Genomic DNA, 136,212 nt, shown 5'->3' on the forward strand with positions numbered 1-136,212 from the left:
TCTCCCCACTAAGCAAGGAAAACCCCTAGAAGCAAAACTCAGGGCATGCCAAGGCAAGAGCAAAGCACAGGGGAAAAGGTCTGGGATTCATTTAGCGTGCAGCTTGCAGCCAGCACAACAGCTCCCGGGGGGCACAAAGGGCTGTGCCAGGTGTGTGATGTACCTGCATGAACTTAGAACAATAGGGAACTAATTAGCAGGGGAGGCAGCACAACCACCCGACCTGTCCAAGGATAAATCTCATCTCAAAACTCTATTTACTGTGAGCTGTCTCACCTCAGTTCTTGGGTATTAGGAGAAATTGGAGTCTGTTGGAGTCACCGTCCATGGGGGTGTTTAAAAGCCATGGAGATGTGTCACTGAGGGAATATTAGTGGGCATGGTGGGATGGGTTGGGGTTGGGCTGGGTGGTCTCAGGGGTCTTGTCCAATCTTATTGATTCTGCAGGTGGGCACAGTGGGGATGGACTGATGAACTAGACTTGGTTGGACTTGATGAACTTAGAGGTCTTTTCCAACCTTACTGACTCCATGATTCTCTAAGTGTAAGTGCAGGCACCTGGGAGCACTCTCCTTCTGTGCTTGGGGTATTCCCTTTCTAGATGACAATTAAGAGGTGGAGAGACCCATTCACAAACATCCATGTGCTGCGTTGAGGGGAGTTGTCTCCCATCCAACACCTATAAAAAGTTAAGAACCTGCCAGAAATAGCAAGTCTTCAAGATCCACTGTTTCTTCTTGTTCCTAGAAGGCATCGGAGACAAGATCTTGTTTTGAGGAGGTGGAGGAGAATCAGGGGAGGTGCAGCAATCTTACGTGTGGTTCTGTGACTAATAGGGAGAAAATAATTGAGAAGTGAAAGCAGAGCATTATCTGGCTGAAAGCTCCAAAATAGTGACAGTTGCTGGAAGATGAGTGGGAAAGACACAGGACTGAAAAAAGTCCCCATTGCCTGTTATGGCTTTGTAATGTTTGCATGTAAGGGCAGGAAATGGGTAGAGCCACAGTCTTGGGAAGATACTCAAAGAGATGGGTTCAGAAAGAAGAAAAGGCAGTACCTGAGTGGCAGAACATATTTAGGTTTTCCTTCAACATCAGCAGTTCCCCATGTTTTTCTGTGATGCTCTGAGCTCCTTCTGCTCCTCTCCACACCCCACAGGGTGAGTTGCCAGCAGGGTTACAGCTCTGCTGCATCTCAGTGCCCCTCCTCCTCCATCTCCCCCTGCTGAGGGCTCCTGAGACCCCCTACCCAACATCCTGGCCCGTGCTGTGGGCTGCATCCCCAGCCACCAGGACACAGCAGCACACGTAGCCACGGGCACAGCAGGCGGTGCCATCCGTTGCATCACACCTGGGTCATAGCATTGAGATTACAAAGCTCTTACAGAGCATGGGAAAGGCTGAGGTCGGAATTCCTTCTCCCCGGGTACTGCTTTTTAACAAGATAGCAAGGATGAAGCAAAGTTTCTTTCCACACAACATGCAGCTGTCCTGCTGCAGAGCAGGGTCTGGCCTCCATGCACAAACATAGATGTAGAGATGTAGTGGGGATGCTCTCCTGCAGGACAGCCCTCATTAACACTGGCACAGCCTTGAGTATTGAATTTGCAATATGAGGAGGGAATCGTGCCTCCAAATACCCATCACTGAGTGCTGCCTGTGATGGAGCCCTGCAGATGGTCGAGTCTAGTGCCTTAGGATGGGGTACTGAAGCTCTTCTTTAAGCAATGAGTTGTCTTGAAATCTGCTGTGTGCTGTAGCTCACAGGTGACAAAACACTCATCCTTGGGGCTAAAAAGCACTTGGCTTATGTCTGGCCCTAGAAACTACTGAACACACAGAGCAGACATGAGGAGTGGACTTGGAGCACCTCCAGGATGGGTTTCCATGCACACAGAGCTACAGTGCAGGGCACAGAGGGCTGGTCAGGACAGTGTGGATCACTGAAAAAGTGCATTATTGGCATTTCCTGGGAACTCTGATGAATTGGAGTGGAGGGAGTTGGCTGAGAACAATGCCATGAGAGCAGATCCCCGGCACTGAATTTCCTGGTGACTAAGAGTTATCGAAAGGGGAAGAGAAGAACTGTGGGGAGGAGAGCCTGGGAACAGGCTGGGTAGGGGCACGGTCATCTGTCAGTTAGGGAACGGCTCAGCATCTATGAGGTGAAGCCATGCGAAATAGCCAGCTCAGGCTGCACCGTCACTGCCAGCCAGAGCTCCCTCCCAGCTCACACCGTGATATTTCATCACTTGTTGTCAGTCTGAATCAGGATGATTTGCAGACTCATTTCACAGAAAGAAAAGGTCTGAAGGTATTGTTCACTAAGCAGCTTCCATGTTCTCCCCATTCCCCAAATGGTTTTCAGTAGCTAATGGTCCAAGACCGTCAGCTGATGGTCCATCAGAGCCCATGGCCACACTGGCTTTGACCATCACCTCTTTCTTCCTTTTTCCTATCATCTCAAGTTAAATGCCACATTTGGGCATGAGAAGAAAAGCCCAGAACACCCCACAAGTTGAGGCCCGAGGTGCTGATGCTGATGGCTTTACTCAGAATCTCAGCAGCAGGAAAACATAGACCCACAATCAGAGATTTCCCAAACCACAGAGCTCTGAAAAGTGAAAAAAAAAATGAGCTTTTACGCAAGGAAGGGACTGATTCACCCATGAAATAGAGATGAGCGAGCACTTGCCCAACACGGACAATGCACGGCAGAAAGGAGTGGGGAAGGGGTGGCTATGAGCAGCCTTTGGTGTTTTCACAGGTATTTCAACAGCCAGACCATGACTGTCCCAAAAAATGCAACAGCTGCAACTTTGCAGGCGATTGGCATCATGGAGAGGTGTGCCAAGCCTGGTTAATCAGTCCGATGAGCAGCACATCAAACCCATCCCCAGCTTGTAAGGGGATAAAAGGGCCAACCCCAGCCCAGGGAGCACAACCTCACCTCATTGCACTCCTCATCCTCACTGCTTTGCTCCTCCAGTCTCTCACATCAGCTGTGATGTCTCGGCAGTGCAGTGTGAGGAACCAGGGCCGGTCTGGCTTCAGTGCTGCATCTGCCTTTATCCCAAGTGCTTGCAGCACTGGGTTCGTCTCTCGCTCCGTGGCTCAAGGTGGAAGCTGCAGCACTGCTGCAGGGTATGGAGGATTTGGAGGAGGTTTTGGAAGCAGAAGCCTCTATAGCGTTGGTGGATGCAAGAGGATCTCCATGGCTGGAAGGGGCAGTGGATTCTATGGACCTGCAGGGTTTGGTGCTGGCACAGGGATCTCCTGTGGGTTTGGTGGTGCTTTTGGGTTTGGTGGGGGTATGGGTGGCCCTGGATTCCCTGCTGTCCCCACTGGGGGCATCCAGGAGGTGTCTGTCAACCAGAGCCTTCTGAAGCCCCTCAACCTGGCGATCGACCCCAGCATCCAGAGCATCCGTAAGGAGGAGAAGGAGCAGATCCAAACCCTCAACAACAAATTTGCCTCCTTCATCGACAAGGTGAGCCCCGAGATTTCTTGGCTGTGCCATGCTGATTCTTCAGTGGAGAAGCACAAAGCAGGGCAAAGCTGGATCTCTATCAGCCATGCTGCATTTGATACAAAGCCATTTCTATCAGCAGCAGCCAGGGAATAAAACCTGCTTTCTCCTTCCAGGTCCGGTTCCTTGAGCAAGAAAACAAAGTCTTAGAGACCAAGTGGGCCCTTCTGCAGGAACAGGGGCACAAAACAGTCAGAAACAACGTTGAGCCCCTCTTCGAGGCTTACATCAACAACCTCAGGAGGCAGCTGAGCAGCTTGCTGGCAGACAAGGAAAACCTGGGTGGGGAGCTGAGCAAGATGCAGAGCCTGGCTGAGGACTTCAAGAGCAAGTAGGTTTTTGTTTGGGGTCTGCTTGGTGAGCAGGGTGGGCAGCGCTCCATTGCACCTGTGCAGTCAGATAAGGAAGAAAGGCCTTATTTTATTTTATTTTATTTTATTTTATTTTATTTTATTTTATTTTATTTTATTTTATTTTATTTTATTTTATTTTATTTTATTTTATTTTATTTTNTTTTATTTTATTTTATTTTATTTTATTTTATTTTATTTTATTTTATTTTATTTTATTTTATTTTATTTTATTTTATTTTATTTTATTATTTTTCTGATATAAAGCTCTGAATAACGCCCAGGGTTAAGTATGCATATCTGACACACACAACCCCATGGCAGAAAGCTATAGGGTTATGAGACCAAGGTACCGAGCTGCTCCCATAAAGAAAGTTGAGCCAGGTCCTACAAACACTCACAAAACTTCTGCATAAGCCCATAGCAAACCCTCCATCTCCATCCCACAGATATGAAGATGAGATCAACAAGCGCACAGCTACTGAGAATGAGTTTGTGATTCTGAAGAAGGTGGGTGCATGCAGGATTCTGCTACAAGAATCACTGCAGCTTCTCCTCTGCAAGCAGCTCCATTCCTGTGCTGTTCTTCTTCCCTTAGGAGGTGGATTCTACCTATATGACCAAGACGGAGCTGCAAGCCAGGCGGGATGCCCTCCTGGAGGAGATAGACTTCCTCAGAGCCCTCTATGAAGCAGTAAGCTCCTTCCCAGGACCTTCATGTCCAGCTCATTTCCTAACATCTTTGCTTCATTTTCCCACCTCGGTAGCTCGGGATGGATTATTTTCCACTCTTCTGCACCACATACCTCCACACTTATTTACTTCACCAGCTGTATTAACCCTTCCTGGAAGATTTGCGGGGGAAAAAAATCACTTTGCAAACAGAGCTCTGTACCCCATTGGGGCCTGGAACAAGAGATGTGCCCCTTTAGTGACTCACCCAACCCCCATTGCTTTGGCAGGAGCTGTCTCAGCTGCAGAGCCAGATCTCTGACACCTCTGTCATCCTGACCATGGACAACAACCGCAGCCTGGACATGGACAGCATCATTGCTGAGGTGAAGGCACAGTACGAGGACATCGCCAAGCGCAGCCGGGAGGAGGCTGAGTCCTGGTACCAGTCCAGGGTGAGTGCCCAGGATGGGTTCTGCAAAGGGCAAACCGTGCTCCCTTCCCCAGCTCCCCAAGGGTAGGTCCTATTGGGACCCCATGGATGGGGCCCTGGTCTGATGGAGAAGATGGAGCAGCCCAGGGCAGGTTTGGGGCTTGGGGGTGCTGTAAAAACCCTTCCAACCCAAGCCATGCTGTGATTACATGGCTCTGTATGATCTTAAAGACCCTTCCAACCCAACCATCCCATGGTTCTGTGATATGATACTCACACACTGCTTCATGCTACAACACTGGGTTCTGCCCTGACCTCTGTTCCTCTCCCTGGCAGTACGAAGAGCTGCAGGCTACAGCAGGCAGGCACGGGGATGACCTCCGCAGCACCAAGCAGGAGATCTCTGAGCTCAACCGGCACGTCCAGCGGCTGCGGGCTGAGATTGACAGCGTGAAGAAACAGGTACAGTTCTAATGCAAAGACTCAATCAAGCCCATCAAATAGCCATAAGTGTCACCTCAGTGAGTTCTGCCACTGTTTTTCCTCCCCAGTGTGCCAGCTTGCAGACAGCCATTGCAGATGCTGAGCAGCGTGGTGAGCTGGCCCTGAAGGATGCCAGGGACAAACTGGCTGAGCTGGAGGCAGCCCTGCAGAAAGCAAAGACAGACCTGGCCCGGCAGCTGCGTGAGTACCAGGAGCTGATGAACGTCAAGCTGGCCCTGGACATTGAGATTGCGACCTACAGGAAACTGCTGGAGGGCGAGGAGTGCAGGTGGGTGAAGCCAAGCAGTGCAGTTGCAAGATCTGCATCTTCCCTCATACAGATGTTCTGTTGGCTTTTCAAACACATCTTGTTCATGGTCTAAATGCTTACTGTCTTCTTCTGCTCAATTCCAGGCTCTCTGGAGAAGGTGCTGGTGCAGTGAACATCTGTAAGTACCAGTTTTGTGACTTTTCCATGTCTGCCAGCCGCTCTGTCCATGTGTTTATGGGTGTTTCTTCTCTTGCAGCTGTGACCAGAACCACTGTAGGATCAGGATATGGAAGTGGCAGCTGCCAGAGCTTCAGAGGCAGCAGCGGGGCTGGAGCTGGGCTCTGTGCTGGAGGAATGGGCTTCAGCTCTGGGAGCGGACAAGGCATGGCTGGGTCGTGTGTGGTTGGTGGAAGCAGCTCCAGCACGCAGTACATCAGCAGCTCTTCGACCAAGAGATGCTACTGAGGTCCAACAGCCACGTGCCGCCCTGTCCCTCATGTTGTGTGCAGTCCTCACCCTGTTACCTGCAAAACATTAGGAATTCCAAGTTGTCTGCCCTTATTTATGTAAAAGCCTAGCTCCTGTTTGTTCTTAGATGCTGCAAAAGCCCCACATCCCTGTGTTTGTCTAATAAAAGGCATGTGAAATTCATTCTGTTGCATTCTCCTTTTAATTCCAATGACTTTCCATGGCCATGGCAGCATCATCGTCTCTTTAGAAGAAGGTGAACACAAGTCAGAGTTAAGTAAACTTAAGAGTTTAAGACCCAAGGCATCCCAGAACTGTGAGACCTCAGCAAGGACTAACCTGACCTGGCGTTCTTCAGCTGCTGTATAAGTAGCAGCACTCTACACCTTGCATGGCATCTGCCTTTTTATTATTATTATTATTATTTCTACTGCTTTTTTAAACCAGGAGCACACTGACCACTTCTTACTGATGTGGGTTTCTCTCCAGGAGAGAAAATCTACCAAAAACAAAAACCCCAAGGATTAATTTTAAGTGTGAGCTTAAGTGCTGCTTTCTCCCTCTAAAATAATAGCACCCCTTGCTCCTGATGGTTGGGTTCCAGCGCTGCTGGAAGCCAGGAGGTAATTTCTACCCCATGGAAAGTCTCTGAAGGTTTCAGCTCAGCTCATTAACTCTTTAGGAGGAGCTGCTCCTTCTCATCCACTCTATGCACTTTGGAAAAGCTTCTGTCAAGCCTCAGTGTCTGCTACCATACCTCCGGGGGACGCACTGTGTAATGGGTTTGAGTAAGTAAAGGAGCTTAAATGGTTGGTGTGGAACCAGAAAAACAAGAGAGGAGAGTGAGGAGCAACTGAAAAGAAGGGCACAGCACCCTCTGCTCTGCCTTTCTGGGGTGGAAGATCATGGTCTGACACCTCTGCCACCTTCACCAGCAGGATGGATGAAGGTGTTTATGTACAGGACATGTCTCTTTCTCCATTAGCTTCAGCAGGAAACCCCAGATCCTCAGTTTACAGGGAGGTGAATGGGGATGAATCCTGGCTGTAAGCCCAGCCCCACCAGTCAAACTGGAGGCAGTAACATCAGTAGGGTTAAAAACACAAGGAAACCATCCCTGGTTCAGTGCCATTGTTCTTAACTCCCTTCAACCTTTGTATGAAAAAGAATGCATCTCACTCTCCAGGGACTCTAGAGGGACCTACAGGCCAACTTTTGGGAAGGTTTGATTAAAGGAGTTGAATCCCACCTTCAGTCAGTTGGTTGCAGCTCAACGTGGCCCTCTGGGATATTAGTGTACCCCCAACTGGTCAAACCCTTCTCTGCCCATCAATGTTCCTCTTGTGCCTAAGAGGATGAGAGAGGAAATCCATTTAATAACACAGTAAAACTCATGTCCTTGAAAGGAGCAGCGCTGGGAGCTGTAATCCCATTGCATGTGGCATTAAGCAGAATGCTCCTTCATTGCATAAAACCTTCTGATGTGCTTGGGGACATGGATAGTGTCTCCATGGGCAAAGCCAAGCTGGAAGTCCCTTACCCATAGTCAGATTCCAGAGAAGCCCATATGCAGAATAAGAACTTCCTTTACTTTTCCCTCAGCCCTTGTCTCTTGGGGAGGCCTACAGAGTTCAGCTCTTACAGCCCATCACTTAAAGTCATCCATGCATATATATGGTGTAAATGAGTCAGCTGTGACCCCAGTGATGAAGATCTCAGCCTTACAGCTTGAGATTGGAGGCTGCAACCCCAGCACCACACAGCAGTTCTCATCACTGACATCTCCTCACTTTGGTATTTATTTTCACTGTTTTCTCACTCCATAGTATGAGGAACTGAGAGAAGCTGCTGGCAAACACGGCTTGTGTAACATAAAAAACCAAAATTACGGAGCTGAATGGGGTGAATCAGAGACAACTGGAGAACATGAAAACACCAAAGCCCAGGGAAGGATGACTCAAGGACAGTAATGTGCCAATGGTAATTCCCAGGCTGTGGATTTCCAACTCCTCCACGAGAGAAAGGGAGCAATTAAGTCCGTTTTGATCATGGAATCATAGAACCATTTGAGTTGGAAGGGACCTTTAAAGGGGGAATCAGCAATGAATCCAAGCCCATCAGCTCCTTTTACAGCCATCACCTCCATAAGTGTAACCATAGGAGGCAGCAGCAACAAAAGCATCATCACTCCAGGTGCTGTTTGTACCACTGTACAGTGCTGAGAGCAGGAAGAGCTCCAATATCAAAGGTGCATCCTCTATAACCTCCTGCAGGTCAAAACACTAAAAAAAACCCCAAACAAAAATGGGGGCCACTACTTGTTCACCCCCCCCCACACACACACTTCTTCCTCTTTCACCACACACCCAAGCACTCCACTCCAATCCTGCTCAAGCCAATTAACACTGTTTGGTTTAACCGAGGTAGCTCAAAACATCTCAATGGGTTTTCTTGGAGTCCAACATCATGCTCTGCTGCTTTGTCCCATTGAACCAGAGGACCTGAAGCTTCATTCAGGGATGCCTCTCCTTCTGAGATGGCTACTCTGCATGGCCGCCTTACAACACTTCCCCTCAAATTTCAGTCTAAAAGTGCTGTAGAGTTGCATTCAGTGTCACTTGTCCCATTAACATGAGAAAGCGTTTCCCAAAAGAAGGAAAAGATGGCATTCAGAAGATATAGAGGGAAGAGATGCACACAGAGCCATGAAATGCTGCCAGAGCCCAAACTGGAGCAAGGTGACCTGGTACAGGAGGATGAAGGACACCGCGGAACCACCAGATTTGCTCCATCCTCTCATGCACCATCCCTGGAAAGTCTTTGAGGGCCCTGGAGCCGAAGAGTCCAGTGAGGCTACTAATTTGGGCTTGCAATCAACCACTGAACAAGGAAGGGGAAAAACGCAGTAAACAAAACCCAGCCATTAGCTTGGAACTTCCACCCTGCCCCTAGAAAGCATGCTGCCCTCCCACACGGCGACGCGGGCTCCAACGCCGTTCCCATCTCTCCAAGCCATGGACGCACACACGTGAATAGAAAAGGTGGGAGGAATGAAGCCTCAGTGCTGCAATGAGGGCACTCGCCCAACGTGGGAGGCAATGGAGTGAGCCCCAAGCAAGGAAGGAGTCTTAGAGCTGATGGACAACAAGACAGCTTTTTTTTTCAGAGGATTTGGCCAATTCAGAGCGCTCACAACAGCCACGATGTTCCAAACAAGGTCTCTATTTTAACTAATACCCCACAAAACAAGCTATGATGGAAAACACTCCCAACCAGCAACGTGATGTTGTTTGCCAGGCACTCAAAGATGTTGCCTTTCCATAGGCAAAGCCAACAAAACACGGTCATCTATCACTAATCCGCACACAAGGCTTTGTTTGCTAACTCTCAATGAATTCCTATTTATTACTGATGTCATTTCTTAAACACGATAGACTAATTCAGGTTGGAAAAGACCTCCAAGACCTCCCAGTCCAGCCCCAGCCCATCCCACCATGCCCACTGATGAGTGAGAACTTGACATCTTCATCCAACCTGTAACAAGGCAAAAGTTTTGTACATTCCTGAAAACAAGGAGCACCAGCACAAGCCCTGATTTTCACTGTGATTACACAAGACTTCACTATGACCCCACTGACTTAACAGCAGTCTTCAATTGCGTTATGGGACAAATCTGCTTTCTCCATTGGTTAGCAGGGCATATGCTAAGCAGCTCCTACTCTGCATCGTAAACATCTTGTGGAAGTTTCATGCAGCCTCGCCCCGTTTTCCACACAAATAAAAGGAAGAAGGTGCTGCACTGGAGGCAGAGGGAACTGCACCGGGGCTCAGCACACCACCTGCACCCAGCCCTCCCCAGCAGCAGCCATGCCCTGCTCCTATGGCACCAACGTTCGCAATTTCAGCTCATCCTCTGTTGCTCTTCCCAGGAATGGGCAAAGCTTTGGTAGAGTTTTGTGTCACCAGCGTGGGTTGGGTTCCTTCAGCACCAGGAGCCTCAGCACAGCATCATCCAGGCCCAGAATAGCTGTAGGAAGGTGTCCTCCTACAAGGTGTGGATATGGTTTAGGTGCTGCTGGAGTGGGATTTGGCTGCAGAGGTGCTGGCTTTGGCTATAGGGTTGGTGGATCCTCCAGGCCGTGCACCATCGTCCCCATCACCATCAATGAGAAACTGCTGCAACCACTCCAACTGGAGCTGGACCCCAATGTGCAGACTGTGAAGTACCAAGAGAAGGAGCAGATCAAGACTCTCAACAACAAATTTGCTTCTTTCATCGAGAAGGTGAGCAGAGAAACCCTCCCAGGGAGGTCTAGAATGGGGTGAGGAATCCTGGAAATACAGCTCTGTTTTAGACACTGAGGACAACTTCAGAAGGTCAGTTGAGCACCAAGGTGTTCTTTTCTAGAAGTGTTATGGGTTTAATGCATTTCCACCAGGCTTGCCCACAAAAACCATATGCACAAAAGAACAGTGCAATAGGAAACACTGCATTCAGGTGTATTTTATGGCTGTTGCGTGGGTACCACCTATCACAACCACTCAACCCTCATCTCATTTCCCATTGTGCTCTCTGGGATTCAGGTGCGATTACTGGAGCAGGAGAACGAGGTGCTGGAGACCAAGTGGAGCTTTCTGCAGGGTCAGAAACATTGCAGGAACACCATCGTGCCCATGTTGGAGGCTTGTATTGGGAGCTTGAAGAAGCAGCTGGAAGTGCTGGGGTGCAACAGAGCCCAGTTAGAAACACACCTGAAAGCAGCCCAAGAGGCTTTGGAAACCAACAGGAAAATGTAAGTGAGAGCATTTTGATATAATAAATGGTTCCCAGAGAACAGGATCATAAAAGCATGTCCCAGTTTACGGGGATGGACCAAACAGAGGACATATCTCCTCTAGATTCTCCCACTATTTCCTAACCCAAGGAATCAACACTTAGAGCAATTCCAAGCGTTCCTCTGCTCTCTGGTGCAGAAGTCAACTCAGAACAGTTCTGCTGCAAACATGTACACCGAAACCTCTCTGAAAGCAAGCATGCTTTCCCATGGGCTACGAAACAAGAACAAAACATCCTTAAATATCATCTGGGGAAAAGGGAAACAAAAATAAAAATAGGAGGGGTTCCATTTCTTGAAGTAAGTTTGCAGAACCCCAAACAAAGATGTAATTGCACTGAACTTGAAGTCTCCTGTTTTCCCACGCAGGTACGAGGATGAACGCAGCCGGCGGAGCTGCACTGAGAAGGAGTTGATTGCCCTGAAGAAGGTGAGCAAAGGCCATTTGAACCCTCCTGTTGTGTCCAGGTCTTTGGGGTGCATGCAGGCTGTGATTTCTTTCCCAAGCATCGCACAGAACAAGTACCAGCAGGAGCTGGTGCTCTGGTGTGCTTGAACTCAGACCAGCAGCAGTTGTGCAAGCGGGAGCTGGAGTGCAGCCATGCTACCTGCACCCAAAGTCCCCCACCCCAAGGGCAGCCCCGAGTCTGTTCTCACTAATCAGCTTCCACTAATCATCTTCCTCCTTCTCTCCCCTCTGCCACTTCAGGACATGGACTGCTTTTCCTTAAACAAAGCAGAGCTGGGGGCTAAGGTGGGAAGGATGGAAAGAGAGTTTGACTTCCTCAAGGTGCTCTATGAGGAGGTAAGCAGCTCCCTGTTGCTTCAGCTCTGCGTTTCACAGGCAGATCTGGAAGGACAGGGGAGCTGTGGGGCAATGGTCAGCTCTTATGATGAATGGGGGGGACCAACAATCCACCCCTATGTGGTCACTGCAAAGGGGGGACCAAGTGCATGAATGGGGTTGGATGGGATCATGGCAGTGCCAGCATCTCACTGTTACCTCCAGGAGATCCACCAGCTGCGGGTCCACATCTCAGACACAGCGGTGGTTGTGCAGATGGACAACAGCCGTGATCCCAACCTGGATGGCATCGTTGCCAATGTCAAGGCTCACTACGAGGACACTGCCTGCAGGAGCAGGGCAGAAACTGAAGCCTGGTGTAAAGGCAAGGTGAGAAAAGCAGCCAGAAAGAAGGTGTGGGTGCATCTCTGAAAACCCAGAGTTGCTCTGATTTAACTCAAAGCACTTGCTTTTGGGGGACACACAACCCACACCTTTGGGGCTTTTGCAGTTCGAGGAGCTGCGAGTTACTGCAGGCAGAAATGCTGATAGTCTGCAAGAGAAGAAAAGAGAGGCGGCCGAGCTGACACGAGTGGTCAAGAAACTGAGCGGAGAAATCAGGAGTGCCAAGGAGCAGGTGAGTGCCAGCAGGTCTGCTGCTCCATCAGGGCACAGTGATGCTGAATTGTTGTTCCAAACGTGTCACGTTTAAAAATACCAAGAGACATTTAAGGCTGGCCACATCTTTGCAGTGCTGCAAACTGGAAATGGCCGTGGCTGATGCTGAGCAACGCAAGGAAACATCCATCAAGGATGCAAAAAGCAAACTCACCAAGCTGGAGGCTGCTCTGCAGAAGGCGAAGCAGGACCTGGCCCGGCAGCTGTGGGAGTTCCAAGAGCTGATGAACATCAAGCTGGCCCTGGACATTGAGATCACGACCTACAGGAAGCTGCTGGAGGGCGAGGAGAGCAGGTGAGTGGCAGACAGCAACACCAAACCCTTCGGATCCATGTGCCAGAATGGGAAAACCAACTGGGCAGTGATTTTCAGGTGGTAAATCCACCTCACACCTGCACTGGTGCCAACAGAGTCCGTCCTGCTGCCTGCAAACATTGGGGGCTCACAGGGCTCTGCATGTGAGCAAACATAACCATGTGCAACCTTTCCTCTACAGGCTCTGTGCAGAAGGAGGAGTCCCTGTCAACATCTGTAAGTTGGAGCATAAAACTTCTTCCAAGCTTGGGCATCTCCTGCCTTTTCTCCCAGTAATTCCCTAAGCTGAAACTCAACTTTGCCTTTCACAGCTGTCTGCCATTCCCAAGGAGGTCTCGCCTACAGCCCAGAGCCCAGCTTTGCTGGGTTGGCCAATGGAAGCTCATGCATTAGGAATGGGAGCACCCACATGAAGGTTGCGTCCATGGGCAAATTGACCGTGTAAAGAGTTGCAGATGAACGGCAAGGCTGGAAACGAAGCCATAAATACCATCCTAAATAAAGGATCTTGGGGCCTGAGCCCACTGTCAAAAGCAACAGGGGCTGATCCATTAATAAGCCTGGCCTTAGGTCACAAAACAACTCTGCTGTTGTGTTCAAGGGATCCAGACCCAGCCTTAAACACATGGCACTGGCATCAATCACCTTTCCAATTTGCCAGAGCCCAGTAAATTGAGCTGCTGGTGTAAATGCATTTATCCTGCTTGAGGTCTGGGAAGGGGAGAGGATGCAGTGATTTATTTCTAATGACTTCACATTTTGTCAGCAATGCTTGTCAATGTCTTTTATCCCAGTTACAGCCTCACATCTCCAATAAATCTACATAGCAATTCAGTTACGCATTGGCTCCTTTCTGGGAAGAGGAAGGGTTGGTTTTGTCTTTGCTCCAGGATCTCAAATCACTTACGGGGTCTGACAGGCAGGTCCAAGCCCCATATCCCCTGACAAAGCCCTCACTGACATCAGTGGTCTCCCATATCCTTCAATCTACCAATATTCTGTGCGCAAGGAGCTTACAAACCTCCCTCCAAAGCACCAAACCTCTCTCCAAGGCCCAGCTCTTTGCTTGCATGCACGGAGCAGGAGCCAACTCATGGGGTTACACGTCTTCATTAAGGCAGGGTGGAGCTCCAAATAATTTTCCTCCCAGGAAAAAAAAAAAGAAAGAAACCAAAACAAAACACCATTTAGAGGGCACTGACTAAGCAAAGATGCTCTCGCACTTTGCATAAAGCTAACTGAAACTTCTCATTACCACCATCAGTGCCCAAATCCCCTGAGAACAACACTGATTGCCCTAACTTGCCCAGGAACTCTTTTACATCCTGATGGCAGGAGCTGCTGGGTGGTTTGGGGCCAATTTGTCCTCCCTTTGCTCAGCTTACAGCCCATACTGCACTGTAAGTGCTCCATTATCAGAGCATAGAGTGTTCCCTTCCCCTTAGTAGAGTCTGGGGAACCTCTTTTCCTCTTCACCAGGCTTTAGAACCACATCAAGCCAATTAGGCTCCCTTGGTGCACCCCAGGACCCACAATGGCTGCTGGAGCACCCTTAGCTCAGGACTGATGCACATTTCATATGCTCATTATCCACCTTAATCACTGCTGCAAAACAGGAGGCCAATAAATACATTCTCAGTGCTGCGGTGGGCGCTGGGTCACACCTGCCTCCTTCTGGAAATGCAAAAGCTGCTTCTGAATTACAGCTCCTTAATGCAGCAGGAGGCTCAGGTCACACCTGGCTTTGCACTGATTTAATAAGGTTAAATTCCAACCAGCCCCAGATGAGATCCAAGGAACACGAGGTGCATCCATCCCCACGGCCTCACATGGACACGAAGCACCTGAAGGCTGCAGATCCCCTTCTCCCCAGCACTGAGCATTGTTCTGCAGTGTGGGAGAGCTGCAGCCACACCTTCCACATCCCCATACCCAGATCATGGCTGCACACAATTCAACAGCAGGGTCGGAGCCTCCATTCCCAATTAGGCATCACAGAGCCATGCAAATGACAGCAAGCAGCGGCCTCCCCTGCCCCAAAACCATCCAGGCAAGGCTGTTCTTTGAGCTCTTTGTTTCCATTTACTCCAGGGGATTTCTTTTTGCGTTTCACTCCCTTGGCTGTGACAGGAAAGCATTGAGCTGGGTGTGCCAGGCTGATAGCAGGGCTCTGCTGGGCACACGGGGAGCTCCCCTCCCTGCATTAGTGCCACGTGTGCTGTAAAACCACACAGCCAGGCTGAGCACAGAGAGCTGGGATGGCAGGGTTGGGTTTGCCACAGGCACAGCATCCGCCAGGCTTTCATGGTGCTGCAGGAAACAGCTTTTCACATTGACTGTGAAAGTGGGAAACATTCTCTGCCTGGCCCCGTTTCCATCCCATGGGATGACACCTACAGCACTAGGGGTTCACCCCACATCTGCTCACCTGTGCTGTCCCAAAAGGAGCAGCAAGGAGTTGTCCTGGTGCAGATTGATTCTGCTGAGTTTTGGCTGCCTGCAAGCAAAGCATTTATCCCCAAGTTTGCCTCCTCTCTGCTCAGCATTCGGTGCTCAGAAAGGGGTCGTTCCCAACTGGTTCCAGTTGTGCTGAGGGCCGGGCTGAGCCAAGCAGAGGGAACAAAAACAACCCCGTCACCCTAACGCCCAAACCCAATGCAAAGCAGGGGAATTAATTCAGCCAGGGGTGAGACTGCAGGCAGCAAACCCCAAATCCTCATCCTGACCACAGCGCGGCACTGCTCCAAGGGACACAGGCTGGAGGGAGAAGAGGACTGGGATGCATCTATAGGCTCCTGAGCAGCAACACAGCAGGAACTCAGCTGGGACTGAAGAAGCACAGAGCAGGGCAACTTTATTAACGGCCTCGTGGCAAACACCCAGACCACAAAGGTATAAAACATCAAGCAGAGACGCTCTGTTTAGGACACGGCAGAACACACAATGCAGCGATTCCATGCAGTTTCTTTGACTTGTTTATTTAAAAATCCTTCCTACCGCAGTAACAAACCATTTCCCCGGCGTGTTTAGGTTGAAGACTCATTTTGGCAGGAATAAGGAGTTATTGTAATGAAGCATCAACAAAACACGCTATTTCCCCAGTGGTAGGAGAGACCCCGGATATCACTAGTAATGCTTTGGAATATAGGGTAGTAAACAGAGGCACCCAAGGATGGGGAGTGTTATCTCCCATTTCAGTGTGCTGCTTGTAGTTTTAAGCTATTTCCATACCCTTTAGGCTTTGGGCTTCTGTTAAGAAGTCAGACTGGGTGAGTTTGAGAATTATTTTGTTATACAGAACCTGTAAAGGAGATCTGTCTGCATTGCCTTCGGTAAGAAATTAGCTTCAATCAGACCAGAATTGTCCAATTCCATTTGTGAGCCAATGTTTAAAGAACATAAAGGAGCAACCCAAAGCAGTTTCACCATTTTTTTTCCCCCTGTCATATTTTAAGAAAACCCCAGACTGAAATCTCAGTCAGGGCTAACACTTCTGTGCAGCCCAAGGGAATGAAGTCTTCCAAATCATATTCAGAGGGAGATAATCTTCTGGGCTCTTTAGTAAAACCACAGCAGAAATGTGGAAAAGCTTGCCACAATGATTGCTTTGCCCTTCAAAGGGTGAAAGCCAGCCCTGAGCAGGGGTACCAAGCATACAAGTAACAAAAGCATTATCCTGCCTGCTTCCCTGGAGGAATTTCACCCTACAGGCTTGAACCTGCTCTCAGTGGAATGGTTCCCTCTGAGTTCAACAGTGCAGGATCAAGCCTTAGGTGTGATGCAGCAGGGTCAGGTACTCTGGTATATCTTTATTCCAATTCATTCATCACTGCAGAAATGTTGCAGCCAATTTGTCCTACGAAAGGCAACCAAACTTCTCTTTCTGTGTTTTCCCTCCTCCTGTGTCGTGGGTACCGCTGGGTTCCGTTCCTGCCTTTATTTCCTGAAGCTTCTGGTGGATGAGGTCGTGGTGACGCTGTAGGATTTGGTGGAGCCCCCCGAGGAGAAGCTGAGCCCTCCGCTGCCCATCCCTGCTCCCAGGGCAAGGCCTCCACGGACTCCTCCTCCCAGGAATCCACTGGATCCACCACCGGTGGAGGTGACCATGGCTGTGGCACAGAGAGAAGCAAAGCAACCATAAGCATTTGGGACGCCCTCTAGCATCACTTTTAAGCTGGCTTCTAATGCAGGCACTCATCTTTCTCTCAGCTTTTCTCCATACAAAAATGGGATGAAGGAGACAAGGGGGAGAGTCAATATTTCCCCATTTTAACACCCATACAGACTCCTTCATTCATTTCCCCATTCGTGCAGATGAGTTACAAGTGAAATCTGCCATGGAGCCAACAGCACTATCAACTGTTGTCCTGGGGGGGCTCCCATTTAAGAAGGGGTTAATTAAGTCAGGGCACTACGAGGCTCCTGCATGCAGACCCAGCTGATCCCATCTGTTTCCCATAGAAACCATAAGAGTAACCATTATAAATAATAAAATCGACTCACAGATGTTGACGCTGCCAACTCCATCGCCAGCCAACCTGTTGGAGCAGAAAAACACAAAGGCAAAAGGGAAGAGAACAGGTTAGACTCTGCATTACTCAGTGTTCCCCCAGGGCCTCAGTGCTGGGGATGAAGACAATGGCAGTGAGTTATTACTGCTGCTGTAAATAATTCAGACAAGATAAGTGTGCCATCCAGCGCTTTGTTCTGGCCCTACATTTACAAGCTCTGTTATCACCTGGAGGGGAGGTGCTGAAAGAGCACAAGGAACTTTGGCTTAATTCTATGGGGATTTAAGCCACTTGGAAATCTTCTTCCACATCCTCAAACGTACAACGGAAAGCAGCACATATTTCCTTGTATGTTTTCATCAAACTATCCACTCTTCCCCAGAGCCTGACAGTTTGGCTCTATGGCCAAAGCACATTCAGAACCAAAAATCAGTTTAAAATGCAAGGCTTTCTCTTCCAAGTTTCCTTCCAGCGATTGGAACTGGGCCCTCATGATGTCACCACGAACAAAGGGTTGGATCCTTCATCGTGTAAACCCCCCAGGCAGCACCCACCTGCTCTCCTCGCCCTCCAGCAGCTTCCTATAGGTGGCAATCTCAATGTCCAGGGCCAGCTTGACGTTCATCAGCTCCTGGTACTCACGCAGCTGCCGGGCCATGTCCTGTTTTGCCTTTTGCAGAGCAGCCTCCAGCTCCTCCAGCTTTGTCCTGGCATCTTTCACAGCCAGCTCACCACGTTCCTCAGCTTCAGCAATGGCAGCTTCCAGCTTGGCACGCTGCAGTGACAAAGCACAGCATGTCAGAGGGCATCTCACCACCCATGAACTTCGGCCATCTACAGGGCAGTCCACCTGTGGTTCTGCAGAGCTCAACAAGGATGTATGGCTCCTTCCAAAGCCATACAAACTCACACATCCACATTTTTGGGGTCACTGGAGGGAGTTCATCAGCCTAATGCACACACACCAGTGCCCCTTGCACACCCAGAGAGCTCCATGTTTGGCAGGAAGGGCTCACAATGAACATATGCTTTATACTCTCATTCATTATTCAGGGAGCTGCACTGGGTCAGCTCGTTGCTCGTAAATGTATGTGGAAACATCCCTGCCCTGAAACCAAATAAACACAAATGGATGAATCACAATGGCTTATCTCCAGCCTGTGGACTGCTGGTTGTTCACAGCCAGCCTTCAGCCCCAAAATGGTCTGAGCCATGCACTGTTCTGGCTCTCACCAGCTCTACTGATAAAGCGATAACCGCCTCTGGGGAAAGCAAACAGAACTCCCATGCAGCTAAAAAATCCTTTTGTGTGCCCAAACACGGCGTTCCCTTCTGCAACAAGGGAGTGGACAAAGATCCCAGCAGCAAAAGGGCACAAGGAACAAGTGCAGCTGAGCAGGCTGCTGCATTCACTGCTGCCCTTTGGAAAGGGCTCTGCATCTCCCCACTTCTGCACTCCCAGGGCTTTATAGCTCAACACCTTTTCTGCACCATGTTGCTTATATCTGTCCTTTTTTTCTCCTCCTGCAGAACTGATGTATTCATCAAACTGCTTCTAACAGATGCTGCCTTAAGCTTTGTCCCCTGGGTCCACCTGCTGCTGCTAAACTCAAAGCTCTGCAGCAGGAGAACAAGGGCAGCTCCTCACCTGGGCCTTTGCATTTTCAATTTCACCCTGCAGCCTCTGGATCACGCGGTTTATCTCTGTGATTTCATTCTTGGTGTTGCGCAGATCATCCCCGTGTTTCCCAGCAGTGACCTGCAGCGCTTCGAACTGCAACACAAGGAAGATGAAATCAGACCAGCAGCCCATCAAGGGTTAAAACCTCTCCACACTCACCATATGTAGGAGAGATGGAATAACAGAAGCTGTTACTGCCTTTCTCTCCCCCATAACTCACCTTGCTCTGGTACCAGGACTCAGCCTCTGCCCGGCTCCTGTTTGCAATATCCTCATACTGTGCTTTGACCTCTGCAATGATGCTGTCCAGGTCCAGGTTTCTGCTGTTATCCATGGACAACACCACGGAGGTGTCAGAGATCTGGGCCTGCAGCTCACGAAGCTCCTACGAATCGCATTAAAAACAATACTATTAATCACCGATAAGGGCCTCTCTTTTAGAAGCCAATTACAGAGAGAATCTTAGAAGAAAAGGGAAGCAGATAAAAACTCGTTGCAACCATCACTAATTAATAGGAAACCAACTGAGTCACATCAATCGTGCAAAGCACAGCCACAGAAAGGGAGCCACTTTTATCACTGCAGGTTAAGAGCAAGGTTACATGACTCCTCTCCTGAGATAAGACATGAAACGCTGGCCTAAGAAGCCTGAGCATCAGCTCCTCAGCAAAGGGCCAAATTCCACCATCTTACACAAGGGTGCAATGTGCGTGCTTGCATCAGTCTCTTATCTTGTAAGTGATGCCGAAGATAAATGAGACTGGGGCAAGGAGCTTCCCTTTCTCAGACAGCACAGAAACACACACACCAGTACTTCATACATTGCTTTTCTTGCTTTCACGCTAACTGCATAAATAACTAAAGCATGCCCTAGTTGTGTTTGCAACTAAACCGACTCACATCCCAGACAGGGAAAAACTACTGTGAGAGCTCACAGAGCCTGTGCTTCATTTGCAGCTCAGTTTTGCTTACTCGATCTCTCCACTACCTTTCTTATCTCTGGCATAGGGATGCTCCCAGGCACCAATAGTGGTGCTGTAATAGCATAGTGATGCTCCCAGGCACCAATAGTGGTACTGCACTGCAGCCCCCACAAGGGCCTTACCGCTTCATAGAGAGATCTCAGGAAGTTAATCTCATCTGTCAGCGCATCCACCTTGGCCTCCAGCTCCACTTTGTTCATGTAGGCAGCATCCACATCCTAAAAGAGAGTGACAATCCAGTTAATGATGGAGTTTTGGTGACCAAGTCCACCCAGACTTTGCTGGCTTGAAAAGCAGCCGTGCACCCAGCAGGTTCCCCACACTACCTGCTCTCCATCCCTCAGCCCCCCAGCATGATAACCTAAAGCAATACACAGCCATAATGCATGAGATGCACAGGAGCTGCTCCTCCTTCCTTGTTCCTACAGCAACCCTGGTGCTCACATAGAAGCAGGAATGAGAGCTGCAGAGGGGTATCCAGACAGAAGGGCAGCAAAGGGATTGGAGGAGCAGAAGGGAGAGAAGGGCTGCACCCAGGTTAGATCAGACCCAGCTAATATTCAAGGCTCTCACCTTCTTGAGCACCACAAACTCATTCTCTGCTGTCGTGCGCTTGTTGATCTCATCTTCATATCTGCCAGGAGAGAAGGGAGCAGTTAGAGCCTGGGTAAAAGGAGGCAATGACTCAACGAAAAGTTACCCAATTCTGCCCTCTCTCTCCCCATTTCTTCCCACCAAATAAATAAAAATACAGAAGAGATGCAAACATTCAGCACATTCATCTGCACTGATCAAGGGGCTGGTAAAGCTCTGCTCACTCTGCACTTCCTTACTCCAGGCATCTGAGCACACTGTGCAAGTGACAATAACACCTAAGATTAACCTGCTCTAAAGCCCCACAGACTTCAAGCATTGGCCACATCCCCACTTTAAGTGTCTGACTTGAGGTGCAATGGCTTCAGTTCCCAGCAGACATAATTCATGCTGCATTGGCTTTATGGATTGTCCTCACGGATTTTCAACCACCTCCAAGCCTGGCTCTCACAGTCTGCTTCAGCGCTGTGTACTGACCCCAAACAGCAAGAACCTGCTGTGTGGATCCTATAAGTCATCTAAGGAACAGAGCAGGAGCCACTTTCACCAGCTGCTTTGAAATGGCTGCTGGCAAAGTTAGAGCTCTGTTCTATTGACACAGCCCTTGCATGGCTAACCCTGCAATCTGCCTTCCAAAGCGTGAGCTAGTTGAGTTTTAAGCCTTCATGTAATACCCCTATTGCTCTGCACTGGAAGCTTGCCCATCCACGCTGGTACAAGCAGGTGTTGTCCTTTTGGAGGTCAATGAACTGCATCCGTTGCTATTGCAAAGCACTGCACAACACGGATGCTGCACCTGCGCTGCATACATATAATGGAAGGGAATCAGAGCCTGGACTCTAGCAGAGGTAATCAGAGAGGTGCACAAGTAACACAAAATAAAACCCAGCACCACTTGCATTCTTTATAGAATGGTTTCTTGAGCTCTATTTGCAGGGGGAAGCTCTGCAATAAATCATTTCCTAACTCTATAACTCCCATGGAAAGCCCAGCACAGCCCACGTGGGCAGCACAACCCAGAGCATTCCAACCCTTGCTTACTTTGAACCACACCCTGAGTCAAGGCAGTGACCAAATAAGGGACCAAATTACATCCCCTGGAGCCTCATGCGTATCAACCTCCTCCTCTACCTGAGATACAGGTGGAGAACGGCTGTGTAAATGTATGGAAATGAGGCAATAGGCACATAAGGGGCTACTCATGTTTTAGGTATTTGATTCAGGAAATGAGATTTTCTTCATATCAATGGGGAGAAACAGATTCTGAATCTCAGTTACCAAATCCAGCATCTCAGGCTCCTCGTTCCTGCTTCCCTCCCCATATGGGGTTTTGCTCCCCAGCATGGGAGGGATAAATAAGCACCTGTGCACCTTGCATTCATGTGATATGCAGCTAAAATTGAGGCTCCCTGCTGCTGCCATGCAGAGAAACACAGTGCAAGTGTGGATGAGCAGAGAGTAACTGAGCAGAGCTGGGAGGACATCATTCCCATGCTCTGCCTTGGGAAGTGCTGGCTATTGACTTTCCCTAAACACACCCTGGGGATTATCAGATGTTTGTTTTCAGTTCCTGCTCCATCCAGTTTGCCAGCTCCCTCTTTTCTTTCCTTTCAGGCATTTCCCTGTAGGGCTGCACTTCTTTATGGCACTTCTCACAAGTAACAGTGATTCAGATAGAAAAAGTAGTAAAAACCAATGCAAGTCACCCGCTCCATTGCCTCCCCATGGAACAAGAAGCAGTTCACCCACTACCTGCAACCTTCAGAGCTCCTATGGGGCTCCTATAGACCCAGCCAGTCCAACCCAAAGTAGGAACTGATCCTTGAGGAGGCTGCAAAGCAAAGCCATGGGATGGAGCATGTAACCCAGGCAGCTTCTTGGATAGACCCCCAGCAAAAAACAAATCACCCTCCCTAGCAGAGGATCCTCTACCAATCTAACTGCTCAGCTGTACCGTTAGATGGTTGGATTATACATTACTTGGCCTTGAAATCCTCAACAAGATCCTGCATGTTCCTCAGTTCACCCTCCAAACGCCCTTTCTCATTTAGCAACCCATCCAGCTGCCGCCTCAGGTTGGTGATGTACGCCTCAAACATGGGGACGATGTTACTCCGGGTGGTCTTTTGGTCCTGGAGAAGACTCCATTTGGTCTCCAGCATTTTGTTTTGTTGCTCCAGGAAACGAACCTGCCGAGAAACCAAGGGGTCATTTCTGAAAGGATGGGGAAGGTGGAGGGGGGAGCTGACACTGCAGAGCTTGGATGCTGGGGGATGTGTGGGCTGTGGATGGAATCTGAAGGATTCACTGCATTGATGGAAAGCACCTAAATTCTAGAGGGTGATAAAGACCAGATGGAGCGCGGCCGCTCTGGGGTTTGCCTTACAGCTCTGAGGCTTTGTTTGAATTAAAGATAAGGAGATTCTGCTTGCGTGACGCACTAGAGAAACCATCCAGAGATCACAGTGTCAGCCAATTAAACCCAACTCCACAGCTGGATTCCTAACATTTTGAGGATGCCGGAGCTGGCTTACAATGCAGGGTCCCAAGTTGATTGGTGGGAGATAACAGAGCTGCAAAGGTACAGGGCAGTGCAAACAAACACAGCAAGCCCTGACTTACATCAAAGCTCTGTTCTACCAGGTCAGCTCCTCTCCAAACAGCCCCCTCCTCTGATTTGCTGGTGCGTGTGGGGCTGCAATACCAGCTAAGTAAAGGGGGTGCAAAGCTGGCCTAAACAGAGCAAAAACCTCTGCAGACAGCAGGAATTTAATAACAGTTATTAAATCACATCAGGTTGGTGAAGCCCCGACCCCATTCACGAACCCCATTACGTGAGCTTTGGGTCAGGGCCACTTTCAAGCCCAGCGCAGTCAGTCTCACCTTGTCAATGAAGGAAGCAAAGCGGTTGTTGAGGGTCTTAATCTGCTCCTTCTCCTCCTTGCGCACCCGCTGGATGTTGGGGTCGATCTCCAGGTTGAGGGGGGTCAGGAGGCTCTGGTTGACAGTGACCTCCTGGATGCCCGCCCCGGGGGTGATGGCCCCTCCGAACCCCATGCCGTAGCCGTATCCAGAACGAACGCTGTAGGAGCTGCTGCCTCCAAGGGAGATCCGCTTGTTGGCAGAGCCCAGGTTGTAGAGGCTGGAGCTGCCAAAGCCCCCAGCCTTGCCAAGGCCACCACCTCCACGGACAGAGGAGACGGAGCTGACCCGAACCTGGCTGACCCCTGGGACGGCCACAGAGCGAGAGCTGAAGCTGACGGAGCGGGACATGGCTGCAGCGGGTCCTGTGATATCCCCTGTCCTTAAGCCTGAGGGTAGCTGAGCTGGGAGACCAGGGCAGGGAGCAAGTGAGCTCTCCTGCCTCGCTTCCCCTTTTATCCGTTAGGAGAGCTGGGCTTGGCTTGAGGGCAAAAGAGGGATCGTTTTACTGCCTGCAGAGCTGGGTGTGCCTGGCAGCCCTCCCACCCTCCGTCAACCTGCTGAACCCGAAGGGAAGGGCTGGGGAAGGGGGACAGGACACACCTGGCGCCCGGTGCTGTGCTCAGAGCTGGCTTTGTTCCGCAGCTCCCCGTGTCCCTGCCACCAGCACAGATGAGGGATGTGAAGCACTGGGCTCATCCGAGCAGAGCAGAGGTGCAGCAGGACAGGGCTGGTCCCCATTTCCTTCTCCATTCCTCCCTGTTTGCATGAGGGGATGCTGAAATGAGAAGAGGAGGAAGATGCATTGATTTCCCACTTGTTGCATTGCAGGCAGCGCCCTGTGAAGCAGCAGAGGGGAGATAAGGGGCTTCAACACAGTTTCAGGCACAGCCAAGTTTGATATGAACCAAAGCCAGCTCACACCATACACTGCCCAGCCAGCCTGCCCTATGCAGAACAAGAGATGCCACAGCTGTACCTGGACGCAGCATTTTTACCATGTTAAAAGTGCTTTGTGTGGGTTGCACCTTGCAGGTGGAAATACCCAACATGTCAGTGCAGACTGAAAAGGAATCACAGAATCGTTTGGAAGGGATCCTTAAAGACCATCTATTCCAACTCCCCTGCAATGAACAGGGAACCTACAGCTCCATCAGGCTGCTCAGAGCCTGGTCCAGCCTGGCTGGAGGAAACAGGACAGATTCCTGCTTAAACTCCAGGGCTCCCACGTAGAAGTGGCAGTGACACAAGGAACAGTTTTACAGGCTTTCTGCATTTTTTCGTTGCCTTAAAGGGATACACATCTTTACTACCAGGTCATAAATCCTCCAGTCGGGCCGGAATGTGTCACCCCTCATATCTTCCTCCCATCAGGATGCTGAGATAGAGCCGGCTCCATTTCTGGCCACAGCCTTCTCCAGGTATGTGCTTCCTTCTTCACGGGGAGAATGTGAGCTGGCTGCATATCCCAGCTACCAAAAGGAAATGCTCTTTTCAGAAAGAGAAATGGAGCCTGACAGAGACAGATGAGGTGAGATCCCTCCCTGTGCCATGAGAGCTGCTTCACCTTTCAGCAGCAAAAAGTAAGATCCACTGAGTGCAAAGCAAACTTTCATGTTCCATACAGCCAGCTCTGCTTGACCTGATGCAGAAAGGACGGGGTTCGTTGCATCTGTATGCAGCCACCTGCAAGGCAGAAGTCTCCAGCTGTGTTACTTGGCTTTGGGTCCTTCCGAGCACACAGAGAGGCCACTTTCCTCCAGGTTGTCCTAAGAGGAAGGAGCTGAATTGGAGCTGAAAGTGCCACTTAAGGGCCCTGCTTTGGCAGGAATAACCTGCAACAAGGCAAGCTCTAACTGAGGATTTTATCAGGTTTGCTTTCCAGCCTCAACCGCCCTGCATCAGCAGATGGGATTTTTGCACGAGGCAGCATGCAAACCAGCAAGCAATCCAGCCAGCTAAAATACAACTCGTCTGCCATATAAACTGTCATAAAGGCAAACCTGTTCCCAGCAACCTCTGAGGAAACAACTGTTCGGTGGCCAGAGAACTGAACTTCACCCTGCTTTGCACTGTCAAGGGCCAGAGCCACAAAAAAGCCATTTTTCTAATTGTAATTAATTACCACCGTGCAACATGACCAGTGGTAGGTGAAGATGAGTCTGTTGAGTTGGTCTTCCCAAGTTGCCATACTCTGTTCTGTGTCATTACCAACCCATGCCAGTGACCCCCATGGGATTGGGGTTTGGTGATACAGAAGACATAGTATGGAGTGGTTAAACACCCTCTGTGTAACTGAGTGCTTGGACACTGTGACCATTCTGCTTGGTGTCACAGCAAACCAACCCTACCCACCTCAACCAACCCACAGAGCCAACAGGTGACAAACCCCTCCACAAAACCTACATCGAATACACCACATTTTCAGTCCCAGCCCTGAAAGCACAGAAGAACCCCATCAAATATGGCCACATCCTGATGGAAGAGGAAGAAGTCTTTGCAGTTGAGCAAAACTGCATTAAGAAGGTCGGTCTGCTGTTTCCTCACGCTCAGTCGGTATCCGTGGGCTATCTCTTGCTGTGTGTTTAGACTGCAATGTTTGCTTTGAAAGCTTTCTGGAGCTGGGAGTGCCCTTAGGTTTTGTGTTTGCACAGCACAGTCCCAGTTTGCGATTACTGCTCCAAAGTGCTTCGGCAGTGAGTCATTTATAAGTGAGCTCGCATCCTAACGACAAGCAGTTTTTTGGTGGTCTGATAACAGGGGCCAATCATGCAAGAGCACAACACAGCACTCATGGGACCAACGGAGAATGGCACTGTCAGGCTGTAATTCATTATACCAATGCCTAAATGCCATGCCAACGCTGGTGCTTGCAGCTATAGAGCTGCTATGCTGGTGGTGATATCCCCATACTGTGATCACTGCTCCCTCTTCTCTCCAGCTCCTAGAGGAGCTCCTGCAATAAACATCTGCAGCTCCTCAGCTATTGCTATGAATAGTGAGAGACTGCTCCAAAGGGAGCCAGTACAGCACCTATGGTTTGGAGGCAGTAAGAGAACATCTGCAGTGTGATGTATGAACACACAGGCTACGTCAAGACAAAGTGCTTAATTCACATGAAGGATGACTGAGTTGTACTTTCCGTGTCACCGGGGCAATAAAGCTCGATGCAATGACACAGCTCAACAGCACAGTATCTCAATGACAGGAAAGCAGCTTTTCCAGAAGGCTGCTGGTTCAAAGGATTCAATGTTCCAGACGTTGGTACCTCAGTACAGCTCATCACCTTCCTGCTGTAACCCAGGGCCCCACGCCTAACTCAAGGCTGTTTAATTCATGTCTCTGCTATTCTGTCACTCCCATTTCTGAAGAACTGGAGCGGTTCCCTTGAGCTTCATACAATCTCCCTGTTAACTCACACTCATTTGGTGAGTGTGAGTTAACTGAACCTTCAGAATCCAGAGGCTTTTCTGGAAACCTTGAACCCCTGCTGTGGCCTCTCTGCTCCATGGAACCATAGGATGGATGGAAGGGTCCTTTAAGATCATAGAACCAGGGGATGGGTGGGTTGGAAGGGTCCTTGAAGATCAAAGAAGGACATAATCACAGCATGGCTGGGGCAAGAAGGATGTCAAAGCCCCTCCAGCTACACCTGCTGTCCTGGACTGGTCCAGTCCCTCCATCCCAGCTACCCAGGGTCCTATCCATGGCCTTGAGCACCCCAAGAGCTCGGTCACCCCCATCTGTTCCCATAGCAGAGGCATTGCAGCCTTTGAGCATCCCTCATGGCCTCCACTAGCCCAGCTCCAACAGCTCTATTCCTTTCTCGTGCTGGGGTCCCCACTTTGGATAACATCACAAACCCACCCACCAGCATCTCCAGGATCACCTCAGACCACCATAAGCAGCTGCTGCCCCTGCAGTCCTCCCCCCAGATACTTCCCATCAGCTCAGCACAGTGACATGGCTCCCCAGCCACACAGTGCAGCCCTGTGCACCTCCTGCCCTGACTGCACCCAGAGCACCGCAGCTGCTGCTATGGGAGCTGCGTTGCCATGAGCTCCTGGACAAACAAGCAAACCCAGCCCATGGGATCCGTCCTGGGGACACAGTGCAGCGCAGCTCCGGCTCCCCATACCTGACGCATGATGCAAGCATTTGAGCTATGGACTTTCTTCTCTCTCCAGCCTCCTTAACATGCACTTAAAGCTGTTTTTTTCCCCTCTCCCCCAAATTATGAGATCTGATGATTACAAGAAATCACGAAGGAATAAGTATAAATATAGCTGTAATTATGTATAACCGTAATTACACGGATAATTTTTGACATGAAAGTTGAGAGCCGATCCCGCAGCTGAAGCCTGAAGGAAAAACAAACAAACAAACAAAGCCACAGCAGTTTTCCATCCTGGTGGTGCCAGGCTCAGCTCTTCTGGACATGGCACAGCTCAGGAGAGAATGGAAAGCCCATATTTTGTCCCAACAAAAATCACATGTGAGCTACGAGCCCGGCCCATTGCATCTCTGCATCAGTTTCCAATGGTAGAGCTGAGTTCTGTGAGTACACCCACAGCACAGAGTGGGGCTGGAGCAGACCAGAGTCCATCTATCTCAGCCAGTAACACAGGCTGGGCAGCACACAAACCCAGGGCAATTACAACCATCCTTCCAACCACACTCCTGCAGCTTAAATTGCATCTTGCCCAGCACATTTATGCTTATGACCTCTCTCCCCATTGCTGGTCCGTTCCTTGGGCCAACCCATTCCTGCCACCGCAGCCTGTGGCAATGAGATTGCACAGATCTCCCTGTATTCCTCTTTTAATTGACTCAATTGCAAAGCGAAGCGCGCCATTCACGGCAGGCAACGCAATGCAATGGCACTCTGCTTTACTACGGGAACTGTGGGCCTGATTCATGTCTAGGCTAAAGGATAATGCCATCGTAACTGGAGCCAAGTGAATGGAGTGGGGAAAGGAGTGATCGTGCACAGTCATCAAGAAGAAATGCCCTTATCAAAACGCTGCTTCAGACACAGCTTGGGCAGAGCCAACGGCACAACGCCAGCTGACAGCAACTCATCCTCCACCTCCGGGTTCAGGAGGGATTAAGGACTCCCAAAGCACCGAGCACCCAACAGTGACAGCCATCCTCATGCACCCTTGTTTGTACAGCCCTTGGCACAATGTAATTAAGGACAACGACTGGGTGTCTTAATAGCTGCCACAAGACAAACAACCATCTGCACCCCCCGTGGCTTCATGGAACAAAGCCGCTCGGCAGCCTCTGGCCCCAGTTACGAATTCCGAAACCTTTTGCAAAATCAAAGCTGTCCAAACAGACTCGTTGCCTAATGAACCCTCCTAAGGAAGCAAAATAACGAAGAGCAACACAAATCTGCATGCAGTATTTTCCAGATAAGCCGTCCTGCAGGCAGGAAGTCCGTGGGAGAGGCAGAGCTGCACCACCTCTCTAAGCACATCGCTCATCGCATCAGCTTGTGCTTCAGTCTTTGGGACGAAAGACTGCAAAAAAACTCTATCAAATCTGGGGCCAACTGTGCTGTTCCAGAGGGCAGTTTGCAGCACTTGGGTTTCTGGAGCTTGCAGCCCTATTTTTGGACCATCGGAGATGCTTTGTGAAAGGCAGAGGAGCAGAAAGGTGGGGGGGGGGGGGGGGGTTGGGGCTGGGCAAAAGGGAGGGGTAGGATCTCCCCATGGATGAGTCACAGATGAAAGACAAAGGTAAATAACGTTCAAATGATTAATTGGTTATGAGTGTTTTATTACGGCTGTAATCGCGGAGATGAGACAATAACCTTTGCCTACAGAGGTGCCAGTTCAGCTCTCAGAGGGATATAAGTGCTTTTTCCTAGTAATATATATATATATATATATATATACATCAGTATATATAGTAATGTATATACTGATGTAGTATAGTATAGTATATATACAGTAATATATATATATATATATATATATATATATATATCTACGCTGCTGTTTATCCCCCAGAAAACAAACCATCCCCCATAATGACACTCCAGCCTCTGCTTTTGCCTCTGCTTTTAACCCAGCACTCCCAAGCGGCAGCTTCCCAATGAACTCCATAAGGAAGGTGCATCCCCTCTCTCTCCCTTCCTCCGGTTCTTTTGCAGCTGGGGGCCGGGTCTCATGTTTTCCAGTAAGAGCAAAGTGCAGGACCAGCAGCCTTGGACCCTACAGAGCCCAGCCCTGGTGCTGATGGCAGCAGAGGGTGGGGCAGGGCGTCACACAGCGCCGCAGTAATCAATGCATTAGGCGGTGACAGTAGTAATTAGGATCAGAATTATGTCCCCAGTGCCCACGCTGTCTCACACCAGGTCTGTAGGAGGGGAGGGATTATCAGGTCCAGCAACACTGTACAGAGCCAGAACTGCTGCTCAGAATCAGCTCCTCCAGACCCAAATCCACCCAGCCTCCTCCTTACACACCCTGACAAACCCCAAACCCCCCCCAGCCATCAGCATATGAGGACCACAAATGAGCAGAAATGGGCCAAAAGGAAGAGCTATGTACTAGGAGTGAGACTGCTCCCCATGATGCTGATGATGCTTCGCTCCTGCAGACACTGTGGGTTCCACGGTCCCTCGGCTGCAGCAAAAAGGTTGCAGAGAATTTCAGCCAAAATAAAGACACCTTTAGGGCCATGCAAGGCAGGGCCAGGCTCCTGGCTTCCTATGTTCACCAGGTATGAATCAGCCAGGTAGAATTTGACCTCAGGAATTAAACTTGGGGTGAATCAGATCGCGTACCAGATTTCAGCAGGATTACAGGCTTCCTCCTGGGCTTAGCACCAGCCCAGTCCCGACAAATGCAAACACGTGCAGACACACGGGGCTGCTGCACGTGCATCCTAACTGTCCTCCTGAAGCTGAGGCCGTGCTCACTTGGGTCTGTGCAACACGCATGTCACAAACCTGCTGAGCTCACTGCCAGATCTGCAGACGTGTCGGCTCCTGACAGCATGCTGAAATACCCAGGGGGTAACCCAGCACCAAAGCCATGCCTGCAGCAGCTGCCCCTTGCAGCAATGCAGTGCTGAGCTGCAGCTGAGCACCCTGTGTTATGCAGCTCTCATTCATTGCAGGGATGCATCTTGCAGAGAGACAAGGCATCCCCAGAGCCATCCTACCTCTGTGCCATCAGGGTATTTTGGCTTATACCTGCTATCACCCTGATGCCTTGGGTGCCTTCTGTCTCCCAGTAAAGATCCCTGTGTATTTTAGCCTCAAAACCTAAACGTTGCAAAACAGGTACACGGCCTCATAAATATCCTCACAACCTCATTACCAGCTGAAGGCTCACAGTACCCACTGAAACACAATACATCATCATTTATGCTGCAAACCATGTGAGAATGACACACAATGCAAAAACAAAATGCCTAATTAAAAGTGACACAAGAGCACAGAGCCAGATCGTAATCAGAGCGGTGGATGCTGGGTGCTGCTTAAAAGGAACGAACTCAACTTGCCCAAGTGTGGATTGAGAAACACCAGGCAGTAAATCCTTGCACTGTGTGTCTCATTCATGTTCTTCTGACATGCAGGGACAAAGAAAAGAGAAACCATTTGCCAAATAACAGGACGGGGTTATATAGAGCCAGGCAACCTTCAGGCTCTCAAGTGGGCTGAAAGACACTGGGACAAGCTGGGCTGCACAGCAAAGGAGACAAGCAGGCTCATAGACTTCACCTGATAGCAAAAGCAGCGGTTTCTGAGATGAAACCAAACCCCTTTATGCTGGAGATGATACGATGCAGCTGCTTGGGGGAGAGCCTCGGGCACAGACGGTATCACCCAACCACTGTGGGAAGGGAAGAGGCTGCAGCGCCGGAGCAGAAATGAGTGATGTCACCACCACTTAATTAGTCCTATTTTATTCTTTTTTTTTTCAATACCTGAAATTTCCTGGAAGCAACGTGAGCAGCAGATGGGCTGGAAGCCTTCCTGAGTGCAAAGCAGACTGAGCACGTCCCGTCCTGCCTCCCAAAACCTCCTGTAAATTCTTTGCAGGTGACGTCTCTTCTGGGGGAAGCGATTTCGATGGCACCAAGAGCTTCTGCTCCTGCAGTAAAGGCAGAAATCAGAGAGGAGATTAAGGGGGCAGTGGGCTGGAAGGACGAAGGGGACATGGACAGCTTTGGGCAGGCACAGAAAGGAGTGATGTCTTGGTGGACCAACCCCACCTCCAGAACCAGGAACTGCCCCATGGCCGCAGTATCAGCCATTCCCTTGCAATATGTCACTGGGCTGAACACACACAGCTCCCACTGCAGACGCTCCTCGCGTGCCCGGCGTGGCCCAAACGCGTCCTGCTGACCCACTCATTACCTCCTCAGCCCCACAGCCCTGTCCTTGCCTTGCTTAACCCTAATCGCTCTGATTCCTCGAGGCAAGCGCTGATTTGCTGCTTATGCTTCATACATTACCCATACTTAATGAACAGCAATTACTTAGGGAGCTTTGATAAACGAATTATTCTTCTGTGCATGTACTTATCGAGCCAGTAACCCTACAAGGTGCATTTTCAAACAGCTGGGATAAATCTCCATGCACTGAGGGAAGTCCAGGTATGTCTGCACAGAGGTTTAAGCATCCCCAGGTGACTCTGCTGTGGTTTAAGTCACCCCATTCCACCCTCAAACCTCAACCTACCAAACAACCACACTGCAGACTCCAGGAATTCATTGCCTTGCTCCAGATGCCCCCACAACGGGGGATCCTCAGACCACTCAGCATCTTTGGATGGTGACTCCTGCATCCCAATGGATCAGGAGATGAGCAGGACCAGGAATACCACCATAGGAGCAGGAGGACACAGCAGTTTGCCTGGAGGTGGCCAAAGCTTTCATCACATCCTTCTCATTGACACTCCCCTCTCTTCTCCCATCCTCTTTCAGCTTGTTTTGCCATGCAGCCAAGTAAGGCTGGCACCTCATCTCAAAGCCAGGTTTTGGAGAGCAAGCCTGCTCCAAATTGAACCAAATACCTGGCCGAGGAGGAGCATCAAGAACATCAGCAGGAAGAGGAGAAACAGCCTGACTCAGCACTGCCTCTCCCATAGGGCAGGGAGGACAGCAAGGGAGAGAAGCATGCAGCAAGGCTTCAGCTGCCACCGTGCAAAGCAAATCTCCATTCTCCATCCTTGGAAGGACAACACAGGGTAGCATTAAGGGCACCCAAAATACCAAAAAGCAAGCAGCAGCATCTGAGGATCGAGAGAGGCTGCTGGGCATTGCCTTGTTTAGACTGAAATTAGGGTTTCCTGGGATCCAGCACTGCCTTTCCATAAAGGTGCAAGTTTCAGTCCCTATCTCACTCCACTGCCTAATGTATTACAATTAAATTGGGTCACAGTGTTCTGTTTTGGATCCCAGTCCTTCTGTGCTGGGTGAAGCCATTTCAGCCAAAACAGATACACATTTAGGCTGGATCCGGTGTTAGAAATGTCATTTCCAGGTAATGATAATGGGGGAAAGAAAGAATTGATATGTGGAGGAGAAAGCAGTAGGAACAGATGCTCAGGGAGATGTGGCTGCTGATGCAATGAGCAGCAGTGCTTTCTCTGCAGCAGCCCTTCCTGGGACATTGCAAAACAGAAGCATGCTAACATCCAGCCCAGCTCCAAGCCGCTGTTAAATGCAACCAGCAATGGAATTACCTCCTTCCCCTTGGAGTGATCGCTCCTAGGAGCCATCACAACGGCGCTCAGCACCAGATGAAGCAAAGAACCTGCCAGGTGACCCCGTGGCCTGATGCTAATCAGGAACATCCATGTGCCTGCAACCGCAAAGCCACAAGCAGTCCACGATGAGGCAGATATCTCACCTCACCTTGCAAGAGCCACGAGCTTTGTCACCTCCCAGCCATAAGCATCCTTTTAATCCTTAAAATCACCAGGATTAAGCTGGAAAGGTTGACAAGGACCCATCAAATGAGGGATTCAATATTCAAGTGGATCACCCAAGGAAACATCATATGGATGCGCTGCTGGGCAAAGGATGTCCTTGGCCAGATATTAAAGCTGTGCTTGTAGAAAGGTTAAATCTACTGGAATGGGTCAGCTTCTTTATGAGGTCTTCCACAAGACCGAAACTGCACCCCCATCACACACGGTTCTTGTTAGAGCTTGTGACAGACCCAAGCTTTCTCCCACTTTATTTGGTGGGGAAATACCCAGCTCGCCTTCCAACCAAACCAAAAAGCAGCAGCTTTCCCACAGAATGGAAATTCCACCTTTTGGCCAGAGAAGACCATCCCCTTTTCTGTTAAAGCATCACAATGTTAATAAAGCAGAAGGAGGTGTTCCGTCCTCGTTTTTCACATGAGAAACCACGTTAGAGCAGAAAAACACATTCAAGTTTGCAGTGTCCGATGCTGGTTTATTCCTAGGTCCAAACAAGTACTTCAGGGCGTGCCACCTTGGCAGGCTAGAATTTATTAAAAGAAAGTGGTTTTTTGGTGTCTCCAGAATTTGCTTTTAAAGTGCTTCTGGGGTATGCGGGTGTCAAAGAGGGGCACGAGCCCTTCTGGGATCCAACTTGGTGTCTATTTTGAATGTCTGTGTTTCTGTTGGATCAAATAACCTCAGTGACTCTCACCCCTCTGCATTGAGAGGTCCCAAAAGCAGATCTGCCACCCCTAAAAACACTCAGAGCATCAGAAGCTTCTCCATGGGCAACAGAAGACCACAAGCACCTATAAGCCCAACGAGCTCAAGAAGCATTCTCCAAACACCCACCCTTAGCAAACCCTGAGCCTTCCTTTATGCTTTTCTCAGCTCCTTTATTCTATTAGGAAAAAAAAAAGCCACAATTCCTTTGGCTGGAGACCCAAGAGGGCTGAGCCCAAGCTCCATGACCCAGGTGTACAATTGCAGCCCTGCTCAGTGCTGCACTCCCCGCCTGCTGCAGCCCAGCTCCTTTGCTTGCTTTCTTCACCATTTAAGGATGAGGAAAGCAGCTGCTCAGGGCCCAGCGAATTACCTGGGAGTGATTTGTTTTTGCTGTGAATGCCTATGCCCTCACCACACAAACAAGCTCCTGAAGAAAGGAGGGTACAGAGAGAGGGAAGGGAAAAAAAAAAAACCAACACAGAGAGAGAAACGAGAAGCCAACAGGTTGATCTGGATTACATCAACGGTTACACCCTCCTCCGTTTAATGAACATAGGAGAACAGGTGCTTGTAATTTATTAGCCAACCCACGAGCTGAGGAGACAGGAATTAGCTGCCCAAGCTGCTCAACGTGCCACTGCTCTCCTTACCTTTGAGGCAGCAGCAGCAGCAAGAAAACTTCACCTCTTTTTTTCTTTCTCTATCCTCCTTTCTCCTCCCCTTGAGCTGCAGAGCCACGAGCTGAGCATGACTAACCCATGCAAAGCCTTCAGCAGTGGCTCCCTTTGCTCCTGGGAGGCATCGGGGAGGATGAGCCGAGGCAGAACAGGCAGCACATCCCCAGACAGCCTGGGCCGCTGCAGCCCCAGCAGTGTGACCAGCCCCAGCTGTGGGACCCTGCATGGAGATGGTGGGTACCAGAGCTCCTCTTACCTCTCCATTGATGGCAGGCTCCTGGCTCCCGTGCATCTCGACATCGACACCGACTTTCATGCTGTGAGGGAACAGGAGAAGGAGGACATCAAGCTGCTCAACAACCAGTTTGTGACCCTGATTGAGAAGGTACGGGGAGCTGCTGCAGTGTGGGGATGGGGGTGGTGGTGGTGATGGTGGTGGGGAAGTGGATGCAGACACTGCCAGGAGGCTCATGGAGGCCTTCAGTGCACCGCTGCCAGGCTCTGAATGTGAGACTAATTACCCAATTAGATATTCCTTCAGTGCTATCTCATAGCACAAGGGCTACTATCGCCTCTAGGTGAAGCCGGGCCATGGCTGTGGTCAGCAGCCTGTGCTTCTCCTGGTCACCTTGGGCAGCACAACAGGGATAGGGACCATCCCTGGGCAGCAGGGACATGGCCAGAGGATGGTGCTGGATGAAGCAGGCCTCCATCCTGCAATGGACATGTGGCCATGGGCAGTAACACTGACTATATGGCTGCTCCAGTTCCTCCCTGGCTGCAGAGAGACAGCTGGAAATTCATCTTTGTAGCTGCACGGTGGGCAAGGGATACCCCCCACCCACCTCCCTCCTTTGTGGTTTGCACGACGAGGGGTTGCACGCTCAGCCAAGAAAGTGTCGCTTTCATCTCTCAAAGAGCCATGAGAAGGCAGAAGATTTTTTCTCAAAGGAAAACAACTCATCCAGCCAAGGCAGGTTTCTGCAAAGCCCTGGTGCTCTGTAAACAGATGGTAATCTCCTAGGATTGCTTCACTGCAGACTACAATACCGGCACTCAATGCCAAGCTACTACAGCTTGGGATTCTTTTTCTTCCAGTACTATTTTCTTTAAGTCAACCTCTAAGAGGACCTGACCTCATGCTGGGAAGGAGGTGAGGGTGGGGATCCATCCCAACGAAGAGCTGTGCACCCACCACATCTCCATGTGCCAACAGTGTACAGCAGTGCCAGGGGCTGACCCTGCACAGAGGAACACAGCAGCCTCTGCAGCTCTGCTTTCCTAAGCAATGATCTTGGCCTGGATTTGGAGAACAAGTGGTTTGGAAATCACCTGGAGAGTGATGCATTGCATGTGCTGCTTCCCTGGTCCTTCAGCCACCCAGAACATAAGGTTGAGGGGTGCGTGTGTGTACCGAGCCCTGCTCAGAAACCAGATATTGAGTGAGAGGATGGGGGCAGGGGAGATGGGAGAAGACCACACAGTGACAGAATGTACGTGAGCCTGACCACAGGCACCAGCCTGTTCTACACAAATGGAGATGGAAGAAGTGACAGCCTCTAGATTTCCCGATAAACCCAACCTGGTGACCTGCTGATAAGTGTGCATTACAGGGCCTGATGGATAGAAGGTACAAATAACCCTCCTTAGTTAAGTGGCTTTGACTTCAGCACCTGCAGCTTCTGCAGTTAGCTTTGAAGGCTGCAGCTTCAAGTGGCACATAAGTGGGAAATTTCAGCCACCTGCCTCGGGCCTTCATTCCAGAAGAAAGCTAATGACACTTCCTCGTCGCAGAGAACTTGCCTTTTTAATCAGGAATTCAGATGGTCTGAAGCCCAAGCTGCTAATTCCTTGCATAAATGACAACAATAACTGCAGGAGTTCGCTGCTGATGGGTTTCCAGCAGGCTGTTCCAGATCTGCTAGCATTTGCCTTTCCATTTGATCCAGATAGGTGTAAGTGGGAGACAGTCAACAGCCAAGTGATGGAATCCCTGCCTGAAGCTCTGCCTTCACCCTGAGCAGCTCAGATGAAGAGGCCTCCAAGGTCCAAGCTTTGGTCGTTTCTGCATTTATTCTTCCAGGAAATGAGGCTCAAATTGGGTGATTCTTCTGCTACCAAAGCTCACGGATGAGAGCAGTTCAGCCCAATGGGTGGGTATGGTTTGGGAACAGGGTGAAAACTAGAGATTTAGGTAAAGAAAAAAGAGCAACAAACCATCAGGAGCGAAGTCAGGAATCAAGACTTCATTTGAGGGCCAGGGAGGTACTTGGATCAGCAGCAGATGTTGGCTGTTTTAGCAGCGAATGGGGAAGCTACCATAAAATGAGGCTGTTCTCTATGTCCAACCCCAGTTTGATCCCAGCCCCACTGACCACAGTCCCGCTGAAGGATGCAATCCTGAAGATGCCTCAGATGGAGAGAACAAATTGGCTACTGGTAGCCCCAGTGGCCACTTCCTCATGCCACTGAGCTGCCTGGCCTCATGCATGCACACACACATACACAGTGTGATGCTGTTTTGGGGCCAGGACAAAGCAGCCAGTCACCTGCCTGGTTACTTGATGTCTATGGACATGTGTTACCCCATCTCTCACTATATAGTATCCTGGTGATGCTGCATCTTCCTCGTAGCACAGATGAACTCATATCAGCATTGAATCATCTCCAGGACAGAGTTAAAGCAATTGACAGCTTGGAGCTCACAGCCCAAATATGACGGAGGGAGTTTGGTTTCCTTCATAGAGCAAATAATTAACGTTAGTCAGGAGCTGTGAATGTGAGAAGTGTTGAACACTCAGCATTAGTCTTCAGAATGCAGAGCATTAGGAAAGAAGAGCCAGATTTGAATAGTGGGTGGATGAGAATGCAATGTATCCTCTCTTTGCAGATAGGCACACGGAGACCTCACATGGAGCCTAATTATTTCAGTTATTCTGTAGAGCTCCCGTAGCTCTCATCTACGCTGCTTTGCAGTACAAACCAAGGCTGTGATTCATTGCTCAGACTTCACCATGGTGCAATCCTACATTATTAGAGGGGAGTGATTTGTGCCACACTGAGGCAGTAAATCAGAATGCTGTTCACCCCAGGCATCTCAGTGTGAGCCATGGTGGGTTTCCAGCCTTTATTTCAATATGTTTGGAGGCAAAGGGGACCAGCGTTGATCAGTGACTTAATAAAAGATGCTTCTTCATTTTTACATGAGCGTGATCCATTAAGAAGTTAAGCAGCACGAAATACATAAAACCTCTGTAGTCCCCTTTCAACCTTCCATCCTCAGCCCCAAATCTTTAGGGTATTTCTTGCTCTTACCTGGAGACCTCAGCTAAGCCCAGCAGTGTTTCATTGCTGCATAGCTCTCCAGACCAGTGGCATTTTGTGGTGCTCTCAGAATTACCGAGTTCTCTGCAATCTCTTTGGCAGGTTCAATGCTTGGAGCAACAGAACAAGATCCTGACTACACGGTGGAACTTCCTGAAGGATCAAGACAATTCCCACTCCGAATCGGACATGAAGGCCATCTACGATCAGTACATGAGCAAAATGAATCAAGAGATGCAGGCACTCAACTACGAGCAGGAAAATCTCGAGTCGGAGTTGACAGAAGTCCTGAGCACTATGGATAACTTCCGAAGCAAGTAGGTGTCTGATATGGCTCCATATATTGGGGGGGGGAATGTCTGCAAGATGCTGGTTAAGCTGTGGGACAAGGATTGTGTGGCACTGATTGGAAGCAGCCAGGATGCTGTTCCCAGAGAGAAAAAGAGGACGGTGTATTAGAGAAGTTGGCTTCCTACCCTCTTCCTGAGTAGAGATGAAAGTAACCTACAGAAAGTATGGGGGCATCTGAGGTCAGAGCACAGGAAACAACACTACAAGGAATGATGGCCAGTAAAGGAAAGAATTAGTTATTCTCCATGATTTGATTTGTGATAACAGCCTTCTCCCCAGACCAATCTATGGATCTGGGCCCCTTAGTATTAACAAACCGCCTCACTTTTCCTCCTCCTCCCCACAGAAATTAAAGCAAAGTTCTGTTTGCACCAAAAGGTCAAATTCTCACTCAGAAAACCTCTGGATAGAACTTAGTGAAGCTGATGGCAGTGTGAGAGGACAGGCTGCAGAGGGTTTATTGCTGCCTTTGTCAACAGCTTTGAGATCCTCAGATAACATCTGAGATGCACCACGGCTCATTTAAGAAGACAATGCTTTTCTTATTATCGGTGTTATTTGCATACCACACAGATGAATCCACAATTAGATACTTTCCCTTCCAGTTACACCCATTTGCCTATACAGGATCTCTGGCACTTCCATGCTGATTTGCAGCGAGGAGGACCCACCTGTGGGCACTGTCAAAACAGAACAACAAAGCTGAGGGCCAACCCCTGTGCTGGCATTGACAGACATCTGAAATAACAGCCCACACCTCTTCCTGATGGGTGATGTGATGTGTGAATAATGACAGCACCCTTCTCCAGAGAGCTTAGCCCAAGGATCTCAGTGATCTCTGAAGGCTTTGATTAAGCCAGCTGCTCAACACGTCTGAAGATCAGGGGGAAGACTGATACCTCCATAGAGGTATCCAGATGAACCTAATGGACAGATAGAACAGGGCAGCAGTTAAGTTTACTCAAGCTGATGGCAGAGCAGGACAAGGAATTAGGAGTTTGGTTCCTGACCCTATGCTGAAAGCATTTATGCTCAGCCTCCTTTTAGAACCGATGCACTGCACATCCCTAAATTCCTGCTTTGAGATGTTGGTTTCACTTAAAGACCTGGAATCAATGATGCTTGCTTTGCTGACAGACAGCAACCCTGCACTCAGTGATGCCCTCAGCCATTGGTGATCCATGGGGAGAGCACTGCTACTTCTGCTGAGCTTCCCTGGGCAGTTCAGCCCCATGTTAACCCACACCAGCTCTGCTGAGTCCTGCAAGTCAAGAAGGCTGCCCCTGCCCAGTTGTTTTTTTTTCCCTGGAGTAAATGAGCTGCTTAATCCATGCAAATTTTGGAGGTTTCCAGCTCCTGGAGAGGTTTATTTTCCCAGGGGAAATATTTTGGGAGAAGCAAAAGTTAGGAACTCCACTACCAGCTTTAAATGGGTATGCGCTTGTCCCTGCTGTGGCACCCCATAGAGCTCTGTGCACACAGTGGCCAGGCAAGCAGGCTGCTGCCCAACAGCTCATGTGTGAAATCTGCCTGTCAGCATCCTCAAGAGGACCCTAATTTGTCTCTTTTTCCCCCACTATTCAGGGACAGCTTTGTAAAGAACACACAGGAGACTGAGCTAGCTGCAATGCTTCCACTTCTTCCAACCTCCTTAGCTTGCCTTTGAGCAGTGTTGCTATCTGTTGTCATGGTTCCAAAGACAGAATAGGATGGAGAGGGGACAAAGGGGAGGGTTAAAGTCTGACACAGGGTCTCAAACGCAGCTTCTTTAGGAAATCATGCCAAAACTGAAACATGCTCAAGTCGGGGTTGACTGCCCAGAGTTTGCTTCAGCTCCCCACGTGCGATTTGCACATGCAAAAACCCATTTGAATGAGAAGGCACAGAATTTTTGCATGTGCTGAGCAACTCTGGAGAAATACTGCAGGAAAATATGGAGTTCACAGCTTTCAGAGGGGCCAGGTGTGAGAGTCAGGGTTTGTGATAATCAGGTTCCCCCCTTAACACTGTCAGTCCACCACCTTCAACTTCTACAGCTGGTTTTCAGCTGCTCCCTACCCCATTTTCTTGCTCTGCTGGAGACACACTGATGCAGCTCCATGCTGCTGGGCTCACATCCATCCCACCGCTGTATCTTTACCCTTAGACAGCCTTGAAGGCACATCCAGAGGGGAACGTAGCCTGCCTGAGATTCAGCTCAACTCTGATTTTGTTCCACTGACTCCAGAAGGAGCCCAAGGCGACCAGACGCCCATCTCAAAAAGCTGCTAAAGCGAGATAGGATGGATTTATACCTTTATGCATGATTGCTTGAGGATTACCCTGAAGGAGATAAATGCTGCGATGTGTTTGTAGAAGGCTCCATCTCTATGTGAGTCACCTCCTGGCTGCCAGGTCCCTCTGGAGCCATGCGGTGAGCGCGTCGGGCTGGCTTGGCCTGCTCCCCTTTCAGTCAGGAGCGTTGTTTGCTCCATATGGGAGATTATGTCAGCGCCCGGCAATGCGTTGAAGCTGCTTTGGCAGGCTGGGACAGACTGGGATTGGGCTGAGATGCAATGAGGATGAAGGAAGAGTGGCAGGCTGTAATTAAACTTGGTACATAGTTACTGGCAACACAGCTAACATTCCAGCTATAGAGCAGAAAAACCAGACAGGTAAATCTTGCTAGCCACACTGCCTAGCCTTATAAGAACAGGCAAAGAGAGGGTGAGTTGTCCCCTTGTCCCATCTCTACCTGCCTATGGAATGGCTGCCATGCCTGACTTCATTATCATCTCTCTGTTAGGAGATGCCATTTCACCTCATTCCTATCCATCTCAGCCTTCCCCATACTGATTTGATGACGTCTATAAGCAGCACTCAAAGATTTAATTCCCAGCCTGGAAATGCTCTGAGCACATCTGGGTAAGAGGAGCTGGAGGTGGCATGGAAGAGCAGGGATTAAGGCTTCTTTAAGAGAACCAGCTCCAATTCTCAGCAGAACCAGCACTCCTGTAGTGCACCCTGCACACATCACATCAAGTTTCTGGTCTCCTGCATAGCAAATAACCAACCTGCTGGTCACAGATCTGGTCCAGAAGAGACCCTGCATCCCAAAGGGCTGGTTTATTCCCTAAGCCATCCCTCCTGGCTCTGTTGCCAACCTTCAGGAAATGTGTTTGCCCCTAGACCAAGCCTCTGCTGTCCCAGTCCTTATCAAACCCGTTTCTAAACACCTGCAGGGTTGGTTTCTTTGCTGGATATTCACACTCCACCCTGTCCCATCTGGTTTTTGTTACCTTTTGCTCTGTGGGTACTGTTTTCCATGCAACAGTTTTCCATGTTTTGTTGCCCTCTCCCTTGTCCAGATGCTCACACCTAAGATATCTCACTCCTTCTGAAGGATGGGGTGGGATGAGACAGTAAAAGCAGAAAGCCTGTATGTCAATGCTTTTCTGGGGGTCCAGCAAGACAACCTTAAGCAACTGAGCGGCTTGTGCGATTTCTAACTGCTTTCTTCTCCTCTCTTTAGATATGAGGATGAGATTCGCCTGTGCAGCGGCATGGAATACACCTTCATGGAGCTCAAGAAGGTGAGTGACAAGAGGAGCTTTGTACACCAGCCTTGCAATCACAGAACAGCCTGGGAGAGGCAGTATGATCCAGACACAGCCAGGACAGTCCAGAGCTGCCCAGGAGCACCAGAGCCCTCATACCACAGAGGGTTTGTAGGGTAGTAAGGCCTTGAGGAAGGCAGCAGCGTGGTGAACAAGGTCACCATTTCAACAGGGAGAATATAAGGGAGTCTGGGCCACTTGTGGTTATAGAAAAGCCCCACAGCTCATAGCAGGAGCATAGGGGTCAGGCAGAGCCATGCTGTAACCCAGGACTGTGTAAGGCAAAGCTTCTCCTCCTCCTTGTGCATTCCCTCTGAATGACAGCACAGGTTGGGAAAGGCTGCAAAAATTGATAAATGTGTTTGCTTTTGTTTCCACAAAACATTGCAAGGCCACACCCTGCACAAACATCCCGTCCCAGGAGGAGCTGCATTTGAATATCAGCTCAAATGGAAGGCTTTGTGCACCGTCTTAATATGAAAAAAGGAATCCGAGGTGTAGGAATGGAGGATATTATTAAGCAGAGGAAATGTTCTGTGCAAATGATCATTATGGCTAATTGCATGTTTTCCCCTGACGCAGTCATCAGCCAGTAGGGGCAGTTCTGGTGACTTCTGTGGCCAGCATCAGTTTTCAATAAGCCCAGCTTTCTGTGGTGAACAAAAGATGAGTGGGTACAAACCAGCCCTGCCCATTTCCTTCTCCACCCTTCACTGGAGACTTCCACCTAAGCTCTCACCTAAGGAAAAAGAAGAAAGAACAAAAAGTGCAGAGCAGAAATCAAACAGGAGCTTCTGTGCTCATTGGAGCAGCTCCATGATTGCCAGGCACTGGAGACGATGGGGCAGCAGCAAAGGCTTCTCCAATAATCATTAATACACTCAAACTGTTTGTTAATACACCTCTTGCAGGATTTAGATGCCAGCACCTTGCACAGAACGGAGCTGGAGGTGAAACTCAGCGGGCTCCAAGAGCTGATGGACCTGAAGAAAACCATTTATGAGCAGGTAGAAACGCAGCTGGGAGGGCACACAAGCAAAGCCAAACAAAAAAAGGCTTTTTTTTGGCAGATAGTTCCAATACAGAGAGGGCTTTGTTTCCAATTTACACCAAACTGGGAAAGATTACTTCACCAAAGGGAGGAAGGATACAGCATCTGAATAAGCCCATAGGCCCTGCATCTCCTCAAAGCGATGTGATTTCAGCCACTTACTCAGAGCCTGTAAAATGCTACCAAGCAGGCTTGGCAGTGTTTGGGGAATACTAATGATTTGTCTGAATTCCACCAATACAAACAATTAAAATGCTTGGCAGAGGAGTGCTACTGCCCTTTGTGGGGAAACCGAGGCAGGGAGAAGCAGAATGAGATGCACGCGAACAGAACTGTGCTAGAATACATCAAGGCACGAGGACTGAATTGCTCTAAAATGATCAATCTGGGTGCAAAGCAGTTCTCAGGAGCAGTGGGATATCAGGCCCTACACAGAATACCAGGGTGCTTCCATCTTCTAGGTCCTATGTTGCTGTTCTTAGCAGCAGTCTGCACTATTTCTTAACATCCTCCTTTCTCATGTAGCTTACTGCCATGCTCAAATGTTAACAAGGAAGCACAAAAAACACACTGATAATCCCATTCTCTGTAAGACCAGTGGGGTACCTTCTCTTCATGAATCACATCAGGGTGCCCTTTGTTTCCCAGTCAGGGGAAGGGAAGGCAAACAAGGCGTACAGATGTTTCTCTAAGAGATTAGAGGCAGCTGCACAAAAGGGAAGAACAAAAAACACTGAGATGAAAGCAGAGATGGGGAGAGACGGATTCTGCTCCCATTCACACTGGTGCAAATCAGAAGAAACTGCAGACACTGATAGGAGCGAACCTTTGCTGGAACAGTCTGACGCCAGGGGAGCTGCCAAGTGAACGTGTACAGTATCTGCTTGGTGCAAGGCATCAGGTCCTGTCTTGTCAGGATACAAACTACCCAGTATATCAGTTTACAGGCATAGATGAAGGGTCTTTTTTAGGTTCACTGCATTCATCATTGTCTCACTCCTTTTGTGACCGAGTCAGCCATCAAGAGTAAATACTCCAGTCAGTGATAGTGCAGCTTGTACGTGCCTGTTTCTCACTCCCCAGGGCTGGTTTGAGTTTCTCCAGCATACAGAAGCAGCTCTGCTGACAATGGATGTGTTTAGAGAAGGGTCTTCATTCTCCCTTATCTTCCTAGACACAAAGCAGACAGTAACAACAGAAGTGGCAGCCCTTGCCTCCGTAGATACTGAAGCAGAGCTGAGTAAAGGCAAATTCCTGGAAGCACCAGCTGCAGAACCACTCACAACACCCTATTTCTTGCCTTGCATAGATTTGCCCACCATCTGAACATTAATAGATACTGAAGCATCACCAGTAGTTCAATGAACCTGCTTTTGATGTGATGCAAATACACCATTTTGTTAGAGATGTAACAGATGGTACCTGAAGGCCCCAAACCCAAACTGTAGCCAGAGTCTGGATTTAAGGGGAAAAAATATGTTTCAGAACTTCAGAGAATAGAAACCTACAATGTCTCCCCATCCACACACTGCGTATGTGTGCCAGGCTCAGGACATCAGATCTGCCAGAGTTCAGCTGTCTTGTGGCAAGTAGCTTCATTAAATACTTGATATCTCCCTTCTCTGCTACTCAGGAACTCGAGGAGCTGCTGACAGAAATTAAGGACATTTCTGTTGTAATGGGAATTGACAACACGTGCAAGCTCGACCTGAGCAGAATTGTGGAAGAAGTGAGGGCTCAGTATGAAGCTCTGGCTCTTCGGAGCTGGGAGGAGGCTGAAGCACTTACCAGGAGGAAGGTATGTCCCCTTATCTGATTGGTATGGGGAGAGGAGGGAGAGAAGAGGGGAAAAGGAAACTACAAGACTCAGCAAGATGTGGGGAGACAAACTACACCCGGGAATGGAAGGAGGGACGGGGTGCTAACCCAGATCAATCCCTTCTAACTCGTGTGTGTGTAGATCAGGAGTTTCACAGCCCGAGGCTCCCCACACCACCAAGTGAGGAAGGCAAGGTCACTGCCTAGTGGTAACTTGGCCCACTTAGGATGCTAATGATTCTCCTCTCGTACCTCCTCCAAACAGAGCAAGCAACAACATGGTGAATACTGTTGTCCAGTGTGTCCCATGCCTATAATACAGCCAGAAGACAATATAAGAACGAGCCTTAAATCCTTCCACGTACCAGCTATTTCCTCCCTTATTTAGACATTTATCCCCAGGGGCAGTGGGAAACTTACTAGATTCCTTTGCTACAGCAGAGGAGTGAGAGATAACTCACACTTCCATCTTCCCTGCAGCTGAATGAAGGGAACACCCAGTCAGCCACCTATGGGGGTCACCTCCTTGACAGCCGACGGGAGATTGCAGACCTGAACATCCAAATCCAGAAGCTGAGGTCCTGCATCGTGTCCCAAAAAAGCCAGGTGTGTCCTGGGCTGGGTGACAAAGCTCTGACAGGTAGATCTGAAACTCCAGCACACTTAACACTTCTGTTTACTCTCCTGTTGTGACACCAGTGCTTGTACTTGGAGGAGAATATCAAAGAAACAGGAGAGCACGGTGAGACGGCCCTTAAAGATGCCAAAGCCAAACTGGTCAAGCTAGAAGAAGCCCTCCAGAAGAGCAAGGAGGATATGGCTCACCTGGTGAAAGAGTATCAGGAGCTGATGAACATCAAGCTGGCCCTGGACTTGGAGATCCTCACTTACAGGAAGCTGGTAGAAGGAGAGGAAAGCAGGTGAGGTGGGCTTGGAAGGGATGCACACAAACACCTAGGGAGAAAGCAGACAGCCCATGCTTTGAGTCTGCTATTGAAGCATTGATCAAAGAAAGAGCAAGCCCCAGAAGTCCCCATACAACTCAGCCTTGTTTCTTGCTCTGAACTTTTCCTTAAACCCTTCAGACTGAGAAGTACAACCCATGCAGCCCAGCTCTCATGAGCCAAACTCCAGCCCGTTCACACCTTTCTGGAACTGCAGATATTAACACACATCTTCACGTTCTCTCCTTATGTTCACAGCATGGAGTCACCAATACCCACAGTCATCAGCGCCGTCCACTCCAGACCAAAGCACCGTAAGTTCTTATATTCACACAAAATAAAGCGTAAATAAAACCTTTCTAAGCTCACCCCCCTTTTATCTCCCCCTGCCCCAGCAGTTTCTGCCAGCACCTTAAGGAACTCCAAGCTGTTTGCCAGGGGGACAGGCAGTGCCAATGGTGAGATGAAGCTGAATGGAGGCAGCACAAAATCTCTGCCCTCCAGAAGCCACAGTAACAAGCTGGCAGCACCTGAAGCAGATCCCTACACCTACAGTGCCCGGCCAAAGCTCAGCTCCCTGCTCGCTGAAGAATGCTCCTAGGAGGAGAAACAGCCCCACAGCACAAACCAGACCCACAGGCACCTGTAGGCAAATGAGGCCAGAGCACTTTCTCCCGAACTCAAGCCAATGTCCAAAGGCTGAAAGGATGGGAATCCACTCCAGGCTGCCCCTTTTACCTTCACAGCATCCCAGTTAATATCTCTGTTACCAGTTTCAATCAGAAGCCAAGCCAGGCTTTTAGAACCTCTTGTATGAAACCATACTGACACCTTCTTCCTCTCTAGGTCTGTTTTTAGAGAGGATCTGCATTCATAACCATTGAGATCTATCTATAGGAAGCTTGCCAGGAAGAGAAAGTATTATTACACAAGCTCTTCACACAGTAGCTAACAGCCCAGCTATTTTACCAGTATTATAAAACCATTCTTTCTGATCTGTCTCAGTTCTGTGGGTGTCCAAGAGGTGCTCAGTGATGTGGCTTTCAATGGAAGGCAGCTCCATGTCTTCCAAGCAGAGCAGGGGGAGATGTGGGCTATCAACTCAAGCCAGATCAATTTGTGACACCTGGATTTGCATCTCCGCTGACAAATTGCCGGCTCTATTGGGGAAATCCTTGCCTACTTCAGAGTATTTAACCAATTTTACTGCCTTTTGGGTGACCCCTCATTCTCTCCCATGCCACTGAAGCTAAAACTCCTCCAGCTTTCATTCTGATAAGCCACCTCTTTCCAACAGAGAGCATCTCTGCCTGCTGCACATGAAGGCTCCAGACTTCACATGCAACGGTGCTAGGTCCTAGAAATGGGACAGTCTCTGGTTCCCATCTAACTAAAACAAGCAGGACTTGTCTTTGTATTTATTGAACTTCTCTAGTGGCTTTTACCTTACCTGGCTGACCCCAGCTCATGCACACAAGCTGCGATGCACCAAAGCTCCTGAAGCCAACTCTATAGCTGCACTCGTGGCTTCAGTACAGGCACTGCTACATCCTTATACACACTGACACAGGCAGAGCCCTGCAGTATTCCTTTATGAGGCTCTGACCTCAATCACTGCCATGTAACCCCACCTGAATTCACATGTCATGAGTCTCATGGTGCATCTCCATTGAGCACATCGCAGCATTTCCATGTTTCTGTAGGGTAGACAACGACTGTAGCATCTATGTAACCAGAACACCTGCTCTCCAGAGTTATAATAAAGTACTGAGTGACACACAGACAGCATTGTATTCGTGGTTCTCTCTGCATTTCTTACCCCAACCCACCTGAAATGGCAATTCCTTCCTCAACAGCCAGCCTTGTAGGGGTGGGGAAAGGGGAGAGCCACAGTTGGGGTGAGCCTGCCAGCTCAGGAGGAGATGGAACTTGAGCACAGAGCTTCCCCTGGAGGTAGGACCCAGCACAGCCCTTCCTGGAGAAAGAACAATGCTGGGTTTGTGCAAGGGTGTGCGACAGCAAAGGTACACAGAGCCCAGGAGAGGAATGAATGAGGGCTCTGAGCAGCCCTGGGAAGGCAGGGTGGGGCTGAGGCACGGCTGGAAGGAGACAGAGCTGGTGTTGTTCAGGGTGAAACCTGAACAGAAGGATGCTGAGCACTCCCAATGCAGGTGGGGTGTTTGGGACCGCACTCATAGCAAGGCTGGGGAGGGCAGGAGCTCAGCAGCAGCTCAGTCCTGCATAAAGAGTGTTTGTAGCTGGTTTCTTTTCTCTGGGTGGTGGGATTTTGTTGTTGTTTTGGCTTTTTTTGCTCCCTTTTTTTGCTGTTTCTGAGCTCTCTGCTGCTCAGGAGACTGGGAAAGAACCCTATGGCCAGAGAGCATCAGGCTGGAAGCAGGACTATTAAGTAGTATTTCCCCTTACAATGGGAAAAGTGAAATACAGAGCACTGGGGCAACGATTTGAGGCAGCAGGATAATCCCTGTACTCCACTGATGGGAGCTGAGCTATGCCCAAGATGGCTCCATACCTTTGGGACACCCCTATCTATGCATCTACCAGTCTTTCTCCTCCACCACGCTATCCCTTAAGTGCTGATTTTATCTCAAGGACCGATCCCTTCCTTAGGGCTAATTCCTGTTACAGCAGAGAAATGGCCTGCACCCCAAAAGCAGCTGTTAAATTCCATGGGGAAGTTCTGCAGCTTTTTTTCCCCAGTGAAGGGCAACACAGCTCTTGAATACTGAATGAATACAGGGCAGTACCATCAAACTCAGGATCTCACAATTCCTTTTGGGGTGGCAGCAGACAGCCCTAAAAGGGGAATAAAGCTGAGTTAGCACAGCAGTTAATTAGCTGGCCAGCTGTGTGCACAATCCAAAGCACAGCCACATCCAGGTAAAGCCACATCACTTTCAACAGCAAGAGGTTTCCCAAAGATGATCTCAAACTCTGTCTGGAGCCAAAGATTGAAGCGTCTACTCCAGCACAGGGAAAGGAGACATCAGATGTCCAGGACATGGCCCAGTTGTGAGACAAAGCCCAGGGGCAAAACCCAGGGATTGATAAAGCTGAAAGCAGGAGCAGAGCTAGTGCTGGTGGTGCAGACTCTGGCAGGGAGGATCAACAGGCAAATATCTGCGTCTGCACAACAGCAACTGGGACAGAGTCCAAGAGACGAGCTGGAACAGACAGAGGGAAGCAACAGGGCTCCTCTGCTGTTTTCCACCTGGGCAGCGCCTGAGCCTCAGACCACATCTAAAGGCACTGAATGCCTCAGCCACCACCTCCTGGGCTGGGGAGCACCCAAGTGTGAGCTCCAGGCTCCCTCTCCTGGGCAGGTGATACCATTGCAAGAGCTTCCAAAGGACTCAGAGGCTTCCAAGCGCTGCAACAGCCAAACAACCCTCTCCTTCCAGCATGCCCAGCCTCCCAGGAGAGTTAAAACAGCTCTCAGGTTGCAAGAAATAATGCAAAGCACGGTCAAACATCTCTACCTGGACACTCTGTGGGGGTATCACAGTGGTTATAAAAAGAAACTGAGCCACTGAGGTCTGCCATGGGGCTAAAGCTCACCAGTAATCACTAAAATAACCTCATCAAGAGTTAAAACAAGTTTTCCATTGGACATGCAACCTTCAGCCCAGCTGCTCTGCAGGAACAAGGCTCCCACATGCAGCTGGAAAGGTTCATGCTTCGTACTGGATGGATGGCAAAGTCTTCCACGCATCCCACGCTGTTAAATGTGTGGGAATTCAGATGGAAACGTGTTCCTAGGGTGGAGAAGAGATGCCCCCAGAACACTACAAGACTTTCCATTGCACCCTGTCCCCATCCTGCTGCAGCAGGTCCCCCCATTGCACCTGCCCATAAGCTCCCTCCAATCTCCAGCCCACTTTAATCTGCCTGAGCAACTCCAAGACAAGGGAGCAAGACAAGGGGAGAAAGGCAGATCCCCCAGGCTCACCTCCTGGCCTGCCATCAGTTCAGTCATTGCCAGGGGTGGAAGTGGCTCAGCCCAAGAACTCAGATGCTGGGAAATGGAGCTCCCTCAATCCTGTGCAAAAGAAAAGCTGTGATAGATATTTCTTCCTGTATGATCTTGGACTGTGCCTCGGTTTCTCCCATACATCTTCATCTGCAACCTAAGACAGGATCAAGCTTTTATGTGGTTTCTCTTTGGGGAGGGGGGCTGCTCTATAGTTTAGTTTTCCTAACCACTTAAACAAGCAGGAATGAGGTTTAAGCAGCAGAGAGGCAGTGATTTGTACCACCACTACCATCTTCCCAGATACCTCAGCTTGATGAAATACTCAACCCTGACCACAGGCATCATTTGGTGCCCATCCATCACCCCTCAGCTCTTGGGGGCACACAAAACCAGCAGCACCCACTGGGGGAAGCAGCTTCTTCACAGGGAATCAGCCACATTTGGCTACAAAGCAAATGCCATAATTGTCTCCAAGGTATCTGGAGAAGGGAGGGAAGAGCAGGGGAGGGTGGAGGAAAACACGCCTGACCCCATCAGCCCATCCACACCTCTCCACGTGTCTCTTCACAGGGAGGAGCATCGTCGGCATGGGCTTTTTTGACCATATAAGGCCAAGTTCTTCTCTTCGTGGCCAATCCAGGAAGAAGGCAAACACCTGAACCATGCCCAGTTTGCCAAGGCCCACCCTCCCCTTCCCACGCCCTGCCTCCTCAGGCAGGCAAGCCAAGCTTTACCTGCAGCAGGGCAAGGAGACAGAGTCTCCAACCTGGCACAAGGCAGAGGAATTCTGCCCTGCATGAATCCACCATGGGGCACAGCGCACGGTCAGGGCTTTCCTCTCCTGCAGCCCTTCAGACTGCTTGAGAATGAGCTCAGTTTGACTGCTGCAGGGAAAGGCTGCCCCAACACAGTCGTTGCATCTCACAAATCCCACCTTTCCTCCAACTATTTCCAGTCATGCACCATCCTAGACTTCTTGTTCTGTCCCACAGCCATCCTGGCTGCTTTGTTTCCACCTCCAGCTGTGCTTTGCTTGCACAGGGCAGCCCTAGGGTCTCTACCTCCCAAATAGTGCCTGGGAGACAGCAGTGCCTGTGCAAACCTGCTAAGGGAGCTGCAGCTTTGGGATGCCCTCAGCCTACCTTTGGTTTAGAGGAACGAGCTGGAGGGAGCTCCATGCATTTCCCAGTCACTGTGGAATCCCCAGCACAGCCAGAACTGTCGAGATGAGGCTGACAGCCTACTAACCCAGTGGCTCCCAGTCCTGGTATGGCACCGCATCCCTGAGAGGAGAAACAAAGGACAAATTTGGACCACCACTTACAGATTAGTGACAAAAATAAGTACATTTAAAAACCCCATCCAGACCTAAAGCTGCTACCAGCTGGGAGGGATACAGGAAAGACCCTGAGCTGCCAGCCCTCAGTCCATCTCCAGGCCCTACTGCTCTGCTGCAGCCATACACGTGCCAACTCTGCCCTGGCTCTGCATGCCAGCACCCTGACCAAACGAGCCCAGGAATTTCAGAGAAACCAGAGTTCTCTTGTTGTGCTGCCAAGATTCGGTACCCGCCTGCCAACAATCCTGGTTAGAGTGGGACAGATTCCAGGAGAGTTGTGTCAGCTCACTGCCCTTGGGCTTATGGGGTGGGAGTGCCAATAGGTCCCACGCCTCCACCTCCAGGCATGCCAGGGACTCACAGCAGCTGCTGCTTCAATGCACTCCCCACCCAAATACCTGCGTGTCCACAAGGCTGTCATGGGTCTGGAAGAAGCCTTACCTGAAACAAAATGGAAACTGGGTTGGCTATTTGGTGTTTGCCCCTATATAATCCTGTGCAGCCCTACAGGAGGACAGAGCTCTAATTTGGGGGCAGAGAGGGTGGGGGTCAGCATGTGGGAGAGGGCAACATTTTGTTCTCTGGAAGGTACAAATCCAAATGATAGCGCTGCTCATTTCCCAGCACCTCCTGACCCACCGCATGCACACACCATTAACAGAGCAACATCATCACCTGCTGGCAGTGAAAACCTATGGGAACCCAGAGCAAAAAGGCACTGGGAGAAGCAGAAACTCTGCCCAAAGCTGAGGACGCAAAAAAAGACAACTCAAAGCTTTGCGGCTCAGACCAGGCCCTGTTTGTACCAGCATCCACATACTGCAAGCACAAATGGCAGCCAGCCCTTTAAGAGAGCTTTCAGACAAGGAGCCCAACTGCAAACTTGCTCTGGTGGCTCAGCTGGGCAGGCAGGCACTACCAGCAGGAAGACCAGCCCCATGGGACTCTGCAGACATCAGCAACCAGAGCCTGTGTCTGGGGCTCAGTTTTGAATCTGCCTGGGAGGTCATGCAAAGTCCCAGCTACTGCCCCTTCTCTACTAACTTTAAGCATTCAAACACCTCAATACCCCTCAAAAGCCTCATCAGAAACACTCGAGTGCTCATGGGGGGATCTGAGCAGCACAAGGAGTTACACAAACAGCAAACATTCACCCTTGGTCAATGCTGGCAGTCTGGGCCCTGACCACCCAGCTGTGCTCCCTCCCAGCCCAACAGATGTCTGCAATGCAATACATTGCATTGCAGCCTCCAATCCTGATGCAGCAGATTGAGCTGCAGCAGATTGAGGCACGGAGGGGCCATGGTGAGCTGGGGCAGTGCCCAGTGTGTAGGGTAGGGTAACAGAAAGTATTTGAGATTGCACATTGGCCGAGATGAGTCACACAGAAGGACGGGCAGTCCAGAGCTGCCTGCTCAACTCTCCACCCCTACCTGTACATTACCCTGGGAAGAAGTGAACCGTGGGAACTGGGATATCACATCAGGCCAAGCAAGTAGAAAAACATGGCTGTTGCTGAGAAGAGATTAAAACTGTCCATCTCTGCAAAGCAGTGACTTAGAGAGAGGAGCAAAACCCCAGAGCTCAGCAGGTCTTGGTGCTGGAGATTGGCTGCTCAGCCTGGCACCATCCCCGTGGCAATCAGCCAGGTATTCATAACATAATGGGAACTGTGCTCACCTATTCCTGCCGGGGCCTGTGTGTGTTTGTGAGATTTCATAGACACACCCTTCAATTCAAGGCTTTGGAATAAAAAAAAAAAATACTCAGCACCTGGGGAGGAGAAAAGGAGGGGGGGGAAAGGATAAGGAACCACTTCAGAGCTGAGGAATCCCAGCTGTGACTCACCTGCAGCTCTGACGCAGGAAGCAAACAGGGCTGGGAACGCCAGGAGGGGGTTGAGATGTGCAGGGCCAGGCAGCCCCTCTTGCATGGAGGGTCCCTCTGCTGGGCTTGCTCAGAATCCAGCATCCTCCTCCTGCAAAGGTTGGACACCAGGTTGGAGTTTTGCTCATGAAAATGCACCCGGATCATTTTTCAGCATTGCCAAACCTGTCTGCACGCTGCCCTGCTCCTTGTTGTTTACATGTCCAGCTTTCCTTCACTCTACAGCACCAAAATTGATTCCGAGAGTGCACCAAACCTCCTCACTTCAAACATTCCCACCCTGGTTGTGTCCCAGTTCAACACCAGGACCCTTCCCAGCCCATTGCTTCAGCCCCCCAGCAAACACGTGCTTCCTCGAGCTGCCCCTACCAATGTGCAGAGAAGGGTTCACACCTCAAGGGAACAGAAAGCACCTGGGTTCTGGTTTCCAGCTCTTTCAGAGCACCCAAAAGTACCCAATGTGATCTGTTTGCTTCCACATACAGGTTAAATGCAGCAGGGCTAAATGACACCACAAGCAACAGAAAACAAATGGTAGAACACACTGAGTAGGAAGGGAACAAGGAGATCACTGAATCCAGCCCCTGGCCCCACGAAGCATTAAATCAAACCCTGTGTCTGAGAGCAGTGTCCCAATGCTCTATGGGCTCCATCAGGTTGTGGCCATACCCAGTGCCCTGGTGCTTTCTCCATCTAATTCTGAGCCCACCAGGGTGCTGTGCAGTCCCATTTCTGATGGAGAAGAAGCCTCCATCCATGCCCACCTGGCAGCTTCCCGGACAGCCAGCTCACACTCACAACAAACACCTATGGGACATGTTCTAACCTGAGCACTGAATTCAGTTCTCCTCGGAGGATTCGCCCACATTTGTATCTGGAGCGTGCTCTGCAGATTATACAACACGTTATTATTTAGGGCAGCGATGCCAAGAGGACCTGGAGAAGAAGCCTCCGCTTCACGAGGTCCTGAAGGATCCCAATGGGACCGAGGAAGAGGATTCAGCACTTGGGAGGACTGAAGATTAATAGAAAAACCAGAACCATGAACTTCAAACTTGCTCAGAGCTTCTCAGTCTTTATTGAGACTTTAAGTAGAGTAAGAAGTAACTCAGAAATCTCAGTGAGCCTTGACTACAGCAGCACAGCAGGCCTGGCTCCCTGCAGAGCTCATAGAGCTGCAATAGGCCCCTCTGAGAGCTGCTTCTGTGCCAACTTCTCCACCATTTAGTGAGAAGTCGGAGCTTTTTGCAAACCATCCCAGCCATGCAAGGAATGGGGTGGGGATGTTTTGACACAGCCTTGGATCACTTACAGATCCCACCCAGCTGTGTCTGTGCTCACCTAATGCTCTCGCCGTCCTCTTGTTTCTCAGGAACATCCAGCAGAGAGCAATTCAGAGAAGCAAAATGCTTCACAGAAGCTGCTATAGAAACACTGATTTCCACTGCAAAACCTGCTTACCAGTCACTGCTTGGAAGGGGGGGAGGACATAAAGCCCATAGGGGTCTTCTCTCTTTACTCTGGAGTTTAAAAGCTGAATTTGTCTGCAGTTCTCAGACACTGGGGAGAGCATCCCTGACTTCACAGGATCGTATTGGTATGCAGAAATAGCCAAATACTCTAGATAGCCACATAAAGCAGGAACAGAAAGGCCAGGAGTGACTTTGGCACTCCTAAAACAGTGGTGACAGGCATAGGTAGGGATGCTTAAGAACAAGGAGTCCCCACACATACACACACTTATGTTCCCCATCCATGCAAACACTGCTCTGAAACCAGGAGAGCAATCATGGCAGGCAGACAGCCCCTGGGCTGGGGAACCTCAGGAGACACAGCTCAGGCTTCTCTTTCCACCTGGCTGGGAAAGGACAATCCCAGGCTGGGCCACCCAGCCCTGCAGGGCTCTGTCAGCATTGTTTGCAGCAGGGTGAAGGCTGCCGGCCCCACCTGGCGCTCCCCTTGATGCATTTGCTGAGCTCTGATCTGACGGCGTCCATCGCCGTGGGGAGGGAACTGCTCACAAACAGGGCAGACGGCTCCAACCTACTTTCATTGGGTTTTTGCACAGAAGGCAAACATCAGAGGCTTCAAAGCTCCCCACATCAGCAAATCGTCTGGCGAGCATCTTGGCAAAGAAATGCCAAAGGGAGGGAAGTGAGGGGATTCTCTCCATTCATCTGCTGCTCCTTTCCTTTCCCCAACCCCCCCAGCCCTGGGCACAGATCAACCTGCTCCTGCCATCCCCACTGCCCCCCATCCCTGTTCTGCCATCATGCAACCACAGGGCAGGTGCCTCTGCCCCACAGCAGGTGCACATGCAAAGCAGTTCCCATGCTGGGGGGAAAAAAAAGGAGTTGTTCTGACTTATCACACAGCCAGCTTGTAATTCTGCTACATGGCATCCACATATCAAAGGGAGAGGAATCAGGATGAGCCTCTCTCCGTGGTCTCTCTCTACATGACCTGGAGTTGAGCATCTCTGCTCTGTGGTCTGCAAACCCACCTTTGTGTGACATTACAGCAGCGCTGCTGGGCTCAGCACTCACCTACCATGGGCTCAGCAGTCAGAGCAGGGAATGGTAACCAGGTTCTGCCCCAACCAGCTGCTCTGGAACCATCACCAACCCACTCCCCTGGAACACAAGGCCCTCTGTAATCCCCCCCATGAAGACTCCTGGTATGCAGCTTCTTCTCCCTATCTCTACACACACACCCACAGCATTAACAGCTTTACTCCTGGCTTTACGAGCATTTACACACTCAATAAAGCATTCTTTTTGCCTTGCAGTTGTGCCAGCTCTTTGTAAATCCTCAGCACTCTTCCTTTTGAAGCTGGAAGAGAACCAGGCCACCTCTACCAAAGCTCTTTGCAGCACCTTTCAGCTCGCAACTCCTTAAAAAGACTTTCCTCCCTTTCCCCAAACCTCTGCCCTTCTGAGTCATGCTCTGTGCAATGCCTGAAGTCAGCACTTCACACGAACCAGATGAAGCTGGTCTTTGGAAAAACGCAGACACATCCATGCAAGAGAACAGGGCAGCGACCAGCCAGGACCTGCAGCCCTGGCAAGGAGCAAAGCGGGTTTGCTGGTGACAGCACCAGCTAGAAATGCAGATCAAGAGAGAACACGGAGGAGCAGAGCAGCTTTCCTCCTCCCCACCTCCCCCCCAAGGCAAACATCAATGTTTGGGACACCGACTGCTCACCTGGGAAACTGGCTGCGGGGAGAGAAAGGCCTGACACAGGCTGCTCTTCCTTCACATTGCTCCCCATGCAGAGCCCAGGAGATGCCCCAGGAGCACCCGACCCCATTCCCGAGTATCCTCTGCATTTTCTCTCCTTTCCCCCCCCCCATCTCCAAAGCAGTGACACCTCTGTGAGCTCCCTGCTTCCTTCCACTGAGCCACAGCCCTTCAGACAGCATTTTTCCCACTCGAAACCAAATGCTTTATTATTGCACATTTCCACCCTCTGCTCTCAAGTGGCTTCTCCATGAAGGCAAGGCTGAACCTGAGCACTGTGCAAAGTGTCACAGAAGCGGCCACACCACTTTGGAAAGCCCCATAGAACATCCTGAGAAGCAGAGATTGCTCCAGGTGAGGCAGGAAAGGGGTTTTCACAGCTCAGTGTGACAGCCCTGATCCAAAGACAAGGTCAGCCTCAGAGGTGATCTGCAATGGGATCACATGTTATCGAGGACAAACAAAATAAAAAGCAGATCTCTTCTGAGGTATTTGTCCTGTTTAGCAATTGCTGGTATTTGAGGAGAAGACTAAGCAGCACCTTCTTAAGTAAAGGTTAATAAAAAGGTAGAGTTAAAATTCAATCTGAGTCAGTCAGGAATGCACTGCGGGCCTCCCTTTAGGGGCTGGAGGGCAATAAATAATTCAGCATCTGCCCTACTTGGCCACCCCAGACAAGAGGAGTCAGCACTGGGAATGTCCAGAACACAGCAAATCAGTCCCAGGAGACTGAAGAGCCCTGGATAATAGCCACCACCACGCACATTCCTGAAAAGCTCTGGCTACTTTCACACAGTGCCCTGCTAATCCATTTGCTTCCACAGCACCAGCAACAAATAGGCTCCATTGCAATGCAGCAGGAGGGGACTGAGGGTCTCTATGCAGGGGGGGGTAAAGGGGGAGTGATGGACTCCAGACCCCAAACAGAGGGCCCAGCTCTCATACACCTCTGTATACACATGTAAGATAATGCATCTATCAGAAGGGTTTATGAAAGCCTTCCCTCTCCCTTATGCTTTCCCCAAGGAGGAGAAGGGAATTCTCAGTGTGCAACCAAGCATCCCTCCCCTTGCACCAGCCACTCACAGAAGTGTCGCTTCACTTTCCCACCACCATCTCCCATGCCTGAAACAGGGATCTTTGAGGAGGTAAAGGAGATTAAAGGGACACAGAAAGAGCCGAGCAGCCTTCAAGGGCCAGCCAGGAGAGGAGCCGCCCTGCTTCTCCCTTTTGATCTCCGCGTGAGCACCACGGAGCTGCCCTTGGCTTTTGATGTGTCACCCCAACAGATTGTTCTCTGACAGCAGGGCAGGCCTGTTGCAGCATGACTGCTCCTGGATTTCAGCTGCTGGGGGAACAAAGCTGCATTTCAGCAGCTTCCACACATTTCAGAGCCGTCAGAGTCTGGGCTGACCCCATGGGTGGAGGGGAACTGAGAAGGCCAAGGAGGGACACCACCTTCAAATGCAGCTCTAACTAAATCCCTGTCAGTCATGCGGAAGGTGCAGAAACTGCTACCACCACAATAAAATGGAGTGACATAATCTGGCATCACAAAGCATTACGCAGAAGGAAACAGGGCAGAGGATCTGCAGTGCCATGCCCAGTCTTTGGCCTGCTGTATATGACTTAGATGAAGGGAGTTTAATCAATTGCACTTTAAATGAAGAGCAGAATGCTCTTAGAAGGACGAGTAAGACCCCTTCCCTACCCCTTGTTTCACAGAAGTACAGAGAGCTTCACTGCTCTGAAAGCATCGTCCTTAAAACAAAACCTGCCCAGAATCACTGTGCCCTGTTAAAGGCCCGTGGATTTAGTGGCTTTGTTGCAAGTGAGAACAAAAGCCCAAGCAGCTGATAACATGCATTTGGTAAGCCTGATCTACAACTGACCCAACTTGGATTCGCTGGTCAACTCAGGTCTGCACATCACTTTGTATTCACTGAGCTCAAGGGCTTAACTTAATATGTCAGGTTATCCCTCCCTGGGAATAAAAGAGCAAAGATGAGCTGTCTGAGGACAGCAGCTGCTTGCCCCAGTCCCATGGGCAGCTGGGGCCAAGGCTCAGAAAGGAACCCACATTTTCCACCCTACGACCAAGTTCTTTGAGACCTGAGCACCTCCCAGTCTTGTCAAAGGGTTACAAGCAGATCCTGAGCCCAGACCATGATCCCAACTTTCTTTTCCAAACTGGAGACCCCTTTGGACTCTGAGAGCAGTGGCTGACCCAAGTGTACAGTAAAAAGGACACCAAGAAAATCAGGTGTTAGCTGACAAGATGTGATGGCAAGGCTTCTGCTTGTAATGCCAATACCAAGTGCTCTCATTTGCTACTTAGCCAAACAGGATGGCCTTCAGCACAAGTCCAGAGTGAAGACAAGGGAAGCCCAATCCTATAAGCCCCCCCAGCACTGAGGGTTCTTTACACCACCAGCTAACCTGGCAAACCAGAACTCTGCAAGAGGACTGGCTCACACCTGATAGAGAACAGGCATCACGTGTTTGGGCCATAGCTGCTCTTCTCTCAGGTCTGCAGCGTGCCAGGAACAGACTCCAATACTTCACAGGGCTGACACCTCTCACTTTTCTCCTTTAATTCACAGGCTGCAAAGTTCCAGGAAGAACAAGAACAAACGTGCCCTCAGCTGAGCAAAGGAAATCCGAAAACTTGCAGCTTCTACATACAAGCTTGTAGTGGCAAGCTGCTGGGTTTCCAGCTAGAGGAAGCTGCTTATGGGAGCAGACACGCTGCTGCCAACTCTCAGTTCCTAAGCTTGATTCCTCCACTCCCAGCTGTGAAGAAAGTGGAATGAGACCATTTATAAACCCCTGCTGCCATTTAGAATGGACAACAAGTAGTGTCTGCGTGGCTGTCAGTACGTACGGGTGCAGGAATGGAAGCAGACAGCAGAGGTGTTTACAGCACTTGTTTGATCTGACAGCTGTTAAACTGATAAAGTAGCCACTGTTGGACCATGTTTGCACGCTGCATTCTTCCCCACTCAGTGCATTCCTTGCTCTCATCCAGCACAAGACCCTAAAAGACACAGAACTGCCCCTCAGCAGAAGAGTTAAAGAGATTAATTTAATAGGAAAAAAAAAAAAAAGAAAGGGATTTCTCATCAACTCAGTTTAATTTACTTCCTACAAAGGCTGGAAGCCGCAGCAGAATCACCCAGAAACTGGAACTCAGCCCCAACTTTAATAGTGACCTGCTCAGCTCCAGCTATTTGGTCTGGATTTTTCTACCCAAGGAAGGAGGATAATTATACACAACTTGCTACACAGCGGTGGCGCGAGACTTAATTAGTCAGAAAGCTTTGAAGGTACAGCGCCTAATTAATATCTGAAGCGGCTGCAGCGCTCATTACGTACAATGGCATAGCTCACAGCTGATGATACAGCTCAGCTCATCAGGCCTTTTTTCATCCTCAAAAGTGCTGTGCAAACATCCAGCTCGTATTCCACATCAGAAATCTCCACGCTGGTGGGTGGATACCAAACTCCTTTCATGGATGGAAAAACTGAGGCAAAGTCTGATGGGGCCCAGCAACAAACCACAGAGCCTGGGAACTCAATGAGGCTCTCGCATGGGAACTCCCAGTTTGCTGCTGGGGTGGAACTCCAGGTAGGCTCCTGCAGACAACTGTGGAGCCATGGGGTTGGAGGGAGCGAGCGGAATCTCCTTACTACCCTTCCAACATGCAGGAGAAAAGCATGACACAAATTGAGTGGACCAGGCAGCAGAGTAGTGTGAGCACGCACCCATCTCACTTTGTTTTAGCAGCAGCCCCATCCCTGTATTGCAGAGATGAGCATAGAGGCTTTTGCACCGACTTTGCCATCCCTGTAGAGCACCCTGGGCTCTACAAAGGCAACCTCAAACAAGCGGGGATATCTCTGCTTCCCCAGCTGCACAGAGAACGATTACCACCCAGCTCTGCACAGTGAGATAGAGCACAAGTGTCAGTCTTAACCCTCACCTTTACTTTACATCCTGGCTCCAGGAGACCTGTGAATACATCTTAACTACGTTGCAAAATGCAGAGAGCACAGAGTGTGTAAGAGAAATATTCTCCAGAGCCTTACATAAGCACAGCAGTAGAGATCCACAGGCTTTCTTCTGTTGCTGTGTCATGGAGCTGGGCTTTCAGCTGTCTCATCTCATGACACCCTCCTGGAGAACAAAAACAGCGAGCTGAAAAGAAAGCAGATTATTATTATTACTATTAAAAACTGTCTGCTAAAGGGCTGACTCCATTCCATTCGACTTGGTATCTCAAGAACCACGCAGGGATTTATGTTGACATCAACTTAAGCAGAGTTTGTGGTAATATCCAAAGGAAGAGAAACAAAACACACTGCTGTGCTAAAGTTGAACAAAGTAGTTTTGGAGCTGAGCCATCTCTGAGACAGTGGGACGTATTGATATTAGCACTTTAGAAGCCCAGACTCGAGACAGATAAGAAGTCACCATACTGTTACATACACACTGGGCTGGTTTGCAGGTCTGCACACAGCCAGCACGTAAAGGCTGCAAAACAAAAAAGAAATGAGGAAATAAGAAAACAGAGACTTTCAACAAGGAGCAGACCAAAGGGATCACCCAGGCAGATACTGATCTATCACTAAGTGCAGAAAGAACATAAAACAGGCTCGCTTTGAAGAGGAATGTCATTCCAGATGGGTGCAGGGAAGGTCTCCTGTAATTCTTTGGGTTGTTTACCTTCCTAGCAACAATTTATTAAGGTTTTCAGACAGCTGTGCAAATTCCCACGCAGAACTGAAAGGCAGAAAACCCTGCTCACCCCTTTACAACACACATAGCCCAGGTCTATTTTCTACATATTTCAAAGAGGACAGCAAGGAATGTTGACACAACCCAACAGCTGCAGGCTGCACGATACTCCAGTGCCACCAGCTGCACAGTGCAGGGAACAGCAGTGGCTCAACCACCCCTGAGTCAATGCAGCTCACCCATAGACTGCAGCCCACGTCAGAAGTGCCTCATTATCAAAGAGATAAGTGGGATTCATATATAAGCTGAAAGAGAGATGGGTGAACCCTCAAGAAAACACAGGATGAAGTTTTGCTCTGCTTTCCCACAAGGATAGAGGAAGCTCACCCCCATAAGCACTCGTTTTCCACTCTCACATATCTATCCATGGGTCCTCAACCAGAAGTCCAAGGGCAGCCCAGCAGATCACACACAAACCCTTCACTCTTTAATCCGAGCTCATTATAAATGAAACCAAAACTCTCTGATTTCCTATCACTGCTAAACTAAAACAGTGCCCATGCACAAGAACTGCTAGACAAGAGCACCTCCTGGAGGAGATTCCCTTTGGGCACACACCTGGGCTTCCCTCAGTGCACAATAAGGGAGCTGCGTAACTCAGAGCTTCAGAGGAGTCATCACTTATCTATTTCTGTGTGTCACAGCCTACTCATACAAGCTGTTCATCTGTTTGAACAGCACCGAGCAAGCGTGACTCCTGCTTACTATAAAAGCCAGCAAAACCACTAAGCAGGAAGGAACTAAAGCCAGTAGGGAGATCAAGCAAAATGAAGTTAAATTAAGACATTTTACTCCTTGTTTTTCCCTTTTTCTTCCCAGATCTTACTGAATAACGAGAAACAAGCCAGATATTGGGATATTTTAACCTTACTCAGAGATAGCATTCAAACTTCAGGCTTACCAAAGTGGCACTTAGACCTAAGGATGCAATGAAAACGTATATTCAACTACCGGAGCCTATGAAAACTGTGAAAAAAATAGATTTAAAAGGGGAAAAAAATAAATAATCACAAAAACAAAGTATTTACTGATAAAATTATATTACTTTTATTCTATTTTAAGGATACTGTTACAAAGAGCTCTCACTTTGTTACATGCTTCAGTGCCCAGCCAGACACATTCTGCAATGACCCAACTTACTCATGGCTGGTAAAGCAGGCTGAGTGTTTCCCTTAAGCTTTCTATGTAGAAAACATGACAAGAAGCAGAACAAACTGCATCACATGAGTCGGTAGAAATGGTTTTGCCTTCCCTTTCCTAGAAAGGCTTTGTGGCCAAAAACAAAAAGGCATGTTCTCCCTTCTTGCAGGGAACATTCTTGGTATAGAAAGAAATCACACGTAGCTTGGATTTCAAATGCACCTTCTAGAAACAGCAACCTCAGAACCCACAAGATGGGTCAGACAAACACAACAATGCACAGATATTAGTTGGCTTAAACTCCCTATGGAGGTGAAGGTCTGACCCCAGTAGGGATGTAGGAATTCCTGCATCTGACTCTGTAACTTGCCTACAAACCCAGGAGCACACAAAGCCCTTTGTCAGTCACTGCTGCTGTTCTGAAGTCTCCCCACCCTCGTGATTTAAGCCATTGGATTTAAAAAGCAAGAGGCTTCTGTCCCAGCTGGTGTTTCCAAAGCAGCACACCAGCTCCATGGTGCAGTCCCTTGTTAAGATCTGTGTGATCCTCTCTGCCATATCCCCTTTGATGGCAAGAGATCGGAAGTGATCGAAGTCATTCCTGCCCAGCTTCCGCAGGCGGCGGGCAGCTGCTCGGTAGCACTTCCAGGGCTGGGGTTCAATCAGCAGGTACCTGCACAGAGAGGACAAGAAGGCCAGGAACTCCACCAGGCCTCTGTCCCCATGGTTCAGGTGGATCCACATGGTCACAGACATGCAAAAGCTGATGTCAAAAGTGGAGCGGCCAAAACGGCTCAGGTAGGAGCTGAGGAATGGCTCTCTGGTGTTGGAGTCCATGATGTCCAGGTTGGCAAAGGATATGGAGTTAGGGAAGGGGCTGCTCTGCTGAGCCCTCTCAATCAGCACCGGATCAATGTCACAGCACAGAAGGTGCAGATCCCTCCTATCTGCAGGCTGCTCCGGGCTGCCTTTGCCCTCCTGAAGGCCAAGCAGATGCCGGTATAGAGCCACACTTAGCTCCTGCAGAAAGGAAAACAACAGCAGTTCACAGTGCACTGCTTCCTTAGCACATCACCGAGCACACAAGATCCCATTCTCAGCAGAAAGATCCAAGCACCACCTCAGAGCTTTCTGTCAATGCAGTTCAGAACAATAAGCTCAATGACACCTTCCTATCTGAACTGAAAAGCATCGCAGCAGCCCTGACTACCAGAGAGGCCGTCAGAAACACAACTAAACCCACATCACCCCTCGGCTGGTGTTTGCAGGAAGAAAACCTGAGTATGAATGAGTTTTACTAACAAGAATAGTGCTGAAGGTCCTCATCCAGTGTCAAGTGTTACCAGGTGAGCCTCAGAGCTTCCTGGCAAGACCTAGGTGACTTATATATGGAGTAACACATTTCTTCCTCTTCTGCTAAAGACATTTCCCGACCATCACACTGCAGCATAAGAGTGTTAAGGAGGGTTTTCCTTTGGATTTCCTTTAGCGGAGTGCGCCTCTAAGTGGCAACCGAGTTTATTTCTCATTAGAGGAGACCTGATGAAGCTCCTGAACGACTTTAAGAGCCCCGAGCTCACAGCAGCAGGCGGGCAGTGTCCTCTAGCGGTGCAAGTTTGCATCTCAAATGAACCACGCAACGTTTTAACCCGACCTGCCCCTATGAGTTCAGCTGAATCAGGACCTGGATCGTCCTTTAGACAGTGCAGACATGTCTGCACTTAATGTCTTAAGGCATCTATCTAAGGCAGACGTGTCTTAAGGCATCTAACAGGAGATGAAGACACAGAAACAACAGCGCTCAACCAGAAGGGTTTTCCATCCTGAATCATTCTAAGTTAACACAGAAATAAAGCTTCCATCTGGATGGAAAACGAGTTATATCAAATGCATTTATATAAATGCAACTACCGTGCATCTCAATGGCAACACAGCAAAGCTGCGGGGGAAAAGGGAAAGGAAAGAATAAAAGCAGAACATGGAACAGAAAAGCTCGCAAAAAAAGGGGGAATTGTGTGAGATTCACCAATTTGGCCGCAAAAACCTTTAATAATGCGGGATGTTCATTGGTTAACGTTCATTTTTAGTCCTGTCCGAGCAATAAATGAGGAGATATGGGTAAAATCATAAGAGATAATGAGAGATAACGAGAGATAATGAGAGATAATGGGAGATAATGGGAGATAATGGCTTTTAGTTCCAGGCCCCACCGAGCCCATTCCCTTACCCCGGAGTTGCAGCCCACGTCGAGGCCCAGCAGCGGGCGGTGGTCAGAGGGGAACAGCCGCCTCAGGAGCCCACCGGGCAGGAGGGAAAGGCGACCCTCGGGGGGGTGGAAACGGGAGTAATGGGGGAAGTTCCCGTAAGGAGCAGCACCGGGCTCCAAAGCACGACCCTCCTCCTTCCTGGGCGCCGCCATGTTGTCCTGTGGTTGTGTGACGTCGGGAGGGAACAAAGAGCGGGGGGAAAGGTTCCGCAGGAGGAAGGTTCCCGGGGTTGGATGGGAGGTTTGCTGTGAGGGTGATGGGAACATTGAATTGTGTAATCGTGAGAGCTCGAAAAGACCTCCCAGATCATCCCAGATCATGGGCTGCAGCTCCTCCTATGGGAGAAGCTTTATTAAAGTCTATGCAGCCCGCACTCACAGCCTTGCTGTCATCCACCAGGTGATGCTCGAGGCTTTGAGCATCAGATCTTTCTCCAAAGGCAATGGAAAACACTCTGAGCGTTTGCTTGCAGCATTTGCTTCCCTCTGCTTTGTTGGTTTGGAATCCTACATGAGCTTAAGCCAAGCCTAAATGAGTCTGCTCATACCCTCTGGCTCTCAGTCACTTCATGCGTGGTGGCTGTGCTAAAGCCACGAGCATTTTATTGCTTCATATAGGATGTATTCTTTGGCCATAAGCAGAGAAAGACCCATCAGGTCTGCATTAAAACCCTGAGCTATGCCCTGTCACTGTTTATGTTTCCCATTTCAGCTGTGCAACCCAAACCATCCTCCAGTCTGACCTGACAACAGAACAACGCCGACGGTTTTGCAACGGTTTATTTAGCAACGTTCAGAGAAAATACAAAATCCTATTTCTGAAATCGTAAAGAATGGGTGGACGAAAGGAGCACGGGGATACAGAGCCAGGGGCCAGGCAATGCAGGCCTCAGGTAAGGGACATCCACATGGCATAAGAAGTGAAGCAGCCCAGCAACTCTGTTGTGCAGCAGGGTGAGGAACCCAATGATGGCTGTTCCTCACCCCTAACCCTGTGATGCTCAGCCCCATGGGGACTTCTACCTTCAAGTGATCTCTGTCTGGCTTGGGTGAGCAGCAAGCTGTGGGGACGGCACTGAGAGGAGCCGGGACACATGCAAGAAGGGAGCCCTGCAGGGGGACATACACGTAACCCCTGCTCAGGGGGCCCCGAGATGGAGCAGATGCCATGCAAGCTTTGGAGCAGAAAGCCAGGAGAGAGAAGCAGCCAAGTTACTCCACAGCAGAAGGAATAAGAGCGAGAGATCCAGAGTGGGCTGCAGGTCTGTGTTCTCCTCCCCAGGTCCGACTATGAGAAGTCCCAGTGCAGGAAGAGGGCTGCAGAGCTGCAGGATTATCCTCTTCCAGAGGAAATTTAGGACTGTTGTTGAGTCAGAATTCTTCACATAACGCTCCTTCCTGAAAAGCTGGAAAGCAGAAATGCCCACAGGCCTTCTGCTGTGAGCAAAGGAAGCTGCACAGCCTGTCTGCTAAGGTGTTGCAGAAGTGCCCGCGTGGGTCTGAGCGAGAAAAATCCCTCTCTGAACTTGTGTTTCATTATCTTTTAGGGTGCCTCCCGTGCTGTCTGTCCTCCCAGTTCCTCCTGCTCAACAGCTCACAGCCCTTATTTGGTCTCTGTGATGCGCTGCAGAAAACAAGGGCTCATAGACTTCACTCCATCCTCATAGCACTCTTTATCCCCAAACCATGGCTGGTTTTTCTTGAAGGGAGAGATGAAAAGCATCGATTCTGCTCCTGCATTACCAACAAGGTCAGTGCAGCTGCTGAGGGCTTGAAGCATCATTTTCTTTTTATTGACTGCTGTACAGTAACTTTCCTTTTCCTCTGCCCAGCTCAGGGCACAGAACACGTGCAGTGGGAGGATGCAGCATGTGAGGGGTAAGAGCTGGGGCAGCAGAAGCAGAGGAATGTGCAGCACAGAGCATTCTGGCAGAGCCTTTCTCTAAGACGTGGGGATTGCTAGAGGCAGCCCAGTGACGCATTTGCACCAGCATTCCAGGGAGATTGAAGATACGGGTTCTATCAGCAGCAAGGATCGCTTTCTAAATAAGAGCAAAAGGCCCCTTATCTCCACATGGAGCTTTACGGTTAGAAATTAGCCAGCCAATCCCCAAACAGGGGAACGTGAGCAAGGGGAAGATGGAAAGTTACCTGTGTGCACTCTGCTCCACGTCTGGAGATGGGGGACACCTCTCTGTAGCCAACACTAATGTCGCTGTTACAAGCAACAGGTTTTCACCCTCAGTCTTTAGGTAACAGCCACTTAGAACCATGGATCTCAAGCAACCAAGACACTTGGGGGGGTGGGGGAAGATAGGCTTCCCAAGCTATTTTTTCCCCTTGTTCAGCTGTTTTTCTTGCCAGCATCCTAGCAACATTCCCTTCCTCTCCTCCTTCGACATCATTTTCCCTTTGCAGAGCTGTTCCCAGCACTTCAACATCCATCCACATCCAGGCAGCTCTGACAGCCTCTGGGGAAGAGAAAACCTCAGCCTCGTGCCTCCTGGTCTCTGGTCTGGTTTGAGCTCAGTAGGAGTGGAGGGAGCAGGAGAGACATCACACTTAAGCCCTGCTTTGCTGTCTGGGTCACAAAGGCTTAACAGCATATATACAAGCTGCATAAAGGAACCCAGGAGCTTTGTTCAGCTGATAGAATGGAGCCTGCTAGTGGGCCAGAAAGGGTGGGTTGTTTCGCTGTCGTTCTTTTAAACCCTCTTTTCCTTTTAAGATTTCTTTTAGACATTTGCATCTAGCTAACGAAGAGAAGATACCGCCCTGCTGTGCTCACTCCTGGCTGGAGCCAAAGAACTGGAGTAAGAAGGAGAAGATGTAGATGATGTCCAGGTAGATATTGAGGGCTCCGAAGATGTATTCCTCTGGGCTCAATGAGTATCGGCGATTCCCCATCAGCATCTGCGTATCAAAGGCCAGGAACTGTGGGAAAAGAGGAAAGCCAGTGACAGTCATGAGCAGATTTTGCATGGGGAGCCTTCATAGAGCCTTAATATGGGGTTCTGTAGGGGTCATCCTTGCCCTCCCACCCATCACTACCACCCCATTTCCCAGAGCATGGGCAGGCTGAGCTGACAAGCCTGGCACAGCTTCTGACTGAAGTTTATGGGGTGATTATAAGATGTTTAGCTTCCTCGTATTTCGCAGAAGAGTCTTTAATCGTGAATCACAGAAGAAATACCCGGGCTCACTTGAAATGACTTTATTAGCTAATAAATTAAATTGCTCAACTGCTCTTATTCACAGCATGCCCAATGAGCACCGCCTTGAGCCCCAAGGCAGCCCTCTCCCTGACCCCCACCTCAAGGTAGAGCCAAGCATCTTCCCAGACAATTCCCACACCCTAATGCAAGCAGGGCACTGCCAGGACACGCTCAGGGAGAGGGCTCAGAGGAGGGCAGCAAGGGAGCAGCCCAAGGAATGAATGGAGCCTGTTCATCTTTAGAGGAACTGCCCTATCTCAGGGATTTTGCTGCTTGCAATGGAGCTTTCCAATGCTCCTTGATCCCAAGCCATGGCCTCTGACTGTCGTCCTGTTCATACCCAGACCTTGATCTACCCCAACCCAACCAGCCCTGCCTTGGCCTTGTGCACTTTCATAGCCTCATTTTACCCCTAAGTTCCCCTCGAGCCCCACAATGGGCCCCCGCTGCTGTGCCAAAGTCTCTCCTCCCACTCTCAATTGCCTTTTGACCCGTCCTTACAACGCTTTCTGCTGTTCACACCTACTATTGCACTTGCAGCATGGGTTTGCCCATCACACCATGCTCTGCAACAGCACCATCACGTACACCAACACCCTCCCCAGGTCAAAGCTGAGGTCACCGTGGCTAATTGCTATTTGTGAGCCATTTGCAGGTATAAAGCTCTCTACAATCCTTTGATTTGCTCTTTCTCCTTCCCTAAGCAACTTTCCAGGTTAAAAAAAAAAAGCAATTATTCCATATTTACTTGCTTACATTACCGGCCAGCACTCCCAGCCCTGAGCTCAGCACCACACTTACCATGGTAAAGATGATGGCACCAAGCAGAGCGTAGATCGCATGGAGCCAGGGGACCTGGAGAAACAAACCCACCCATCAGTGCCTGCAAGAGAACTGGTTAATAGGGACCTGACACAGGTATGAAAGCAGGATATGAGCTAAGGAAAGTGCTCTAATAGCCCTTGAATTTGCACCACGATAGGACCAAATGCAGTGCTTGTTTTAGCAAAGAGTAAGTCTCCATGTCTCAGTTCCCTGCCACACTCTGCCTCTATGTCCATTTGGTTCACCAGTTTCCAAGGCCACGTGTTGTGTTTCTACATCAACTCAGTGCCAGCAGACACCTCTTCCCATGGTGGAAACCCATCCTGGATCAGCCACAGGAGGTGTTTGCTTATCCAGATGTGCTGATACCATGGGAAGAAACTCCAATTGCTGGCTCTGGCCGGGTTCTGTATATTAATGGAAGTGGAACTATATTCATCTGTTTCAATGGGATTCAATGGGATGAAGACCCAGCCTCAGCCCTGCTTGCTGCGCATGGTAACCCAATGCACTGCTATTCCACTATAGGTTGCCCATATGGATGGCTGATTCAACCCAGAGATTGCAGCCTGCCCAAGACAGACAAGCTCATTACCTGCTGCCTCTAGCTATGCTTATCTTGACAGACTACAAGATAAAGAGCAGTTGTCTCAACAGTGTAATGGCAGCGGATTGGCACCGCAAGCTGCTTTACCCTCATGTTGCAGAAGAAAGGAGATTGATTTGAAGCCAACAAAATGCCACGTTCCTTGTTTTGGAAACACCAGGCTGCTTGTTTTCCATCATCATGTTAAGTCCAGGGCTGGCACTAATGGAGCATCTCCTGTAGGTCTGACTCTTAAAGCGTGACCCAGAATGATGTGCAGGGTTTGGAGGGTGCTTAGAGGCTGCTGTGAGCAAAGCCAGGTGCTGCTGTCACAGCACCAGGAGGCATTCGATGTGATTAATGGTGGTACAGAGCCCCACACGCCTTCCTGCTTTCATCAGAACCATTCAGAATCTGTCAGGCATTTGCCTGAGTGATAGTTCACCTAATGAAGCGCTCTTGGATGAGGACCAGATGCTCCGTGCTGCCACGCCAAGCTCTTTGCAAGGTGTGGTCCCAGCCAACACCGGGTTCATGCCAGGAGCAGGGATGCAGAGAGCTGTGTGGAAGGCTGGGGAGAGGGCTGGACCCATGCAAGAGGGACTGGAGGCAAGTGGAGGAGCAATGAGCAAGTGGTGAGCAAGTTTACTGAAGGGGAAACTGAGGCACAAGCAGGTGGTGCCATCTGCCATAGGGTCACTATGCAGCTCCAGGAACAGAAGCAAACTTCCTCCAGCCCCAGGCCAGTGCTGTCCCACAGCCCGATATCTGATTGTACAAGCAGGCAAGAGGAAAGAGGAACGCGGCTCTTTACTCACATATTTGTAGGGCAGAATCACAGCCAGGATGATGCCACCAAAGAAGAGCACCATGAGCATCACAAAGAGGATGCCCTGGTAGGAGGTGAAGTCAAACTGCAGAGGCAAAGAGAAGTGTTACAAGGGTAGGTACTGGAGCAAAGGGGATCTAAACCCCATGTCTCCATCCCCCCAACCCTCAGCACTGCTCCCATGTTGCTGTTGGAGGCAATTGCTTCATCTGCAACTCAGGTCCTACAGCCCAGCACCCACCTGACTGCATGACAGAGCCAAACACTCACCATGTCCCTCTTGTTTCTATGGAGAAGAGCCCAGTACCTATCACACTTAGCACCCCAGCATCCCTCAGATTGCTCCTACAGACCTGTCCCCCTCCACTCCTCACACACAGGGACTGACCTTGGTCTGGAAGCTGAAGATGGTGACAGAAAGACACACCAGGGCAGTGATCCCCAGGCACAGAAGAACTGACTTGGTGTCATAATAACTGCAAAATGAACAGTAAAACCAGTTTTCTGGGGGCCTGAGAAAGGCTCAGATGGGTTTTCCTCCTGCTTTAAATAGAGGGGGGGGGGGGAATAGGCAGGAAGGCATATCTGTGCCCCCTGGGAGCTCAGGAGCAGTTAAGATGGGACTGAGTATAGAAATCTCTCTGTGCATGGACAGATGGAGAAGGGGAGGATTCAAACTGGGAGGCAATAAAAATAGAGTGACAAACGTCACCGCAGCACAACGAGAAGTCAGAAAGCTGCAAAAGCCTCTGTTAGGTGCTTGCAACAAGGGGCTAAACACCACGCTCAGCCCTAAGAGCTGTGCTCCTGCTCTTCCCTTCAGTTCCATTACAGAGCACTACCTCTGGCATTCTCTCCTATTTTCTGGTATTTTCCCTGGGCTGCTGAATCCATCGCTTTCTTTGTCTGCTGCACACATCCACCAACACCCACTGCCTCATCACCAGGGCTCCATGTGAACCAGAGCTGATCTGAGTGGAGCATATCAGCAAAAACAAGCAAGAGGGAGCACAAAACAAAACAGCTGGGAAAGAAAAACCTCTGCTTGTGTCACTCCAGCCCCGTCTGCTCATTGCAAGAGGTGAAATCAACCTATGGCAGTGCCCTATAGCCCACCTGTGCAGGCAGGGGGGCTCTTCAGTGCTCTCCTATAGGGTTTAGCACAGCCAGGAATTACCCTGTGCCACCCAGCAGTGGAGAAGAAGGGGTTAACACTTCTTTCTGGATAGTTTCCTTTAGGTAAAAAAGGGTATCTTGGTGTTTTCAGAGGGAAAGTTTCTGTTTCAGGTGGCTGCTGATGCACAGGGCTCAGGTGGCCCTTATGGTTCAGAAGGGAGGAAAGGTGACACATGGGATTAGGACACCGCATGCTCACCCTACCTGGAAAGCATCCCAGTGAGATAAGCCATGGAGAGGGTCTGGGAGGAGAGAGAACAGCATTACTCTTGTTATCACATCCCAAGGAGACACTGAGCAGGTAGAGCATCTGAACTGCAGCAATAGTGATAACCACAAGGGCTGTGCAGCCTCAAACTGACGCCCACGAGCAGCAATCTTTGCATAGTTTCGCACATATCAATGATGAATATCCATGGGAATGGGTTAAAATGAATGAGAACAGTCCCACCTTCCCCCCTCCTGCACAGGACTACCCCACTCCCATGACCGTGCAGCCTCCGCAGGCATTTGGCTCTAAACAGAGGCTCCCTTCTTCCCTTCTTATCACATTCTAGTTCAATTGCAGCTCCTCAGCCCGAGTGCAGGGCAATCAGAGGATGGAATTCCTGCAGGAATTCAGAGCAGGGCCTTTATTCTCCTGCCTGGAGCCCTTGTGAAGCTCGCAGTGGTGGAAGGCTCAGAGCACACACTGTTCAGATGCACTTACAAAGATGCTCAGCAGGATCAGGTTCCATGGGAAATACCTCCTGCAAAGCAAAGAAACAGAGGCTGATCAGCAGGATGCAATCAGATGTGCCATGTAATTAATGGCCCGTGAGTAAGTGGCAGGGTGGTACAGGGGAGGACACTCATCCCAGTGGGGATGGGGGTTGGATTTATGTGCACAAAGGGCCCTAATGCCCCTCTGATATCCCAGCAGAGCAGCCAGGGTGGGGAAAAAGCAGACGGTTCTCTGCAGTATTTAACAGTGAACACACAGAGCAATACAGCAGCTTATTCTCCCCCTCCAGCAGCAACACATCACTGCACCAGGCCTGGAAACACAGCCCCGTCCCATCTCTGCAATGCTGCTGGTCATGTTTGAAGCAAGATAACATTCATCCTTCACTTCATTGCATTGTTTTTAATCCAGAAAGAAAACATTTTACCTGGGCCCAGAGCAACAAGCAAGAATCAGGTAGGTCACAAAGAAAACAGCACTGCAAAGAGAAAAAGAGCAGATCAAAGGGGGTAAAACACAAGCACTGTGTGTTGATGCAAGAGAGGAGCCCCCAGGTGACAAGTTTTAATGCTCCAGCACACTGCTCAAATGCAGCACAGTGCCAAAGCTGAGGCTGAAGCAATGCATTAAGTGCCTTTTGCTGAAGCTTCCTGCTTTACACCCATCCCTGAGGTGGGACAGAGCACCCACCCTTGAAAGAAACCCTGAAGGATGGTTTAGAGCAGAGTCAATAGAGCACCAGAAGGTGTTTGTTATGGACACCTCCCTGCTGCTCGTGGTGGTGCAGCCAGGTTGTGCCCCTCATTTCCAACACCTGCCCTGCTCAGTGGGACCAGGGCATCATTTCTGCAATCTATTCTGCTTTAAGCAGCTTGCTTAAGGACAGCAGGATGCTCTGTGCTGGAGAAGGGACGTGACCTCCACCCTTCAGCAAAGCAGCAACCCCAGAGCAGAGGGATGGTCCCTGTGCCCCGCTGTCACACAGCAGTGTTTTTCCACCACGCTGATGGGGTCCGGCGCAGTGGGAACCTGCTCACCCACTTTCACCCTCGTGCCTTGAGGGAAAGCAGCTTCCAAGCATGCCGATGGCAGCACGATAGCCACTCACCTTCAGTCTAATAAATGAACGTGACGGCAAAGGCCACGGGCCATGATAAATGCAACAGAGATAAACCTGAGCTGTGCTCTCCCGCAGGGAAACCAGGAAAGCGCTCATGTTGGGAGCAGAGAGAGAGCTTTGCTGCTGTCCATCTGCTTTGCACCCCCCTACACTCATCATCTGCTCCTGCATTATTCCTTCAGCAGTGAGAAAACACCCCAGGGCACCCACTTGGGAGGTACCTATACAGGTATACACAGATATACAGGTGATGTATGTGCATGAAGGGGAGCCAAGCAGGACAAGGACCTGGAGACGTGGGGAGCTGGGGAGAAAGGTGGGTTTGCTGAGGGGGACAGAGCAAAATGAAGTCTCTCCACCTGCCCCCAGATTCATTTGCTCCTCCTGAAGGCCAGGAGGAAGATGCCCACTGCTGAGAAGGCTGCAGGTGTGCCCAAAGGGAAAGCCAAGCCCAAGTTCTGTTCAGGTCTTTTCTCTCTGCAAGGCAGCACAGCTCTCCAATCTATCAGCGGGTCAGGAAGGAGCAAATTCTCCTCTAAGGTCAACCAGTTTCCTCCTGTTAGTGCTATTTTGGAGCTGTTTTCTAAGTTACATAAGCAGGCGTCTCAACTCCAGGCCTGGACGCATTTGGTGATGTGGGTGTAACTAATTAAGGACAGGTTCACAGAATGTCATTCATGGGCAATTGCATTGCGCTCTCTGTCTGCTTAATTAGCAGCACTAACACACACAGCATCCAGAAAACAGCAAACATATTAACGCACAGGGTTGCAGCCAGACTCCTTCCTCTCTGACCTTTGGGACCAGGCTCTCCTAATGAATGGAGCCCCAAATCCTGAGCACTAAAAGCTGCCCTGTGATGGCAACCTCAGCATGACTGCCACCCTATGCACACTCAGGCAGGGCCAGGAGACCTCAATGCCACATCCAGAGCTGTCTGGCACATGCATGGCCATAGAGAGGACAGATACTCACTAGGAAGCCCAGTACCAACCAGAGTGCACCTGGACGTATCCCTTGACCGGTTCACTGCAAAACAGAAAGGAACACTGAGCAGAGAGCATCGAAATGCCAATCACTTTACAGCTTACTGCTGAATTAAACCTGGGGATGCTCACGAGGTGACACAGCAGGAGCTATGTGCAAAAAACACAGCGGGCTCTACCCAGAGCGAGCAACCAGAAAGCAATCCAAGCTGTCACAGCAGGGAGACAGCCCTGCTGCTATCGGTGACCTCAGGCTCGTGTTGTTGCTCAGATGCAATGGAGGAGGTCATCTCCTCAGGCTGACAGTGATCCATTATTCATTCCATGGGCAATGTGAGCTGCAGTGCCTACAACGCTCAGTCACCCGAGCTGGAGAGCTGTGGGGTGTCTGCTTCTGCAGGAGCATAGGATGGAGTCTGATAGTGACACTAACTCCAAGGGCAAAATGATTCAGGGATGGAGCAGCAGCAGCTGCTGAGTGTGAGGATAAGAATCCCCATCTCTGCTGGGAGTGGTACCCAAAGGGGCAACACGTCATTCAGGGGACATCCAGAAGGACCTACCAGAAGGTGAAGAAAGCAACAATGACGAGAGTCACCAGGAGCTGGACCAACAGGATGGCATAAACCTGCAATGAGAGGCACCCATGGGAGACCCATTTCACAATCCTGGGGGGCCACAGCCACCACAGCCAGGTCCCAAAGAGCAGAGCTGGACTCATGGCCCTGCAGAAGGCTTAATAGGGGGTCACAGCTCCAGCCCTTACCTTCCTGATGAACACTCTGCGCACATTCCGGTCGTCCCAGCTGAAGGATGTGAGCATCTCTGTGTCCCCAGGGTACGCCCCGCTGCCATAGCTGGGGCTCGTGCCTGAAGAAAAGGCAGAGATCAGCCCCATCCAGCTGTAACGATGCGTCCTCGGTGACTGATTTCAGCTCAGGAGGCCCCAAAGTGAAGGGACCATAACACAGAATTGTGCATCATGCAAGGAGAGTCTCCAAGGATAATAAATGGGAAGACCCTTCCACAACCCCCAACTCAACGAGGACAGGAGGGTTAATCCCTGCCTACAGGAACAGCACATCTCTAAAGGTAATTAGAGGGCTCACGCTGTATCCTCCTTCACCTTTTGCTGAATATTAAAGCATTCCCAAGAGGAGCTGTGACTCAGCACCTCCATCATTCCCACACTCCAGTACAGGAGGATTCCCTCTCAGCTCTGTATTTGCCTGAGCTCAGGTTGTGGCTGCCAAAATCACACCCTCCCCTCTTGAGAGCGGCTCATTTCAGCTCCATCCCTACATCCAATTTCTATGCGTGGAGTCAGGATGATTTAGCAGCAAGAGGGAAATAACTGCAGTGCAACCCCAAAATCCCTACACCTCTGCCCTCCCAAGGGCTCCATAGTGCACGCTGTTACTGCTGGAGCTGTTTCCCCTTAAGAACTAAACAAAACAAACACACCAAACCCACTGCAGCCTTCACACATCATCTCTGCATGCTACTTCTCTTCCAAAAAACCCCATCTGTGTTACTAACCATCTGCAAGCCGGGTTTCCTATGGGAACAGGGCTCATGTAATGACACGTGCTTATACATTCCCATCTCCACCTGTTTGGCAGATGCCTCTCCTCCCCCTCAGAGCTTCACAGCTCATTGATTCTCAGCTCCTTTGGGCAGGTGGATGGAAGACCCACGAAGAGGAGTGCTGCAGTAAAGCCCAATTCAGAGCCCTAGCTCTGAATTTCTTCTGTTTTACTGGCCAAAGGCTGCCTGCTCTTAATGCAGAAGCCTCATCTCCAGATGCCCCCCGGCAGCAAATAAATCCCTCGTGCTCTTTTGATGCTTAATGAACCCCTCGTGCCTTCTGCCCCAGCAGGGACGTGCTCCTCTGTGCATCCTCATTTCTGCACGGTCTGTTATCACCGAGCACCTGAGGTCTGTGTCCCCGGGGCACCGCTGTGCCTCCTGCGTCACAGCAATCACAGCATCCAGCACCACATCGCACCTCAATGCCTCCGAGGAATGGAGGGCTTTCCTCCTGCCCTGAAGCATCCCCAGCAGCAACCACCTCCCACCCACAGCCCTGTTGAACACACAGTGGTATCCCCAGTGTGGGACCGCAGAAAGCAGCCCCAGAGCCACGTGTCACTGCTTTGTGAGCCATTAAGAAGAGCCCCATTGCATCCCCCCCTCCAAGACCTGCAAGGGAGCAGGGAGAGAATGTGAATTCGGAGAGAAACAGGGATGAGTGCATGGTGCACAGGGAACAGCCGCAGAGGGAAAACCCAGCCAGGTTTGTCAGGATGGAGCAAGGGATGATGCAGCACCAAAATGAGTCCCCTGGGAGCCCCATAATGCTGGCACCCCAACCCATTTGGACTTCACTCAATCCACCACAATAGCAGGAAGACCCAGATGGTGGTTACAGCAAGCTGGGACGTTATCTATCCTCTCTTTCCGACCCCCTCAAGGCATGCATTTTTTATAGCTAATAGCCATACCCCTATGGACATCCCTACCATAGATCACACCAGCTCCCCCATCCCTGGCTCCTCTCCCTTCTGCAAGCATAGGGGCAACCTCTGCACCAACTTCCCCCCCCCCACACCCCACATGGGTACTCACTGGGGTCTACATAAGCCCAGCTGGGGTGCAATGGGACGGATGGGGGAGGAGGGTAAGTACCCATCTTCAGCCCCTCTCCTGCTGTTGCCTCCTCATAGGTTGGAGGGGCCGGTGGGGCTGTAGCATTGTCCTTCTTCTCCCCCTGCCCCTCAGGGTTGGGGGGCTTGTTGTTCACTGTGAGCTGCACAGGAAGAAGGGGGGAAAATAGAGAAAGATTAGGGTACAGAATGGCACAGAATTGCCTTTCAAGGTGAATTCAGAAGGACACAGGTGAAGGTCTGGGGATCCCTCATTTGGTCCCAGGTTGCCTCCACTTTGGGCTGTTTCTCCCATCCCTGATGAAGTGCTGTGATTTAGGCCTCCACCTGCACCAAAGCTGCTCATTCTTCTTCGCTCACCCAAAGATGCACAATATGAAGATGCACCAAACAGATCCTGGAACCCACATAGCCAGAATAGGAGATCCCAGCCAAGAGCCAACCTCAGGCTGCCTGAGAACAGCATCCATTTAACCTTCCAGCAATAGCCCTGTTGTCCCAGGGTGAGCCATGAGCCTGGCATCCTGTTCCTGCTGCCAATGCAGGTGCTAGCTCAGTGCCAAGGACCCCTCAAGCCACAGGGATGTGGGGCTGGAAACCCCCAGAAAGAACAGTGAACCATCACCAAAACAGCACAGTTCCTGCAAAAAGATCTTGAATTAGAGGTGCAGCAAACCCTTAGAAATAAGGCTGGATGCCTCACTTGGATGCACACACATCTGCTTTGGGATTATCATGCCACAGCTTCTGCTCCGCTCTAATGGTGGCCAGGACCATGCAGAACTCCCTGAGCTGCCCAAGGAGACATGCAGGGCCAGCACTGCATTCAAGCAGCCTCCAGCATCGTTACCATAGCAATGGTGCACTGTGCTGGCAGAGGATACACACCACCCCCACCCCCCCTTCCCCCAGGATCAGAGCATCAGTGAACCCCAAAACACAGAGCTCCCTGCATCAGGAGGTACCAAGTGCTGGGTAGGGAGTGATGGGAAAGAACAAGCACCCCGATATCCAGGATGGGGAGGCAAGAAACAGCCATGGATGGACTGAGCTCTGCATCCAGCAAAGAAACATCCACCAGCCCCACAGTGACTGCTCCATCCCCTTCCTCCACCAAAACACTGTCACAGAGACCACTGTACCCCCAAACCTGGCTTTGCTCAGGCACCCAACTCCCCCCCTCTGCAACAATTGCTTTATCCCTTAAACCCTCACCATCCAACCCATTCCCCCCGCCCCCACCCCCGGAACCATGCAATAATTACGCATGCATGACGAGTCACCAGCCCAGCCTTGACCTCCCACCTACCTTGCCCTGGGTCATGGCACCTTGTTAAGGTGATGCCAGACCCAGAGGGAAGGGACAGAGCTCCGCACTGAGCCCCTTCTGCTCCCTCTCCGAGTGATTTGGGGCTGCCTGCAACGGCTGCAGCTCACACTGATGCTTTCACCTTCTAGCAATATCCACGGAGCTGGAGGGAGGACCGTACCATTCCCAGCCTGCAGCACAGGGGGAAGCCAGGAAAGAAACAGCTCAAAATGAGGGCAAGCAGCCACTGGCAGCGATGGGGAGGATGCGTGCGGAGGCAGCAGCCGGGTTGGAAAGCAGCTGCCCCCAGAGGTGCTGAGCTCAGGGCAGAGATTGCAGAGGAGAGGGAGATGGAAAGGATGCTGTGCTGCTGCAGCATCACTGCTGTGTTCCAGAGCCAGCTATGAGCTGAGGAGCAGCAGACAGTGAGCCCTGCTGTAGCCAGGTATGGGGGAGCAGAGGAACACCAGAGTTGATCTCTCCAACACGAGAGCAGCAGGGAGGAATGATGCACAGCCCTGGGTCCTTCCCTGGCCCTTTGTAGGCTTTGCATAGAGCAGGGCAGAGAAGCAGAGGCTCGTTTCCCCCCATGCACTGCCTTTTCCAGGACTCAACTGTTCTGTTTCTTTGCTTTTCATCAGCATCACACCAGGAATTCATCGGTCAAATCTATAAAGAAGGCACCAAAAGAACTAACAAACTAACTAAGAGCCTATCCATGTAGCCAGGCTCCCTAAAAGCAGCCCTAAAAATAGCAATTAAAGTAAATAATTCATTAAAACACCTTCATCTGCAGCCTTTCCTTTGAAGGGGTTGATGGGAGGGTTAAAAGAAAATCATGAGCTGGAAGTGAAGGAATGCAACCCAGCTGGCACCCATACAGACCAGCCCCAGCTATTCAATCAGATTACCACAAAGACTGCAAAAACTTGTCAGGATCATTCAGAATCAATTAAGTGCCCGTTAACCACAAGCTCCTCAAGGGCTTTCATTCTGCTGGGGTTGAGCTGAGGCAGAGAATTGGGCATGTCCAAAGGTACAGGATGGAAACCTGTGCCAGAGGGGTCAGGTTTGTGTTGCTGCAGCCAAGAATGAGGAAGTGGTGATGCTCAGCTCAGTGACATCACCCTCATTCCCCATCCAAGATCAGGGCACAGAACCTTCAGGTGACACATGGTGAGAAAGCAGATGCTTGTTTTCTTAATGGACCCCAGAGAGTCCAGAAGGAGCTTCTTCCTCCAGAAGGAGCTGCTCCCATTTTAATTCCTTGCTTTCCAAGTCAGAAGGGCTCAAACACAGCAAAGTCCCACCATGAAGGTTATTTTCCCTGGATTATTGCCATTCCTTCCTCTAAAAGATCCATCGGGAGGATAAGTGCAAGCAAGACCTACAGGTGCTCCAGCACAGCATCCCTGCAACTGATCAGCACCCTCAGCATCCCACTGCAGCTCCCCACTAAGTGCTGGTCCAGCACTGAGCCACACGAGGCAGCTGTTTTCCTGCACACACACTTTCAGGCTCTATAAGAACAGCACTATATATGTATATATATATATATGTATCTGTCAAGGTCACACCCTGCCAAATCCACGAGGGATTCTGCAGGGATTACAATAGCTTTGCTGAATGCTCAACCGCATCAAAAGCGGCGCAAAGAAAACTAGATGGGATAATTATGGGATCTGCTGCATCAACACACACAGTGGCACACCCAGGAGCAAGTGTGTTTTCTCCTATTCCCAGGAGGGAAAAAGCCCCCACTGGCAACAAACACTCTGACGCACACTTCAAAAAGAGCCAAAAAAAGCAGGATTTTACTTGAGGCTTTCAGGCTGCTGAATTATCCATGGATTAATAATGTTAAATCCTGCCACTGGGTTTGGTCCTTGGGTGGGAGACTAAGAAGCATGCATGGAAAGTAAACTGAAAGGGTAATAGAACAAAAAGCCACATGTGCTTGAGGGTCTTTGCCCCATCATTGTCCACTGACCTCATGTGAGCCACCCCAGAGCTTCACCTCCATGAAAGGTGGGAACTGAGTCCTAAGAGTCAACACCAACCTCCCCTTGGCAGCTCAGACCTTCATTGCTTCTACTGAGCCTTCAGGTGAAACAGCCCTCATCAGGCTCAAAGAGCAGAGAAATCTTCCCCTTGCTACAAAGAGCTGAACAAACCAAAGTTACTTGGGGCAGGATGCTCTCCCCGCTGGTTTCAGCAGAGAACATAGCACTGCAGCCTGAGCTTTTATACCCAACAGTTCTCCATCCTTTATGCCATCAATTCTTTGTTGCCTGTAGGGAAATCTCTACAAAAGCCACAGCAGCTAGGTGAGAATTAGGCCCTCCTTTTAATTAGAGCAGGCTCACAATGAGGCAGTGGGCATCACCTGGGGGGGCCATCACCTGATTGAACCTCTCTGCTGCTTGCAATTGTTTGCCCATGGGGTCAAGGCAAGGCTGGGATTGGTGTGTTTTTCTTAACACCGCGATGGTTGCATTCATTGAACTACAGAAAACAGCAGTGAGGCTGAAAGATAAACGGAAGTGAGACCCGTGATACCCACAAACCACGTCAGCGAGAGTAACAACACGCGTGCACCCACCAGCCAACAAAACAGATCAACACGAGGGCAGGGCACACCCTGGGATTACGTTGTTCAGCCGTTCAGGAGTGCAATTCACTCGTCACCCCCAGAAGAACATGTTCTTACCACCAGCATGTGCACCAAACACCTCTAAACGAAAGCAATTGCACAAATACGCCCCGTGTTGGGAGTGGGGGAAGAGAACAGGTTTGGGTGATGCGTGGAGTGACGCCTTCAAGCTGTGTGCAGTATCTTCTTTAGAGCACGAGGAATGCACCGTATATAGCTTAATCTGGGGATGTGCACGCAAATTGTCATTCTTTAGAGCCCGTGGAACTAATGTTCCGTGGCACATTCGATGTGACGCAGCAGCCCTACAGTCGGCCTGCAAACAATTAGAAGAGATGGGGAGAAGGGAGGTTTGGGCAACTTTGCTGCATCCCAGAGCTCTGAGGTTGGCCTCAAAGCCACATTCATTGGAGTCATCCTGGATGGAGTCTTTGCACTGGGAGCTCAGCCTTGCTTGGAAGCTGAGGAGTTTCCCATCTTGAATTACACCATGGTAATAACTCATAGCACGTCCATGTTCCAGGCCCACAACATCAGCCTCTTTGCCTGAGCAAAGCATCTTTGCATTTCTTCCTTCCCATGGCTGCAGAGATCCTGGGGATCCACTTCCCCTTTCCTCCCAAAAGCACATCTTTCCCATCACATCCCTGCACACATCATGCTGTGCTGAGAGGTGGCTCCCTGCATTGCTTCTCCTCAAGCTCACTTCTCTCTCTGTTTGCTATCTCCCTGTGCATGCTATGGGCTGTGACCAGAGCTCTTGTGCTCTGCAGAACCTTAAATCAGGAGATTTGCAGACCTGTTGTGTGTGTTCTCCCTGCATGGGATTTTCACACTCCTCTCCAGTTTACATGCTTCGTGGATCTGCAAGGACCCAGCACTCCAGATCCCACCCTTAGGGGTGTAAGTGCAGAAAGAAGTCCCCTTCAATTGACCACCTATTTAAAACAAAAGGAAGAACAGTAGTAACAAAACCTACTCCAAATCCTTTCAGCCAGAGGGCTGTAATTCACTCTGCTGACAGCTCAATCTTTGCACCGCACCCAAAAACCCACAGAGGAATCGAGTAAGTAACCACAAATAAAAATATCCCAAGATGAGCCTTTATTCTCAGAAGAGGAAGAGAGCCAGAGATCCTTATGAAACCAGCTCTGTGGTTATATCCCTTCTTATTGCCTTCTTGGCATGGATGTTGGTATCCGGATAGCACCATAAATCAGGGAGAGAAAGAGGCACAAGGGGGGAACCTACCCCTGTAGTGCCATGATTCTGTGAATCAAGCTTGTTCACTTCTCCTTCGTGGACTTTTGATTTATATCCAAGTGAGGGAAGACGTGCAGGAATCAGATGCTGGATGCTCAATGACTGATGTCAAACCTACGTCCCCCACTTACACCCACTGGGAATCTGGCTGGCAGATATGGTTTGTTTTGCTAACTTGACATAGGGAACACAGCTAAGGGTGACACTGTGGCCTCCTGCTCACTCCTGTCACCTGGGGATGGTGTTGCAACCTGATTGATTTTAACTGGTGTAATATTCATGCCTGAGTAGGTAACACCGAGCACAAATTACTCACACAATCTGCTAAGAGGTCTATCTCAGATCAAAACCTGATGGCTACGTGGATATCCTGCTCTATGGCTTTGTTTTATCGATTCAAGGGGAAAAAAGCAATAATTCTTTTCCTACAAATGTTTGTGCAAAGTAAGCCATGCGTTGGCCTTGAACTTCATCACTCAGACAGGAGGAAAATGCCCTCCTTCCTACAGCCCTTAAGGAGTGATTGAAGGGAGCTTGTCCCTCTCTCTGACCTTCATTGTGTTGGGATTGGCCACATTCTCCCCATTCAGTCCCTTTGCAGAAAAGAAACCATTTCTCCCTCTCCCCCTTTTGGTCCATTAAGGACCTTATTAGCAAAACAAAAGCGATTTTTCTTTGCAATAAGGCCAGCAGATGAATGCAGCGACCCTGCCATGATCCATAGTCCAGTTCCACCAATGCCAGTCTTGCTATGTACCTTGAACAAAGTCCTGGGCAAACATTCAGGATTGAACTTGCAAGTCCTTCAAATGGGGTTAAAAAAAAATATAATGCAAAGCCCCAGCCCTGTTCCTGGTCTGTGCTCAAGAGCAATTCATTGAAGTCAGTGAAGGAAATCAGAGCTGCATTTAATCCTTCTGCTTCAATTAAAATGAGAACAATAAACACTACAAGAGCCAGCAGAAGCTTTTGTCTGAATAGGGATTTAAGCTTTGGCCTGAAACGTTGGAAAAGGTGTTGATTTTCTTCCATTTAACTGTGTGAATGTCCCTTTGAGGCAGCGTGACAATGGGAGAATATAACTACTCCTGGTGGTCCCCTCTCCTTGGGGGACACAGATATTGAACCCCCATCCATAGCAAAGAATAGCCCATCACAAGCAGCAGAACCCCTCAGATCTGGGTTGCTAGAAAGTTTTCTAAAGCTTTAGTGTGGGTTCCCCCATGTATGAGTGTTTGGATGCTTCGATGCCTAATAAACAGGGCATTGGGGTTCTCCAGGGTCTAATATTTGCTGCACAGATGAGGGTTGGTCTGTTGGGGTGAAAGAGGAGTTGTCTGCAGCTTCTTTCTAAAGAAAAATGGAACTTTGAGGTCTGGGCAGCACCTTCACCTCCTACATCCAAGCAAGAAAACCCACACAGTTCTTTATATGCAATAAATCTTTTATTCTCCGTGGCTCAGAGGTATTTCAGATGGAATGGAGATACCTGAAGGATGTTTATACTTTCCTGAAAGCCAGGGGAGCAGAGATATCTGAGCCATCTAAGTCACTTGAGAAGTACACTGTTGTGCAAGTGCATTTGCACTTGCAAAGTGTGCTTCAAAAACGTGTTCCTGGGCCATGCTCTGCCATCAGGAGGAGGCACAGTGCAACCCCAAAGCACCAGATAGAAATCCCAAAGCACTGGGTAGACAACAGCTGCAACCAGCCTTCACATCACCAGCTGAAAGCAAAGAGCGTGAGGCTGTGTCAGGGTTTTAAGTTGCTCAGAGCTAATCCTGCCTGCTTCTCTTGCTTTTTTAATTAGTCTTCATTAAGCAGGGACACATCACGCCTTGCTTGCCGTGAATAACTATTAATCAAACAGGGTATCAGCTCCAGGTAATTGCCATATTAGTTATCTGACATTCCCTATGCCACTGGCAGCCTGCACCTGTAATCAAGCCCTGACGTAATGCATTTCTGAGCAATGCTAAGCTTGCAAATCCATTGCAGGCAGAGAGCAGCAGGAGCCTGCAGCCAGGATGTGGCCGCATTTCTGTGCCTTATCAGCACCCCAAACACAGGCAGCCTCACAGTCTGCTGCATGAGATCTGCTTCACTGCTGGAAAACCAGAGCCTGGGGCCAAAGTCACATCTTGGCATTGCCAAGGAAGTCAAACAGGAGTTTTCAGAGGAAGGGGACGAATCCATGTCTCTCATCCTCACCCTGGACTTGTTTTCCCTACAGTTTCTCCTTTGATAAGGGCAATGTTCACATCAGCATCTTTATATGTAAAGAGAGGGCCAGTATTGTTACCCACCTTCTGCGGAGGAAGGAGCAATGCAATCTGAGCAATATGGAATAATCTTTTATGCCAGCTCTTCACATCCATTCAGTCGCACTCACACAGTTCCTCTGGAGGGGAAATGTTTGGCTCCTGCAGCGGAAGCCTTTGTTGGAGCCAAATAGGAGATGAAATGATCCTCTCATCTCCAGCTCTGCCCTGGGGGAGCACTTCTCCCAGGATGGCTCAAGAGTCTGTTAATGAGAGGAAGAAAAAGGGGGGAAAAAAGTCCATTTTTGCTGCAAACCAACCACTCCTTATTGCATAGGGAGCAGAAGGCCTTAAAGACGTGGCCAGTGGACGGTGTGTCCTAAGCAATGGAAGGGAAGAAGAACTGACTTGTTATCCATTCTCTTCAGCAGGACCCATGGGGTTTATCGCTCCACCTTAGCACTACGGCTTCCTTATTCACTTTCTCTTCTCCCCATGCTGCAGGTGATGGGGAGACAGAAGCAAGGAGCACTTCCAAAGCCCCCATAAGAAAGCACTGGGAAGAGGAAGCAGCATTTCCTGGCATTGCTCAAGGCTGATTTATGCCCTCTGAAGGATGGCAAGCACTGCATTCCCTAGCTTTAATAGCAGGGGCAGGCTCTGAAGTTCCCTCAGCTGGAACATACATGAAGGAAAGCATTGGGTTTCCCAGGACCACAACCCCACCTCCTTCAGCAGGCAATCCTCCTTCATCCCATACCCTTATATATAGGGCTTGTACCCCCATCATCCTCTCTGGATCCAGCAGTGCTACATCCATTGCCTGAAGCCCTTGCAGGCAGGGCCAGTCCTTGCAGCCTCCATGATGTGGGAGCTCCGCTCTGTCGCCTTCACCCGGGCTGTCCTGGCAGAATTTCTGGCCACCCTGGTCTTCATCCTCTTCGGCCTGGGCTCTGCTCTGAACTGGCCTTCAGCTTCTGCCCCGAGCATCCTTCAGATTGCATTGGCTTTTGGCTTGGCTATCGGCACGCTGGTCCAAGCTCTGGGGCACATCAGCGGAGCTCACATCAACCCAGCAGTGACAGTAGCTTGCCTTATTGGTTCCCACGTCTCCTTCCTGCGTGCAGTCTTCTATGTGGTGGCCCAGCTCCTGGGGGCTGTGGCAGGGGCTGCCATCCTACACGAGATCACCCCAGCCGACTCGAGGGAAGGCTTGGCCATCAACAAGGTGAGGCTGCAGCTCGTGGTGGGTGTGAAAAGGAGCTGAGAGGTTTGGGATGGAGCTGGAGGAAGGCTGAGGGATGTGTAGAAGGGCTTTGGGGTCAGCAAGGACATCTGTTAAACATTGGGTTGGCATGGTCAGATGTAGCATGGGTTCTTCCAGCAGCAGGGATGAACACGGGGCTCCTGTGCTTTTAGGGACTGAAAACAGAGGTGATCCAGCTGGATGGATAGACACCTAGATAGGAGACAAACCCTCATCAAATCCCCTTCTCAAACCACACATGCAATAAAAAGAAACTGAAGGAGAAAGACAGCATTCACTGTAACTCCCTTCTCCATGGGTAGGAGCAGCTGTACTGCTGCAGAGATGCCCACAGCAGCAGCAGCATCACCCAGAACTGGTGGAGAGGAGGAAGGCAGCATGTTTTAGGAGGCAGCACGGGGAAATCCCTTCCTTTGCAGAAGCAGCTGGTACTGCCAGACCCAGATTTACTGCCAGAGAGATTAAAAGGGTTGGAAAGGATCTGAGGATTAGTCTGAACAAGACTATTTATATTGATAATAGCTGAGGTTTAATGAACCCAACAAAGCAATAAGAGTTCTAAGAGATTTTCCAAATGCTGTTTTCAAACACAAAGCACCTGAAAGGAGAGATTTTGACAGAAGAGACATTCCATTTTTCCTGGGAAAATTCCAAAAATCTCACCCATTTCCTCTTCATTTCTGGGTTTCCCATCTAAATCTGCATTCCCAGCACTGAATTTGCCCATCCCTGAGATGCCTTTTCCCCTTTCAGCTGCACAATGAGACGACGACAGGGCAGGCGGTGACTGTCGAGCTCTTCCTCACCTTCCAGCTCGTCCTCTGCATCTTTGCTTCCACTGATGAACGCCGGGAGGACAACGTGGGGTCTCCTGCTCTGTCCATTGGCCTTTCTGTTGCCGTTGGACATCTCCTTGGGGTGAGTGGAATGGCTTAAATAGCAGTGCTTGGTTGGAATGTCTTTGTGTTTCTGCCAAAAGGTCTGTAATTCATGGGGGGGGGGGGTTGTAATGGTGCAATACTTGTGGTTTTGAAGTGGGTGCAGCAGGAAGATCCCACCAAAGCCACAGCACAATCACAGCCTGAGCTGAGCTGCTATTGGTTGCCAAAAAATCCATAACCTGTTGGATCTGCTGTTCATCAAGTCCCATTGAGAGCTACCAGGGATCCAAGGGGTCTTCTACCCTGGAGCAAGCATGTTAGCAACGGAGATTCTCAAGACCATGATAAACTGGGAGTTACATGGGATGGACAGCCAGGGAGATCCCTCATTGCTAACTTTTGCAGGCAAAAAAAACCACATTATTCCCCAACACTCCCAACCTCTCAGGATTAGAACAGCAATGTTTGCATCACTTCTTCCATCCTTAATGATATGCAAGCTTGTGTGGCTTGCTATGGGATTACTTTCCTTCAATCCTCTGTGGCAAGGAGTAGCAATGTGCTCCAGGAACAGGCACGGCAGAAACGTGCTCCCATTGCAGTATACATCACCCAACTTGCATCCGAGTTGCACCATGCAGACACATCTGCTTGCAGCAGAGATGCATGAACAGGACTCAGGTGTGTTGACTCAGGAGCTGGAAGCTGGTAGCATTTTGTTTCCTGGAATGGGGTATGCTGGGAGGATGAATCATGCTAATAACACACTGGGGTATATTCAATTGTGGTAAAAGAGCTTAATGTTAACACTAAGTGTGGTGTTTCTCTGCAGATCCGTTACACTGGTTGCTCCATGAACCCAGCCAGATCCTTTGCCCCAGCTGTAATTGTTGGAGACTTCAGTGATCATTGGGTAAGAATTGTTGTCTTGGTGTTGGGTCAGTGGGATGAGCCCCCCAGGATATCAGTATTCTTACAATAACAAAAAACCAACCAGGTCCAGCATCTTATCACCAGCTCCTGTTTAGAGGAGAGATGTGGAGATTTGCAGAAAGAGGTGGGGCTGCTGGGTGCTTAATTAGCTTATCTAAGCAGGGTGAGTTGCAACAGGAAAAGGGTGTGTGGTTTGTTGACCATGACTTAGTATAAGAGGTAAAACCAATGGAGAATGAAGCTGTTCTCGCCATCGTGGAGACCCTTCCTGGTTCCGGTTGGATCCAGGCATGAATTTTCCATCAGCTCTTTTAGGGACACTCCCAGGCACTGCCAGCTCAGTGCTGGAGCTGTGGATGTGCTCAGAGGTGTCCAAGCTGGGAGCCTCTTCCTCTCCATAGGAATGCATAAATGGGTAGGATGACATCCCAAACCAATATTGTGCTCACAACAGTGCTGTCATAAGTAGAGAATGTACAGTGCTGACCCTCAGAGGAGGAAGAGACAGAAGAGAGTGGGCATGTACATTCAGGCATAACAACAAGGGAATAGACAAGAGATGGCCAAGTCAACAGAGAGGGCCAGGGCAGGTCTGTCTTCTGTATTTTGTACTCAATAGAAAAGCAGGTTGAACAGGTCCATAAGATCCCTGTAATGCTCTCAGAGACCCCAGCTCCTCTTCATCCTCCAAGCACAGGCAGGATTCTTCTTACCACATTCTTCTATTTCCTTTTTCCACAGGTCTTTTGGGTGGGCCCCCTGGTTGGGGCAGCAGCCGCATCCATCATCTACAATTACATTCTGTTCCCACAATCCAAAACCTTCTCGGAGAGGCTCGCCATCTTCAAGGGCATGGAGCCAGAGGAGGACTGGGCAGAGCGCGAGGCACGGCGGCGGCAGTCGGTTGAGCTGCACTCCCCACAGACCCTGCCAAGGGGGATGTCTGAGAAGGTATAGCCAAGCCAACCCTGGGACAGGAGAGGAGCTGAGAGAACCCCAGTGTTCCAAACAGTGCTTCACCTCTCTCCTCTCTCCATTTATATTTTGCTGCGGTCTCGTGTTGCCTCATGGTGGGGAGATGCGCTGTGATGGCCCAGCTTTGCCACCCAGCTCTATGTCTGCAGGTTTTCTAACTTTAGAGGAAAGCACCGTTCAAGCAAAGCCACCAGGGTAGCAGCAGGGACAAGCTCATGCTGGAGTCCCACCTTCAAGTCCCCCTCGCGGGAGGCAGCGCGGTGGAGCTCGTTGCCCTTCTCGAGGCGCTGCAGAGAGGTGTTATTACAGGCGTTTGCTGGGTGTGGAGGTTGCCACCCGATGCCTCATTGCTTTTGAACTCTGCTCACCCTTCTCCCACTTCTTCTCGCTGCCCAGCTGTTTGCACACACACTCTTTGCCTTGAGGATCTCACAACCTGCAAGTTTTGCTGCTGCAAGGAACCCAAGCACACTTATGACCCATAGTGGAATGCAGATGCCCTTTGCTTTTGCTGACTGGAAGAGTGTCCTCGGGTTCCCTCTGACCCCATCAGGGAGCTCTTGCAACTGCTCCCTCCCGTGATGATGAGAAACCTCCTAATTTTCAGCCCTAGATAATCCACAGCTTGGCTGTTCTTGGACCACTGCTGTCCTTCAGCTTCAACACTTTTTCTTTCTGAATGAATTTTGCTTTCTTTCCTCCATTCCCATCCTACCCTGATTTCAGATGAGTAATACAAAGCATTTCAGATATGAGGTTCTCCGACTCTTGCTTTCATAGATGCACCACACCAATGGTTCTTGACCATCCCATCCTTTCATCAGAACCTGGTTACAGCCACTAGAGTAGTCAAAGAATTTGGGTTTGTCTTTGGGACATGCCTTAGCTCTTTTAAGCATTAAATTTAATCTAATTTCTGTTACTCAGCCTCACAGTTATGCATTTCCCGCATGACATCCTCTTTCTGTTGACGATATCTCCCTCATATTGCACTGTCACAGAACATCACCACCTCATTTAGGATTTTGCTGCTAAGGTCGTTAATGGAAGTATTCAGTAAGATGGGCATCAGTGTCTCTTCCCTTGTCCATTGATTAGGCAAAACAATCAATGTGTTCCAGGAAAACCCAAACACGTCTACCCAGAATTTATCCTGACAATGAACCTCTACAGACAACACCATACAGCTGATTGATGATAATTTTTTTCAGTGTTGAAGTTAATTACATGCCCTCAGATCCAAGCATTTAAGTTATTCTGTACCACGACAATGTTTAAGACACATAAACTGCAAAGAGACCTATGGATGAGTTCTAGTGCCTAATAACTTACTGTGCTCTTTCAAATAAAGTACTTTAAATTCACTTCTACCTAATGAATTTATTTGTGTGCCATTATTCAGTTCACACTTGTAGTCATACAATATGTATGTGGTCATATAATATGTGTGTGGACATATATGTATCATGCAGACCAGCCTATTGATCTGTAAAAATAACACTGAAAACATAGCCTCCATCTTCCAACTACCAACCCAGCAAATAAGGACCATTCCTCCTTCAGCACCTAACGCTGCTCCCATTCCTGGCCTGGCTGGATTCTGCTCTTGGCATGCAGTGATAACATGAAGCAATCTCACTGAACCAGATTTTCAGATGGCTAAAGCAGCCTGAGTCCTCTGGAGACAATCAGGTACGTGAATTTTCCCTCTCCATGGAGCTGTCATTGTCTTCAATGACACTTCCAAAACTTGCACCGTCAGGAAACCAAGCCTGTCATTCCAGCCTTACACCAGTGCTGCTCAAATTAGAGATCTCCTGATGCAGCCCAGGCTCCTTGCAACCCTACAAGGAGACTATGTGGGCAAAGATGAGACTTCCATGGCAAATACATTTCAAGAGGAAAGCCATGTCATAAATGCACGTCTATCTGAATCCCAGTGAGTGGCTACTGGGCTAAGAATGCAAAGTATTTACCTAGATGAGCAGAAATGCAGCCTCCCAATGTCTCTAATACAGGTGGCTTCACTGGAAAGGGCTAGACCTGAAAATCAGGACACCGGGGTTTCAGACCCAGCTTTCATCCTGGCTGATCTGCAGAGATCTCTTTTCTAATGGGGCTTTGCTTTCCCTACTACATGTGATTATCCCCATGTGTCAATTTAATGATTATTATGATGCAAATTAATTATTAAGGATGCTGGTATTTCCATTGCAGACCAGCCCCAAAGCCTTGGCATCCACTTACTTGGATGCCTTAGAGACTGCCAAGTAATTTCTAAGCGAGGAGCAGAGCAATGCTGTTATTAAGTATTAACACTATTCAGCATTTTGATGGCATCAGCCCTACTTACAGACCAGGTCTGGGTTACAAGGTCTATGACCAGCAAGGGCTGGATGGCAAAGACATGGAGACATCCCAAGAGTAAACCTGGCCCACAAAGTGCTGTACTCTATCCCTTCTGCCTGTCCCAAAATCAAGTGCAGGAGTCCTGGAACTGAGTGCAGCTCAACCAGTCCTAAAGCTGCCAACACATCCACAACAAAGGCTCCCACAGCCAATTTTGGGTGTTGGTTGGTGGAGCTCAAAGGCTTTTTGCTCCAAAAGCACCAGATCAGGTTGCTGGGGGAAGCCAAACCCTCCAAGGCAGGGGAAGGTGGAAATGTCACTTGCCTCAGGCCAGCAGAATAATCCCTTGACTTTAAAGCAAGCACAGGCAGATCGTGGGCTAGATTAGAGAAATCCTTGAAAGCTTCATCTGAACCTGACTGCACTGAGGCACCACGGTGCCCCACCACAGAAAGCAGCAGCCTCAGGAATAGGATGAAAAGCAAAAACTTTGCTTGCTCTGCTTTGAATTCCCCACCTGGGTTATTTAATGCCTCGCTGCAAGCTCCCAGAGCTGAGCCAGCAAGAAGCAGCCTTTCTTTAAAAACAAACCAAAGCAAACTTTCTCCTCCAGCCATTTAATCCCAGCTAATCACAGATTCCAGCAGAAGGAGTTGGCTGCTGTGGTTGTTGTTATCCTTGCTTGTATTCCTGTGCCAGCTGGAAGGTTCCTGGTCAACATATGGAGCCAGGTGAGAGGGCAAGCCCAAACACTGGACCTCAGCAGCACCTATAGCCCAAACTCAACCCCCTGCAAGCTGACCTGCCAGGTTTTGAGGTCTGACACAGAGCTGAACACATCAGAAATCAGGGCTGCAGTGGAAAAGGTGAATTAATAGAATGGCGAGGGCTCAGAAATGCAACCTGCAACCCAGGGACGACAGGGTCCAGCACACGTATCCAGTTAATGACACACACACCTCCGTGGGCGAGGTAGAGCCGCAGGGCCCCGGGCAAGGATGAGGCACGGCTGCCTTCCTCCCATCCAAGCAGTGCAAGCAGTGGGTTTGGGTCCCTGTCTGCCTCCTGCACTCTGTCCCCAAGGTGCCACCAAGCCACATGGCCCTGCAATGGAGTTGGATGAGTGGGTGGGTTTTGGTTGTGCTTTGTTTGCTTGCAGATGCCAACAAGGAAAAGAAGAGTGGTTGAAGATGTTCTACTCCTAATGGTAAAGCCTCCATGTCTCCTTGCCTCCTAAAGCCACTGGGAGAAGTGAGGTATGCGTGGCCCTGGCACGTGGGTGTCCGTCTGTCAGCAGGGCTCTGCACAACGCCTGCTTGCCCAATTCAATTACATTTGACGCATCCGAGACACTTTCAGCTCACACAGGTTCTTTGGAGGGCAAGCAGAAAGGAAGAGGAAGGAAGCCATCCCAACACCTCGTGGTCAGACATAGAGAGGATGAGCAAGAACACCATGACAGGGTAACAAAACTCATAAAACCACAACAACCCCTTTAAAAGTCTTTAAACAACCACGAGAAAACCCATTTTGCAGGGTCTGTAATTAGAGAAACACCCCACAACTCTCTCCATAGGATTTTCCCCATCGTTTTCAGCATCATTTCACTACACCCCCTATTCTGCTGGGAGGGGTTTCTTACTTTTGGAGGTTCTTATCCACAATTTGGGAGAGTGAGTTCAAACCCGGTGCTGCCAATGTTGAGCTGAAGCCACAGTGTCACCTGAAATCACCAGCCTATATCAACACACACAGCAAAACTCAGCCACCACGCACAGAGATCCGCGTTATGAAAAGGGTGGGAGGATGAGAGCGAGGTGCATCCAATCCAGGAGGAAGCACAGGAGGATGGAAGGGAAGAGGTGAGCAATTACTCCAACTGGAATCTGGCCAGGGCATCTTGAAAAACCAGCTTGCAAAACTTTCACCAAAACACGCCAACGGACCAGGTGCTTCTAGGATAACAGAGCTGGTTTTTCACCCGGCCAGATCCCCAGGACCAGCAGAACCAGGAGGAAATGATGAGGAGGAATTGCGCTGTAAGGAGCACTGGATCTGTGTGCTGAGCTCAGGGCCCAGCTGGAGCAAAACGACTCCTTTATTTCTGGCTCTGAAGAAGGGAATCCCTCCTGGCTTTGACCCCAGATGGAACTGGCTACATGCAAGTCTGGCTGCACCCAGCAGAAGGCAGCAGTGAATGCTATTTTTCAGCACTTTTTGAATTCAAAGGGATTTAAAATGCTTTTTACCAAAGATACACGTGGAGCTTTGCTTGCTGTGTGCTGGAGAGTGACTACTACAGAAGCACACGGATATCCCCTGCATGGAGAGATCAGTTTGCCTGAGAAAAGCAAGACACAATCGACCAGCTGTGCTGGAGAACAGCAAGGAGAGCAGAGGAGAGCGCCCAAACCCATTTGAAACAAACAGAAATCCTGGCACGCGGCTGCAAACGGATCAAGAAGTCATTGTGAAGTGTCACCAGAGCCCCCAAACCTCAGCCCCCCAGCAGCTCCCTGCCAGCCAAAGACTTCCAGCCAGATGGATTTGGGATGGAGACCAGTGCTGTGTGAACATGGGAAGAGACATGCAAACGTGGCTTGTGTCCTTGCAATGCCTGTGGCTTTGTGCTGGCATTCCCATGAGCAAAATAATTGGCCTTGTTGAGCAAGAGCTTGGAAAGCAAAAAGAACAGAAAGGACCTGAGATGACGGGGTAGGATGCACCCTCCCTGGTATTGGCACGGAGCAGCACTGACCGCCAACGCTGGTGAAACCCACACCCGATGCTTATCAATCTCTGGAAGGAGCAGCAGAGTAGAAAGGCAGCAAAGGGGCTCATAGACTGAAATCAGCCCTCTGTTCTTGGGCCATACTGTCCCCTCCAGCCCCCGTGTGGGCACCTCGGGGAAGCTCCATTTTGGCAGTGTCCCCCAAGCCCTGCCCTTGGGGTGATCTCAAGGCACTTGCTCTCTGACTTTGAGCTATCTTGACAGCCCGGGAGCAGCTCCAGGTGCTTAATTTTACTTAACGTTTCGTTTCTTATCTAAATCCAATGCACTTGGCCAAGCGTGGGAGCACAGCCCCGGGACAGCTCCTCCAGCCCAACAACGGCAATGGGAGTTTTCAAGCAAAGCTGCAGTGTTCTTTGCTCCACGAGCACATAGAGGAAGGGAATAACAACTACACCTCTGCTAACAAAACACCCGGCACCTGACAAGAGGTAGTAAAAGGGAAAAGCAGAGGAGGGAGCGCAGCATCGTTATGCAACCGCGTTATCTAACGACCACAGAGACACCCTATAGGGGCTCTTTGTTTGCAGAGGGAAGAAGAAAGAAATACCACCAATATCTGAGTCATTGGTTCACCAAGAGGCTCCGAAGTTATTTTCAGATGGAAACTTTTCCAGTTTCACATGATAATTTGGGAGGACTGGCTAACTCCTCGGCTCCACCCACCGCCTTGTAACACAGCTCCCTGCTGCTGTTGCATATATAGATAGGTATGGCCCTACAACTCAGTGCAGACAGAAGAGCCTGGAGACAGAGGAAACCTAAACTTTCTTCCTTCCCAGCCGCCCTCCGCCCACTCCCACCATGAAGAGGGAAATATTAACGTTGGCCTTCGCTCGAGCCGTCTTCGTCGAGTTCATCTCCACTCTCATCTTCGTCTTCATCGGCCTCGGCTCGGCACTGAAGTGGCCATCTGCACTCCCCAGCATCCTGCAGATCTCGCTGGCCTTTGGCCTGGCCATCGGCACACTGGTGCAGGCGTTCGGCCACATCAGCGGTGCCCACATCAACCCTGCAGTAACCATTGCCTTCTTCGTTGGGAATCAGATCTCCTTCCTCCGGACACTCTTCTATGTGATTGCTCAGCTGGTCGGGGCCATCGCCGGGGCTGGCATCCTCTATGGTGTGACACCAGCCAATACCCGTGGCAACCTGGCCATCAATTCGGTAAGTCTCTGACCTGGAGATGATCCGGCTCATTGCTCACCTTATACGCAGGCTTTGCTTCTCTGGCAGTCATGAGAGATGCCAAATCCTTGAGGATGGTTGGTCTTGACGTGTTGTCCCGTATGCAGAGGGGATGAGAATGAGATCGGAGCAAATGTCGATGTAGCCAGAGAGCACTGACAGATTTATTTGTGTGGTGTGATGAATGGTGTGGTTTTTTCTCCCTTAATAAGCGCTTCCTTTATCCTAAGGGCCCCAGTGAGTCACCAGCACCATTGAGATGTTCTTGAGTGCAGCCTCTCCACCTGGAGATTAGTGTCAGGAGAGGAGCTGCGCCAGGAGATAGAGGGGGGCAGGGAGCAGAGCCCAGCCAAACCAGTATGGGCAGTGGGAGCTCAGCGGGACCATGGGGAGCTGGGAATGGGACCTGATGGAGAGGGTCTGTGGAGAAGAGCCGGTGAATGTGCAATGAGGAGCAATGTATGGGAGGGCACAGAGGGGCTGTGGGGGGCAGGGTCTCCTCTTGGCAGAGGAGGGGAGGTGGTGGAGCCCTGCAAGAGCAGCAAAGGCAGACAGTGTGTCCCAGACCCTGGGGGCAGTGCTGGGAAACAGCTGAAATGGGAGCAGTGGGATTACTGCTCTGCCTGATCCCACTGCCACCTCACACCAAACATCTCATGTCTTACCCCTGTGACCGTCCCTGTTCCTCTGGCAGTAGGAGACCTTCATCTCAGCCCACACTCTTCCTCCCCTGCCCCCCTGCAGTGGCTGCTTCCCCACCTCTTGGGGTGGGATGGGGGATGACTCAGGTTAATGTGGCTTGCATCGAGCAAGGTGGGGAGAGAAATGCAGGGAACAAATGGATTAAGCATGCAGGTGGGAAAGCATCAAGTGTGAGGGTGCAGACTCACATCCAGCATAAGAGGAGCTGAGAGCCCTCCCAGCCTGGCAGATGTTTAATTATTTTCATTCTCAACGGCTCACAGCTCAACAACAACACAACCCCAGGCCAGGCAGTCGTGGTGGAGATGATTCTCACCTTCCAGCTGGCTGCCTGCATCTTCGCATCCACGGACAACAGGAGGAATGGCAACGTGGGCTCCCCAGCACTGTCCATTGGCCTCTCTGTGGCTGTGGGCCATTTGGTGGGGGTGAGTGTCCAGGGGGGGTGATGGGGCAGGCATTTCTCTAGAATGGGACTCCCCAGAATAGTCTCGTGCAGACAGTCCCAGAGTGATTTGCATTAAATAGACCCCATGAGCTCCTACACACCATGGGGATCCCCACATCTCTGCAACAGAAGTAGCATCGAGGGCCATTTCAGAATGGCTTGGGTTTGAAGGGTCCTTAAAGATCATAGAACCATAGGATGGCTGGGTTGGAAAAGTCCTTAAAGATCACAGAACCATAGAACTATAGAGTGGCTGGGTTGGAAGGGTCCGTAAGACCATAGAACCATAGGATTGTTGGGTTGGAAGGGATCTTAAATCTCACCTGGTTCCAAGTCCCTACTGTAGGTGGGATAAAGTTGCTCATATTTGTTAAGTGACACAACATCCTGACCCCCATCTCCTTTCCTCACCAACAGATCTACTTCACTGGCTGCTCCATGAACCCAGCACGGTCCTTTGGGCCTGCAGTCATCGTGAGGAAGTTCAGCTCCACGCACTGGGTGAGCATCAGCTGCATAGTGGGGAGGGCAGGGTGAGGATCCTGCAGAACTAGGCATGAGTGACAAAGGGACTGGGCAGTAATTCCTTTGGGAATATGGGACCAAGAGATTCAAAGCCAATTCCGGAAAGGATAAACAAAGGGAGGTTGTTCCCCTCAAGCACAGAGTGAAGAGAGAAGGTCAGTGCTTGGGGCAGAGCAGGGATACAAGGATAAACCTTGGTGCAATGATGAACACTACATAGGACATCACATGAGGTCAGTGCAGCACACCATCATCCTTCCAGAACATCACATCACTGCCCTCAAGGAGCTTGACATCTTCAGCTGAGGGGATTCAACACAAGAAGGGATATTTGCACCTCTCCCTGGGACAGGAGATGTGGAGTAGTAGTGGATGCTGTGTGATGGCTGGATCTGGTGTGCTAACCTCCAAGACCCACCTTCACCCTCTCCCCCATTACTTTCTAGGTGTTCTGGGTTGGGCCCATCCTTGGGGCTTGCCTGGCTGCTCTGCTGTACTTCTACATCCTCGTCCCCTACTGCATGAACATGTCAGACAGGGTGGCCATCGTCAAGGGCACCTACGAGTCAGAGGAGGAATGGGAAGAACAGAGAGAGGAGAGGAAGAAATCCATGGAATTGACCCCACCGTAGGAGATAAGTGGAAAACAAAGCAGAACTGGAGGAGGAAACACACATGGGCTCATGTGTGCACATGAACACATCCAGCTACAGCAGACTCTTAAGCAAAAGCCTTCTAACTCAAAGGCCATCCGTGACTAAGAAGGAACGGAGCATTGCAGTGTGTGTATATAACCCCTCTACACGAGCGTGAGCGCTAGAAGCTCTCCCAGCTTTACTGCAGCCAGCTGAGCTCAGCAAAGGAGGTTGCCCAGAGCAGCCCCCCGTGGTGGTCCCACACCCAGCGGCTGCATCCCTTCAAGCTGTTCAAGCACAATTCAGTGATGCCTGAGACCACGTTTGGCACATGTGGGATCTCAACCCGCATTTGGTGGCCCAGGGAATGGAAACACAGTGCAGACACCAGCAGAGAGGAACGACCACTTTGGGCAGGTGGGCACAGCAAGTCCCCCCAGCTCTCTCCCCACCTATGCTGCTCATAGATGCTCTTTCACGCGTTAGCTGGTGCTGGTGCATCCTGTTAATTTGTGGCTGCAGAAAGAAAGCAATTATTATATGTGTATATTTTGATTTCGTGTGAGTTCTTTGTAATGTCTTGTATTATTTATTGCGAATAAAGGAAATTCAAATCAAACCATGAGTGCAAGCACACTCAGATATCAGATTTTAGGAGCAGAAGAGGGCTAAACCAGATGCAAACCATCCCAATGAGTGGCACTGTGATCCCAAACCCTGAGGCACCTGATGGATGAGGCCACATTGGCCATAGGGGAAGCAGAGCATCAAGGGCTGCCTTCCCCTGAGGGCACCTCCCAAGGGTTGCAGCTGAAGCAGAGGCTGCCTGGAGATGTAACATCTTCAAATTAGGACCTGCTAGAAGGAAGCCAGCCCTGGGCAGGACTCAGAGGGGGGTTTGGCAATGCAGATGTCTTGGCCACATGAAGCAGGAAGCCCATCCCAAGGTCTGGTTTGATCATATCCTTGGAATCGTAGAATTGTTAAGGTTGGAAAAGACCTCTAGATCAACTAACCCAACTATCCAGCTACCACCAGTATTGCCCACTAAATCGAGCTCCTTAGTACCACATCTCCACCTTCATCTTGCTGCGGATAAGGAAGGGCAACCAGCAGGGTATAAAGGCATTAATCCTCAGAATGGAGGAACAGGCACCAATGTGGGGTGAGAGCAGACTGTGCCCATCCTGAAGCCCATCTGGAGGAGGGTGCAGCTGGGAGGAGCCCCGAGCGATGCTCCTTCCCTGCTTTGACTCAGGCATGGCATTCTGCCATTCCAGTTCTCCCACACGGCACCACGGGTGCCCTCAAAAACTGACCCGCACCACTCCCCAGCCCCCTCTCTGCTGCCAAACACACCCCTTCACCCTGACCTTCACCAGGGCCCTGCTCTTCCAGTTCTGCCACAACCCTCTGCCAAAGCATCTCGGCCCATCTATCCTGGGCTACAACACAGCATGCTGTGCTGGCACTGCCCGCTCCTTGCATCCACCCTGGGCAGAGCTCCACCACCGCAGCCCCTCCACGTGCTGCAGGGATGAGGATGATGATGCTTGCCTGTGTGCACCCCAATACCATCTGCAGCCTGAATGCAATCAGATAGGTTACCCCCAGCTGTATTTTAGCATGCCAAATCGTGTGCCAGGCAAGCAATGGCACTGCATGAGCCTGATGTGTGCCTTGTTTTCTTTTGCCACCTCCAAGTTCTCTGCAGGAGGTGGAGATGCCGAGCAGGAGGAGAAAAGGAAGAGGAAGAGACTTCAGATCAGTGTCGAGAAGCAAAACCACAGTGACCAAGTGAAAGATGAGGCTGGGGAAGCAGCCAGTGCTCATAGAAGCAGATTGGCATCCCCAGAGCTGCAGCCTCTGGACCCTGAGGATGCGGGGATCATCCCTGTCCATCACTCCTTGCTTCACTTCTGCAGATTCCATCCACCTTTATGCTGAAAAAAGACACAGCCTTGGTCTGGCAGACCACACACCCCTTCCCATGGTGAGGAAAGGCAGGAGGGGATTGTATCCACTAAGGAGTAGACCCCACAGCAGCACTGCTATGTGATCCCAACAGGGAGAAGAAGCCCAGCCTGGGTGTGAGCCCTCCATGGGATGAATCAGAGGATTCTGAAGCAGCTGCTCTGTGTCAGCACTAAAATCACCCAGAGCACAACTGAGAAACACGAGTGGGACGGCCCCGTGCGGGGCTGGGAGCAGGAGGGAGGTGGGCACTGGGGGTGAAGACCCTTCCCCAGTTCATAGGAGGGAATAGGCTCTGTTAAGGCAGAGGGAATACAGGACATGGGTGATGCCAGCAGCATCCCCTCGCAGGGGAACACCTCACTTGCTTCCAATGGTCTAGGTTGCATTAAATTCAGGCACAATCCCATTGAATGCATCCAGCAGACACCGGGGTGGGCAGAGGGCTCATGCCCAGTCCCATATGGGAACCCTGAGATCCCTCACACCCACCCATGGGAGGCAACAAAGCTTTAAAACATATGAAAGATGGATTTTTGTTTGTCTTCCCTTCCCCTCCCAGCATTCACAGTTTGTCCCTGCTTTTAATGGGATTATTACAACTCAGAACCTTCCGGGGTTTCCTGCACCCCTCTGCAAAAATCACCATTTCACGGAAAACAGCGATTTCAGCAGCTGCATTGAGGGCTGGTGTAATCCCTGCACGTTTGGAACCAGATTTACCTGTCGTGCCTATTACGGGCTGCGTTACGCACACGATAACACAATCATGGCTGTGCCACACTCACTCGTTCCCCAGCTTCTGCCAGAAACAGGAATTTCAATGTCGGGAGCAATATCTCCACTCCTGCACTGACTGTATCTCCTTACGGCCATACACGGTGCTTATCAGTCAGCTACAGTGGTGGTTTCCATTATCAGCTGCTTGGGTTTTAAGAGCACATAGATATGCAGTCAAGCAAAACACATAAATACACCCCGACACGCCGTCCTCGTCCATATGTGCCGTAATTAAAGGGTGGGAATGGATGCAGTTATTTCCTAAATGTACCTACAAGCAATTTTTTCGCACTAAGAAGATTATGCAGGTTGTTTCTCATCCTTGAGCATATCTTCCATTGGCTGGTAGTTACCGCAAAGCTTTCAGAATTTCATGTTTTTCTGGCAGGGAGGAAATACTCAGCTATTTTCACGTGTTGTGACAGCTCAAACCTTACGTGTTTATATGCACCAGCGGCCTTTAGTCTGAGCAAAGAAGGTCTGCAGTGGCTGTTTGTGAGTCTCTTTGTGCCCATCAGGGATGGACCAAGTGCTTGGGAAACACTGAGATCCAATGGGAATATCTCCAGTAACCAAAGGTTTTCAATGTGATGCATGGAGCTGAAGCATAGAGGAGGCTGCAATGGGACAGCCCCGGCTCTCTCCAGCACTAAATAGGTGAAAAGTGCTGCCATTTGGGAGTGTATCGCCTCTGAGAATGAATGCTCTGCTTCAAGCCGTGGTTTCCAGCTTCATGGGGAAAGCACAAGGCTGTTTTCCAGCTGGAGAGCAAAGCAGAATGCTGGTTGCAAAGAGGATGATGGATGAAAAAAGGCAGAATGACACCAGAGATATTGCAACACCGAGTGCTGCCAGGACAGCAGAGTCCCCTCCAGAAGCAATGCCACAGCTTTGCTGCAGAGCACAAAGCACCCAGGGACCAAAGCAGGATTTCCACAGAGCATCAAAAAGCAGAGACAGCCTCCCTCTGCACTGGGAGATGCCCAAGGCTTGCAAATAAATAGAAAATTTCCAGTGCATCCTGCAAGAAACTCTGCACGGAGGCATGGCACAAGCTGGCATGGGTGTTGGCGTGAGTCATGGCACAACCCATGCCAGCACCCATCTCCTGCTGGGCACAGAATCCAACCTCCCCTCCTACTCAACCCCTACCCAGCCCATGGATGCTGCGGTTCCTTTTCGTTCTGAGCCAGCAGACAGCTCACAGCCACCCTTCCTGTTGTCAACAAGCAGCACCCTGGCTCCACAGCCTCCACCTGAATATCAAGTGCTGCCATTTGTGTTTGGATTACTGGGCACGTACCAGGGTTTGTTTGGGGTTGGAGAGAGCTGAGTGAGCACCTTGAGTCAGGTTGTGGTGGATGGGGGGCAATGGGGCCCTGCTTGGACCTTGCTGCTTCCAGCACTGCACTGAGTCCCTGTGACTGAATGAGGAGGTGCAGCACTAGCACTGGAAATAAAGGTAGATATGGGTGCTGCACCCAGAAACACATACAATTATGGAAAAGATTGGAAGGAGGATTGAAATAGATCTTCTTGGAGTCTCAGTTCCCACCTCAACACCTTCCTACAGTCCCAAAGAGCTCAAAGTTATCATTGCCCCAGAGTGTGGGTCTGGAGGATGAGCTCAGCACATCCCGACACCCAGAGCAGCACCCATGGGTGCCCAAGGCACCTCCTGCTGCCCTCTGCTGGGACGCACCACGGAAATGGGAAGCAGCACCTGGAAACCCTCAACTAAGCCCATGTAAAATCCCACTGCTCCCATCACAAAACTCAGGCAGAGACCTCGTGTGAGAGCAAGGCTTCCTTGCCTGGCATATGGGAGCACTGCTTGGATCATGGCTGCTTTACCCCTGCCAGCATTCCTATTACTCACACCTTTGGCCTCAGCTCCCCAGGTATCGCCCACTGCTGCTCCTAATCTCCTTTTTGCCACCAAGCAAAGTCCTGCCACGGTTGGTATAATGGGTCCTTGTGTCGCTGGGTGGTGGTGACATCAATAAAATAAAGACTGATAAAGGAAAGAAGGGAAAATAACAAAGCAAACCTCAGCCCCGAGGTTCGCCTGACAAAGGGGCTTTGTTGGTAAAGGTTAACCCAGAGCCAGGAGGGTTTCCCAGAGCAATGAGGATGCAAAGACTTTGCAAACAAGGAGAGGATTAAATGCATCTTTGTTACACCATGGACCCTGGGAGCCATCAAGCTCCCATCCAAAGGGCAATGCATGCTCAGCATTCGGGTTCGCAGCAAAGCAAAAGGTTCCCCAGGTCAGTGCCTGTCCTCAGCCTTTAGAAGCACAATGTTCTGGGATGGAGAAGAAACAAAGAACAAATGCAGAGCTGCACGCACTGGCTGGGAAACCAGCTCCAAACCCACCCCAAGAAGCAGCCATCAAAGCAAAGCCTCTGGCACACATCCTCCAGGATACAGCCCTCCTCTGCTGGCACAGCTCTAATCCTGCTTGGCACGCCAGCAAGAGCTCTGTGCCCGCAAGCAAGGTGCAGCTGCAGGTTTGTATAATGCCCTCTTGTGCAGCCTGGTTAGTAAAAAAAAAGAGCCTGGATGAGGACGAACTCAAAGCAATCCCGCACAATTCACCCTTTAATACGAGGCCACCAATAAATCGATTCCCCTTCCCCAGGGTTTCCTTTGGCTTTTGGCAGCTGTGATTTTCCGCCTGGCCCAGGGCGGTATTTCCTTGGTGGCAGAGCAATGTCGGCTGCAGACAGCGAGTCCTGGCTCTGCTCCTTTGGGAGTTATTACTTCTTAATCTGGTTATCAAAAAGGCCAATTGCTTTCCCACACCGAGAGTTGCCCACCCCTCCCCTCCCAACTCAGAGTTCATATGAATTATGGACTCTTTAATCAGCGCTAATTGCCATCAGAGAGGAAAAGGATATAAACGCTATCAGCTCGCTTTGTTCCAAGGGCATTAAAAAAACACATTTGTCAGGTGTTTCACAAAGAAATCCCACAAGAGCAGTTAATCAGCAGTTAAAGCCTCCCATTTAAGTGGAGTGTGTAAATATGCACCTATTACCACCGCTGACATCAGCAGGCTTGTTTTCCATACGGCTTTGTCCTTGCTGTTTGCCGCGGTGACCACCTCATGATTTCCCTTTGGATTTTGAGCAAAAAGCCACAGCTGAACGTCAGCCCCCCGCAGGCAGCATCCATGTGCTCCAGTTTACTCATCCCTCCTGTCTCATCCAGCCTCAAAATACTCTCATTTTTATCCTTTTTAACGTGGAAATAGCAATGAACCTGAAGATCTCATCTTTGCACCGGCAACAGCCGCATCTCAGCAGCACGAACTTCCCAGTGGTTCAGCAGAGCGACTCGTTCTGCGTTAATAAGGCTCTTCCTCACCGCAGAGCACAGCCACCCACATCAAAGCGTGCTGCGGGACTGTCTGTAAATGAGACTTCCTTTGGCACCAGCATCACCCAGAGCTGATGAGCTGCTGGGCTTCAGCTTGTGTCATTGCCACTTAGCACCAGCCTCGATGTCTCTAACACAGACCAAAGCAGACAAAATGGGTGTCCGTGGCCTCCAGGAGGGTATGGGATCTGCAGGTCTGGAGGTAACCATTGCCTCCTACCTCCTACCTACCTGTGTAGGTGGGGAGTCTGGCAGAAAATAACCTCCATGCATTCCTATTTGTCTTCAGAGGGCTGGAGGTGACTGGGGATGGATTCTGAGCCAAGCCCAATTCAGTGCATAGGGGTATCATAGGGGATGGAGGGGACCTATGGAGACTGCTGAGGCCCAAACTCTCCCCTTGAAGATCCTTGGTTGCTTTGAACTGGGAAGCCCAGAACTGGACTTAGTATTGCAGACGTAGCCTCCCCAGGGCAGAACAGAGGGGGAAGATCCAATGGCTCCATTCAAACATACCTTTGTCTTTTCAAGTTTACTTGCAAACGTGTTGTTGTGGACTTGGAAAAGTGCTGGCTCAGGGCTGGCTCAGAACAACAAGGTAGTTTATCAGTGGCAGTGGTACCATCACGTCCCCATCCCTACAGGACCTCCACCCGCCCCACGTTTCGTGTTGGTTTTATCTTGCAGTCAGCATATCAGGCTCCCTGGTGTTTGCTAACAGCTAAGGTCGCAGGTCACATTGCTTAGGGAACTATCATGGAATGGATTATCCACTGCATTCCACCCTGGAGGTTTACCTGATGTTAAGAGGTGGATGTACATATAAGTCACCTCCAGTAAATACTCCTAGACATCACAGGAGTAACCTCATTGAATCCTTAAGGCTGGATAAGACCATTAAGATGGTCCATTCTGTGCTCATAGAGAAAGGAGAGCTCAGAAATTCTGCTTATCCGAAGCAACACTGATATTGGTGCAGGTAAACTTTGCAAGCAGACAAACCTCCAGTCTGCAGGGCAAGGAGATGGAGCTCTGAGTCCTACAGCTGGAGCAGGATGCGGCTCCATGAGTTTATCACTCTGCATCCCCTGGGGTGGATTGAAAGCCACAGCCAAACAGCCCTGGCTGAGCAAACACAGCTTCCCTATCTAAACAAGCAAGTGAATCTCGAGGCATAATTTGTCATCTAATTGCACCCACACACCCAGGATTAATTGTTACATTTGAATGCGAAGAAGTTTTGATTTATGGCAAGATCAGGTTTAATCAGCTGGTTAGCAGAGGAGGCTGCCAAGCTGGAAGCAAACAGCAACAGGAGGACTTCAGGAGGTGTATTTTTGCAAAGCTGAAGGGTTATTGGATCACACACAGCCCGTCAGGGGCACATAGAGACCAAAAGAGTGAAATTAAAGCCAATGGTGCATTTGTTACCGACTCCACTGTGGACTTTTTAAACTGTGCACAAAGGTAAACTCCTCTCGTTAGCTTATATAAGATTTTGATAACATTATGGACAGAAATAGCAAGCCGGTAAGAGGAGGCTGCCAAAGTTTTCCACATATCAAAGCCATTAACCACCACCTCTCTGCCTCAGATAACAAAGTGGAATTAAACAAGAACCTGCAGCCCTAAAGTGGGATTTTGGCTGCAGGCACACAGCTGACGCAATGAGCCAAACCCCATAGACTCACAGCCATGGGAGCACCCAGCCCGTGTGCTTTGCACCTCCAAATGCAACAGGGAAGCACTATAGTGCCCACTATAATGCATGGATTCACACAGTAGTGAGGACAGATTCTGGGTTCTGCCCCCAAAAACATGCATGTAGGTGAAAAAGAGGCAGCAAAATAAGCCAGGATCCACAGGGGCTGCCAACATAACTCGCTGGGAACACAGAGTATCTTTTTTAATGGCTTTCCTTTTGCTTTTAAAGAACACCTGCAAAGGAATACAGGGGGAAAAGTCCAAACCACGCTGAAACTGAAACCGTGCCCTCGGGGTCACCCTGAAGGAGATGTTTCAGGTGAAAGCACTGACCCAAGGAGGTCTTTCTGTGCTCTGTTATGCCTTGGCAGCAGCAAGCTCTGACAGATGGGTATAAAATTGCCTCTAATTGTGGCTTGGGGGGGGGGAGGCCAACAGCACCTTCAGCCACAGGGGCAGGGAGAGCACAGAAGCTGATTCATGGGGCTCTGTGCTGCGGGGTGGGGGCTGCACAGGGATGGGATTCCCATTCCCTGCTCTCTTCAGTGGGGTTGGACCCGACATGCTCCCCACGGAGCTGTGTGGAATGGCAGAGGATCCAAGAAGGTGAAGTCTCAGCCTTTCTTCTTTCTTAATCAGAGTAAATCCCTCCAGAACTAAACCACCACTCAGTTTGTGCCCGCAGCTGCAGGATGGGATGGTTTGTTATTTTTCAGGTGCCTTCGTGGTTGCCTTCAAGCTTTTGCAAGGGATGCCATCCTCATCACATCACTCCAGGCAGGGAATCCAAGCCCCAGTGTGATGTTCAGAAGGTCTTTGCTGCACTTTAAGCCTAAACTCATTTTGTTTCTGCCCTTATTTTGGACAACCCTATATGACCGTGTCCCACTGTTCCCATTGGGTCCCCAGGGCTGATCCTGCTTTTCCCATAGATGCAGATAGCAAAGCTGGTAGATCAATCATATACTCAGCCCTGGGGGATCTTAATGGGAAAATGCCCTTCTTTAGAGGATGGATGAGTTGATCCAAGCACTGATGAAGCTGAGGTGTGACCCAGGAGTTTCCCCAACCCTATTTCCTTGCAGGGAGGGTGCAGCAAACAGGGTAAGAGTGTTCTTTGGGGCTCAGGGAGGCAGAGGAAGGGCAGGTACACAAAGGGCAGGCAGACAGAGGCTGCCACCTGCTGCCCATAAGAACCTCTTCAAGTCCCAAAAAGGTGCAAAATCCAGATCTGGGTGTGTAAGTTAACCCACAGGTCTGTGCCCCATCAGTGCCATCATCCAGAATGGGAGAGACACTAATTGATGGGGTGAGGATGCTTGGAAAGGGAAGACTCTCATAGGAGTTGGACTCAGTGATCCTTATATGTCCCTTCCAAGCTGAGACTTCCCATTAACGCATCCCAAAGGGCCAAAGAAAATCACCTGGGGAAAGGAGAGAAAGAGTCCCATGGGACACATCACCCTGATGCCTGGAATCCCTATAGAGAAAACCAAGGAACACCATGGAAGCGTTGCATGGACTGAGCTGGATTTCTATGCACTGCTTCAGAGGGGCACCACAAACAGTGGCACTGAGAGCTAATTTGGTGGCATTAATAAATATTCCATCCGAGTGATGGGTGGGGACATCTGGACCTCTCCTCTGAAGGCTGAGCTAATTAATCTCCTACCTTTCTCCTCTGATGTCAGGCTTCCTCGTAAGGCCATCGTTGGCCCTAATTAAAAGGCTCTTCAAGCTGAGTGTCCCCTGAACACCAGCCGTAGTTTGACAGTGACAATAATTACAGAAATCTCTTTGGTGGAATAATAATAACTACCCAACAGTGAGAAGAAAGGTCCCAGGGGAGAGACAGTGGGGATTAGAGCCTTCATCCCCTGGTGGTGCTGGGTGAGGGAGAAGTATGGCCCATCTCCCTCAGGCTTGCTGTACTCTGCACCTGTGAAATGGGCATTTGGGCTGAAATGGGCACATTCATTTTTTACTTTTCCATTCTCCTTTTTGCTTTTTCTCCTTTCATTTTTAATGTTTCCAACTCACACCAAAGGTGTTTGGAAGGGCAGCCCTGAGGGCACAGGAATCACCTCCCTGTGCATGATGAGCTGTGGCAATGGGGACTGTCTCACCTGGAAACCCATTGGTCACTCCTTTGGTCCATGCTATATAAGGAAATAAATAAGAAGAAAAAAAATAAGAAAGAAATTCAAAAAGAAAAGAAAAAGAAATGAAAAAAAAAAAAAAAAGAGAAGAATAGGGGAAAAAAAGCAAAAAAAAAAAAAACCCAAACCAACTCATTGCTGAAGGCGTAAGCTGAAAAATATGGCAACAACTATATTTTTGCAATGGCCCCTCTTAAAAAAATCCTGTAATGATTCATAATGACCCATCCAACTAAAAAGAGGAGCACCGATGACCTACCTGTCAGCTTTTAGCATCCTGCTAACAAGCTTAAAAGCACCGGGAAGGAGTAGAGTTGAGCCACAACCAGCGAAGGAGGGAAATAGGATCTTGCTTTTAGGGGAGCGGTTGTCCTCGCAGGAAGGTAAGTTCCTTTGGCTCCCTTCTACCCTACCCATCTCAGAAATTAAAGTAATGAGGCTGCCTGATGATAGACCAAATATCTAATTTTCTGCAAACGAAGGGTGGGGGGTGTTGGTGTTTTAAGCCATCTGAGCTATGCAGCCCCGTTAGGAAATGTAGAACTCTAATTAACCAACTCTTTGGAACGCGGCTTCTCTGAGCAGCTAATGGTGAGGAAAGTCCCACAGTGATGAGTGTGAGGCAGGAATGTTGCTCCTGGACAGAAAGGGGGGGGCTGGCAATAAAGTTTGTAGGCATGAATTATGTCTTTGGATTGTACAGACCCCGTGTGCTGACGGATAGCAGTGGGAATGGGTTTTCAGTTGTGCACCCACCATGATGCTGCCGGCGCTCATGGAAGGGATCTCTCTCTTTGCACATCCATGCTGGGAGGGTTGCAGGGGGGTCCATGGCAATGGCAAGCTGTACTTTTCTATCTGAATTCCAGGAGGACAAATGAAGCTCATCCGCTGGCTGTACCTCTCCGGGCTGGTGTTGGCTGTGCTGATCCCTGCGGCGTGGCAGGTGGCTCCCAGGGACACGGGGGATGCTCTCAGGTATGGCACTGGGTGGTTGGCTGCGTGCGGTGGCTGCAGGCTGAGAGCTGAGCCCCTGGCTGTTGAGATGTGTCTGATTCCTTTGGATTCATCCATTCTGCCAGCCCACACACTGCCACGTCCCACAGGGGTTTCATGGTGCCCAGACCCAATGGCTCTGTTGGGTGCCTCTCTGCTGAGTGCCTCTCTCTGTTCCATCCCTATGGGGACAAAGGGAACTGCCCCCCCCGAGGCTGAAGGCAGCATGTGTCAGGAGCTGTTAGATATGGCAGGACACTGCAAAGAGCAGAGATCCCTGCTGCATGGGGAGGTGCAGACACTGAGAGCGGAGCTGAGTCCATCTCCACACTGTACTGGTGGGAAACCTGTGGTCTCTGTGCCTGGAACTGGGGGCCCTTCTGCTCCCCATCTGACAGCAGCAGTGATGAGATCCCTGGGGCTGAAGGTGTCTATAAACCTGAAGCCAAGTGAGGTCCAGGGCACAGAACAGGACTTCACACGCATTTAAAGGGACAGTGCTGGCAAGGCTTGTCAGATCCCCATCGTTATTTTTATGTGTTCTTACAGATTTTCTGGACACTGTTCCATGCATTGCAGCATTTTGCAGCCTCCTGCAGCGCAGGCACAGGAACCCTTCTGTTTCATGTGCATTAATCCCTGCATTTTGCCCCATTTTTGCCATCAGATGGCCCTCGTACGAAGCCCCATCCAACACAAAGAGGCACTCGGAGGGCACCTTCACCAGCGACTTCACTCGTTACCTGGACAAGATGAAGGCCAAGGACTTTGTGCACTGGCTCATCAACACCAAGCGTTACAGGTAGGGGGGGCAGGGGAGCAGGATGATGCTATCAGCCACATATCTGTGGGTACAGTTGGGTTTCTGGCTACACACCCTCCTTCATCCCATTTCCAGGGGCAATGAAAAGCATTTTATGAAGTCCCCAACACATCCCCATTGGAGCATCCTCATACTGTGGCCTCTATGGCCATTGTTTTATTTCCACAGCTCCACCAAGAGGTACATGAGGGAGGAGCCCCACAGTGTCCCCTTCCTGGCCGTGCTGCCAGCAGTGTAAGTCCCAAAAAAGCCCAAAAAAGGGTCATTTCAAAGTGCATCCACATATTGGGTGCGTTGGGTGCAATCAGCACATCCTTGCACCACCTTTTTGCTCTCATGTGGGTTTTATCTATTTGCAATAGAGGACAATGAGGAAAGCGAAGCAGCTTCAGGTGGGGGGTTAAATAGTTTATAAAATCAAAGAATGATGGAATTATTAAGGTCAGAAAAGACCACTGAGGGCCATCATTTCAGTCCAACCATCATCAATGGGTAGATTTTCACTCTGTGTTTGGGTGAGTTTCTGCTCTGTTAAACTGGTGCTCAGCTGCCATATTTATTTATTATTATTGTTATTATTATTTCCTTTTTTAAAGGTACAATTAAACAGCAATCCCAGGCTTTCCAGCATCCACACATGGCTGTTGGACCCCTGCATCACCAGCAGCAATCAGACCCTCTGCAGAAGGACTGATCCATGAAACAACTGCACGAACCTGCACGGTGTTTCCCATTCCCCTGCTGAAATCAGCGCTGCAACTCAGCATCCCTGCCCAATTTAATTCCTCTGTACCCTTTCCTGCAGTGCTGCCCTCCCTAAATGTGGTTCTGGGGGCTCCCACCCACCCACCCCAGCACCCCATGGGGATCCTGCATGCTGCTGCCTGACGGCTTTGGGAGAACTAAGCTCTGACCAGGGGATGGTTCAGGTGCCCCTTTTCTCTCCAAATTCCTCCAGTTTTAGGTAGATGGTAATCAGGATGCGCCCGCCTGACCCCCCTGAGTATCCCATCTGCTCAGACCTATGGCTCTACGATTAAATAAAGGAGTCTATGAACATATTTGGTTTAATTCTGCCCTGTTTGTGTTGAAAATGGTACCAAAAGAAAACTTCACGTGACGGAGGGACTGCTCTCCCAGCTCTCAAAAAGGAACACCCCAATGATATCACACCTTTCCCACCAGCACACAGAGCCCAAGGGGGATGAATTGTCCCCATATCAGTGCTGCTCACTCCCCCGCCTGTCTATAACACCCATAAACAGGAACACCTCCAGTCCTCTCCACCAGCACCACGGCCCTTCGAAAGACACCAGAGCAGCACTGAGACACAAACAGATTTTATTGGGTTATTTTCCCATCGTGGTCAATGAACGACAGAGAAAACCCACAGCAGATGGGGCTGAGATGGTGGAACACGCCAACAGCAGCAACAATTCAAGACAGGAACCACGAGACAGCAGCATGGAGTCGTATTTGGGTATTTGGGTTCCACAGAACGAGCCCTAAAATTAACCAAATTCTTTAAAAAATATATAAATCAAAATTTAGAACTGGGAGACCACACAGCTTTGGTCGGATGCTTTCTTTCCCTCCCCATTTTATTTACAACACTGAGAGTTTCCAAACTAGATCATCTCTTGCAACAAAAATAAATTCATTTCGGTATCGCAGGAGCAAAAATAATTCAGTCTCTATTTCTACATGTAGAATGGCAAGAAGGGAGAACACAGTGGGAGAAAACAGAAGTGCCAGCACCAAACTTATTACCCTCTTACTTTCCTCCCACCCTTCTTCACTTAGGGCTCTCCATAGGATTCGTTTGGGATCCTGTTATTATCCTATGGGAGAGGGGAGCTTTGCTTTGTGCATTGCTGGCAGTGAGCCTTCCTCTTCCTCCTCCTCCTCCTCCTCCTCCTCCTTGCACCCCCAGTGCTTCCAAAGCCCTCTAATATAACAGAGCTGCCTTTGTGCTTGGCCCCAGGAGCTGGTTTAAGGCATCAGAGATAAGGGTGACCCTCAGCACCCATCCTGCACTGGGGGAATGAAGTTTGCTGCCAACTGGACCAACGTGGCATGATGCAAGGAAGTGATTTTAATCCCATGCTGATTCCTTTGGATGCTTTTGGGATGCTCCCTACCCCCTACATGGAAATATCAAATCGTCCCCAAATCATAATGGTTGGAAAAGGCTTTTTGTTTGGGAGGGGAGGGGCAGGAAAATTAAAATGAGCAGAGCTTCCTGGGGATGTAAAAGCAAGGAAAGCAATGGATGTGGCTGGCTGCTCCTGTGACCATATGGTTCATTCAAAGCAGTGGGTTTTAAGAGTTTCCTTCTATCAGCTTACAGCCAGGGACAAGAAGGTGGCATTTCTGCCCCTTAGAATCAAAGCACCATAATTTGGGTTGGATGAGTCCTGAAAAATCATAGATCCTCAGAACGGTTGGGTTGGAAGGGACCTCAAAGGTCACGGAACCATAAGATGGTTGGGTTGGAAAGGATCTTAAAGGCGATGGAATCAAAGGAATACTGTGTTGGAAGGGACCTCAAAGATGATAGAACCATGGGACTGTTTAGTTGGAAGGGTACTTAAAGATCACTCATTTCCAATCCCTTCTGTGGACACAAAGCAAAGAAAATGATGGCAAAACTGGAACAAACACTTCTCCTTTCTCTCTGCATCCCTCCCACACCAGTAGAGATATAGAAGGGAAGAGCAAATCCAAGCAAGGACCCCAAACCAAACCAGAACTCTGGCAGTGACGAAGAAGAAAGTGGAGAATGCATCAAATATAACAGAAAATTACTGTGTACATTCAGAGTTTATATTTGGACAGAAAAGGGGAAATTGGGGGGGGGAGATTAGATATAAAAAACAAAACTAGATAGCACTGAATGACCAAGCGGTAGCTGCCCCTCTACCACCACAGACCGCGACGACACGCGCACACACACACGTACACACGGAGGCTGAGCAACACCGAGCTCCCACTGACAGCGAGGTGCACCTCAGATTGCTGGTCTAGAGATACTGAATGCCTGAAGCACACCGAGGATAACTTGAATGGCTTTAATGGGAATCCTGCTACTTGGAGGAGAGAACCAGGGAGGGTGCGTGTTTGCTTCCTCCACCCAACACAGCTGCTCTGGCTCATCCCTGAGTCACGTTCTTGCTCCTCTCCTTCAAAGCCAAGATCCCTAAAGAGGACGACTGAGGGGAAAATAAGGAAAAAGAGAGAAATACAGAATCATTGCAGTTGGAGAAAACCTCTAAAATCACCCACCCTCATATCTAAACCTCCCCTGGTGCTTGGGGAGGATGAGCTCTTTGGCTCTGTGGCTTGCAGAGCAGCATGGTCACATTCACCATTACCTTTTACCTTTTTCCTCCTCAGATTCAGAGTTTTTCTGCATTCATGGTGAGAGACTTCCAAACAGTTGTCTTTGACATTTCATCTGAGATGTTGATCTCAGAAGGGTCAGCTCTGCAATCACAGAATCAATTAATACAGTTGCGAAAGACCTCATGATTCGTCAATTCCAACCATCGACCCACCCTCACCCAGCCCACTCACCATGTCCCTTAATAGAATCATAGAGATTAAGGTCGCAAATGGCCTATAGGATCATCCAGTCCAACCCCAACACATCCCAACATGCATGGTAGGGCTTTACCTGTCCTTGCTGTTCTGCTTGGGGACACCCATGTAGCTCGTCTTCCCTAGGTTCAGCTGGACTGAGTTTGCAGCAGCAGCTTCCATCATCTGCTGAGACTCCTGTAGCAGAGGGGCAGATCAACCTCCTGTCTTTGAGCAAAAAACCCCACACAGCCATTGCATGCTGCCCCTCCTGGTCCTCAGCAGCTTTAGCACTGATGGAGCAGGAAGAAAACCTTTCACTCCAGATGTTTCAGGGGTTAAAAGACCCATTATGAGCAAATCTTTCCAATAATAATGATAAAAATGACAACAGTAGTAAAACAACTTTCTTTTAGAAGGCATTTTGATAATGTATGATTGCTCAACAGCTAAGCTTACTGGATGTCTGTTTGAGTGATAATTTAGGGTAAAAAAAAATGGTTATGAAGTGGGATCTGGGCCATTGGGATCTCCTTCTGTCTAATTCCAGTCTCCCCACACCATTTAATGATCGAAATCCCACAGCCCCCAGGCAACCAGCAGCATTACCTCATGTTCTTTGGCTTCATTTTTGGCATCATCCAACTTCTTCTTCCTGCTTTCTGGCATGAGGTCATCCAGCCAGCTGAGCTCTCGCTTTGAGAAGCAGAAATCCAGGACTTTCCGGACAAAAACAAGAGCCAAGACCTTCAGAAACAGAAACATGGGATGGTTGGGCTGGAAAGGGCCCTTCAAGGTCATAGAAAAATAAGATGGTTGGACTGGAAAGGCCCTTAGAGGTCACAGAACCATGGAATGGTTGAGTTGGAAGGGACCTTAAAGGGAAGCTATGTTGAGAACAGAGGCATGACTACACCCAGAGCTGCAAGCATCTTGTTGAGAGCCACCAACCATCATAGGGAAGACGATGGCCGCAGGGGACGCCTTGATGATCCAGAGCAGCACGAGGCAGGAGAGCTGAATCGCAGTGAAGAGATGCACTTTGCGCAGAGGCACGTGCCGCAGGTAGATGAAGTCAGGCTGGTGCTTGGCCGGCATCCCAAACAGCTTCAGGCGGTCAAAGAACTGCAAAACAACAAGGAGATGCCACTGTGGGGCTGCAGGGAATTAATTGGTGGCCTTACTGAGACCTGTAGGAGTTTATTGGAGTTTAAGAACCAAGAAGCTGGGCTTCATGACGCCTATGAGTTCATTCTATGATCCTGCATTTCCATCACTTGCATTTGCAGAGGCTTTTCCCTTTCCCCTGATACTCTCTACAAGAGCTTTTTTTCCCCCTTTTCCCAATAAGATGAAATATCAGGGAGCAAACACCTGCATGGCATCACAGTCCATACCTGGATTCCTTTGAGAGACGATACACCCATGTAGAGAAAGACTCCGTACAGCACAGGCATTGGTATGAACTGCAAAGGGAACGCTATCACTGTAAGTAAAGCCACTGTATTTTCAACTTTATCCTTTCATTCTGCATAAAGTTGCCCAAAGCCTTCCAGTTTCCACAGGGAATTTTATCCATGAGACATTTTGTGCATGCAAAATGCAGAACATTTGAGCCCCTAAACACCAGTGGGTCCAAAAGACACCCAAAGAAATGACGTGGCTTGCTGCCCTCATGTATGCCTAACTGGGGTCTGAAGGGCTGGGAAATGTAAGTGATGCCAGTTGCTATTATGGGTTGCACCTCAGTGTTTGGGATCACCTCCTGTTGCCCCTCAGACTTGGAGAAAGGGAACTAGGGACTATTTTTGTGCAATCCCCCCAAATCTTTGAGGCTGTTGGTTGCTTTGTGTTTTCCTCCTACCTTTAACACAGCGGTCAAGAAGACGGAGCAGCCCATGAGCACAAAGATCATGAGTCCCGTGACCCTCTGCTCTCGTATCCCCAAAAATCTGGGTTGTTCCCCTGGAGCTGAGGAGCCCGACTCCAGTTTGAGGCTGTTCACGTGGGTGATGGAGAGGACGGTCGCGGCCACAAACCAGGGCAGCCCCATCACCGAGCACACCCCGAGCATCACAGACACTATGAAGAGGTCCAGGTGGTACCCACAACCCTTCTGCAGAACAAGAAACAGAGCATCCCACAGCACAGGGGTAATGAGGCAAACTCACATCTTGCTCCAGCTCATGTCAACTCTTAGAAAATTTAAAGTAATTGGAAACAATTCCGGGTATGCTCAGGTTTGCACAAATTCTCCCATTAATGCAGAAGAGCATCCTGCCAAGCAGAGCTGAGTTGTCCCAAAATAACGTTTGCATTTTTTTGGGGGGGGTTGGGGGTGGATTCTCCTCTCACAACCCCTTACCTTCAGCTTGTGCTCCTTCCTGTTCACAATGACAGCTGTGATCTGCTGGTCCATGAAAATCAGGATGGTGCAGAGCAGAGCTGGGATGAATGCAGCCAACACCGTCCACCAGGGGTTGGGTCCTATGGGGTTCATGAGCCACCCACGGTCATCCCTGGTGGGCTGGGACAAAGCATCGGCATCAGCATCACCTGCCAGCTTGGATTTTCCCTTCTATCTCCACTTTGGAGCATTCCCAACACTCTGCATCACCCTCTGCCAGGGTGATGATCCCAGAAGCACAGGCATGGGGTGAAGCTCCCCATTACCTTGAACATATTGGGGACTTGGAGCTTTGGTGATGGTATCCCAATGAGGAAGTCAACGATCACCATGGTGACGATGGTGAGAAAAACAGCAAAGTCACTTATTGTAGAGCGGACCTGAGTGGGGGGGGCAAGAAATCAGTGCTGAAAGAAAGAGTCATGGCAAACACAGGAACAGCACGAGATGAAAAAGCTTAGGGATAGGAACAACATGAAGGCTGGTCAACAAAACCCCACCACTCTGAGGACATGAGCTGAATCCCTTGGTTAGAAACTGCTGCTGAGTTTGTCCCTGTGAGATCTGGCATCACATAGGAGAGAAAACAGCTTAATTAAGGGGAAAGGGATGTTTTGATTCTTTTTGGTTTAATTATTATTAAATATTTGGAAATAAACATCTGCCACTGCAGCCACTCTCACTGCTGAAATAGGCACTTTGTTTGTTCCCTATTGGTTCCCATCCAAACCAATGGAGATCCCATCCAAACCAATGGAGTTCCTATCCAAGCCAATTGAGATACCATCCAAGTCAATGGAAATCATGGCCTTCAAGGCTCTTCCATCAGCAGTTCTTGGCCCAGAGGTGGCAAATGCTCCAGTATTTGGGGCAATGAATGTGGGGCCTGCTGCTGGCCCCCACCTTCTACCTACTCTGGTTGGGAAGTAGCGGCTGGTTTTAAACATCTTCAATGAGCTTGAGAGGACAAAGGTGGAGAAGAAGAGGATGCAGGACCAGAAGAGGACATTGGGTGTGTAGGGGCCATCGTGTCCGCAGGCGGGTCCATGAAATTCTCCATGCAAATGTCGACATTCCTGGAGAAACAGCATGAGGACACAAGAGGTGCATGTGCTCAAAGGAAACATTGGGTGACTGGGGCAGGGTTGGGGGCTTTGTCCAAGAGCCATGACCTTGTGCCTGCTGCTGGCAGGGGATATTTATATCTGAGGAGCAGCGGGACCTTAATGAGTGACACATCAACAAAGGGGAGAGGTAAAAATGGGCTGTGATGGGGCACAGAGCCATGGCACGATCTCTGCTTGGACTGCATGCAGCCATGGCTGAAGGTATAGCAGGGGAATGAGACACCCAAAGGAGGTTCTGGAACCTCTTGGGGGCAGAGTAAAGGGAGAACAGGGAAGTAGGGCAGTGACCACCATGGCAGGAAAGGAGAGACAGAACATCAATCCCTGGGACACATCAGACACGCAGATGTGTGCACACTCAGACACTAAGACTTATGCATGTAGGTGCAGACAGCACTGACTAAGAACTAGCCCTGGAGTTACTGAGGACCAATTAAAGAACCAATTACCACCTTCAGGAATGAACTTAAGACCTCCAACTCCTCCAGTGCTCACTGACCTCACTCCCAGCCAGAAATATCATCCTGCAGCACAGCCTTGGGTGACAGCCATCACCACAGGGCTGGGAATGTGGTGCACTCCTTCCCAAGACCATGGGGTGGGAAGCACTGCACATCAGTTTGAAGCACAACATCACCCAAAGGGCTTTGGCACCACTTTGAAACCAATGGGCACTTACAGATACGGTGAGGTTTTCCCAGGCGATGGCTGCAGGGTTGACCTTGTTGCTCTGCCAAAAGTGCAGCGTTTCGTTGGTGGGATGAGTGGGAGCCTCACACTTACAGCTGGGAGGAGAGAACCAAGGGGAAGGGAAGGAGGAGCAATGGAGGTGCAACCCTAAGCACCCAATGGGGTGATTTAGGGGAAAAAACCCACTAGTAGAGGGTGAGGAAGTCCAGCTGGCTGTGCATGTGCACTGGGTAGGTCTCTCCCAGGTGGATGAGCTTCTCCAGAGCCTCGTAGATGAAGATGAAGCTGATGAGGGTGGAGAAGCCTTCCTCTGTGAAGCGGGTGATGTACTACACCAGGCAGCTGGCGTCCGTGGCCACCAGCACGATGCAGAGGAAGGCAGTCCACAGCCCGATGCACGTCCTCAGGGACAGGTAGGAGAGCGCATAGTCCCTGCGATGGGAGGGAAACCCAATGGGATTTCCTTCAGGGAAAATCCAGAGAGATGTAGGAACGTGCCAAGGAATGCACTTTGCATGTATTACAGACAGCCGCAGGGCTGTAGGGTGTGGGCACAGGGGTGGAGAGGCCAATTAGGTAATTAGCATTATTTAATAGTGATGGGGTGTTAATATCTCAGAGGCTAATTGAGGTCAGGTCTTTGAAGGGGAGCACATTGTGCTTGCCATAGAAGCCATCTCCAACCAACTCCAATCTTACAGCTACCATTAAGAAAAATAACAGGAAAACAACAAAAAAAAAGGCCTCTTCTCAGCCTTCAGGAGGCTCCGTGCAGCCAGACTTACTTGCAGAACTTGTAGAGGATCTTCTCAAACACAAGGATGGGGCCGGTGCTGCCAAGGATGGTGAGAGGTTGGCCAGAAAAGAGGGAATACACAACGCCAGTCATGGACGCACCCAGCAGCGACTCCATGGCGCTCTGCCCAGGGAAGAGAGGAGCAATTAAATCACATGGGTAAAGCATCCATGGATAAAAGCAAAGTGAGGAACCCTGTGAGGAAAGCATTGGTGTGAAAACATAAAGTGAAATTTGAAATTGAGACATAGAAACAGCAGTTAGAAATGTGGGGTCATCAAACTCAACTGCCAACCCATCAACACCCATCACCAAGCCATATCTCATTGTGCCACAGCCACACACCCCCCATCACCCCACACTCACTATGTGGCCATTAGTGGCCTCCCCCAGCAGCCCCCCGAAGGTGATGACAGGGGACATGCAGGCGCAGTAGAGGAAGAGGAAGGATGCCAGGCACTGCAGACTCAGCCCGTCCCGAAAGTCGCTCCAGAACCACGGTGCTTTCCGCTTGACATCCAGGATCAAACCTCCAAAAAGCCTGGAGGAGGGACAGGAAAACAGAGAGTTATGGCAGAACAGAGAACTCTGTGCAACCATGGGCACAGAGCAGCTTTCATAGCTAAAATCAGTGTTCTTCTCCCATTTCACACACAGAAAAAGCCTCTCCAGCAATGAAAAGGAGCAAACCTGGGACCCCATCATAGAATCATGGAACCATAAAACCACAATATGGCTCGGTTTGGAAGGGACCTCAAAGATCATAGAACCACAGAATGGTTCTCACTGCCCTCTGGGTAAAGACTTTCCACCCCACACCTCACCCAAATCTCCTGTTTTATTCTAAATAGGAATATTGAACCTCCCACCTTCCCGTCCGCTCCAGCTCAGGGCCGCAGTGTTTTTCAGGCTTTGTGTGAGAAGAACTGTCATCCATAGCTCCAGGCGTCTTCCTTTTTTTCTGTACAGACAGCAGTAAGACATAGAGATGGATTTATTTGTAAGCCTCCCACCCACCCCCTCACACATCCCTGTATGCACCCACCTGCGAAGGGACGTTTTTGGGGGGCTCGATGCGGATCGATGGGTCCCACTCTCCTGGTGGCAGCACCGTGACTTGGTCCAGGAACTCATCGATACCAGCAACCAGGTCATCCCGGTCCTTGGCTTTGTAGGCAACGTCATGAAAAACCTGCAGGTATGGGGGACAACTGGTCAAGGGGGACAATGTGACATCGGTGTCCCAATTGGTGCAATAAGCTCCCAGATAAATGTGAAAGGGAAAAAAATCTGTGTGTTGTGGGATTTGGGGTGATCTCCTCCCATCCTTTGGTCAGCTTAAAGAGGTTTCGTATGTTGGGGATTCTGGGGAGCAGGATGAGGTGCAGGATTGTCACCAGGGTGGGAATGTGGGATTGAATCATAGAATAATTAAGGTTAGAAAAGACCACTACGGTCACCCAGCCTAATTGTCAACTCATCTCCATCATGGCCACTATATGGGGCAATGAAGACCCCAAGTGTTGGCTTTAAGTGCAAAAAGAGGGTGGGTTATTTAGAGCTTCCAGCTCTCCAAATCTGCTTCCTTGCTACAGCCAAAAATGACCCCAAAATCTCTATTATCTCATCACACCTCATCCGTCATGAGCGTGGCCATGGACCTGCCGATCTCGTGGTACTGATGGGCTTTTCCTTCTGGTCCCAACAACACAAAGAGAAACCTGAGTGAGAAAGAGAGAAGAACAGGTCCTTGCTTAGGGAGTACCCAAAGAAATCCCAGCAGCACAACATGAGACCAGGGAGGTGGGTGATGGATTGGAGGTATAGGATGGGAGATGGGGGGAATGTGCTCCTGCTGGTCTCATTCCCTTGGGATGAATTGAGATGTTGGGTTTTGATGTTACTTTTAAAGGAGAACTTTGTGCTTTTCCTTCATACCTGGTTGGGATGGGGACTTCTGTCATGCCCGAGAGGAGGACGGCCGGGGTGAGGCGGGCGAAGGCCATGATGGGCTGCTGAAGGAAATCCAGCTCTCCCACCAGCACGTTGGCTGCTTCAGCCCCAGTGGGGATTTTCTTCATGAAGTGCAGCTCTGCCTGTGCACAACAAATAAAAGAATTGCCAGGCTTTTATCCCAAAGTAAAAGACCACAGTACTCTGCTGTAGATGCATTTGTAAGAGCAAAGCCAGCCCCAAAGCTACAGGATCTCACCTTGCTTAAATCCATGGGGCTGGTGTCCTGGCTCACCCCATTTTTAGCTTCTGTGGTGGTGGGAGAAGGATGGGGGATGAGCGTTTGGGCTGGGAGGAGAAAGACAGACTCAGAAAGACAGACAAGGAGCAATTGGGGCACATACCCTTGTGCAGGGCAAGTCCAATGGGGCCAGATCCTACAAGAACCTTCACCTGGTGTCAAACCCTACAGGAACCTTCACCCAGTGCTTGGCCCTATAGGACCCTTCACCTGGCTTGTCAGCAAAGGAGAGGACGATGGGGAGGAGGTTGTTTCTCTTCTTCTCATTCTGGTGGTGGTGCTTCTTGAGAAGAACCTCCCGGACCTTCTTCCTCGTGCTCTCATCAAACTCACTGGAGTGGCTCTGCTGGTCCAGGATCATATCTGAGGGTGGTAAAGGGACGTGAGAGGAGGAGAACCCCTGCAGAACCCAAGAGGAATGCAGCACAGCTCAGCATGGGCCCAGCTTTGTTCCAGGAGGTATTGTAATGCAATCGAGCTTCTGCAACAAAAGCAAGGATTTTCTTTCACTAAATAAACAGCATCAAAGTGCTGATTCATGGCTCAACTACAATTATTTCTCCTTCTAAATAATGTGATTTCCTCGCCTGGTCTGGTCTTTCAGTATCACTCCGCCTTTCTAACCAAATTATAAGCAACCCACAGCACAGACCTTCCCTGAGTCCCCTCCATCAAATGACTTCAATTTGCTGAGGAATGTGCTGAGAATGGCTGTGACTCCAGCTCCTCCTGAAAGGGCTGAATGGAGACCATCAGTCAACCATCCTTTCTCCAAAGCTGCTTTTCCAATTAACTCCTATTATCTTCCCCCTCCCCTCATCCCGAAACACATTGCCTGGTCATCTGCCAGATAGACTCTGCCTTCAAAAGTTCCCAAATCCTGAGTGTTAATGCAAAAGGGAATAATAAAGAATGCGAGGAAATAGCTGTTAATAACCAATTTATTTAACGAGGCTCAGCCCTTATGAAGGCTATGTTCATTTCTAAGAGGTTCAGCTCCATGCAAACTCCATGTTTCCATGAGCAGACTGCTGAGCCCTGATTGCAAACACCTTTATTGGATGGGAAATAATCTCTAAGTTATTTCTCCAGCCCCACAAATGGCTCTTAGAAGGGTCCCGTGTTGCAAGAAGACACTCAGCCTGATGCCAGGCCAAAGCAAACCCCAACAAACCTTTGTGACACAGAAGTGCAATGGGATTTCTGGCAGATAGGATGAGGTTTGCAGTGCAGTCCTACCCCAACACCGAGCGGTACCTGCGATCTCCTCGGTGCTGTTGGCACACAGATCCAGCAGCACTGTGCCTTTGATGATGCAGTTCCTCAGCTCAAAGAGGCTGTGCAAGGAGAGCGTGGCCACGTAGGGTTTGCTCCAGCGCTCGCCTCCATCTTCCACGTCCTCCTCAAACTTCAGCCACCTGCAGGCACCGCTCGGGGTCAGCCCCATGGCACCGCACACAGCCCTGCTGCAGGAGGAGCTGCCATTTACCTGGCTGTCTCCTTCCACTCTGCGTCCTCGCCCTCCTTCACACAGATCTCATCCAGTTCAGTGAACAGGTCGTGAGGGACGTGCTGCTCGTCCTCCTCGGCGCTGAGGATGAACTGCACCCTTTGGGACGGCGTGTCTGTGGGAGAAGCACAGACCCAAACATGCACCATGCTGGGACCAGGTCAGCCATAAGCATCCAGTAAAGGCAAAACTTGAGTTGGAAATGATCCCTAAGATCACCAAGTGCAACCATCAGCCCATCCCCACTATGCCTGATAACCACATCCCTAAAGTCCCACACTCCAGCTCTGCAAATAGAGACCCTTGCAATGCAGTTTTCACCCTAAACAGCAGCTCACCCACCCCACAGACCTCACCTATTGAACCCCCCTGCTCCAAAGCTCCTCATGCCCAGGACTCACATTGGCAGCCCTGCTCTTCGGGGGCTGCCTCCTTCACCCTCTCACGTTTCCGATGCTTCTGGCTGCGGGGTCGGTGGTGCCGGTGGCTCTGCCTCACCAGGGGCATCTGCACACCCACATACAGGGTCCGGTGTCCTGTGGCAGAGCAGGAGCTTATTAGAGGCAGTTAGTGCTGATCAACATCCAAAGGGGGAACCCAGGAGGATGGGGCTGGGATCTGCTTGGTGCTGCCAGGACAAGGTGCAGCCCAGAATGTTCTGTCTGAGCAGGGGGAGCCCAAAGGTTCTTTCCAGCCCCTTTTGCTCTGGGATTCACCCTGCCCTCCTCCATTAAAAGCAAAATAACATGAAAGGAAGCGTATTTCTTGGTTAGCAGGTACAGCAGGTGCTGCTATAGACCAACACAATCATTAAGGTGGGAAAAGACGATCCAGCCCAACCTCTCACCTTCCAGCTCCTCCTTCTCATAGTGGATATTGACAACGTTGCTCGTTCCTCCCTGGTCAACCACCGCCTCTTCATCGGGTCCCTGTTGGGCAAGGAGCAGGGTTACATTTTATTCTTGTATTCTTATAGAAATTGAGGCTGCCAGCATTTACTGCAAGAGAAGGCAGCATGTGTTGGACCCCCTCAAAGGCAAAACCCACATCCATGTTTCTGTAGCCCCTTGGTAGCTTTCTATAACAAACAGAGGCTGTGCATGCCCCATCCATCCCTGGAGGTGCTCAGAGACAGGCTGGATGGGGCCCTGGGCAGCCTGGGCTGGTATTAAATGTGGAGGTTGGCGGCCCTGCCTGTGTCACAGGTTGGGGGGATTGGAGCTTCATGATCCTTGAGGTCCCTTCCAACCCAAACCATTCCCTGATTCCATGAAGTAAATGAAGAGATTTCAAGAATAAGGGGAGAAATGCACTTTTCCGTGCCTGAAGATGCAGCACAGCTGTGTTGGATGGAGATACCTGCAGGGCTCGCTAGGTGGCACTTGGCCACAGGACATGGCCATCACCAGCTCCAAAAGCAGAGACCTACAGAACAGCTCCATCTCCAGCACTGAGGGGCACAGGTAGTGGGTGCCTTCCATGCAAGATGTGATTTTTCCCCTTGGAAAAGAGCTGATCCCTTCCTGGGCTGAGATACCATCGCTGCATCAGGAGATTGCCAAACTATCCCTTCACGAAGGAGGATGACAAAGGGCTGGGAGCTGTGAATTCCCATTCCCCACCCTCTGCTGACACCGCAGCCACCAGAAGGTCGTGGGCTGTTCAAACAGGTGACAATGGTGCACTTTTTGTTGGAGATTTGCACCCGAAATTGATGCAGCAGAAGTGCATCACCCCCAGGTCTGCGGTTATGTGTTGGAAGGGGGATCTCTCCACAATGCTGCTCTCTGGATTGATGCATTGGGGTTGACCTGATGCTCCCATGGCTAAAGCAGCTCTCATGGCTCATGTTTTCCCACCTCTGCCCCATTTTAGCAGCAAGGAGCCCTGGCCGTGCTACCTGCAGCCTCTCCACAAGGGTTTTCTCACGGGTGCTCCTCGACTCAGCCCCACGCTGGACATCGCGTTTGGGGGCAGATGGATCCTTTGGGTCCTGCATGGAGCCAGGATCCTCCGGGACATCTGAATAGATCCTGCAGCCCCCAGCAGAGCTGTCCCCACCAGGAGGAACCCAGTGACCCCCCCCATCCCAACCGCACAAACACGGGTGGGTTCTCCGGAATCAGAATTCATGGAGCATGGACACGGAAACTGGGAGATGCCCCCCAACACCATGTCCCCACCAGTATCATGGTCCCAGCAAAACGATGCTCCCACCAACACGATCTCCCCACCACCACGATGTCCCCACCAACACCTCCACCAGCCAACGGCCTCCAGCCCCTGGGGGCATTGGGTTCTGACCCCACACCCCACAAGAACTGAAGTCATGGCCAAAATACAGCTGGAATTCCATCAGGATGATGGATTTGGTTGAGCCAAAGGCAGCCGTGCCCAAAGCATTCCTGGTTGGAGCCCATCTGTTAACGGGGCTGAATAACGGAGTGGCTGAAGGTCATTTGGGCTTCATCCACATTTGAAAAGCAAGCGGCCTATTTCCAACCAGCAGAGCTTCCTTTCAGGTGAGGATACAGCAAAACAAAGCCCCGTGCAAAGGTTTCTCATCCCCATACCCTGCAGCTTTGTACCCTGCAGTGGTTAAAGCACTGCCCAGAGCCCTCATGGAACACAGGAATGGGGCATCCCTATGGGTGAGCACCTCCTGTCATCCCACAGCCCGACCTGACATCCCAATCTGAGCTCATCCCCATCTGAGCTCATCCCCCCCTGCAATGAACTCAGACCGGAGGTGAATTGCCGGCCCTGAAAGGTGAGGCAGCTGTAAGACAACACGGGGATGGAAGCTGACACCGAGCTCCGCCCGGAGCAAATCCCATCGGGATCCCAGCTCCAATCCCGCTGCTTCTCTATTATTTAGTGCTCGGTGCAACGGTAGCAAATGGATACGGGGGCACCTCCCTGTGCCAGACCCACTGTCTGACTGGGGTCTGAGCAGCCCATCCCCCTTGGAAGCCTCTTGTAATGGAGCCATCAAAGTAAATGGCCCTGAGACAACGCTCTGTCCCTGCTCCACGCTGCTGTTTGCTGAGCAAAAACTTTTATTTCCATGTTGCAATGGGGATTTGTGGGTGCCCTGCCTCGGTGCAGCTTCTCCAGTTAAGAAAGCACTGCATGAGCCCCATCCCCACTGTCCCATGGCTGCAGTGATGGGGTCTGTGAGGGTCCGTGAGCCAATGGGATGGGATTAATTGCACCCAAATGGAATTAATTAAGTCTGATGCCGGGGTTCTTATGGGATGAGGACAGCTACCCTCATTGGGGGTGCACGGTGTTCCATGCAGGGGGTCCCATGGGCTGCAGGGTCCCACAGAGGGTGTAGGGTCCAATGGAGGTATGCTGACCAATGGGGGGTGCAGGCTTCCCTGGAGTGCAGGGTCAAATGAATGGGGTTCTATGGTGTCAATGGGGTTTGATGGGTTGCATGGGGTCCCATGGGAGGTGCCAGGTCCCATGGGGTGCTGGGTCCCATGGATGCTCAGTAGATGGGTGCAGCAGGGCCAGATGATGCTAAAATGGGGGGGGAGCTCCCTGCTGCTCCCTGCTGCACCCGACCCCTCCCGGGACTGCATGTTGTGGGGCCCTTGTCCCCACTCTAATGGGCTGCGGCCACACAAAGGGGACACGTCCAGGTGTGGAGGGGGTGGGGGGCCCAGGGGGGTGCCACCAGCCGGGGACACCCTCCATATGCCCTTTGTGCCCCTCCCAGGCAGGCACCTTCCACCCCTCTTTGCATCCACCTCGTGCATCCCCCCGCCCCCCCCACCTCCACCCCTCGGCCCTACAGCTGCCTCCTTTCTGTCCCCCCATTTCAGAACCTGCCCCCCGCCCCCCCACACACTCATTCCTCATGCCTCATTGTACAGATGCTCTCCCCATCCCTCACAAACGCGTTGCACCCCCACTGCAGACCAATCGCAACCCCCTCTTTGCAGATACTTTGCCCCCAACCCAGCAGACCCCCTGCATGCCCCCCATCCTGCAGCTGGAAATGCCGCAGTGAGCAGCCACGGAGCATCCTCCGGCCGCACCGGGTACCCCTCCCCGTGCACCCCCCACCTGATAGCTGAGGATGCCATCGGGCTCCGTGCTGCCCGCGGGCATGGCTGGGCTGGGGGGGGGCCGGGCTCCCCCCGGGGCTCGGGGCCAGGGGGGGCCGCAGCCGCTCTGCACCCCGATCCGTTCACATCGGCTCCACCATCTCCAAAGCGGGGACAGACCCCGCCCAGGGCCGGGAGGGGGCGGGGGAAGGAGGCCGAGCCCGTTGGGGGGGGGGTGCACTGGGGGGCAACGCAGCTCGGCCCGGTCCACTGGCAGCCTCCTCTCCTTCCCCCGGGGTCCCCCCGCATAGATCCCCTTCGGCACGGCCCCGATGCTCCCCGGCATCGCCCCCCCGAGGCCCCCACCGTCATCACCCCCTCATGTTCCTGCCCCCAACAATTCCCTTCCTGCCCCCCAGCCCTTTAGCAGCCACTTCTGCTCCCTCCAGCTTCACCCCTAAAGCTTCACCTCCCCCAGCATCACCTCATCTCCAGCATCACCCCCAACTCCCCCCCAGCATCACCTGCCTACAGCACCACCTCGCCCTCCAGCATCACTAACCCCCCCAGTAGCACCTCAATTCCACCCCAGCATCACCCCCTTTTTCAGCATCACCCCCACAGCGTCACCCTCTAATTCTCCTCCAGCATCACCAAAATTCCCCTCCAGACACTGGGCATTTGCAGAAGTGTTGGCAAACCCCTGCTGTGGGGACAGACCGTTACCCCCCTTCTGCTGCTCCCTGCTGTATTTTCAATGGCAAATCCTAAAGGCAAAAAGCCCTTTCCCAAATCCCCCTGACCAAGACGCCGCTCTCAGATCCCACACGTAACACCCTGCTGGTGATATGAATTGATTGGAAACGCCCTTTGCTCCGTGTCCCAGCTTCAGACTCCTTGAGCCCGTGTCCAGGATAAGGAAAACATTTATTTTCCATTAATAGGAGATGAAAACAGAGGGTCGGTTATTAATTAACAGAGCCATTAGCAGTTTCCTTACCCTCTCTGGAAGCGCAGGTTGTGGGTTGTGGGGAGGTGAATCCCTTCCCCTGGGGATGGGGAGCAATGGGGGGGGGGATTGGGCACAAGCACAGCACCTTTCCTTCAAGGAATATGTTTTTATTGATGGAGGAAATGTAACTATTTCACCACATTCCCCATTAGAGGCATTGCATTCCCCCTCCTGTGCCCAGTGGGATCCTGATTGCTTTTGGGTCCTGTCTAGAGCATGTGAATGATTGATTATAGATGGTCAGGATGCCCATGTCCCAATTCCCCCCCAACAGCCCAGCATCCTTCATTAGAAAACCCAACAACTGAACATTTCCCACCCCAATCTGTTATCCAGCTGCAGTTTCAAAGCTTGGTTTCCATTGGGAATAGGTGACACCTCCTTCTCCCAGCCCTGCTTTGAAACCAAGAGCCACAGGAGGACGTGCTGACCCCCAGCCCAATGCAGGCGCCCAACAGCAAGAAAGCAAGCAGACGTAATTCTGCTTGATTTTCCAATCCAGCCTCAATTTCTCCTTACTGGAAACTGCCACCAATCTGCCATTTGTTTCCAGAAATGACCCAACTTCAGCCCCGGTGAGGTGACCTGGGGAAAACAATCACACCGCCCACCCTGCAGCTAAAACAAACACCCTATACTTAAGGTTATTTGGGAAGCTCATGCCAATGGAAAGTGTGGGATTAAAAAAAGAAGCTCCTGTGTCACCGTGGACCATCTGGCTGGGAGGGGGGGGTGACTAATTGCACCGTAACGTCTAAAAATACAGTGAAGCGTGTTGAGAAAGTTCATGCAGTGAAGTTAGATGGGGGTAGAACCTGCACAGCTCAGCCCCAGCCTGAGTCACCAGGAAAGGAGCACAGGCAAAGAACCACGGCACAACTCGAGGTCTGCCTGACCATAAAGGAGCCCAGAGTGATTTAACACAGAGCCCCAAATCCTCCCCAGCGCAGAGCAGAGGAGCAACACTGCAGTGCCCATAGGGAACCATTGGCCTCCAATGCACACTGTTGGCTTGAGGTCCAGATTTGATCAACTGTTGGTCAACCATTTGCCCACTGCTGGTCACCCACTGGCCTTGTCCACCATCAGGGCACACTGCTGGCCCATAGGCAATAGTTGGTCAATAGATGGTCAATCAGAACACCACTGTCCTTCTCAGCCACCAGGGCACATTGTAGGCTCATGGTCAACCATTGGACAACCACGTTGGCCACTATTGGCCATCTTGGCCACCAGGACCCCCAGGTCCTTCTCCCTTCTAACAGCTCAGCCCCTGACCTGCACCAGTGCATGCAGCTGTCCCTCCTTGGGCTCTGCAATCTATTCCCATTAATGTGAACTGTGCCACTCACACACACCCACAGCTCATCACAAAGTGCATCTCATAGATTTCAGCCCTCTGCCACAACTGCTTTGACTCTTGAGAAAAGCCATCTGTGCTCACAGTCTTTAAATGAAATTTACTGGACTTGCTCTCAGAGCAGGAGGAACCTGGTCGGTTTTTCTCCATTCTGGCAAATTCTGGATGGCTGCAACAATTTTATGCCCAATGAATTTATGGCCCTTCTTGATGCAGAGCTGATGCTCCTAGTAACCCTGCAAGCTGCAGGCTGATATTTTCCTCCAGGTCCTATAGAAGAGCACAACACACCGTCCAATGATGCTTAATTGAATCAGGGAGCCACAGGAGGCAGCTTGGAGCTGTTGGAGATGCCAGTGGGGAGGCTGCACCATGATGTGAGAGCCCCTGTTTTGATCCCCATCAAGTTAAGGTCTTGGTTATGCTCAGGTCAAGGAGCCCCAGTGGTATAGAATGGGGCTGTAGATGCATCTTATGAAGGTCCAGAGCTCGTTGTGCCGCTCACAGTTGCACAGATGTAGGTTCCTGAGCACAAAGTCCTACAGCCCTATTTCATATGGGTTAAGACGTGCTTTAAATAGTCACCCTGAGCTGTGGTGTCCGCAGGGAAAGTCTCCTGGCAAATGTCACATATCTGAGCAGCCGCGGCTGTGCCTGGTCCGAGCACGGCGTCCTCCAGCATCCACCCCGGTGTCCAGGAGGTCTGCAGGGAGCAAAGGGGACAGGGGTGGTGGGAACGCAGACACAGCCTCTCCTTGACCCCACAGATGTACCTGGACCCCCAAACCCGCTGCAGGATCCTACAAGGCTCTTCCCATCACCCGCTGCTTCTCACAAGGCAGAGTGTGAGAAAAGTGCTTTTGTATGGGGCCAACTGGAGAGCAGCGTTAATTTCCTCCTGTGCCATTATCATCTGATAAGGCACATTAGGACTCAGCCATACAGACACTGCTTCCACTTCTTTCTTTCTTCTCCTTCTCCTTAAGAAGAAAACAGCTTCTAAATATAACCCAGGCCAAAAACCAGTAGCTTTTACCTTCAGAGGTCCTCGGATTTCCACCGGCACCTTTTCTGCAGCAGGCAGAGCGCTGTCACTGGGAGCATCCTCCCTCCCAAGTGTTTCTGGGGCTTCATAGAGGTCCAGGATAGTCAGGAAGGAGTGTGTGGCCTCACTGCACGGTGCCACAAATTCCTGTGGGCTGCAGCAAGCTTTCACTTCTTCCTCAGGGCTGTTGGTGGTATGAGCCATCCTACAGTCCTCCAGCCATGTGTCTACCAGCATCTTCTCCTTCCTCCCCTCCTGGCTGCTGATAAAAGCCCCTGGGAGGGCAGCTTTCCCAGCCCTGAGGTCACTGCACTCTGGGTACCACCCATCAGCACCAGGCAACGTGTGGGCATCATTTGGTGGGGTCAGAGGGTGGGCAGAGCCCTGTGGGGCCTTGGGATGCACCTGGGGGCTGTCAGCTGGGGGCTGCTCCCCTCCCTCTGCCCAAGCGTCCTCAGTGCACTGGATGGGCAGCGACGTGGGGATGTCTTGGAAAGAAAGCAAGTCAGAGAGGTCAGTGTTGGGACTCTGCAATTCCATAGAGAATCACTAAAGTTCGGAAAGACCTTCTGGACCATCCAGTCCAACCCCAGCCCATCCAATCCAACCCATCATCCCACCAAGTGCCACATCTCTGCAGTTCCTCGAACACCCCCCAGGGATGCTGCTCCAGCCCATAGCAACACATCACTGCTCCCCCAGAGGAGAAATCATCCCTAACACCCAACCTGACCCCCCTGGTGTAATGTGAGGCCGTCACCTCTCATCCTATTGCTGTTAACCTGGGAGCCTCATCCTTCCAGCGATAACCACAAGATACGCAATTAAGGGAAAGCAGCCTAAAAAGACTGTCAAATATAGCAACACATTACAGCAAGCTGACTAATTTTTCTACCCCACCACAAATAACTAAATTAGCATCCAAACTAAAACAATTTCCTTTTACTGCCTTTTGGTGCCAACTCATCCAGCACTCACTAAACTCAGCCTAACAATCCCCATCTCGTTGTTTCAGCAGCCAGGGGGGGTCCTTTGGAACCCAGAGGCGTTGCACCAAGGGCTGGGTGAGTTTTGGCTGCATCCCATCCGTGTTTTTTCCCCTTCCTTTTGCTTTGTTCTCTATTTGTGCTATAGTGAAACAGCCCTGTGTTATCTCATTTGCAAGGGGTGGGCAAGCAAAGCTCGCTACCCCCCCTCTGCAGCCAGGGGATGGCAAGAAATACAAGGCTGGGCCAGCATGAAGTGGCAGATGGGGAGAGATAGAGAAGGCTGAGAGCTGGAGGAAGAGCATCAGCTGCCCCACCAGGGGAGATGACATCTCTGCGTCCTCTCGTGATGGCTTTGGTCCGGTTGCTGCTTGGAGATGTTTATCTGAGCTCCAGCCCCGTGCAGAGGGCGAGGCTGCAGGCTCACCCTCTTCATTGTGAGGGAAATGAGGCTGCAAAAGCTGCACGTGGCTGCTCTTTCCTCGGGCAAAGACCTCCTGATTGCACCAAACAGCCTGTAAGGTTGGGAAAAGCTTGCAGGACCCCGCGGGATTCATTAATGGGAGTGTTGGAGGGGAGCAGATGAGCATCCAGAGCACGGTGGGGAATAGGAGAGCCATGGCTTGGAAAGCCGCGCAGGTTGCTGGGCTGGGTGAGAGGATTTGCATGGGCAAAGTGGGGTCCTTGGAGGCTGCACCAGCACCACGTCTGCTTCCAAAAAAGGCTCCAGGCCATCGGCACCATCTGGCACAGCTCCCTGCTCTGCCCAGAGTAAATCGTGGTTTAGCACGGCTCTCAGCAGACACACACACACACACGTGGCCATGCATTGGATGGCAAAGGCAAAGCCAAAACGCCTTGCAGCCAGCACAAGGAACTGTGCCTTCATCCAGCTCCTTCATTACGCCCTTTATAGCAGCAAAGCTCTCACCAGCACGAGGTTAGAGGCTGAAATACTCTCCATCAGCCTGGATCTGTTCTTTGCAGTGAAGGAGCAATTCAGCATCACCTCCCCCCATCCCCATCCCCACTGCTCACCCACAGTGCTGCCCTTCCTGGTGCTCAGCTTCTGCAGCAGCTCTCTCTGCCTGGAGCTCAGCTCCCGCAGCCTGGCCACCTCCTGGCACAGCTGGAGGAATATTTCACCTATTTCCATCACTCCTGGTCAGGGAAGAAGCTGTGTGTTATCCAAAGGCTGCAAGGAGGGGACATGGGGATGCGCTGCGCTCCGTCCTACTGTGGGATCTCTGGAGATGTCGGTGATTCACTGCAATGGAAAGAAGTTGTAGTTGCAGTTTTGTTGTGATTTCAAAGAAATCAAATAGCTGAAAAGGGAAGTGATGCTGTCCAAAGGAGGGGATAACCCGACTACTGAGCTGGGTTTCTCAGTCTCTCTACCTACAGTGAAGTTCAAGGCCTCTTGATGGAGGGATTGGATCTGCCCAGAGCAGGGGGCTGTGAGGACCCACCCGATGGTTCTGTGATCCTAAAGGACCTTTCCAACCCAATCATCTCAAGGTTCTGAGACCTTTATGTTCCCTCCCAATCCAACCACCCCACAGTTCTGTGGTCTCTAAGAACCCTTCCAGCCCCCAGATATGCTGTGATTCCATGATGCTTTCTTTTTGCAGTGGTATGAGAGCAAACAAACTCCCAGCAATGAACCCCAAAGGGGGAGGAGGTCCAAGCATGGGGGCACAGCTCCCATCCCTTCAGTCATTCAGCCCTGAGCTGCTCCTGGAAATACATTCCTCCTTGCTTTAACAGCTGTATTGTGGATCAGACTTTCCAGCTTTCCCATATTGCACCAATTATTACCAGTCTGAAGGATAATAAATAAAGCCGAAGCGTGGTGTAAATCTGCAAGCCATCTGCAACGCACGCTTTGATTTGAAAGGTTTGTTCAATGGCAATTAGCATAAACATGCAAATCAGCTTTGCTTCCTGTCATGTTTTCCAGCTTCACCACCACTCAGAGCTGCGAATTTAAGCCCTGCTGCTGTAATTAGGGGCTCAGCTGATGGCTTTGGGGATGTCTCCTCTGCCACCCGGAGCAACGTGGGTTCCCCAAGAGGAGTGAAGGGCAGGAATCCCAATGGAGATGAAGGAAACCAGCACCAAGAGAGCTGCAGACATCATGGCAAGGTCACCATCAGCAAAGGGTTTTCTGTGCTTCTCAGCCCAAAACGAGCTGTGATGGGGGCTGCGTTGTGCTCTCAGCTCTTTGGGCCCCCGCTGGTTCTTAAAAACCAAGCAGTCCCAACCTGCAAAGCAGCTAACTAATTAAAGATTAAGAGGATATATTTTGTCTCGGAGTTATATATAACTGTGCCAATTAATTATTAAGAAGTGTGTGATTTGGAGCTGCCGTTCCCAACAAGCCCATATTGATTTTATACGAGCCCTGCTGGTTTCTCAGTAGTTAACCACAGTTTAATTTCCCCCCCCAAATTACCACCTTGTTGTTAGGAGGACGGGGGGTCTTAACCTCCCATAACCCAGAGAAGCATCTCCTAAATTGGGATTAAAGATGCATCTGGGGGTGCAGGTGATCAGGGCTCAGAGGGGCACAACCCACATCCTCCCTCAGTGCTGGGGTTGCTTTAATACAGCAAAAATCCCACCCCCCCCCCTCCCCTCCAAACTCCTCCACCCCATATCCCTCCATATAACCCAATGGGGACCCCATGAAACCCCAGGGCTGCAGTTTGGGGAGCACACTTACAGTGGTGGGGGGCCCTTCTGCCCCTGTTCCAGCAGCCACAGCTCAGCATCGGCCTCTGAGTGCAACTGAAAGAGCTTCTCTAACAGATAAAATCCGGGGCAGGGAATTTCCCTTCAGTTTTACAGCGCTCAGAGCGAAACCTCAGAGCAGCAGCGAGGCAGGAAATACAGCAGCAGTGAATTACAGGCAGCAAAACCCAGGGCTTAAAATTAGCTCTCAGGAGTCCGGCAGGCGATGCTGAAGGCCAATGGTGGTGAGTCTGGGCTCTCCTCTGCTCCGTGCCAGGTAAGCTGTTGTCTGTTCTGTGCCTCAGTTTCCCCCTGCCCTTCTCAAGCAACGTGTTGGTGCTTCATTGTGTTGGGGATTTGCACATCTGTGATGCCGACAAAGCCCTGCCCGACTGATCCTCTGTAAGGCAGCTAATATTCAATCTCACATCCCAATAATCCAACGTAATTCTCACTCCAGCCCAGCTCAAATCCCTCAAATCCCCCCATACAGCTCAGGAGCCAACACAAAATGCTCAGCAGGAGATTCAAACCCTCCCAGCGTTCGTGTCTTCTGCCTTTGGGAGCCTGGAGAGGCCCCTGGGGTTTCCCCAACCAGTGTTTTTCTCACCCTCCTCTGCCCCCCTGTGCATCTCAACCACTGCTGGGCTGCACGGGGGGATTCTCATCCTCTGCTTTGAAAATGCAGCCAAGTGTTGGCACAGGGAGGTGTGTGTGGGGGGGGGTCACCATCCTGCTGTGGGGATGTGGCACTTGGGGACGTGGTCTGTGGGCTTGGTGGGATGGGTTGGAGTTGGGCTGGATGGGCTTAGAGCTCGTTTCCATCTGTGTGATTGTTTCCATGCACTGAAAGCCATCGGTGATGGGGTTGCTTGTGCTTATACCTGCCACAGTGACACGGCCACATCCTCTGGAGGGGCTACAAACAACTCTTTCACGCCACAGAATCATAGAACCACAGCATGGCTTGGGTTGGAGGAGTCCTTAAAGATCATAGAACCACAGAAGGGCTCTGGTTGGAAGGGACCTTAAATCCCACTCAGCTTTAACGTGGAGTCCTCAGCACAGCAGAGACTTTCCCTGCTTCTCCCGGCACTTTCCCTGCTATAGCAGCCACCATCCCCCAGCTGGAATCTTCATGGAGATACCACCACCTAGTGTTAAACGTGGGGCTGGAGGACAAGGAAACGGGGCGCTCAGAGCAGCTTCAGGGCTGTGCTCCATCACAGGGGACACAGCCTCACGTTCAGCCTTTCACCCACCAGGACCCCCAGGTCCTTCTCCGCAGGGAGTCCCTACTGGTATCTGGGATTACTCCAAGTGGAAACCCCTTGTTGTCCCCTCCATATCCCCTTCACTCTCCACACCTCCTGTATCACACCCCTAGAGGGCACCTGTCCCTCCCAGCAGCCTTATACCGAGCCCCGATAATCCCCACACCCCCACAGCATCTCTGCCTCTCCCCAAACCCCCCAGTGCCCCACCTCGAGTCCAACCCCCTGCACATCCCCTATAGACCCCCACCAACCTCCAGACCCCCACCATCAGCCCTCGGACCCCCTTCGATCCCCATCTCTCCGCTGCTGAGGGCGGCGTTAGGACCGCGCGGTTCGCACCTGTGGCCCGGGGCGAGGCAGGTACCGGCTGCGGTTCTGCCCCCCGCTCCGCCCCCCGGACGACACCTGCGGCCCCGGACCCGCAGCAGCCGCTGTTACGGAGCGGGTGAGTGGGGCGGTTCGGGGCTGTTTGTGGTTCCGCTGTTCGTGTTTTGGTGTCGGTTTGAGTCTCCGTTCCTCTCCCGCTCTCGGGTCCCCGCTCGCTCGGTCCCAGTTTTCGGTCTCAGTTTCGGGTTCCGGTTGCGGCTCCTCGGTGCTCGGTCCCGGTCTTGGGCTCTCGGTTTTCGGATCCTTGTTCCGGATCCCGGTCCTGGTCCCGGTCTCGGTTTTGGGTCTTCACACCCGGTCCTGGCTTGGTGGTCTCCCGGGTCTGTAGTCTTTGGGGTCCCCGGTCTTTGTGGTCCCCCAGGGCTGCCATCTTTGGGGGTCCCCAGTCTTTCGGGTCCCCCTGGGTCCCCAGTCTTCGAGGTCTGAAGTCTTTAGAATCCCCCAAGTCCCAGCCTTTGGGGTCTCCTTTCTTTGGGGTCCTCTGAATCCCCAGTCTTTGGAGTCTGCAGTCTTTGGGGTCCCTGGGTCCCCAGCCTTTGGGGTGCCCCTAGTCCCACTCTTTGGAGTCCCCTGGATACTCGGCCTTTGGGGTCCCTCTGGGTCCCCAGTCTTTGGGGTCTGAAGTCTTTGAGGTCCCCCCCTGATCCCTGGTCTTTGGGGTCCTCAATCTTCAGGGTTCCTCTGGTCCCAATCTTTGGGGTTCCCTCTGTGTCTCTGCTACTTGGCTCCCCCTGGATCCTCAGTCTTTGATCCCCAGATCATGGTCTGTAGGGTATCCTGGGTCCCTGTTCTTTAGGGTCCCATCAGGTCCCTGGTCTTTAAGTCCCTTTCTTTGTGTTCCTGGTCTTTAGGTCCCATTCCCTGGTCCCAGACCTTGGTGCTCAGGTCTATCCTGATCATCAGCCCCAGTCCTGCTCCAAATATTGGGTCTCTGGTCATGGGTCCCATTCCCTGATCCTTGGGTCCCTGTCTCAGTCCTTTGTCCCCATTCTTTGCTCATGAGTCCAGATCCTGGTCTCAGCCTTCAGTCCTCCTTTCCCAGTACTTGGTCCCCGGTCTTCATGCCTCACTCCCTGATCCCAATCCCACTCCCACCCTATTGCATCCCTGGGGTCTCCCTTCACACCCCATAGCACTCACACCCTCTCCTACCCCTCCAGCATTGCTCCTTTTCCCCCAATCTACTCAAAACTAAAGACATTCCACCACGTTCCCATGATGATGATGGGGGGGTGGAATCCCATCAATGGGGCTGCTCCATCTCCTGGCTGTTTGCCACCCCAAACACCATTGGCACCGCAGCCAACAGGGCCGTGCTGCCACGTGGAGCAGTGGGGCCGTGCTGTGTCTGCTGCATTGATGTCTCTGCCTTCTTATCAGTTTGTTATCACCATCATCATTTTGCTGCTCTCCCATTATTGCTTATTTTCTTCTATTTTTTTTTGGGGGGGGGGGGGCAGAAAATATCTCTGTTTCAACCTCAAGGTTTCCTCCCTCCATCACCGAGGAGGAAGCTGCTGTCCCATCACGTGGGCACTGTCCTGCTGCCACCCGTGACTGTGACTGTATTGGTGACCCCCTCCTCCCCTTCTCCCCTTTATTTCTTCTTTCCCCTTTTTTCCCCTTTAAAACCCTCTTTTGAATGCAACAGGCTTCATAGCTTTCACTGCACGTGTTGCTGCGTGCATCCTGGGTTTGGGTTTGGGTTTGGGTTTGGGGTTGGCCAAGGGGGGGACTCTGGGAGGGCTATAGGGGGGGGGGGGTTCTATGGTGGCATTGGGAAGGAGGGGCTGTGTGATGTAGGGCTGGAAATGTGTCCTCGTGGCACTGCCCACCCCCGGGACGCGCCCTGCGGGTGACTCAGCCCTAAGGGAGTGTGTGACGGTGTCACTGTGCTCCTATGGGACCCGGGGGGCAGCAGGGGGAGGAAACGTCCCACGTCTCAGCGCGGTTCCTATGGGGACCCTTTGGGGTTGAAGCTGTTGTGGGCTGCCTGGTGCCTTCCCCAGGGTGGCTGCGCTGAGGTTCGTTAGCGGATAACGAGGTGCTCATTAGTGTGGTCAAGGCAATGGGGATTGGGATCCTCCTCTTCACCTACAGTGCATTCACTCACACAGAGCTCCAGGAACTCTGAGGGTGAAGTTGTGGGGAGCTCAGACTACAAACAATACATGAACAGACATTCAGGGGGGGTTGAGCAGAGATTCTTCTTTTTCCCCCCTTAATTCTGCCTTTTTTTCCCTCAGCGTTGGGCAATAAAGCACAACCTGAA

The 136,212-nt window shown here is 50.5% G+C and overlaps 12 protein-coding genes across 18 annotated transcripts in view; 7 read left to right on the top strand and 5 right to left on the bottom strand.

Annotated features, from left to right (window-relative positions):
• Positions 1 to 2,642: 2,642 nt before the first annotated feature.
• On the top strand, positions 2,643 to 6,388 carry LOC107325834 (keratin, type II cytoskeletal 6A-like). The gene is made up of 9 exons (XM_015887035.1): positions 2,643 to 3,489; positions 3,645 to 3,859; positions 4,328 to 4,388; positions 4,477 to 4,572; positions 4,841 to 5,005; positions 5,320 to 5,445; positions 5,535 to 5,755; positions 5,881 to 5,915; positions 5,994 to 6,388. Exons 1-9 carry the CDS (start codon positions 2,707 to 2,709, stop codon positions 6,200 to 6,202), a joined length of 1,911 nt encoding a protein of 636 aa, XP_015742521.1. The 5' UTR covers positions 2,643 to 2,706; the 3' UTR covers positions 6,203 to 6,388.
• Positions 6,389 to 10,072: 3,684 nt separating this feature from the next.
• LOC107325787 (keratin, type II cuticular Hb4-like) lies at positions 10,073 to 13,625 on the top strand. The gene is given in 9 exon segments (XM_015886944.2): positions 10,073 to 10,489; positions 10,790 to 10,998; positions 11,410 to 11,470; positions 11,750 to 11,845; positions 12,050 to 12,214; positions 12,336 to 12,461; positions 12,577 to 12,797; positions 13,000 to 13,038; positions 13,104 to 13,625. Coding segments are annotated over 9 exon segments (1,494 nt in total). The 3' UTR covers positions 13,264 to 13,625.
• Positions 13,626 to 15,647: 2,022 nt separating this feature from the next.
• Positions 15,648 to 24,005, bottom strand: LOC107325785 (keratin, type II cytoskeletal cochleal). The gene is made up of 9 exons (XM_015886941.2): positions 23,471 to 24,005; positions 22,568 to 22,776; positions 20,567 to 20,627; positions 20,116 to 20,211; positions 19,231 to 19,395; positions 18,978 to 19,103; positions 17,884 to 18,104; positions 17,322 to 17,356; positions 15,648 to 16,927 (listed from the first exon to the last, which is right to left on the bottom strand). Exons 1-9 carry the CDS (start codon positions 23,858 to 23,860, stop codon positions 16,755 to 16,757), a joined length of 1,476 nt encoding a protein of 491 aa, XP_015742427.1. The 5' UTR covers positions 23,861 to 24,005; the 3' UTR covers positions 15,648 to 16,754.
• Positions 24,006 to 34,891: 10,886 nt separating this feature from the next.
• On the top strand, positions 34,892 to 47,710 carry LOC107325786 (keratin, type II cytoskeletal 80). Of its 3 annotated transcripts, none has more exons than XM_015886942.2 (9): positions 34,892 to 35,232; positions 38,274 to 38,488; positions 42,034 to 42,094; positions 43,030 to 43,125; positions 44,803 to 44,967; positions 45,468 to 45,593; positions 45,687 to 45,907; positions 46,190 to 46,245; positions 46,327 to 47,710. In XM_015886942.2, the coding sequence occupies exons 1-9, from the start codon at positions 34,918 to 34,920 to the stop codon at positions 46,530 to 46,532; spliced, it is 1,461 nt and encodes a 486-aa protein (XP_015742428.1). In that variant the 5' UTR covers positions 34,892 to 34,917; the 3' UTR covers positions 46,533 to 47,710. The 3 variants fall into 3 exon arrangements, with proteins under 3 accessions (XP_015742428.1, XP_015742429.1, XP_032296965.1); XM_015886943.2 differs by having other exon boundaries at positions 46,330 to 47,710; XM_032441074.1 differs by lacking the exon at positions 34,892 to 35,232 and adding an exon at positions 36,697 to 37,959.
• BCDIN3D (BCDIN3 domain containing RNA methyltransferase) lies at positions 35,089 to 65,056 on the bottom strand. Of its 3 annotated transcripts, XR_004305471.1 has the most exons (6): positions 64,554 to 65,056; positions 60,478 to 60,586; positions 53,110 to 53,239; positions 51,065 to 51,205; positions 45,813 to 45,941; positions 35,089 to 35,164 (listed from the first exon to the last, which is right to left on the bottom strand). XR_004305471.1 is itself a non-coding variant. In XM_015886945.2 (2 exons), the coding sequence occupies exons 1-2, from the start codon at positions 64,911 to 64,913 to the stop codon at positions 62,732 to 62,734; spliced, it is 975 nt and encodes a 324-aa protein (XP_015742431.1). In that variant the 5' UTR covers positions 64,914 to 64,971; the 3' UTR covers positions 62,210 to 62,731. The 3 variants fall into 3 exon arrangements, 1 of the variants encoding a protein (XP_015742431.1); XR_004305472.1 differs by lacking the exons at positions 35,089 to 35,164; positions 45,813 to 45,941 and adding an exon at positions 49,880 to 49,988 and having other exon boundaries at positions 64,554 to 65,055; XM_015886945.2 differs by lacking the exons at positions 35,089 to 35,164; positions 45,813 to 45,941; positions 51,065 to 51,205; positions 53,110 to 53,239; positions 60,478 to 60,586 and adding an exon at positions 62,210 to 63,346 and having other exon boundaries at positions 64,554 to 64,971.
• A 298-nt stretch (positions 65,057 to 65,354) lies between these two features.
• Positions 65,355 to 78,377, bottom strand: FAIM2 (Fas apoptotic inhibitory molecule 2). The gene is made up of 12 exons (XM_015886946.2): positions 78,029 to 78,377; positions 76,682 to 76,862; positions 74,820 to 74,923; positions 74,617 to 74,681; positions 74,043 to 74,096; positions 72,375 to 72,425; positions 71,933 to 71,972; positions 71,428 to 71,465; positions 70,436 to 70,523; positions 70,037 to 70,132; positions 68,609 to 68,662; positions 65,355 to 67,526 (listed from the first exon to the last, which is right to left on the bottom strand). The coding sequence occupies exons 1-12, from the start codon at positions 78,041 to 78,043 to the stop codon at positions 67,377 to 67,379; spliced, it is 936 nt and encodes a 311-aa protein (XP_015742432.1). The 5' UTR covers positions 78,044 to 78,377; the 3' UTR covers positions 65,355 to 67,376.
• Positions 78,378 to 84,895: 6,518 nt separating this feature from the next.
• On the top strand, positions 84,896 to 89,631 carry AQP2 (aquaporin 2). Its single transcript, XM_015887034.2, has 5 exons — positions 84,896 to 85,433; positions 86,226 to 86,390; positions 87,186 to 87,266; positions 88,028 to 88,237; positions 88,411 to 89,631. The coding sequence occupies exons 1-5, from the start codon at positions 85,068 to 85,070 to the stop codon at positions 88,417 to 88,419; spliced, it is 831 nt and encodes a 276-aa protein (XP_015742520.1). The 5' UTR covers positions 84,896 to 85,067; the 3' UTR covers positions 88,420 to 89,631.
• Positions 89,632 to 93,974: 4,343 nt separating this feature from the next.
• On the top strand, positions 93,975 to 97,518 carry AQP5 (aquaporin 5). The gene is made up of 4 exons (XM_015887030.2): positions 93,975 to 94,568; positions 95,555 to 95,719; positions 96,157 to 96,240; positions 96,711 to 97,518. Exons 1-4 carry the CDS (start codon positions 94,206 to 94,208, stop codon positions 96,894 to 96,896), a joined length of 798 nt encoding a protein of 265 aa, XP_015742516.1. The 5' UTR covers positions 93,975 to 94,205; the 3' UTR covers positions 96,897 to 97,518.
• Positions 97,519 to 107,210: 9,692 nt separating this feature from the next.
• On the top strand, positions 107,211 to 109,776 carry LOC107325820 (glucagon-like). The gene is made up of 4 exons (XM_015887011.2): positions 107,211 to 107,283; positions 107,770 to 107,878; positions 108,564 to 108,698; positions 109,316 to 109,776. The coding sequence occupies exons 2-4, from the start codon at positions 107,778 to 107,780 to the stop codon at positions 109,323 to 109,325; spliced, it is 246 nt and encodes an 81-aa protein (XP_015742497.1). The 5' UTR covers positions 107,211 to 107,283; positions 107,770 to 107,777; the 3' UTR covers positions 109,326 to 109,776.
• A 267-nt stretch (positions 109,777 to 110,043) lies between these two features.
• On the bottom strand, positions 110,044 to 125,308 carry SLC4A8 (solute carrier family 4 member 8). Its single transcript, XM_015887012.2, is given in 25 exon segments — positions 110,044 to 111,931; positions 112,094 to 112,205; positions 112,396 to 112,496; positions 112,908 to 113,045; positions 113,250 to 113,423; positions 113,696 to 113,764; positions 114,163 to 114,414; positions 114,664 to 114,825; positions 114,972 to 115,085; positions 115,620 to 115,781; positions 116,512 to 116,617; positions 116,709 to 116,954; positions 117,308 to 117,441; positions 117,685 to 117,859; positions 118,188 to 118,279; positions 118,364 to 118,510; positions 118,952 to 119,039; positions 119,257 to 119,414; positions 119,531 to 119,619; positions 119,783 to 119,935; positions 120,830 to 120,990; positions 121,062 to 121,197; positions 121,484 to 121,618; positions 121,930 to 122,011; positions 125,160 to 125,308. Coding segments are annotated over 24 exon segments (3,207 nt in total). The 5' UTR covers positions 125,205 to 125,308; the 3' UTR covers positions 110,044 to 111,931; positions 112,094 to 112,117.
• Positions 125,309 to 126,048: 740 nt separating this feature from the next.
• On the bottom strand, positions 126,049 to 132,373 carry LOC107325812 (TRAF family member-associated NF-kappa-B activator-like). Of its 2 annotated transcripts, XM_015887002.2 has the most exons (4): positions 132,269 to 132,373; positions 130,582 to 130,810; positions 128,549 to 129,045; positions 126,049 to 128,215 (listed from the first exon to the last, which is right to left on the bottom strand). In XM_015887002.2, exons 2-4 carry the CDS (start codon positions 130,697 to 130,699, stop codon positions 128,060 to 128,062), a joined length of 771 nt encoding a protein of 256 aa, XP_015742488.1. In that variant the 5' UTR covers positions 130,700 to 130,810; positions 132,269 to 132,373; the 3' UTR covers positions 126,049 to 128,059. The 2 variants fall into 2 exon arrangements, with proteins under 2 accessions (XP_015742488.1, XP_032296988.1); XM_032441097.1 differs by lacking the exon at positions 132,269 to 132,373 and having other exon boundaries at positions 130,582 to 131,509.
• A 2-nt stretch (positions 132,374 to 132,375) lies between these two features.
• The window catches only part of GALNT6 (polypeptide N-acetylgalactosaminyltransferase 6), an 11,918-nt gene continuing 8,081 nt past the window's right edge, over positions 132,376 to 136,212 (top strand). Inside the window, exon 1 of one of the 2 annotated variants that reach the window (XM_032441095.1) lies at positions 132,376 to 132,553. The gene's annotated coding sequence lies outside the window, so the exon portion shown is untranslated. Of the gene's footprint in view, positions 132,554 to 133,879; positions 133,999 to 136,212 lie in introns of those variants that run through there. The other variant, XM_015887003.2, reaches the window with a different exon arrangement.

This window comes from Coturnix japonica, linkage group LGE22C19W28_E50C23 (genome assembly GCF_001577835.2).
Source record: "Coturnix japonica isolate 7356 linkage group LGE22C19W28_E50C23, Coturnix japonica 2.1, whole genome shotgun sequence".
Lineage (NCBI taxonomy): Eukaryota > Metazoa > Chordata > Aves > Galliformes > Phasianidae > Coturnix > Coturnix japonica.

Excerpts from the sequence above, each read along its gene's own strand:
- LOC107325820 (XM_015887011.2), top strand. The coding sequence starts at position 107,778 with ATGAAGCTCATCCGCTGGCTGTACCTCTCCGGGCTGGTGTTGGCTGTG. Across the intron at positions 107,879-108,563 it reads GACACGGGGGATGCTCTCAG|ATGGCCCTCGTACGAAGCCC; the intron begins GTATGGCACTGG and ends TTTTGCCATCAG.
- BCDIN3D (XM_015886945.2), bottom strand. The coding sequence starts at position 64,913 with ATGATCTGGGATGATCTGGGAGGTCTTTTCGAGCTCTCACGATTACAC. Across the intron at positions 63,347-64,553 it reads ACGTGGGCTGCAACTCCGGG|GAGCTAAGTGTGGCTCTATA; the intron begins GTAAGGGAATGG and ends TCCTTTCTGCAG.
- LOC107325834 (XM_015887035.1), top strand. The coding sequence starts at position 2,707 with ATGCACGGCAGAAAGGAGTGGGGAAGGGGTGGCTATGAGCAGCCTTTG. Across the intron at positions 5,006-5,319 it reads AGTCCTGGTACCAGTCCAGG|TACGAAGAGCTGCAGGCTAC; the intron begins GTGAGTGCCCAG and ends TCTCCCTGGCAG. Across the intron at positions 5,916-5,993 it reads TGCTGGTGCAGTGAACATCT|CTGTGACCAGAACCACTGTA; the intron begins GTAAGTACCAGT and ends CTTCTCTTGCAG.
- AQP5 (XM_015887030.2), top strand. The coding sequence starts at position 94,206 with ATGAAGAGGGAAATATTAACGTTGGCCTTCGCTCGAGCCGTCTTCGTC. Across the intron at positions 94,569-95,554 it reads GCAACCTGGCCATCAATTCG|CTCAACAACAACACAACCCC; the intron begins GTAAGTCTCTGA and ends AACGGCTCACAG. Across the intron at positions 95,720-96,156 it reads CTGTGGGCCATTTGGTGGGG|ATCTACTTCACTGGCTGCTC; the intron begins GTGAGTGTCCAG and ends CCTCACCAACAG.
- FAIM2 (XM_015886946.2), bottom strand. Across the intron at positions 74,682-74,819 it reads GCAGAGTGTTCATCAGGAAG|GTTTATGCCATCCTGTTGGT; the intron begins GTAAGGGCTGGA and ends CTCTCATTGCAG. Across the intron at positions 67,527-68,608 it reads GTGCCATCATCTTTACCATG|TTCCTGGCCTTTGATACGCA; the intron begins GTAAGTGTGGTG and ends CTTTTCCCACAG.
- LOC107325785 (XM_015886941.2), bottom strand. The coding sequence starts at position 23,860 with ATGTCCCGCTCCGTCAGCTTCAGCTCTCGCTCTGTGGCCGTCCCAGGG. Across the intron at positions 19,396-20,115 it reads TGAGATCTCTCTATGAAGCG|GAGCTTCGTGAGCTGCAGGC; the intron begins GTAAGGCCCTTG and ends TGCGATTCGTAG. Across the intron at positions 19,104-19,230 it reads AGTCCTGGTACCAGAGCAAG|TTCGAAGCGCTGCAGGTCAC; the intron begins GTGAGTTATGGG and ends CTTGTGTTGCAG.
- LOC107325786 (XM_015886942.2), top strand. The coding sequence starts at position 34,918 with ATGACTAACCCATGCAAAGCCTTCAGCAGTGGCTCCCTTTGCTCCTGG. Across the intron at positions 44,968-45,467 it reads AAGCACTTACCAGGAGGAAG|CTGAATGAAGGGAACACCCA; the intron begins GTATGTCCCCTT and ends TCTTCCCTGCAG. Across the intron at positions 45,908-46,189 it reads GTAGAAGGAGAGGAAAGCAG|CATGGAGTCACCAATACCCA; the intron begins GTGAGGTGGGCT and ends TTATGTTCACAG.
- LOC107325812 (XM_015887002.2), bottom strand. The coding sequence starts at position 130,699 with ATGGAAATAGGTGAAATATTCCTCCAGCTGTGCCAGGAGGTGGCCAGG. Across the intron at positions 129,046-130,581 it reads CAGGAAGGGCAGCACTGTGG|ACATCCCCACGTCGCTGCCC; the intron begins GTGAGCAGTGGG and ends TTTCTTTCCAAG. Across the intron at positions 128,216-128,548 it reads AAATCCGAGGACCTCTGAAG|ACCTCCTGGACACCGGGGTG; the intron begins GTAAAAGCTACT and ends TGCTCCCTGCAG.
- AQP2 (XM_015887034.2), top strand. The coding sequence starts at position 85,068 with ATGATGTGGGAGCTCCGCTCTGTCGCCTTCACCCGGGCTGTCCTGGCA. Across the intron at positions 85,434-86,225 it reads AAGGCTTGGCCATCAACAAG|CTGCACAATGAGACGACGAC; the intron begins GTGAGGCTGCAG and ends TTCCCCTTTCAG. Across the intron at positions 86,391-87,185 it reads CCGTTGGACATCTCCTTGGG|ATCCGTTACACTGGTTGCTC; the intron begins GTGAGTGGAATG and ends GTTTCTCTGCAG.